General features: G+C 42.2%; 1 protein-coding gene and 1 long non-coding RNA gene across 4 annotated transcripts; one reads left to right on the forward strand and one right to left on the reverse strand.

Moving 5' to 3' along the window:
- Positions 1-41,690: 41,690 nt before the first annotated feature.
- On the reverse strand, positions 41,691-117,753 carry SLC2A2 (solute carrier family 2 member 2). The gene is made up of 11 exons (XM_056565170.1): positions 117,707-117,753; positions 102,147-102,242; positions 98,085-98,278; positions 92,699-92,823; positions 83,300-83,415; positions 80,839-81,001; positions 68,971-69,161; positions 67,119-67,223; positions 56,175-56,276; positions 52,549-52,752; positions 41,691-48,277 (listed from the first exon to the last, which is right to left on the reverse strand). The coding sequence occupies exons 1-11, from the start codon at positions 117,731-117,733 to the stop codon at positions 48,086-48,088; spliced, it is 1,515 nt and encodes a 504-aa protein (XP_056421145.1). The 5' UTR covers positions 117,734-117,753; the 3' UTR covers positions 41,691-48,085.
- Positions 67,774-101,295, forward strand: LOC130361759 (uncharacterized). 3 transcript variants are annotated; one of them, XR_008891140.1, is made up of 5 exons: positions 67,774-67,932; positions 68,622-68,674; positions 71,247-71,332; positions 77,664-77,755; positions 101,220-101,295. It is a non-coding gene; the product is annotated as an uncharacterized LOC130361759 (long non-coding RNA). The 3 variants fall into 3 exon arrangements; XR_008891138.1 differs by lacking the exon at positions 101,220-101,295 and having other exon boundaries at positions 77,664-78,130; XR_008891139.1 differs by lacking the exons at positions 67,774-67,932; positions 101,220-101,295 and adding an exon at positions 68,013-68,122 and having other exon boundaries at positions 77,664-78,130.
- Positions 117,754-121,896: the final 4,143 nt, after the last annotated feature.

A 121,896-nucleotide genomic window follows, 5' to 3' on the forward strand; every position in this document is an offset into this window, starting at 1 on the left:
TCAGAAGAGAAGGAGCGCCATTGAGCTTTTTGAAAGAGAATTTGTTTGGAATGGAAGTCGGGGGCCATGTGCGTTTACAAAGCCCCCCGTGGTGCCAGAACAGTGGACCTCCCACATTTGACCCCATTTTGGAAACTACACCCCTTACAGAATTTAATAAGGGGTGCAGTGAGTATTTACACCCCACTGACGTTTGACAGATCTTTGAAACAGTGGGCTGTGCAAATGAAAAATAAAATTTTTCATTTTCACGGTTCACTGTTCCAAAAATCTGTCGGACACCTGTGGGGCGTAAATGCTCATTGTACTCCTTATTACATTCTGTGTAATTTCCAAAACGGGGTCACATGTGGGGGGGAAGGGTCCATTGTTCTGGCACTATGGTGGCTTTGTAAACAAATGTGGCCTTCAATTCCGGACAAATTTTCTTTTCAAAATCCCAATGGTGCTCCTTCTCTTCGGAGCATTGTAGTGCGCCAGCAGAGCACTTTACATCCACATATGGGGTATTTTCTAACTCAGAAGAAATGGGGTTAAAAATTTTGGGTGGCTTTTTTCCTATTTTCCCTTGTGAAAATGAAAAATTTAGGGTAACACCAGCATTTTAGTGAAATTTTTTTTTTTGCATTTTCACGTCCAACTTTAATGAAAATTCGTCAAACACCTGTGGGGTGTTAAGGCTCACTATACCCCTTATTACGTTTGTGAGGGGTGTAGTTTCCAAAATGGGGTCACATGTGGGTATTTATTTTTTTGCGTTTATGTCAGAACCACCCCATCAGCCACCCCTGTGCAAATCACCAATTTAGGCCTCAAATTTACATAGTGCGCTCTCACTCCTGAACGCAGAACATTTTACGCCCACATATGGGGTATTTTTTTTTTTTTACACTAACAGGCTGGTGTAGCCCCCAACTTTTCCTTTTCATAAGGGATAAAAGGATAAAAGCCCCCCAAAATTTGAAGTGAAATTTCTCCTGAGTACGGAAATACCCTATATGTGGCCCTAAACTATTTCCTTGAAATACGACAGGGCACCGAAGTGAGAGAGCGCCATGCGCATTTGAGGACTAAATTAGGGATTGCATAGGGGTAAGCATAGGGGTAATCTACGCCAGTGATTCCCAAACAGGGTGCCTCCAGCTGTTGCTAAACTCCCAGCATTCCTGGACAGTGAGTGGCTGTCTGGAAATGCTGGGAGTTGTTGTTTTGCAACAGCTGGAGGCTCTGTTTTGGAAACACTGCCGTACGATACGTTTTTCATTTTTATTGGGGAGGATAGTGTAAGGGGGTGTACATGTAGTGTTTTACCCTTTATTATGTGTTAGTGTAGTGTAGTGTTTTTAGGGCACATTCACACTGGCGGGCGTTTATGGTGAGTTTCGCGCTAGGAGTTTGCACTGCGGTGAAAAATTTGCCGCAGCCCAAACTTGAAGCAGAAAACTTACTGTAAACCTGCCCGTGTGAATTTACCCTGTACATTCACCTGGGGGGGGGGGCAAACCTCCAGCTGTTTCAAAACTACAACTCCCAGCATGTACTGACAGACCGTGCATGCTGGGAGTTGTATTTTTGCAACAGCTGGAGGCACACTGGTTGGAAAACCTTCAGTTATCTAACTCCGTATTTTCCAACCAGTGTTCCTCCAGCTGTTGCAAAACTTCAACCCACAGCATGTACTAATCGCCGAAGGGCATGCTGGGAGATGTAGTTATGTAACAGCTAGAGGTACTCAACTACAACTCCCAGCATGCCGAGACAGCTGTTTGGACATACTGGGAGTTGTAGTTTTGCAACATCTGGAGGGCCACAGTTAGAGATCACTGAACAGTGATCTCTAAACTGTGGAGCTCCAGATGTTGCAAAACTACAAATCCCAGCATGCCCAGACAGCAAACTGCTGTGTGGGCATGCTAGGAGTTGTAGTTTTTCAAGATCTAGAGGGCCACAGTTGGATCACTGTACAGTGATCTCTAAACTGTGACCCTCCAGCTGTTGCAAAACTACAACTCCCAGCATGCCCAAACAGCTGTCTGGGCATGCTGGGAGTTGTAGTTTTGCAACATCTGGAGGGATACAGTATAGAGACCACTGTATATGGTCTCAGACTGTAGCCCTCCAGATGTTGCTAGGCAACTCACCGGTCTCCGTAGGATCCAGGGAGTCGCATCGCCGTCCTCTTCTTCCGCCGATCCCCGTCCCGATCGCGACTCGCAGCCGTCGACGATGGGTAAGTGGACTTCGGTGCCCGGTCCACCTTATATTCAAGGTCACCATAAACCCGTAATGACCCGGAGTCGGCGCAAATCGCAAGTGTGAATTCACTTGCGATTTGCGCCGATCGCCGACATGGTGGGGTCTAATGAACCCCCTGGGTATTTGTGCGGGATGCCTGCTGATCGATATTAGCAGTCACCCCGGTCCGGTCCCTGACCGGCGCGCGGCGGGGACCGAAATTTCCACGGGCGTACAGGTACGCCCTGTGTCCTTAAGTACCAGGGACCGAAGTCGTACCTGTACGCCCTGGGTCCCTATGTGGTTAATTGGGTACATTGTGTGGCAGTATTATATGCAGGGGGTACAGTGTGTGGCAGTATTATATGCAGGGGGTACAGTGTGTGGCAGTATTATATGCAGGGGGTACAGTGTTTGGTAGCATTATATTCAGAGGGTATAGTGTGTGGCAGTATTATGCAGGGGGTACAGTGTGTGGCAGCATTATATTCAGAGGGTACAATGTGTGGCAGTATTATGTTCAGGGGTACAGTGTATCGCAGTATTATATTCAGGGGTACAGTGTGTGGCAGTATTATGTGCAGGGGGTATGGTGTGTAGCAATAATTAGATGGTACAGTGTGTGGCAGTGTTATATTCAGTAAGTACAGTGTATGGCAGTATTATATTAAGGGGGTACAGTATGTGGCAATAATATATTTAGAGAGTACAGTGTGTGGCAGTATTATATTCAGGGGGTACAGTGTATGGCAGTATTATATTCAGGGGGTACAGGTTGTAACAGGTTGTATTATATTCAGTGCGTACAGGTTGTGACAATATTATATTCAGGGGTACAGTGTGTGGCAGTATTCAGGTGGTACAGTGTGTTGCAATAATATATTTAGAGGGTTCAGTGGTAGGCAGTATTATATTCAGGGGGTACAGTGTGTTGCACTAATATATTTAGGGGTACAGTGCGTTGCAGTATTATATTCAGGTGGTACAATATTTGGCAGAATTATAATGTGTTGTAATGAATATTGTCTTTATACAGAGGATTTGGATCTGCTGACAAATTAAGGAACCAATAATGTCTGGGCATCAGACTCTGCAGAGAAGATGGAGCTGGAAGAAGTCCTGGCATCTGGACCAGATAAAGAAGGAAAGGAAAGATAACAGAGAAGACATTACTCAGGTCACTGATATCATTGTGTTTTCTCCTGACTGTCCCATCAGAGCTGGAGTCACTTGTAAATTCCGCAGTGATGATGGGTGACACTGTACCCCATTCTGGGGTTCTCCAGCTGTTGCAAAACAGGAACTTCCTTAATTCCTGATGCTCTTCAGACATGATGAGAGTTGCAGCTTTGCAACAGCTGGAGAGCCAGTTGAACCGAGGTGATAGGTGGGGGTCCCAGCAGTCTTACTCCCACCATAAATCACTATGTATTCTCCTGACTGTGTCCCATCAGTGCTGTAGTCACTGATGTCTTTGTGCGACCGAGTAAGGGGGTTATCAGGTATTGGGAAAGCGGGTCGTCAGGGGGTAGGGGGGCCCAGGACAATTTTTCGCATCGGGGCCCTGTGGTTTCTAGCTACGCCCCTGAATCCAACTGTTTTTTTCACATCATAATATCTCCTGTAGGTCTTGTCTTATAATGTTCGGGGAATTCCATGATAAAACGCAAGAAGGCATTTCATGATCATAAGAAACACCATGCCAATGTTTTATGTTTACAAGAATCACATTGTATTCCTAATTCTTTGACCAAACATTTGGATAAACAATACAGCAGGGTGTATTCAGCTCATTTTCCTAGGAAGTTCAGAGAAGACGTACCTTTGCTTTGTAATAATTTTACTATGACATGACTAATGTGATAGTTGATTAAAATGGTCACTACTTTATTCTAGAAGGTTCCCTCTTTGGTAAATTCTTATGTATAGTAAAGTCTTATGCACCTAATGTGGATTTAATTTCCTTTATTATAAATTTGTCATTTGATCTCGCAATTTCAATTTCTTTTTGTTTGGTAAGCTAGACAGGTCTAATACAGTTCCTTTAAGACACCCATCGCTTCTGTCTACTGTGCGGCCATGTTTCTTTTATTTTGTAGTCTTAGATAAAAAATTATTTACAGCTATCTTGGCCGCAAGGTTGAATTTTTCTGATTGGTTTGAACCAGGTAGGATTCCTCCCCAGTTGTCAAGCCCCAGATGATATTAGAAAGGTCCTTAATCTTGTTTAGTGGGCTAACACTACTCTTAACCTCATGGCTTTCTTAAGCTTGGACATATAGAAAGCTTTTATGGAACTACTTATTCACTACTCTACATCGCTTCGGTATCACTGATTCCTCAATTTCCCCACCAGAATGTATTCTAATACGAAGTCATATTTTAAACTTCATTCCTTGCAAATAAGGGCAAGAACTATATCTAGAGGCACAAGGCTTTTCACAAGATTTTACACTTTTGCTGGCTTTAGTTGCATTAGCGATTAAGCCTGTATTATTGTGCAAATTGTTGATGATAATTAAAGGGGTACTCCGCCCCTAGACATCTTATTGCCTATCCAAAGGATAGGGGATGAGATATCTGATCGCGGAGGTTCCGCCACTGGGACCCCCCGCGATCTCCCTGCAGCACCCAGCGTTTGTTGAGAATGCCGGCTGCGGAGCCGGAGGCTCGTGACATCCCGGCCACGCCCCCTTAGTGCAAGTCTATGGGAGGGGGCATGGCCATGACGTCACAAGCCTCCGGCACCGCATCGCTAGTTATCCGGCATGGAGCGAAGTTCGCTCCGTGCATCGGATGACTGGGGTGCCACAGCAGAGTACCCCTTTGAGGGTGTTCAGATTGCGTCTTCCACTTACACTGCAAAGTTATTTACAGATGACATGACATTCTGCTCATCCTTACTAATCCGCTAGTGTCCCTCCCTATTATCTTTCACACTTTAGATTCCATTTCCACTTACTCTGGCTTGTTAGTTAACAAATCTAAGTCACACACTTAATACTGTATGACCATCATCATGTACAAGACCTTTAAAGGGGTACTCCGCCCCTAGACATCTTATCCCCTATCCAAAGGATAGGGGATAAGATGTCAGATCGCCGGGGTCCCGCTGCTGGGGACCCCGGGGATCGCTGCTGCAGCACCCCGCTATCATTACTGCGCAGAGCGAGATCGCTCTGCACGTAATGACGGGCAATACAGGGGCCGGAGCATCGTTACGTCACGGCTCCGCCCCTCGTGACGTCACGGCCCGCCCCCGCCAATACAAGTCTATGGGAAGGGGGCGTGGCAGTCGTCATGCCCCCTGCCATAGACTTGCATTAAGGGGACGGGCCGTCATGTCACAAGGGGCGGAGCCATGATGTCACGCTGCTCCGGCCCCTGTATCGCCCGTCATTACGCACAGAGCGAACTTGCTCTGTGCAGTAATGATGGCGGGGTGCCGCAGCGGCGATCCCGGGGTCCCCAGCAGCGGGACCGCGGCGATCTAACATCTTATCCCCTATCCTTTGGATAGGGGATAAGATGCCAGGGGCGGAGTACACCTTTAAAGCTTTCCATTTTGATATCCACCCATCCCCACATTTTATCCCTGTCTTGGTGTACCCCTCCCTTCTAATATCCCTTATGTGTATAAGTATAATTATCCATCCCTGTTTAAATCCTTTATGGAAGATCTTCAATGCTAGAACATACCCCATTCATTACGACTAGATAGAGTTCATACTATCAAGTTGGTAGTGTTACTGTAATGGATTTAATAAATATAATCATATGTATTTTAATTGGTATAAACCCCTGTGAAATGCTGTAATAAAGAAAAAAAAAGAAGTTTTTCTGTACTGAACATGTCAATGTGTTATTCATTTACTTTGATGCATGCATCAAATAATAAATGATTTGGACAGGAACAGATATCCACTAGGTCCTGAAGGAGAGTTCCACTTCATTACCACGTTTGCTTTATTTATTTATTTTTAATCCTTTCCTGTACTGATTAATCTAAGTGGTGTACTCTTAGTATCACCCTATACATTATCTGCATTCATGTGGTGCACTCAACCTATTAGGAACTTTAGTCCCACCATGCACGTCTTACCATGTATTCTCTCACTTTGTGGTATTCTGTACACTTAAAACTAAATGTACTATCCCCTTGTCACCTGTAATTTCCATATTTTTTATAACGTTGACTTTTTTCTGGAATGTCGTGCTTCTAAATATTCATGGTGGATTAAAGGAGATATCCAGTGCTGAAAAACGTATCCCCTATCCTAAGGATAGGGGATAAGTTTCAGATTGCGGGGAGTCTGACCGCTGGGGCCCCCCGCGATCTCCTGTACGAGGCCCCGGCAGCCCGCAGGAAGGGGGCGTGTTGACCACTGCACAAAGCGGCGGCTGACACGCCCCCTCAATACAACTCTATGGCAGAGCCGGAGCGCTGCCTTTGGCAATCTCCGGCTCTGCCATAGATTGTATTGAGGAGGCGTTTCAGCCGCAGCTTCGTGCAGTGGTCTACAGGTGCTATCTGGCCAGCGAGCGGGGGGCCCCGTACAGGAGATTGCGGGGGGGGCCCAGTGGTCAGACCCCCCACGATCTGAAACTTACCCCCTATCCTTAGGATAGAGGATAAGTTTTTCAGCACTGGACTACTCCTTTAATGCTAAAATAAGCAGACTTTATTGGGGAGATTGATCAAAACCTGGCCAAAGGAAAAGTTGCTGAGTTGTCCATAACAACCAATCAGCTCACTTCTTTCATTTTTAACCCCTTGGGGATTCAGGGTTTTTTCGTTTTTGCCCTTTCGTTTTTTCCTCCCCATCTTTTAAAAATCATAACCCTTTCAATTTTGCACTTACAGACTCATATGAGGGCTTTTTTGCGCCACCAATTCTACTGTGTAATGATATCAATCATTTTACCCAAAAATCTATGGCAAAACAAAAAAATATATAATTGCGCGGCAGAATTGGAAAAAAAACGCAATTTTGTAACTTTTGGGGGCTTCCGTTTCTACGCAGTGCATTTTATTAAATCACACCTTCTCCTTATTCTGTAGGCCCATACAATTAAAAGTATACTATACTTATATAGGTTTGATTTTGTATTACTTCTGAAAAAAATCATAACTACATGCACGAAAATTATTAAGTTTAACCCCTTAAGGACTGAGCCCTTTTTCACCTTAAGGACCAGAGCATTTTTTGAACATCTGACCACTGTCACTTTAAACATTAATAACTCTGGAATGCTTTTAGTTATCATTCTGATTCCGAGACTGTTTTTTCGTGACATATTCTACTTTAACTTAGTGGTAAAATTTTATGGTAACTTGCATCCTTTCTTGGTGAAAAATCCCCAAATTTGATGAAAAAAATGAAAATTTTGCATTTTTCTAACTTTGAAGCTCTCTGCTTGTAAGGAAAATGGATATTCAAAAAACATTTTTTTTGGGTTCACATATGCAATATGTATTCTTTATGTTTGCATCATAAAAGTGACGAGTTTTTACTTTTGGAAGACACCAGAGGACTTCAAAGTTCAGCAGCAATTTTGAAATTTTTCACAAAATTTTCAAACTCACTATTTTTCACTGACCAGTTCAGTTTTGAAGTGGATTTGAAGAGTCTTCATATTAGAAATACCCCATAGAAGACCCCATTATATAAACTACACCCCCCAAAGTATTCAAAATGACATTCAGTAAGTGTATTAACCCTTTAGGTGTTTCACAGGAATAGCAGCAAAGTGAAGGAGAAAATTCAAAATCTTCATTTTTTACACTCGCATGTTCTTGTAGACCCAATTTTTGAATTTTTGCAAGGGGTAAAAAGGAGAAATTTTTACTTGTATTTGAAACCCAATTTCTCTTGAGTAAGCACATACCTCATATGTAATTGTTCAGTGGGCGCAGTAGAGGGCTCAGAAGGGAAGGAGCGACAAATGGTTTTTGGGGGGCATGTCACCTTTAGGAAGCCCCTATGGTGCCAGGACAGCAAAAAAAAAACCACATGGCATACCATTTTGGAAACTAGACCCCTCAGGGAACGTAACAAGGGGTAAAGTGAACCTTAATACCCTACAGGTGATTCACGACTTTTGCATATGTAAAAAATATATTTTTTTTTTACCTAAAATGCTTGGTTTCCCAAAAATTTTACATTTTTAAAAAGGGTAATAGCAGAAAATACCCCCCAAAATTTGAAATCCAATTTCTCCCGATTCAGAAAACACCCCATATGGGGGTGAAAATTGCTCTGCTGGCGCACTACAGGTCTCAGAAGAGAAGGAGTCACATTAGGCTTTTTGAAAGCAAATTTTGCTCTGGGGGCATGCCGCATTTAGGAAGCACCTATGGTGCCAGAACAGCAAAAAAAAAACACATGGCATACCATTTTGGAAACTAAACCCCTCGGGGAACATAACAAGGGGTAATGTGAACCTTAATACCCTACAGGTGTTTCACGACTTTTGCATATGTGAAAAAAAATTATTTTTTTTTACCTAATATGCTTGGTTTCCCAAAATTTTTACATTTTTAAAAAGGGTAATAGCAGAAAATCCCCCCCAAAATTTGTAACACAATTCCTCCCGAGTACGGCGATACCCCATATGTGGCCCTAAACTGTTGCCTTGAAATACGACAGGGCTCCAAAGTGAGAGCGCCATGCGCATTTGAGGCCTAAATTAGGGACTTGCATAGGGGTGGACATAGGGGTATTCTACGCCAGTGATTCCCAAACAGGGTGCCTCCAGCTGTTGTAAAACTCCCAGCATGCCTAGACAGTCATCTGGCAATACTGGGAGTAGTTGTTTTGCAACAGCTGGAGGCTCCGTTCTGGAAACAGTGGCGTACCAGACGTTTTTCATTTTTATTGGGGAGGGGAGGGGGGCTGTGTAGGGGTATGTGTATATGTAGTGTTTTTTACTTTTTATTTTATTTTATTTTATGTTAGTGTAGTGTAGTGTTTTTAGGGTACAGTCACATGGGCGGGGGTTCACAGTAGTTTCTCGCTGGCAGCTTGAGCTGCAGCAGAAAATTTACCGCAGCTCAAACTTGCAGCCGGATACTTACTGTAATCCTCCGCCCATGTGAGTGTACCCTGTACGTTCACATTGGGGGGGGGGGGGGGGGGGAACATCCAGCTGTTGCAAAACTACAACTCCCAGCATGTACGGTCTATCAGTGCATGCTGGGAGTTGTAGTTTTGCAACAGCTGGAGACACACAGGTTGTGAAACACCGAGTTTGGTAACAAACTCAGTGTTTTGCAACCAGTGTGCCTTCAGCTGTTGCAAAAGCTACAACCCCCAGCATGTACGGACAGCGGAAGGTCATGCTGGGTCTTGTAGTTATGCAACAGCTGGAGGCATACTACTTTGGCTGGGGATGCTGGGGATTGTAGTTATGCAACAGCTGGAGACACACTGGTTTGCTACTTAACTCAGTGTGCCTTCAGCTGTTGCAAAACTACAACTCTCAGCAGTCACTGACAGCCAACGGGCATGCTGGGAGTTGTAGTTATGCAACCACCAGATGCACCACTACAACTCCCAGCATGCACTTTAGCTGATTGTGCAAGCTGGGAGCTGTAGTTATACAACAGCTGAAGGTAAACTTTTCCATAGAAAAACGTGCCTCCAGCTGTTGCAAAACTATAAGTCCCAGCATGCCCATAAGGGCATGCTGGGAGTTGTGGTGGTCTGCCTCCTGCTGTTGCATAACTACAGCTCCCAGCATGCCCTTTTTGCATGCTGGGAGCTGTTGCTAAGCAACAGCAGGAGGCTGTCACTCACCTCCTGCTGCTGCTCCACGATGCCGCCGCACAGGTCAGTCCCTCGCCGCCGCCGTCGCTCCTGGGGCCCCGATCCCAACAGGGACGCCGGGGATCGGGGTCCCCAGCACCCGGGGTCTTCTGCCCGCACCCGCTCACGTCCTCCGGAAGAGGGGCGGAGCGGGTTGCGGGAGTGACACCCGCAGCAGCGGCCTGATTGGTCGGCCGGGAAACCGGCCGACGAATCAGGGCGATCGTGAGGTGGCACCAGTGCCACCTCACCCCTGCTGGCAATGGCTGTCACTGGAGACAGGATTGACCCGGAATCCGCCGCAGATCGCTGGACTGAATTGTCCAGCGATCTGCGGCAATCGCCGATATGGGGGGACATAATGACCCCCCTGGGCGATATGCCGGGATGCCTGCTGAATGATTTCAGCAGGCATCCGGCACCGGCTCTCCTCCGGCTAGCGGCGGGGGCCGGAAATGCTCAGGGCGTATCCATACGCCCTCGGTCCTAAAGTACTTGGAAACGGGGGCGTATGGATACGCCCAATGTCCTTAAGGGGTTAAATGTTTCTGACCCCTATAACTTTTTAATTTTTCCGCATACGGGGATGTATGAGGTCCTCACTTTTTGCACCGTGATCTGAAGTTTTTATCTGTACCATTTTTGATCAGACTTTTAGATCGCTTTTTGTAAAAAAAATTTTATGGTATAAAAAGTGACAAAAAAATACGCAATTTTGAACTTTTGGATTTTTTTTTTTACATGTAGCCCATCGACCGTGCGGTTTAATTAACAATATATTTTTAAAGTTCGGACATTTACACCCGCGGTGATACCACATATGTTTATATTTATTTTTATTTACACAGTTTATTTTTTTAAATGGGGAAAGGGGGGGGGGTGATTCAAACTATTATTCGGGAAGGAGTTAAATCATCTTTATTAACTTTTTTTTTTTGCAGTGTTATAGTCCCCATAGAGGACTATAACATGCATTACACTCACTGCTCACACTGATCAATACTATGCCATAGCATTGCATTGATTAGTGTTATTGGTGGTCAAATGCTGAAGCCTGGATCTTAGACTTGGAGCAATCAATCGCCGATCGGACACCGAGGAGGAAGGTAGGGACCCTCCTCATGTGTCCTCAGCTGATCGGGACACCGCGGTTTTACCGTGGGGGTCCCGATCAGCCCAACTGGGCTGCCGGGATGTACTTTTTTACATTTTAGATGCGGCGATCAACTTGGATCGCCGCATCTAAAGGGTTAATACCAGACATCAACGTGACCGGTGATGTCCGGTATTAGCCACGGGTCCCAGGTACCATTAGCCACCGTGACCGACCCAATATGACGCGGGGTCACCGTGTGACCCTGTGTTATATCGTGGGAGTGGGCGCAGGACGTACAGGTACTCCCTGCATCCGCAAGAGGTTAAAGACACCTGTAAAAAATTAAAGAAGTGATCTGATTAGTTGCTATGGGCAACTCAGCAACGTTTCCTCTGGACAGGTGTATACACCTCTTGAGGTCAGGGTCCCTATCTCTTTATATGAACTCCCGCCTGCTGATCAGAAATGACCTTTTATGATTAAATGGGAGGAGGACTTCCAGTATACCATGTCCCTTCTTCAATGACAAGCATGCTGCCTACACTGGCGCAAAAGGTAGCTGGAAAATCTCGCTGTCTGCCTTTAAAGTCTTTTTTGTACCCCATCATCTTCATCTTAGGGTGCATTCACACCACATTTTTGCAATACAGTTCCTGTATCAGGTTTTTGATGAAAAACTGATTCCTCAAAACCGGACTAAACTGTATCAAAACGTGTGTACAGTTTTAACCCGTATACAGTTAAAAACCGCATACGGTTTGAAAAATGATGTCCAGTTGCATCCGTTTTTTAAGAAAAAACTGTATACGTTTTTAACTTTTTACTCCATTATGAATAAAGTTTAACTTGTTTTATTGAAATTCCTAGAAAAAAAACTGTGCAAAGTCAAAAACAGTATGGTGCAAACCGGATGGAACCGTACGCACATACGGTTCTATATGGGAACCATTGACTCCCATGTTAAAAAACTAAAATAAACGAAAAAACTAAAATATACGGTTTTTAATACGGTGTTTCACCCGGACCAAAAACCGTGGTATGCTACGGTTTTGGGTGCAGGAAAAAAAGACAGAACTGTACAGGATGCAAAACAGATGCAACTGGATGCAACGTTTGGTATATGGTTTTCAATGGAGAGTCAATGCATACGGTTTTCAATACAGTTCCATACGGTTTTCACATTGAAAACGCATACGAGAACTGTATTGCAAAAACGTGGTGTGAATGCACGCTTATCTATCTGGAAGTGTTTGTCTCTTTGGTTGCTCCGTTACAGGAGATGTGTATCACATCTGGTGGTAATGTCCAAATGTAGCATTGTCATTGTCTAGATAGGGTCTTCTTAGAAACTAAGTACGGACACATGTGCACTAGTGATTCTCGTGGTTGCAGAGACTAAGTCCGGCTAAAGCCCCGGCGCAATTAGATGACATTCAGTAGGCGTCGGCACATTGCCACGGAACACAGCAGTCCGGATTGGTGAGTATATATTGATAACCCAGAAGGTTTTATTTTACAGACACGCTAATAGTTTCTTTGTTAGTGATACTCTCATTTGTTGTTGAGGTCAGACGATTATTGATGACATATGGGTACTTAGAAATACCCCCGCTGACTTAGTACGGCAGCCATTGCCATTGTGACATAAATATTTTAATATAACTGTGTTAGGAGGTTATCAGGTGAACTGCATCACCGGTCTCATACCATAATATGTTATAGGGTTGATACCCTATAAGAGCATCTACTAATACACTTCTCCAGTATGGTGTCCATTTTAGGACAGCATCATCCGTCAGCCAAAACGGCGTCCCGCCTCCTTCCTCAGACAAATCGCTGTCAGTTTTCAGCCGTACCTCCCTCATCCTTCAGCGAAAACTGTATCCCGCCTCCTCCGAAACTGCGTCCCGCCTCCTCCGAAACTGCGTCCCGCCTCTTCCCTCCTCTGTCAGGCAAAACCTTTGTCAACCTAAACTCTCTCATGCCTCAGACGAAAATGAAAGTGCTGAGTCAGCAGACCTGCTAGCACAGACAGTGTGTGATTGGCTGTCAGCAAAGTTACTGTGATTGGTTGATGGGAGCGTAGGTGTGTGCAGTCCCGCTCCACTGTTAGACACATTTCTTTACAAACCCTAATCCTCTCATGTACCCAGCTTTCCCCTATTCCTGCAGACAGACTTAAGGATGACAAGAGGAGGGAGAAGGCGGGGCGCCGTTTTGGCTGAAGGATGAGCGAGGTACAGCTTGACGGCTGATGCTGTCCTAAAATGGACACAGTACTCCAGACTTTTTTAGCATTTTCAGGGCTACATATTTTAAGTATTCTAATAGAAGTTAATTTTTAGGGGTGGTATTGTAAGAGGGGTGTTAGTGACTCTGGGATTTCGGCCCTGGAGTTTATTGTATATTTGCAAGTTGTAATACCACACACAACCTGGGGGCAGACATGGAGCTGTTCTTGAAAAAATTTTTCTCTGTTTTCTATTCCTGGATAACCCCTTTAATAGCCATCTACATAGGAGCCTCCTTAGCTGTTTATTCTATTAGCCCATACAGTTTCCTCAATTTCATTATGATTTGCAGCATTTCTGCTGGGAAAACCGCAGTAGGATGGAGAATTCTGCAGTTTTAAAAATATGTTGATATTTTTCTGCAGCATGTAAATTTGTTAGAATGAGGATCTTGGAAAGCAGTGATTTTTTTTATTGTAATTTTAAGAAGCACCAGCAGGGGGTGCTTGATGTCAAGGCTTTGAATTGGAAATGTTTGTAAATCGTTTTTATGAAAGAAAAAGTGGTTCTTAGTGCTGGTAGTCTACATATCATTGTAGTACACAATATCTGAAGGACCCCACATGACTGCATATATAAATTAAGAACTGTCATTAGAACTATGGTCTTAGTCACAGAACTAAAACACCTATACTACACAAGGCCCCAAAATAACAATAAACAGTGGGGCCCCATAGTAAAACTTGTTTGGGGTCCCATTCTGCAATGACTACCTTTCAATAGCAAGCAACATGAACAGCTTATGATTATTGGGAAAGATTTATCAAAACCTGTGTAGAGGAAAACCTGACCAGTTGCCCATAGCAACCAATCACTTTGCTTTCATTTTTCAGAGGCCTTTTTAAAATTAAGAGACTCAATCTGATTGGATGCTATGGACAACTGGTCAACTTTTTCTCAGCACAGGTTTTGGTACATTTCCACCACACTGTTTTGATCACCCATAAACACATGGATAATGCACACTGTAATGGCATATTGCAGGGATAGAACATCACTGGGAAAAAATACAGGGATGTCACATTTCACAGATTTCTTGTCAATATAGTAATATTTCAGCAAGTTGGTTAAGTAGAATATGTAAAAAGAAAAAAACACAGAGATAGCGCCTTCATGATGCCTTTACCCTTTTAATTCTAGGGGGTAAAGGGGGGGTAGGTCGGGAGAGGAAGGGGGGGTTTATTCTGCTCACCTTTCAGAGTTGCGGGGCCGCTAACCGCTGGAACAGCTGGCCGATGTTCTGGCTGGTCTCCGATGCTGCGGGGTGCCAGCCGGTGTCGGCGTTCTGGAGCGTTGCTTCTGTGGGATGGGTACCGTCGGCTGGTGTGTCCCAGATGTCCAAGTGCAGTCCGCTGGCAGATGCTGTCAGTGGGGATGGCCCCCTCGATGTATACTGGTCCCTTGCGGTCAGAGCGCAGTTGGTGTCACGGTGAGCAGAAGGGTGCCGCTGTCCTCGAGACCCCGGTGCTGTGTAAGCTAAGCAGCACATAAGTGCTGCTTAGCTTACTTACCAGTCAACAGCACTTACCTTAGACCCATAAAGGCCTATTAGTTCAATGGAGAGAACCCAGTTATGTTAAAGGTACTTCAGTACATACCTACAGACATTCCCCCAGAGCCGTGGGGGAACTGACGTCACAGCCCAGCCCCCTGTGACTGAAAGAACCGCCAAAATTTGAAACTGCAGTGCCCCTGACACTGTATATAAGCACATCTGTCACACTATACCTACAGACCTGAAGAAGAAAGGATTCCCCATTTGAAACGCGTTATCCACCTTCTGAATTTCATTACTTATTCTTTATTTTTTATTTATTATTATTTTTGTAACCCGTTTGTACAATAAATCCCCCCTTCTAATCAAGAAGTTTCAGCCATTTATTGTCGCAACGGAGAAGCGCTTTCACAGCAAACGCCGAGGAATTTTTTTGAACAACTGGAGTATGATTACATCAGACTCCTGGATACTGAATACTGTTTCAGGCTTCCAAATAGAATTTGTATCCCCCCCCCCCCCCCCCATACAATACATTCCTCCACACCCAATCCAATTTTCAAAATCAGATCAGATTCTGACAAATGCAGAAGTGAAAAAACGAATTGAATTACAAAGGCAGCTATTATACCCGTCCAACAATCCTCCACAGGTTTTCTCAGCAACCTATTTCTGGTAAACAAAAAGGACGGAGGTCACAGACCTGTAATCAATTTAAGATTACTCAACAATTTTGTTGTGTACAGACATTTCAAAATGGAAGGTATACACCTCCTAAGAGACATATTACTAAAAGACGATTGGTTGTTAAAAATCGATCTGAAAGATACTTATCTGACTGTCCCGATTCACTCTTCATCCCAACAGTTTCTTCAATTTCCTTGGAACAATTTAATATGGCAATTCACTTGCCTATCTTCGGCCCCCTGGTGCTTCACAAAACTTCTAAAACCGGTTGTAGCACTATTAAGAAGTTGAGGAGTACGCCTCATCATTTACCTCGACGACATCCTCATCATGGCACAATCCCCATCTCTCCTTCTCACACACAGGGATTGGACCCTAGCTCTCCTATCAAATTTGGGTTTTCTGATAAATTTCCAAAAATCCATCCTAACTCTGTCCTAAGAATTGGAATTCCTGGGTTTCTCGATAAACACTCAGTCCACTACCCTGAGTTTACCACCCAAGAAATTGAAAACTATTCAGAAAGAAATTCGCCAAGTTCTTCAGAAGGATCTATCTCTCTGAGATCTATTGCTCGGATTTTGTGTCTCCTTTCAGCCTCGATCCAAGCTATCTTTCCAGCCCCTCTTCACTATCGAGCTCTTCAACGATTGAAGATCCAACATTTAAGAGACTGGCTAGGATATTCGGACGAGATTCATTTATCTCCAGATGCCAAAGAAGAACGTCTTTGGTGGCTCTCCCACATCCAAATTTGGAATGGAAAAACCATCTTCCATCCGGATATCATAATAGAATCAGACACAAGTCTTTCTGGTTGGGGAGCTCGCTGCGGCTCCCTCTCTACTGGAGGGAAATGGTCTCCTTCCGAATCCCAAATACATATCTACTGCTTGGAGCTTTTAGCTGGGTCCTTCGCTCTAAAGAGTTTTGTCAAGGATTCATCTCACTGCTGTTTTACTTCGCATGGACAATATCTCCGCAGTCCAGTATATCAATCATCTGGGCGGAACGAATTCCAAATCCCTTGCCGATATTGCCAAAGATTTTTGGCATTTTTGTCTAGACAGACATATTATCTTGAAAGCGGAGTACCTTCCAGGAATTTCCAACTCCATAGCGGATTGGAACTCTGGCTTCCTCACACATTTCAGCGATTGGAAACTTCATCTTTCCATATTCTAAACGATCGATCAATTATGGGGCCCCTCAAACTAGACATGTTTGCTTCCAGACTGAACCGTCAAATTACTCAGTTTTTCACCTGGAGACCAGATCCGGATGCTCTAGGTTCGGACGCATTCCTTCAATTTTGGCCTCCAGAAATTCTCTACGCGTTTCCCCCTTTCAACTTAATACCAAGACTTCTACTTCAAGTCTCGATTCGGAAATCTACTATGTTATCAACCTATAGATCCCTATTAATAGGAATCCAAAAATCCCTAATTTCCCATATATATTATCTTTATGGTGAACCCACAAGCTTTATTAAAGTAATTGTGCATAAACATATAATGAAGACTCACATGAATTAAAAATTAGCAGAGCGGCAGCTCAGTGTTTGAACTAGTATATATCTACTGTGCATCACGGCCAGTGTACTCCAGCCTATTCTGATTGGCTATACTAAAGTGGAGAAGCCCGGCGTGCCTGCAGTACACGCTGAGCAATTTCTGAGCTACCGCTTTGCTTTATATTAAAATTGAGTCCCTACTCTGCCCCCCTCGACATTTTTCGCTGCCTCTGCTACCTCTTGATAAAGCTGCAGAGGCAGCAAAACATGTCGGGGGGCAGAGTAGGGACTCAATTTTAATATAAAGCAAAGCGGTAGCTCAGAAATTGCTCAGCGTGTACTGCAGGCACGCCGGGCTTCTCCACTTTAGTATAGCCAATCAGAATAGGCTGGAGTACACTGGCCGTGATGCACAGTAGATATATACTAGTTCAAACACTGAGCTGCCGCTCTGCTAATTTTTAATTCATGTGAGTCTTCATTATATGTTTATGCACAATTACTTTAATAAAGCTTGTGGGTTCACCATAAAGATAATATATATGGGAAATTAGGGATTTTTGGATTCCTATTAATAGGGATCTATAGGTTGATAAATTAATTTAACCCTCCATATATTGGTCCGATAAGTGAAGAGGAAATCTACTATGGTCACAATTCTACCTTGGTGGCCAACTCAATCATGGTTCCCCCAACTTCTTCCACTATTAAAAGACTACCCTCGAATTCTTCCATCCTTTCCGGATCTCCTACTGGATCCTCTTGGCAACTCTCATCCTCTAATTCTCTCAGAACAACTATTTCTAATTGTTTGTCTAATCTCAGGCATTCCGGACCGATCTCTCCATTTTATCTCACAACTAGAGAACTCTTATCTGACGCCTGGGCTCCAGGTACCAGGTCTGTTTACAGATCAGCCTGGAAAATTTGGATTCATTGGTGCTCTCAACGGGACTTTTATCCCTTACAAACATCAATTTCTAACATCTTAAATTTCCTTTTTGCTTCATTTGATTCCGGTAAAGCCTACAGGACCATAAATGTGTATAGATTCGCCATTTCTGCTAGACATTTTCTCATTGACTCAATCCCAATTGGTAAAAGGCATCCGTTTCCGTCGTCCACCTTTACCACGATATAACTCTACTTGGGATGTTAATATTTTTTTTAAACCTCTTTCTTTCCTGGGATGACAATGATATTATATCCCTTAAATTACTCTCCTTTAAACTTACAGTTCTTTTGTGTCTCATTTCTATTAAACGCATTTCTGCCCTTGATGTCTCTAGAAGAAAATATTCTCCTCATGGAGTTATATTTACAATTTACCGTCGTACCAAAACCAATCTTCATTCAGTATTCTGTCCGTCTTTTCCTCATCTTCCTAAACTTTGCATGGTTCATTGTTTAAGTTCTTACAAATCTAGGACGGAATCTTTACGTTCTGCTTCTTCCTCTCAATTACTGATATCCTACTGTAAACCTCACAATTCTGTTTCATCCACTACCTTAGCTCGCTGGGTTAAATTAATCATGACCATGGCAGGTATAGATACTTCCATCTTCACTGCCCATTCCACTAGAGGTGCAACATCCACAAAAACGTTTCAATCTGGTGCTTCCCTCTCAGATATAATTAAAGCTGCTAATTGGTCTTAAGACTCTACATTCAAAACATTCTATTTTAAACCTGGCTCTCATGTTTCTATGGTTTTATTGTAATATTATTCTTATTTCTTTTGATATATATTTATTTTATTAGCTTTAAACTAGCATAATAGGAGCGTTTTGTCTTGTTATAAAATTGAAGATTTTCCTATCCTTGGTGAAGGAAAATATAGATTTTATTGAAAGACAAAACGCGAGTATTATGCTTTAAAATCCTTTTTTACTATCTCAGCAGTAAAAGGGTTAACAGTAATGACAATACAGAAAAAACTTTAACAGGTATGGTGTATCCTAGGATGCTGCCATGTGTAGTAACCAATCAGGAATCAGGATAAGGTATAACAGTGACAGTTGCCAGTATCTCTTCCTCTTCTTTTGTAGCAAAGAATAAAATGTCCAGTAGAACAAATCAGAACGGAATATCCGAAACAGGAAGAAGTCTTCAACCGGATAAGAACTTGAGAAGAAGAATATAACTTGTTTGTAGAGATTTCATCTTAGGAGATGGATTTCGTAGAAAAACCTTTCTTGACGGTGAGGAACTTTGTCAAACTTGAAGAGTAATTATCTTAGAAGAGTGTCTTGAATGTTGGAACTTGCAGAAGGAAATTCTTTAACATGGAAGAAACTTCATCAGATGTGAGAAGTGGTTCTTAGGAAATTTCATCTTAAACAGCTGTGAAGAAATTAAAGATGTTATAGGGATGGGAAATAAGGGAGGGATAATATTCGCGTTTTGTCTTTAATAAAATCTATATTCTGTACTGATTTGTTCTACTGGACATTTTATTCTTTGCTGCAAAAGAAGAGGAAGAGATACTGGCAACTGTCACTGTTATACCTTATCCTGATTCCTGATTGGTTACTACACATGGCAGCATCGTAGGATACGCCATACTTGTTAAAGTTTTTTCTGTATTGTCATTACTGTTAACCCTTTTGCTGCTGAGATAGTAAAAAAGGATTTTAAAGCATAATACTCACGTTTTGTCTTTTAATAAAAACTATATTTTCCTTCACCAAGGATAGGAAAATCTTCAATTGTTGGGTGTCGACACCTGGGACCCCCAACTGAACAGTTGTTTGCCAGAGCTATGGTGCTGCCATGCAGTGGAGCAGAGCAGGAAGCAAACAGCTCCATACATTGTGTAGTGGCCAAGCTTGATTACTGCAGCTCAGCTCCCATTAAAGTGAACGAGAATTTATCTACAGTAACACAATGTACACAGCTGTCTGTTTCCTACTGTGTTTCATTGTGCATGGCCTCAATATTATTATATCACTGTGCATGGCGGCGCCATACCTCTGATAAACAGATGATCAGTGGAGATGCCGGGTGTAGCACCCCAACCAAACTGATATTGAAGACTTTTCCAGGGATAGGAAAATATATTATTTTGCCCTAAAAACTTTTAAAGGGGTTTTCCATGAAAAAAAACATTAAAAAAGGGCCCTAAATCCTGATTTCCTTTTTGAACTATTCTTTTATCTATGCTGGAATTGTACTTTACATTGACTATGCAACATGTAGATGTTACTTCCTAAACCTACATGCAGTGGCGGATCCAGAGTCTAGTCTGGGGAGGGGCACTATGAGAGTATCATACGGTGGTCGATATGCCACGCCCCCTCAGTTCAAGTCTATGGGAGGGGCATGGCATGACATCACAACCCACGCAGCCCACACCCAGCGTTCGAAACAAAATGTTCCGAATGCTGGGGCAGTGGAATACACCTTTAAGTCCCCCACATTTAGTATGCAGCATAGTTCCTCCACATTAGGTGGGCAGCATAGTTCCCCCAGATTAGGTTGGCAGCATTGTTCCCCCACATTAGGTTGGCAGCATTGTTCCCCCACATTAGGTTGGCAGCATAGTTCCCCAGAATTATAGTGGCAGCATAGTTCCCCCACATTAGGTTGGCAGCACAGTTCCCCCACATTAGGTTGGCAGCATAGTTCCCCCACATTAGGTAGGCAGTGATCCCCACAGATATACAGCCTCCAGCCATATACATTATATGGCTGGAGGCTGTATGTCTGTGAACTGTCCCACTTCAGTGCTCCGACCATCGTTCCTCCTGTCCGGGGTCATGGCCATAGCATTAGGTCCCGGGACCGGAGGAGCGGTGGTCGGAGCCCCAAAGCTGACGTTCCGCTGGTTACTTACCATGCACACATCCTCCTGCTCCGCTCTGCTCCTGTGGGCGCACGCACGGGACATCAGTGACGTCCTTGTGTGTGCATTTTTAAAGTTAACACAGGGCTCCTGAGAGGTAACCAGGACATTCTTGTGTCCCAAAAAGATCTTTCAGGACAAAGGGATGTCCTAAATTCTACGGGGGGAATTTGCCCCCCCCCCCCCCTTGATCCGCCACTGCCTATATGTTGTATTTTCTTGATACATCTGTTGCGTTGCTCTAGTATTTTGTTGCACATTAGTTTACTATACCGTATACTTTATGACTGTTCAATAAAATGCACAGTTAAACAACAAAAACAAAACTGGAAAGCATTTCCCTTAGGCTGCATTCACATCACGGTTAGTCATGTCGGCTGGGATGCAGGAGTGTCCGATTTTGAAATTTCCCAGATCGGCAGCTGTAGTGACTAACCATGATGTGAAGGCAGCCTAAGGGAAATCCTTTCCAGTTTTCTTTTTGTTGTTTGACCGGCGCCAAATCTCATTCACTTAAATGAGCTGACCAGAGTCATATAGTGACCCTGGTCAGCTAATTTTTCCCGCATATCTGTTTTTTTGACTGGACTTAAAACCATGGTATGCTACGGTTTTAAATCCGGTCACAAACCTGGTTATGGGGCACAAATGAGCTGACCAGAGTCACTATCTGAAAGTTGGGGCCGGTCTGGCTAGGATACGGGAGCACCCGGTTTTGAAATTTCCCAGCCGAACCCAGGAGCTGTAGTGACTAATCGTGATGTGAATGCAGCCTTACACTTTTGCCAGGATCATTCATCTTTCCTTGATAGCTGTCATAGCAAACATTGTCTAACAGTCCATCTGAAGTACATTTTAGTTTCACAAGATATGCACTTACAAGCAGCTTTTAAATGACTAGTTTTTGTTCACTTTTCAAAAATGATATAGTATCTAAATCGAATCATTTACACTGCACAGAGAGGCTATTTGGTATAATGAAAACCTAAAAATGGCCTTAGCAGAAAAAAGCCTCTAAAATGTAATGAAATATTACACATGGATTTTGTATATCTATTATTGTTCACCTATTTATTTCTTTTAATTCATGCATTAACCTGTTGTCATAGGTGCTGTGGCATCGGCATAGCCACTTGGATGGTTGCCCTGGGCACAAGATTTTGGGAGGATTAAAATTTATAACGAAATAAAACAAGCTGCTCATCATATAGGGAACTTTGTTAGTTTCTCATAGTGTGAGCAAAACTGGCACAACCATTTGCAGGACAGTGGCAAGGTGCTATCAGGGGTACATGGACTCTATAACGCTGATTGGGGCCTTGGCCTGACATGTTCTAGGTAACACAGAGTTCATTGCTTCACAAGGAAAATTGTATTAAGCATCACATTGGCCCTGATTTACTATTGTAAACCTGACCTGCTTCATCGGCTTGTGTAGCAAAATTTGGTGCATTGCGCCACGAATTGTGTCTGTGCCCGAATTTGCGGCAAAAAAACAAAACTCAATTTTACCTAGAAAATCCAAAAAGGCATGGGCACTGGGGGAGAGGGGGCATGGCCACAAAAAGGGGGCTTGTCCCCGATATTTTTTGAAAAAACCCTACATATTTGCTAAGGTTTCCGTAGAAAATGTGGTGGATTAGAGCTCTGGAAAACCCCACAGCTCAGAGCATTTGGGGAAAAAAAGCAAATCGTAGGAAAATACTGAATACCGTGGAAAAATACTTACCGGGAAACATAACCCACAAAGAAAACTACACTCCACTCTTAGTAAATCAGGGCCATAGTCTTGTATAAGTCAATACTGATGAGCAGATTGATAAAAGACCGCTTTAGGTCTGCTTTGGTGGATGTATAAGTGGAAGCTGCCAGAGAGTGACTTACTTAGTTGAGACATTAACCACTTAAGGACCCAGGGCGTACAGGTACGACCTGACGCCCTGGTACTTAAGAACCCAGGGCGTACCTGTACGCCCGTGGGGATTCCGGTCCTCGCCGGTCAGGGAACGGGCCTGGATGCCTGCTGAAATCGTTCAGCAGGCACCCGTGCAAACTCCTGGGGGGGTCCGGAGACCCCCCACATGTCGGCGATCATTGCAAATCGCTGGTCAATTCAGACCGGCGATCTGTGGCGATTCCAGGTCATACAGGTCTCCGGTGACCCGGAAAATAAGGGGTATCTGGGATATCCAAGACACCCTTGATCCCCCTGAAGGGATAGGAGTGAGGCGGCAGGGGTGCCACCCCTCCTATCCCTGCTATTGGTCGGTCAGATGTGACCGACCAATAGCAGATCGGGGGCAGGGGAGTTAAAGTTTGGTTCCCCCGTTCTGCCCATCCACGGTAGTCAGGGCAGAACGGGGAACTGTAGTGTGACCGGCGGTGGCGGTCCATTACCAGCGACGATCGGCAGCGATCCTCTCCCTGGTGCGGCGTTCTGCAGACTACGGAAGTCGTGAGTTGTTGCCTAGCAACATCTGGAGTGCTACAGTTTGGAGACCACTATACAGTGATCTCTAAACTGTAGCTCTCCAGATGTTGCAAAACTACAACTACCAGCATGCTCAGACAGCTGTTTGCTGTCTGGGCATGCTGGGATTTGTAGTTTTGCAACAGCTGGAAGGCTACAGTTTGTAGATCACTTAGCAGTGGTCTCTAAACTGTGGCCCTCTAGATCTTGCAAAACTACAACTCCCAGCATGCCCACATAGCAGTTTTCTGTCTATTCATGCTGGGATTTGTAGTTTTGCAACATCTGGAGGGCCACAGTTTGGAGATCACTGTGTGGTGGTTTCTAAACCGTGGCCCTCTAAATCTTGCAAAACTACAACTCCCAGCATGCACGAACAGCTAACAGCTGTCTCGCCATGCTGGGAGTTGTAGTTGCGTACCTCCAGCTGTTGCATAACTACATCTCCCAGCATGCCCTTTGGTGATTACTACATGCGGGGAGTTGTAGTTTTGCAACAGTTGGTTGGAAAATACTGAGTTAGGTAACAGAACCTAACTGAAGGTTTTCCAACCAGTGTGCCTCCAGCTGTTGCAAAAGTACAACTCCCAGCATGCACGGTCTGTCAGTGCATGCTGGGAGTTGTATTTCTGCAACGGGAGGAGGTTTACAGGGTATGGGGTACATTTTGAAAAAAAAATTTAATTAACTAAAAGGCTGGTGTTACCCTAAATTTTTCATTTTTCCAAGGGAAAATAGGGGAAAAAAAGCCCCCCAAAATTTGTAACCCCATTTCTTCTGAGTAAGAACATACCCCATATGTGGATGTAAAGTGCTTTGCGGGTGCACTACAATGCTCAGAAGAGAAGGAGCGCCATGGGGCTTTAGGAGAGAAAATTTGTCCGGAATTGAAGGCCACGTGGGTTTACAAAGCCCCCATAGTGCCAGAACAATGGACCCCCCCACATGTGACCCGATTTTGGAAACTACACCCCTCACGTAATTTAATAAGGGTACAGTGAGCATTTACGCCCCACAGGTGTCTGACATTTTTGGAACAGTGGTCCATGACAATGAAAAATTAAATTTTTCATTTGCACAGCCCACTGTTCCAAAGATCTGTCAAATGCCAGTGGGGTTTAAATACTCACTGCACCAATCATTCTGTGAGGGGTGTAGTTTTCAAAATGGGGTCACATGTGGGGGGGTCCACTATTCAGACACCACGGGGGCTTTGTAAATGCAAAAGGCCCCCGACTTCTTTTCCAACCAAATTCTCTATCCAAAAGCTCAATGGCGCGCCTTCTCTTCTGAGCATTGTAGTGCGCCAGCAGAGCACTTGATGTCCACACATGGGGTATATCCATACTCAGAAGAAATGGAGTTACAAGTTTTGGGGGCATTTTCTCCTATTAAAACTGCATTTTAGAGAAAAATTTTTTTTTCATTTACACATCCGACTTTAACAAAAAGCCGTCAAACACCTGTGGGGTGTTAAGGCTCACTGTACCCAGTGTTACAATCCTTGGGGGGGGTGTATTTTCCAAAATAGTGTGCCATGTTTTTTTTTTCTGTTCTGGCACCATAGAGGCTTCCTAAATGCGTCATGCCCCCCAAAACCATTTCAGCAAAATTTGCTTTCCAAAAGCCAAATGTGACTCCTCTTCTGAGCATTGTAGTGCGCCCACAGTGCACTTGACGTCCACACATGGGGTATTTCCATACTCAGAAGAGATGGCGTTACAAATTTTGGGGGACATGTTCTCCTATTACCCCTTGTAAAAACGTAAAATTTGGGGGAAAAAACTGCATTTTAGTGAAAAAAATAATTCATTTACACATCCAACTTTAACGAAAAGTCGTCAAACACCTGTGGGGTGTTAAGGCTCACTCGACCCCTTGTTACGTTCCTTGAGGGGTGTGGTTTCCAAAATAGTATTTCATGTAGTTTTTTTTTTCTGTTCTGTTGACATGCCCCCCAAAAACCATTTCAGAAAAATTTACTCTCCAAAATCCTATTGTCACTCCTTCCCTTTTGAGCCCTCTAGTGCACCCACAGAGCACTTGACATACACATATGAGATATTTCCTTACTCAAGAGAAATTGGGTTACAAATTTTAGGGTGATTTCTCTCCATTTATTCCTTGTAAAAATTCAAAAACAGTGTCTACAAGAACATGCGAGTGTAAAAACTTTACTGCTATTCCTGTGAAACACCTAAAGGGTTAACACACTTACTGAATGTCGTTTTGAATACTTTGAGGGGTGCAGTTTTTATAATGGGTCATTTATGGGGTATTTCTAATATGAAGGCCCCTCAAATCCACTTCAAAACTGAACTGGTCCCTGAAAAATTCCGATTTGGAAAATGTTATAAACAATTGGAAAATTGCTGCTGAACTTTGAAGCTCTCTGATGTCTTCCAAAAGTGAAAACATGTCAACTTTATGATGCAAACATAAAGAAGACATATTGTATATGCGAATCAATATATAATTTATTTGGTATGTTTATTTTCCTTACAAGCAGAGAGCTTCAAAGCAAAAAAAAAAAAGCAACATTTTCAAATATATTCCATCAAATTTTGGAATTTTTCACCAAGAAATTATGCAAGTAATTACCACTAATATAAAGTAGAATATGTAAAAAAAAAACAGTCTCGGAATCAGAATGAAAAGTAAAAGTATGTCCCAAAATGGACAGAGATGTCAGCAGAGAGCACTGTGGTCATGACGTCAACAGAGAGCTCTGTGTTCCAAAAAGAAAATAATTTCCTCTGTATTATTCAGCAGCTAATAAGTACTGGAAGGATTAAGATTTTTTAATAGAAGTAATTTACAAATCTGTTTAACTTTCTGGTACCAGTTGATTTAAAAAAAAAAAGTTTGGGGGGCATGGCTAGCTATGCTGGTGTGAGGACATGCTTGCCTGAGCTCCTTCCCTGCACCCCTCTTTACACTGAGACCCTGGGGACTATTTATGGGGAACACTCGCAAGAAACACCTCAAAGGGGCCTAGACTCGCCCGTCATCTCCCCAACGTGACTTAACGGGGTACTTTACCCGTTCCCAGCCGCAAAGGAGCTCCTCACTGCCGCCGGGCAAGATGGCGACTGCTTCTTCTGCCTCCCTGGTTCCCACAGCGCGGCCTGCGGGCGGACCACGCTCTCTCCCCTCCACTGCGCCGGCTGAAGATGTGGCCTCCAGAACTCAGCTCTCTTCTCCCGTGCCCCCGCAGTCAGCAACTCTTACCTCCGCTGCCCTGCTTCAGGATCAGGACGGTTCTCCGGTGTGGCCACCAGCTACAGAGACGCACAGCAGTCAGGCCCAGCAGCCAGGCTGCGCTGCGCATGTGAAACGCGCAGTGCAGCCCCCGGTCTCTACATGTCTGCCGGCACAGCGTCCTGCCTCCAGAGCCCACGGAACAACACAGGTGAGTCGGGAACCTGTCATGGGCTATAAAACATCTAGCCCCCACATTATCCCTGCTGTCATTGGTGACATTGCCCCTGTTTCTCCTGCCACCTTCACCTCCCCCCAGTGTGGCTCACCAACATGGCCTCCCCTGTGCCCAGGAACTCAGGATGTGCAGCCCCCTGCTCCTCTGCTGGAAGGTCCCCTAGTGGCCCCTGCCCTGTGGCCCCCAGTTGCTGGACATTGCCCCACTCCACTGGTGGCGTTCTATGCTGCTCCTTCTCCTGGTGTGGCCCCCAGATGACAATGGCACCCCCCTCTCTGCAATGGTCCTCGGGCTCCTCCTGGGACACCCGGGACCGGTGTCCATCCCCATCTATGGGAAATCTTACTGTGCTGCAGTGTCCTGCCCTATGCCGGCCTGAAGGTGGCCATGGACTGTCCACACCTGAATCTGGACTGTGTGACCCCCCACTGAGCCTGAGGAGCACCCCGCCTGTGTTTTGTGCTCCCCCATTCACCAACCCCCTCACTGCCTCCCTCCCAGAAGGCAGCATCGGCAGGTGTCTCCCCTCCTACTGCTTCATCGGACTGGCCGCTCACTCTTGCTGACCTCCAGTCTTTAATCACTTCATTACCTACTAGAGAGGACTTTTCGATCATGGCTAAGCAGATGGTATTGGAATGTAAACAGGAATTTGTTCAACTTCGCACTGAGGTATACGCCTTGTCATCTAGAGTGGACAAAGTTGAGTCGGCGCAAGACTCTGCTGTTTCCCTCCAAGCTCTCCAGGAAACAGTACAAAAACACAGTGAGCAGCTCTTTGTCTTACAACAACATCTTGATGATGTAGAAAATCGCAACAGACGTAACAACATTCACCTGCGCGGTTTGCCCGAAGCTGTTGGAGCCGATGATCTGTACCCTGCCCTGTTGGCAATATTCAATGACCTCCTGGATAGACCGGCTGATGCTCACATTGGACTAGACAGGGCCCACAGGGCTCTCCGTCCACCCCACCCAGACGACCGACGTCCTAGAGATGTGATCTGCAGGGTCCACTTCTATGCTATTAAAGAGGACATTCTGCACAGTGCTCGCACACGCCACCGGATCCTCTACAAGGATGTTGAAGTGCAGCTATACCCGGACTTGTCCCGCCACACCTTGGCTCAGCATGCAGCACTCCGGCCACTCCTGGAGGCGCTACGGGAGAGAGGCCTGAACTACCGCTGGGGATTCCCGTTCGCTCTCATGGTTAGGAAAGATGGCAAGACTTTTACTCTACGTACCCCTGATGATCTTCCAGGGTTTCTCCAGGACTTGGACATTCCCTTCCTCCCCCTACCCGAATGGCCTATGCTTGCAAGCTTAGTGTCCAAACGACCACTTCAGGGCTCACCTCAGAAATCCCCCAAGCAAGCCTGTGCGGACCTCCCGCCCCGGGGTTCTTGCCGTCAACGGCTGGTAACTCGCTGGGAGTCTGCCCCATCCTCTGCCAGGGCAGAGTCCTCTGCTACTATCTGATAGTCCTGATGTTATGCTATCTGATATTATGTTCTTGTGTTCTTGTTTTACAGGACCGACCTGATGACTGATGCCTAAATTGGTGGTTTATACACATGCCACTCCTCTCTCCTTTGCTGCCTGTTTCCTCTTCTTTTCCTTCCACATATTCCTCTTCCCCTTCTTTTGTGTGCTTCTTCCTCAAGCCTTTTGTAATTCTCTTTCCCCTGCTTCCGCTAGCAGTCTTTCATTACTCCCGTTCTCCCCTAAGGGTCTCTTTTTTTTCCTCTCGCACCTGATCTTTCCAGCCTTCTGAGGGGTGCTGGGCTCGGGCTCCCCTCTAACTTGCCTGCTTCCTGCTTCCCCCACATAGGGTGGAGACATCGCCGGGTTCTTTTCCTGACGCCTGTCTCCCTGGTCTTTGACCGTGCCTTCTTTAGTTTAACCTGCGGCAGTGATACTCCTTCTGCTTCTGTGTGTCCTGTCTATTTTCCTACTATCTTTCTCCTGCCCTTCTCTTTCTCTTCTCTGTGTTTCCTCCCTGTGTGTTTTAGTGTTTCCTTTCCGTGTTTTGTTTTTGGTTTTTCTTTTTCCTGTATAGCCGACTGGACGTGTGCTTCCTACCTCAATGCCTCCTGTAGCGGACATTACCATCGCCTCCTTTAATGTGCAGGGACTCAACAGCCCGGCAAAGCGGACGCAGATCATCCATCATCTCCACAAACGCCAGGTACACATTGCTTGCTTCCAGGAAATCCATTTTATGTCCGGTCGTGCCCCTGCCCTTAGAAATAGGTACTACCCGGTTTGGTTTTGTGCCAATAATCCGGTGGCGCTCGCGAAGGGAGTGGCCATTGCCCTTCACAAGTCCCTGGTTCACCAGGTGATTGATTTTACCTTGGACCCACTAGCACGGTTCGTTATTTTGCGCCTCTCCCTAGATGGCACCATTCTCACAGTTATTGCTGCTTATGCTCCCAATCAAGGTCAGGTGGACTTTGTGGCCAACCTGGTTGACACGCTCTTGCCAGTGGTCTCCGGTACTGTGGTCCTCTGTGGGGACTTGAATTTAACTCTGGACCCTACACTAGATAACTCTACGGGCCGAACCAGTCTGTCTTACGCGGCCATAAAACGTGTGAAGTGTGCCCTTGCTCTCTTGCAATTGACAGATGTATGGCGCCTGTATCATCCTTCTGACAAGGATTACAGTTTTTTCTCCTCCCCGCACGGGTCCTACAGTCGGTTGGACTATATTCTGCTTCAACACACTGCTCTGCCCTGAGTTGTATCCTCCTCAATTGGCAACATTCTGTGGTCCGATCATGCCCCAGTTTTCTGCTCTCTTCACTTCCCAGCTCTGACTAAGCCGACCTGGTCATTGAGGCTCAATGAGTCCCTGCTTCTTGACCCACTAGGCCTGGCTGACCTGACCACGACTGTTTCCACATTTGTGGACGATCACATTTCCGACCCCACGGCCCCGTTTTATCAGTGGGAGGCACTGAAGTGTGTCCTCCGGGGTGTACTCATTAAACATGGCTCCCGTCTTAAACGGGCTAAGGCCCAAGCCCTTTGTGATGCCCTCCGCTTAGTTTCCTCCCTTGAGCTATCTCACAAGTGCTCGCTCTCCCCCTCAGTCCTCAGGGAACTGCAACTAGCTAGACTCGAGGTTAAGCATTTATTGGAGGAGTCTTAGGGCCGTTGGCTTCAGATGGTAAGGAGTAGGTTTTATGAATATGGTAACAAAAACGAATGCATGCTGGCCAGGGCACTTCGCGCTAAGATGGCTCAGGTCCACATCCCTTGCATCCGCAATTGGGTGGGTTCGGTAGTGCACTCGACCCCAGACATTTCTTCTGCTTTTCACACCTTTTTCTCTGACCTGTATAACCTCCCCCACCCGTTTCACCTTCCTTCCCCTGACACAATGGAGGTGCTGGAGGCTCCTTTCTCCCCGGAAGAACTGGCCCTAGTCGTCAAGGACCTCCCCGGTGGGAAGAGCCCGGGCCCTGATGGATTTATAGGCAAATGTTACAAAACGCTGCTTGACTCTCTCTCACCCCTTATGCTTAGGGCCTTTAATTCTATCTCTCCCTCCACTCCCCTCCCCGCCTCCTCAACGGTAGCCCACGTAGTGCTTATCCCCAAACCCGGTAAAGACCCTCAGTCCGGTGGGAGTTATCGTCCCATCTCCCTCCTAAATGTTGACTTAAAGATTTATTCCAAGTTACTGGCTGTAAGCCTCAACACTATTCTCCCGTCCAGGTCCAGGTGGGTTTTGTGCCAGGGAGGGAAGCCGGGGATAATGCTATCAAAACTATCGATCTTATCCACTTTGCCCGGTCTAATGCATTACCCATGATGGTCCTTTCCCTTGACGCGGAGAAGGTCTTCTACCGCATTTCCTGGGCCTCCCTGTCACCAACCCTACAACATGTCGGTTTTGGTCCTCAGTTTACTGCGAGGGTCATGGCCCTTTACAACTCCCTGACTGCCCGTTTAAAGGAATGGATCTCTTTCAGACCCTTTCTCCATCCATAATGGCACGCGACAAGGTTGTCCCCTCTCTCCCCTTCTGTATGTACTGGTGATGGAACATCTTCTTGCTGGGATTAGAGCGGACCCTAATATCCGTGGGGTGGTTGTCGCCGACCACGAATATAAATGTTCTGCTTTTGCGGATGATCTTTCAGTGTACCTCACTGATCCCGTTGTGTCATTGCCCAACCTCATGGCTCGTCTACGGGAGTTTGGTCTGTGGTCTAACTTTAAAATTAACTTCTTGAAATCTGAAGCGCTCAATGTCTCCTTGCCAGCATATATGGAAGCTTCCCTTTGCTCCAGTTTTCCTTTCACTTGGCCCTCCCACAGCATTACCTCCCTAGGGACTAAGATGCCGTCTGACCTCTCTCAACTGTTCTCCCTCAATTTTTCTCCCTTACTGGCATAGTTTTGTGCAGATTTAGCTACTTGGAATAGGAGGGAGTTCTCTTGGTTTGGTCGGATGGCCATCATCAAAATTAACCTCTTGCATCGTTTACTCTATCTCCTGCAGACCATCCCTATTCATCTCCCCTCCTCCTTCTGGCGCCTCTTACAACAGTGCTTTGGGTTGTTTGTCTGGTCTTCGACATGGCCTCACCTAAACCGTCTCCTGCTTTCCAGACCCAAATTGTCTGGTGGTGCGAGTTTACCTGATGGTCGTTTGTATTTCCTTGCTTGTGTGCATGCCCATGTCCTTGACTGGTCGCACAATTCCACTTCCAAGCTATGGGTCCATTTGGCCCAAGATGTCTGTCCTAAAGCCCTGGCCACTCTACCTTGGACCTGGTCCTCAGCTCACTATGCCCCCTACCCAACTACCTACTCCACACGCCATACCCTTGCCTCTATACTCTCCGTGAGGGTGGGGGATGGCCTAATTGATAGTCAGGGCCCTCTCCTTCCAATAACTGATCAACCGGACTTCCCGCCTGGAGCTTCCTCTGAGGGGGCTTTCTTTGGCGCCTCCTTATCTGCTCCTCTCCGCTTCTGTCATGTACTGGCTGCGCGGTGCCTTAAATCTTTGGATACTTTGCTATCAAAAAGGCCGTCTTCCAGGAGGGCTCCTTTTGCTTATCTCCAATTGCGCCATTTTCATTCCTCGCTCCCGGCTCACTTTGCGCTGCATCGGGAACTGACGCCCTTTGAGCGTCTCTGCTTAGCCTCATCGTACCCTAGACACTGCATTTCCATTCTCTATGCTCTATTGCTCTCTCCCAGATCTCTCTCCCTCCCAGCTTACTGCTGTGCCTGGGAATCGGAATTGGGTAAGACGTTCTCCCCTGAGGACTGGGCCAGGTGCTTCTTCCTGACTCATAAAGCAGTTATTGCCACCAAGGCCCAAGAAACCTGCTACAAAATCTTGTCTCGCTGGTACCGTGTTCCAGCCATGCTTCATTGCTGGTACCCTTCAGTCCCTGAGACTTGCTGGAGATGTGGAACTGCAGTGGGAACGATGACGCATATTCGGTGGGATTGCGCTGCGTTGGCCCCATTTTGGAGTTCAGTTCTTCAAGTCATTTCTGAAGTGTCAGGTGTCTCTATCCCCCACGCCCCAGAGGCCGTCCTGCTATTTATGTTCCCCATGGCACAGTAAAGCTATAAACGGTCCCTGACACACCACCTCCTTCAGGCAGCTAAGACTGTCATTCCTAGGAAGTGGAAGTCCCTGGACCCCTACCATTGAAGAATGGTTTGTGGAGGTCGCTCAAATTCGACCCACTGAAGAGCTGCTACCTGCCCTCCCATCTGATGCTGCCCGAGTAGAAGCCATATGGCTCCCGTGGTCCCAGTTCTGCTTCTTTGTTAGGTATAGGACCCTGAATTAGCTCCCTGGTGCCTGGGCGGCTGTTTCTTCCACGTCCAGTCGGCTCTCTCCACTTCCCTGTTTTTTGTATTGTCTCTTCTCTCTGTTCTCTACCTGTGTCTCCTTTTGTTTCCTCTCTCCTGTATATTTTGTTTCCCTCCTCGCTTTCTTTTTGATTGCCTTCTTCTGCACACTTCTATTTATAGTGCTATCTTTTATGGGTTTCTCCTGCTATAAGTGGCATGATTTAGCTCCCTGTTTTTCCCTTTCTTGACCTAATCTTTTCTGTATTCTTGCTTACGGCCATGGGTACTTTTGGGTACCTGGTTTGCATACCTTGCTATTCCTCTCCCTGATTCCGCTGCTTTTCCATTACTTTCAGTAGTATGTATTGTACGATGGTTTCACTATCTACTTGTGATAGCTTTGTTACTGTACCTTTTGTCCCTCTAGGCCTCCCCTGGCCTCTGGACCGTTATTGTATTCCTCTGATGTTTTTGCACTGATTTTGTTTATTGTTCTTGACATTGTCTCAATAAACTTTCTTTTGAATGGGAAAAAAAAAAAAAGTTTTCCACCGGAGTACCTTTTTAACCATTTCAGGACGCAGGGCGTATGCATACACCCTACATCCTGAGTCCTTAAGGACGTAGGGCATATAGATATCGTTCAGCAGGCATCCCGGCATATCGCCCAGGGGGGTCCTGAGACCTCCCCATGTCAGCGATCGCTGCAAATCGCAGATCAATTCAGATCTGCAATTTGTCGCTATTCCGGGCTGATCGGGTCTCTGGTGACCCGATCTCCCGGAAAATAGGGATGATCGGAGCTGTCAGTGACAGCCCCGATCATCATAAGGGATAGGAGCGAGGTTGCAGTGGTGACACCTCCTCCTATCCCCTGCCATTAGTCAGCAATGACTACTCACCAATGGAAGTTGAAGACCTGGATGTCGGGCAGAATGCGGGGAGAAGATGGAGGCCGATAGCTGGGGACTTTCATGCGGTGGGGACCGCCGATCATCGGTGGCATCAGTGGAGATCAGTGGCGGAGGTAGGGAGGCGACGGCGCGGAGCATAAAGGAAAGTGGCAGTAAAGCGATCTGTACTGCTGCCTTCTAGTGGTTGCCAAACTGCAACTCCCAACATGCCCAGACAGCCAAAGGCTGTCTGGGCATGCTGGGAGTTGTAGTTTTGCAACATCTGTAGGGTCACAGTTTGGAGACTACTATACAGTGGTGTCCAAACAGTAGCCCTCCAGGTGTTGCAAAACTACACCTGTCAGCATGCCTAGACTGCCCAGGCATGCTGGGAGTTGTAGTTCTGTAACATCTGTCCCTTCAGATTTTGAAATTTTCATGAAAATTGTTGCTATAATTTGAAGTCCTCTAATGTCTTCAAAAAGTAAAAATTGGTAAATTTTATGATGCCAACATAAAGTAGACATATTGTATTTGTGAATCAATATAAAATGTATTTGGAATATCAATTTTCCTTACAAGCAGAGAGTTTCAAAGTTAGAAAAATGCTACATTTTCTAAATTTTCATGAAGTTTTGTGATTTTTCACCAAAAAGAATGCAAGTAACCACAAAAATTTACCGCTGTGTTAAAGTAGAATATGTCACGAAAAAACAGTCTCGGAATCAGAATAATCAGTAAAAGCATCTTAGAGTTATTAATGCATAAAGTGACAGTGGTCAGAACTGCAAAAAAATGGCTCCATCCTTAAGGTGAAAATGAGCTGCGTCCTTAACCTCTTAAGGACACAGGACGTACCTGTACACCCTTCGCCCGCTCCCAGTATATAACGCGGGGTCTGCCATGACCCTGCGTCATAGCAGGTTGATTCCGGCGGCTAGAGAAAGCCGGGACCCTGGGCTAATGGCGTGCAGCACGGACCGTGCCGCGTGCTATTAACCCTTTAGACGCGACATTCAAAGTTGATCGCGGCGTCTAAAGTAACAAAAATACACTCCCGGCAGCTCAGTTGGGCTGATCGGGACCATCGTGGTGAAATCGCATTGTCCCGATTAGCTAGAACACGAGCTGAGGGTGCCTTACCTACCTGCCTCTGTCCCGTTCGATTGGCGATTGATTGCTCCAAGCCTGAAATTCAACCGACCACCGATAACACTGATCATTGCCATGTTAATGCATGGCAATGATCTTTGTAGCAGATCAGTGTGTGCAGTGCTATAGCCACTAGAGGGGGCTATAACACTGCAAAAAAAGTGTGAAAAAAGTTAATAAAGATCATTTAACCCCTTCCCTAATAAAAGTAAGAATCAACCCCCTTTTCCTATTTAAAAAAAAACTGTGTAAATAAAAATAAACATGTGGTATCGCCGCGCGCCGAAATGTCCGAACTATAAAAATATATCATTAATTAAACCGCACGGTCAATGGCGTATGCGCAAAAAAATTCCAAAGTCCAAAATAGTGATCAAAAAGTCCAATCAATACAAAAATGGTACCGATATAAACTTCAGATCACAGTGCAAAAAATGAGTCCTCATACCGGCCCGTACGTGGAAAAATAAAAAAAGTTATAGGGGTCAGAAGATGACAATTTTAAAGTATTAATTTTCCTGCATGTAGTTATAATTTTTTTCAGAAGTAATACAAAATCAAACCTATAAGTAGGGTATCATTTTAACCGTATGGACTTACAGAATAAGATAAGGTGTCATTTTTACCCAAAAATGCACTGTGTAGAAACGGAAGCCCCCAAAAGTTAAAAAAAGGAATTTTTTCTTTGTCACACAATAAAAAAAATTGCTGTTTTGCCGTGGATATTTTGGTGAAATAACTAATGTCACTGCAAAGTAGAATTGGTGACGCAAAAAATAAGCCATAATATGGAATTTTAGGTACAAAATTGAAAGTGTTATGATTTTTAGAAGGTGATGAGAAAAAAAGCCTGCCTGCGCATTGCGTGTATGTGCGTCCCCCCTGTGGCGCAGTGAGTGAGTCACACATGCAGGCCGGGAAGGAGATAAATGCAATGGGGATGGTGCGCCGGATCTTCCCGGCCCCCCGCAGAAGGACGTGAAAAACAGCTCAGCTTAATTAAGGTACTGCACTCTCTTCCCTCTGTCACCCCTGTCCACCCCCCTTTGTCACCCCTCTGTTACCCCCTTTCACCCCCGTCCGCTTTCTTGTCATCCATGTCCACTTTGTCCGCCCCTGTCACCCACAACCCCTCTGACCACCCCTAGTCTACCCCCCTATCACCAATGTCCATCCCCCACTATTCACCCCTCTGTCCCTTTGTCACCCGTGTTACCACCTTGTCACTCCTGTCCACCCCTTTTTCACTCCCTGCGCCCCCTGTCACCCATGTCCACTCTTCTACATCCATGTACACCCCTCTGTCCCCCATGTACACTCTTCTACACCCCTCTGTCACCCATGTACACCCCTCTGTCACACCCTACACCCCCGTCACCCATGTACACTCTTCTACACCCATCTGTCACCCATGTTCACACCCTACACCCCTCTATCACCCATGTACACTCCTCTACACCCCTCTGTTACCCATGTACACCCATCTGTCACCCATATACACTCCTCTACACCCCTCTGTTACCCATGTACACCCATGTACACTCCTCTACACCCTTCTGTTACTCATGTACACCCATCTATCACCCACATACACTCCTCTACACCCCCTTTGTCACCCATGTACACCCTTCTGTCACCCATGTACACTCCTCTACACCCCTCTGTTACCCATGTATACCCCTTGCACCCATGTACACTCCTCTACACACCTGTCACCCATGTACACCTTTCTGCACCCCTCTGTTACCCCTTTACACCTATACGCCCCTGTATTCCTCTTCACTTGTAAAAGGGGAATCTGGAGGCTTATGCTAGAAAAGTGTGGAGCCTAATAGGTTTGTTTTGCAGGTTTAACGGTGATGAATTGTGGCTGGAAGAAACAGTCATGATGGCCCGGACCAGATGGAGAAGAAAAGGGAATGATGCTATTTATAGAAGATGTCACTTGTGAGTTGCTGTATAAAGCAGGACTGTAATCTACATACCGACAGATAAATTGATATTGTGCGTTGCATTGCAGCTATTTCCCCCTTTTTTTTTTCTTTTTCTTATTTGCTCGTCAACTTCGGTAGGGGTTCCCCCAGCCAGCTATTCTCATCACAGTGGGTCTCAGGACATAATGCAATCTAAACTTTTGCCATGTCTGGACAACATGGTAAAAGTTTATTTTAATGACACTAACACATTAACCCCTTAAGAACCAAGGACGTACCGGTACGTCCTTGGTCCTGCTCTCCTGATATAACACGGGGTCACACAGTAACCACGCGTCATATCACGGCGTGCCCGGCGTCATAGTGAAGCCGGGACCCGCCTCTAATAGCGCGCAGCGCCGATCGCGGCGCCGTGCGCTATTAACCCTTTAGCCGCGCGCTCAGAGCTGAGCCGCTCGGCTAAAAGCGAAAGTGAAAGTTGCCGGCTAGCTCAGTCGAGCTGTTCGGGATAGCCGCGGCTAATCGCGGCATCCCGAACAGCTTACAGGACAGCGGGAGGGCCCCTACCTGCCTCCTCGCTGTCCGATCGCCGAATGACTGCTCAGTGCCTGAGATCCAGGCATGAGCAGTCATGCGGCAGAATCGTTGATCACTGGTTTCTTATGAGAAACCAGTGATCAATGATGAAGATCAGTGTGTGCAGTGTTATAGGTCCCTATGGGACCTATAACACTGCAAAAAAAAAAGTGGGAAAAAAAAGTGAATAAAGATCATTTAACTCCTCCCCTATTAAAAGTTTGAATCACCCCCCTTTTCCAATAAAAAACACAGTGTAATTAAAAATAAAAATAAACATATATGGTATCACCGCATGCGGAAATGTCCGAGTTATAAAAATATATCATTAATTAAACCGCTCGGTCAATGGCGTGCGTGCAAAAAAATTCAATAAGTCCTATCAATGCAAAAATGGTACCGTTAAAAACTTCAGATCACGGCGCAAAAAATGAGCCCTCATAACGCCCCATACACGGAAAAATAAAAAAGTTATAGGGGTCAGAAGATGACAATTTTAAACGTATTAATTTTCCTGCATGTAGTTATGATTTTTTCCAGAAGTCCGACAAAATCAAACCTATATAAGTAGGGTATCATTTTAATCGTATGGACCTACAGAATAAAGATAAGGTGTCATTTTTACCGAAAAATGTACTACGTAGAAACAGAAGCCCCCAAAAGTTACAAAACGGCGTTTTTTTTTTCAATTTTGTCGCACAATGATTTTTTCCATTTCACCGTAGTTTTTTGGGCAAAATGACTGACGTCATTACAAAGTAGAATTGGTGGCGCAAAAAGTAAGCCATCATATGGATTTTTAGGTGCAAAATTGAAAGAGTTATGATTTTTTAAAGGCAAGGAACAAAAAACGAAAATGCAAAAACGGAAAAAAACCCGGTCCTTAAGGGGTTAAGCCTTTATTTTACTATCACTGTTTTAGCTGTGAAAGAAATTTCTCAAGCGTTCAGAACATTTTGTCATGAGGTCACAGCCACGCCCCTCGTGATCATGCCCCCTCAATGCAAGTCTATGGAAGGGGGCAATGATGGCTGCCACACCTCCTCCAATAGACTTGCATTGAGGGGCATGGCGTGACATCACGAGGGGCGTGGCCGTGACGTCACAACTCCCGCCGCCCGCACCCAGCTTTCTAAATGAACATCGGGTGCTGCGCAGAGATCGCAGGGGTCTCAGCGACGGCACCCCCCTGATCAGACATCTTATATCCAAAGCATAGAGGATAAGATGACTAAGGGTGGAGTACCCCTTTAAATGAATCAATAAGAGATCTGCAATACTGCAATTGAAAGGGATATCAGTGTAGATTAAAATACTGTTATTGGAATGTTTTCGCAAATTAACTAATGATTCTAAATCAGTGGTCTTAAACTGTGTGCCTCCAGATGTTGCAAAACTTCAATTCCCAGCATGCTGCCAACAGCTGTCCAGGCATGCTAGGAGTTAAAGTTTTGCAAGATCTGGAGGGACACAGTTTGAGACCACTGTTCTAAGTAAATCAGAGTACACAAGTATTAAATGCTTTCTATAAAATAACATCAGTATTTTTTTTTTTTAATAAGATGCATGTGCTTGGTTGGGGACTGAGAAATTCAGTACTGGACTGCAGCGAGAGACTCATTGGGGGATATTTATCAAAGGATTTAGACTGGTTTTTCCCATCTAAATTTGTCGCACAGAAAGTCGCAGTCTAAATATGTGCGACTTTTTGGCGACTTTTGCTTTAGAGGATTTTTAGAACATGATGCATTCTAGTCTATTTTAGACAGAAAGATGCATTGGTGCTGAATTTATCAAATGCGACTTTTCAGCGACAAGTCGGATCGGCTGAAAGTACGCCGAAATGTCAGACCATGCTGGAGCAGGTTTAAATATATACTAAATCATGGATCTCGAAATCCGTGTGCAGAATTTATCAAGAGCCGTGCGCCTTTTGATAAATTAGGCGCACAATAGACCAGACTAAGCCTCTGTAGTTTGGTCTATATTGATGCGGGACATAGACAACTTTGATAAATCTCCCCCATTGACTGCTAACAGTTATGTAGTGCAATACAGTGGTCCCTCAAGTTACAATATTAATCGGTTCTGGGATGACCATTGTATGTTGAAACCATTGTATGTTGATACCAGAACTCTATGGAAACCTGGTAATTGGTTCTAAAGGCACCAAAATGTCATCCAAAAATAGGAAAAAGTGAGAATTAAAGAAAAATAAGTAGATAACTAATATAGATAAAGCAAGTCCTTACATAGAAAAGTAGGAAAGATCTGCTGGGAGCTGTAAATTGTTGTCTATGTCAGTGTTTCCCAATAAGGGAGCCTCCAGCTGTTGCAAAACTACAACTCTCAGCATGCCCGGACAGCCAAAGGCTTGGGAAACACTGGTCTATGTAGAGGACAGGATCTTCTTCGGGGTCCTGTACAGTACATGCAATGTCCCAAAAAAGTTATGGAGTCGCCCGCACCTGGTGTCCAAAGGAGCAGCTAACCCTGGTACAGGTAAAGTGTACAGAACATGTAATACCTCCTGTACTGTAGGGGACGCTACCAGACACCAGTCAGTGCATGTACTTCAGTAATACAGGCGTTTTACCAGTGAATGCCCATTCTGATTGGTCGGTTCTTCCAGCCATTGACATGTTTCACAGATCTGGACTGTCTGTACATTGTATGTAGAGTCTGGTTTCCTCTTACGATGGTCCAGAAAAGACCATTGTATGTTGAAACTATTGTATGCTGAGGTCATTGTAAGTTGAGGGATCACTGTACTTGCATACTATATGACTTTCTTGCACCTTTTTAGTTTTCTTCCCTCAGTAAAACAAATCGCACTAATTGTAGAGTAATTATGTTAATGAAGTAAATGATGCACATAGTGATGCTGTTAATCTTCTTTAAATTATCTAACAACTTTCATTATTATTGGGAAATAATCAGTAGTGATACTTTTTGATTTCTACTAACAGGATGTTTCTCATTTGAATCAATTAAAGTCAGGCACACAGGGATCAGAAGGCCAATTTCAGATCTAGAGTTCACCAGTTCAGTATTTGCTTACAACAGCAAATAGTTGTCATTGAAGTGTATGTCACTAGCTCAGTGCATGATCACTATGATTAATAGCCATACATGGAAATAACCCTCGCTTCCACCAGTATAAATACGCTCTCATGTTCTCAGCTATCTTAATTATTACCTACAGTTAACTGCAACAAACAAGCAAGAGTGTGACTGGAACACCTGCTGCAAGCAAGAAAATAATATAATAATAATACAATATAAGAATATAATATCAAGGACAGTAATGTAAAATCAGCCAACTATTGGCAAGTTTTATTAGAATCCAAGTTGCAATCTATGCTGAATATTTTTGCTAGGTTCAGGCATTAATCATTAGCTACTTTGTGTTGTGTTTCATTACATCTCCCAATTTTAGGTCCCTTTTTTTTTTTTTTTTCATAAAAGGGTATTCTAAGTTAAAGGAGAAGTCTCATGCCGAAAAACGTATCCCCTATATGCGGCGTAGGGGATACGTTTTAGATTGCGGGTGGCCCGACCACTGGGACCGCCCGTGATCTCGTGTACAGTGCCCTGGCCCTCCCCGCCCGAAGTAGGACCTCCACATTCCCAACAGATATGTCTGTGGGAGAGCAGTTCGGCTATCTTCGGCTCTGCCATAGAGATATATCAAGGGGTTGTGACACTGTGTTCTCGGGAAGAGCCAATGCCCCATACAAGAGATCGTGGAGGCTCCCAGCGGTCAGACCCCCATCGATCTAAAACTCTTTTCCTGTGTGGCTCTGTTCCCTGTTAAAAACTCTGCTCTGTTCCTGCTGCTTAGTGACCACTGGTTTCACATATGGGTTTGTGTGTGAAGCAGAAGTCATTTTCTCTATGTAACTCTATGAGATGATCATAGAGTTACATAGAGAATGAAACACAGAAGGTGGTCAGGGAGGTCAGTTACTGCTGAACATAGAAGCGATTGGTTCTCAGCGAAGCTTTGGAAATCAGTGTAGTAGTACCACATTTTCTAAAAGGTCTTGTGAGTATCATATGAAAAGGCAATAGTTCTTGACCTTGAACATCTAGGAAGTAATGGAAGAGATTCAAGCCTTTCTTCATAGCAGTGGGATGTAAGCCACGATTAATCCAAGATTGGATGAAGAGACACTCGGGTAGGAAGATAAGTCATGCACAGAAGCCAGAGCACAGAATCACAAACCAAGTGAGCAAAAGGAAGAAGGTATTTGTGAGAGAAATATACACGCTAGACACATAGAAATTATACGTAGACCAGGATTAGGTACTGAGTAACATATAACATTTTAGGTTTCTTTGTGGGATTTGACAGGTATGCTTTAATTCATAAAGATCAATAAATAACCACAAAAAAAGTAATATTTTTTGTTTATTTTGTTTAATTAATTACAAAAACATTGAGTTAAAGTTAATACTGATACTCACTGTTCATGTTACACTGAAACATGCTTAAATATAGTATTAGCAAATTGTAAAAAAAAAAAAAAAAAAGCCTTTGATACTTTTCCGCTAAAGTTGTGCCATTTCTTCACAAGCAATAGAATTTCTATATTTAGCATGTCACAATAAAAAAGTAACACATATACACGTATAAAATTAAATAAAAATTATACTATGAAAGCCATGTACCAACATAAAAAGTTAGGAATATAAGTTTTACATCGTATAATATTATATACATATTAGCAAAATAAGATTACAATTACATGCCCTTTGTTAATGTCACATTAAGAGATTTCCTTTGCATAGTGGTGAAGTTAGTAAAATATATGTGCTAGAATTAACTGTTTTTATATTGCAGTATTTATCAACTAACCTAAGGGTATGTGCACATGGACGAAAACCACACTAATGTGCAGTGCTGTGCCACAGTTCCCTCAGAACTACAGCCAGTGAGGCATGGCACTCCCTCAATGGGAGCTTCAAAACAGGACCATGTCTCCCATTGAAATCAATAGCTTGAAAGTAACCAACGGATGTGGGTGTAAAAGAATCCTCCTAATGGCGCTCAAAGCGCTATTAGGAGGATTCTTTTACACCCACATCCGTGGGTTACCTTCAAGCTTTGCTCCACCGACCAGAGGCTTTCTCCGGTACAGGACATCTCCTGGCAGCTCCCTGGCTATTTGCCCACATAATTGGGCTCCACACTCCATCCTAAGGTTAGCACAACCATATTTTTTATACATGATTTTGTGTATACCGGAGTAACAGCACATAGTTGCACACTCTGTCTGTCTTTTTATATGCTCCAAAACACATTGAAATCAATAGGAGATGTATATTTTAGGTGAATCAGTACTGTTTTTGGAGAAATCAGCTTGGGTATCAAATAAATGACGTGTTTTTTGTCCATGAGCACATACCCTAATAACGATTAATATAGATGTTCACAATATTTGTTACACTGGATGGTTTCTGATCTACTAAACAGAGAAAACCTGAGTAGACGCATGACACAGTATGTGAATTAAAATGGCAGGGAATGTATTGAGAAAAACCAATCGCCACTTATATCAAAAGCAAGAAAATTTGGAACAATCTGAAGAACTGCACGCCTCTCTATCCTCTGCCAATGTCAGTTTTCATAAATCCACAATAAGGGTACATTTACATTTTTAACATCTATTCCATTTTGAATTTGGTGCATGGCAGAAAAAAATGAAGTGGAATGTCACTTATCGATATGGAAACAGCAGTGAATAGCCATGTGCAGATTAGCCCCAATAAATGGCACAGCAGACCCTCAGATTTCTGCCATAGATTATATGCCAAATCTGCAATGAATTTTCTTCAACAGAAAAATCCAACATGTGAATATAGTCTAAGTGATCTTGTACACATCAGAGCCCTATGCACAAAGCCTATGTACTGCCCTACAGCCTTCATGTACTGCCATGCCACTGAAGCAATGCTTGTAGAAAAACATACCAACATATGTATAGGCTGCAATAAAGAATGCTATGTTTTCTACAGATAGCTCTGTACGAACTCTGACAAAAAACAACCTAAGGATGATTTCCAAGAAGGTACAGTAGCTCATGTTTCTCTAGGGAAGGCTGTGCGTATATGCCCACTAGGCAAAAAAATTTATATTCGTTCATGCACTAACTACCATTTCTTGCACCACCAAATCAACATTCACTTTGTCTAATATTTTGTTCAAAGATCAGAAACCATTTTGCAACAATTTAAGAAACATTTGGAAAGGGCAAAACCCTGTAGTGTGCGCCTGCATGTTCAGAAACTATGAAAACTGATTAAAAATGGATCCCATTGACTTTTGGATATGGTCACTTTACCTTTGCCCTATAAGGGAATTGAAAGTGATTCAAATGTATCTTGACAAATCTAATTAAAAATATTATTGTTTATTATAAAATGTAGAATTTGAAGTAGAAAATCTGCTGCACGTGTAAAAACTGTTAGCAAGTTAACATTCTTATATGCATAAACTATAAATATAGTAAATTTGATACTTTGCTCTGGTAAGATATGTCACAATCTCACCTAACAACACAGATTACTAAATTAACAAGAACAATGCCATCAAATTCTTTAGAAATTAATTACTGTAAATTAGTTTTCATATAAAAATTTTGATGAGAAAAATAACCACATGGGCCACAGTAATAAGTGGCCCAGTAAATATAAAACAATGTAAACCAATGATAGATAAATCCAATTTCATTGGTTTACAGTGACTGTTTCCCACTATTATATTTAATTTTTATGCAATTAGATAGTTATACATTTGAATAACAGAATACAACAACCACGTCTAAAATATTTTCATGTGGAGGTGGCCAGTCCTAGAAGGAAATTCCCAGACTGGGGGCTGCTGACAATAAAAGACACCCAGTGGGTCTACTATAAATGATAAAAACCATACGCAACTACCGCACACCAATGCTAACCTCATATGATTTACTTTCGTTCTATTGTGGGCCTGTGAGGCTCGGTTCGGTCAGAGCGCAACTGAGACCACCGGATCACTACTGGGTCCAGATGGATCCTAATGACTTGAATGGAGTGCATCAGGGATACGGTAGTTTACCGAAGAAAAAAAATTGTGCATGCACTATGTTTTTCTTTCTTAAACTTCTGACGTTTTGACGGGCTTGCCAACAGAGCTCCATATAACAGAGCCCAATGGCAGTGTGAAAGAGGCCTTACTATTAGTACATAATGAGAGTAAGATCAATCATATGGGGTTAGTGTTGGTACACAGTATTTGTTTTGTATAGTTTGTAAATTACATTTTTTTGTGTTTAGAAAATATGATCCCTGGATATAGAGTGCTATATTAGACAGAAAAAATCTATGCCTATATCAGGTTTATTGACATGTTATAGTCACAAAAATTTTCCTTTTGTTCTCTTGATAAAAAGATTTCAAATGATCTTAGATGACAAATTTTGCAAATAAAATCCATTTAGTATGTTGCATTGAAGGTGGAGATTGTGTTATTTTACATTGTTACTAAATATAGTTTAGGAATCCTACAAAAAATTTAAAAGATGATGCCACAGTGTAGTAACACATTTAATACAGAAGTACATGTAAAAGTACAGATTGATTATGTTTCATCACTTTAGGTCAGACTAATGTAAAGGCTCATAAACTAAGTATATAAAAATAGGGCAAATTAATCTATGCTCAAGGTGTAAGCATGATTATAGAGGAATGTATATAATAATAGATACAAAGGCAACAGTGGCTCCCAACAAGTGACCCTCCAGCCATTGCATGAATGGGGGGCGGGGGGGTGAAAGCTCAGACTTTAATTTGATCAGAAGAGATCCTAAATCCAAAATTATGCTTGTTTCTTAGGATGATGAAAAGCCATATTAATTGACTAAACTCTACAGAAGAAACATTGTAGATTATGTAACAGACCAAGGTATACTGTAACAATGATGAATGATTAGTCAGTGGTCTTGACACATGATATGTGGCAGCAGAGAAGAGTGTTCCCATAAATACAACTCATCGGTAAGAGTCCCACTGGTGCTGCCCACAGCAGTGAAGTGGGAAAACACATTTAAATTATGTTGCCAATGGTTACATTTGCCATTGGAAAGATACCAGTTATTTTTGGGCATAAAAGCCCTTATGTTTGAAGACATCCAGCAGAAACGCAACTTTTAAAATTTTTCCACTACCACCTGATTACAAACCCACATTGAATGCACAAAAGCTTTGTTTTTAATGCACATGAAGTATAATGCATTTTCCTGTTCTGGTGTGGAGAATTGCTTTACATTAGGTAATTATATGCCTAATGTAATTTTAATTCATGTAATTGTAATTTTGGTGGCTTCCGTTTCTACCCAGTCAATTTTTTGGTGTAAATGACACCTTATCTGTATTCTGTAGGTCCATACGATTAAAATGATACCCTACTTATATAGGTTTGATTTTGTCTTACTTCTGGAAAAAATCATAACTTCATGCACGAAAATTAATACGTTTAAAAATGTCATCTTCTGACCCCTATAACTTTTTTTATTTTACTGCATACGGGGCAGTTAGAGGGCTAATTTTTTGTGCTATGATCTGAAGTTTTTATCTGTACCATTTTTGTTTTGATAGGACTTTTTGATTACTTTTTATTCATTTATGGTATAAAAAGTGACCAAAAATACGCTATTTTGGAATTTTTGGGGGCATACGCCATTGACCATGCGGTTTAATTAATGATACATTTTAATAGTTCGGACATTTGCACATGCGGCGATACCACATGTGTTTATTTTTATTTAAACTGTTTTTTTTTTATGGGAAGGGGGTTAAATCCTCTTTATTTACTTTTTTTTCACTATTTTTTTTGCAATGTTATAGCCCCCATAGGGGACTATAACATGCAGTACATTGATTCAATACACTGATCAATGCATTGCATCGATCAGTGTTATCGGCGGTCGATTGCTCAAGTCTGGATTTCAGGCTTGGAGCAATCAATCGCTGATCAGACGTGCAGGAGGCAGGTAAGGCCCCCTTCTGAAGCGCCATTGGCTGATCGGGACATTGCGTTTTCATCGTGATGGTCCTGATCAGCCCGACTGAGCTGCCGGGAAGCTTTCACTTTCTAAGCGGCGATCAACTTTGCATTGTAGGGCATTAGCTACGGGTCCTGGCTGTTGATAGCAGCCGGGACCGTGCGGGTATGATGCGAGCTCAGCTCCTGAACTCGCTTCATAACCCTGCCGTGCCGCAGCACCGCTTATAAACGGCGTTTTGCGAAAGGGGTTTAACAATAAGCATATTGGGTCGAATTCTGATTGTAGAGGTAGAATTCAAACAAAGGACTGAAGTTTACATATACTAATGAGGACTGAGATCTGTTTGGTCTGAATTTAGGCCTATGAGCACTTCTTTTGATAACTTCCCTTGGCTTTTTGTATTTTTATATACTTAAAGGGGTATTCCAGGAATTTTTTTTATTTGACTATGCTACAGGGGCTGTAAAGTTAGTGAAGTTCATAATATAGTGTCTTTACCTGTGTGTGAGGGTTTTCTCACAATGTGATTTTCACCCCAATATTTATTTTTAACAGCATACAAAATGACTGCTGTCTCGGATTTTTCCCAGCTTGCAATGTGGTCGAGACCTGACTCACTAGTCAGCTGATGACAGGGAGCCTGTCTGCTTCAATGGGTGGAGAGAGCAATCTGCAAGTAATGCAACAGCTGGAGGCACCTGATTGAAAACCACAGGTTATGTTTCAATGGGTGGGGTGGCTGATGTGTGGGAAGGAGGAAAATTGAATCATGGGATTTGTAGGCAAACAAGAAAACTGAAAATAGGAAATACAATTTCACAAAAAGCTAGTCACAGTGTTATGGTAATCTCACAGCATAGCCATTTAGCCCAAGACAAGCGCAGATCCTTCCTAAGCATGTCCATTACTGTCTGCCAGGTACGTACTAAAATCACCTTATGCTGGAAAACCCCTTTAAGCTGGCCAGAAGATAGCAGTCCCAAAGGCAAGGCATTGATGTGATCAAAGATCATTGGTATCCATCAATGAGTTGTCTTTGTAATATATGGACATGCTGAGTGAGATACACGCTTCGCAGCTAGTTCTCTGCTACAGCCTTATAATGAGGGTACTGAATGGGGTACATAAATGTTTTACTCAGAAATTAAACATTATATTTGACTATTTTGTTGGCTATATGACTCCATGCTTCTAAGCAAAATTCCTAATAGTCAGCATGCACTTTTATAACACTTATAGGTTTATATTTACAGCTCAAGTGCAGCATATTTGTCCACCATCATACAGAAAACAAAATAGCCAAATGTTATTTATTCTGCAAAATTTACCAAAATAGCTAAATTTAATTCTACCACCTTAAGCATTATCCTGTGGTTCTAGATAATGTTAACACTATACTGCAGGCCTGTAATAATGCAAAATGTATTGAAGATAAATAGAACATACAATATGAACTGTGCAGTTTCTATGCCATCTCTGCAGATAACAACGAATATTGTAATAAAATTAGAACAAAGCTAGTTGTAGTATATTTCTCAACTGTATAAAAGAATTACCTGAGTGCGAATTGTTGCAGATATATTAGCATGTGTTTTCTATGTATTGTTTGCTAACCGCCCTACATATATACAAACATATCTTGTTTATGTTCAGCTTTATAAAAAAAATATGGATCCATAAGAACAGAAAAAAGGTCAGTTTACCCTGTTTCTCATAAAATATTTTCCTATAAAAACAAGTGTCCAGATTGAAAAAAAAAACCCTCAAGCATCTGTACTTGATCCCAGATACTCCATCTCAGTAGATTTGAGCCCCTTGAGTTTTTTTTTGCGGAACTCAGCAGATATCTCCTCGAAAGATTTTCCTTTAGTTTCTGGAACTTTAAAGTATGTAAATACAGTGAAACCGAACAGAAGAATCGCAAATATGATGAACACGTAAGGCCCACACGCTTCCTAAAAATTAAAACAAAAACAGCATATCATATCTTATACATTTCCAGATCTCACTTTACAAAGTCCACCCCTCACATTTTTGTAAATATTTTATTATATCTCTTCATGTGACAACACTGAAGAAATGACACTGCTACAATGTAAAGTAGTGAGTGCACAGCCTGTATAACAGTGTTTAAAGAAGATGTCCGTGTTTAAAGAAGAAGCTGATCGGTTGGCTGGGCTGTCTACTTCCTACTTCCCTTATTCCGGTACGTCACACGGCGCTTCAGCCTATCACCGGCTGAGGTGGGACATCGCTGTGGCCGCTGATAGGCTGAAGCGCCGTGTGACGTACCGGGCTAAAGGAAGTAGACAGCCCAGCCGACCGATCAGCTGTTGCGGAGCTCCGGGGGAATGTAGGAAGGTAAGTGAAAGTTTGTTTTCTCTTTTTTTGCAGCCTGGGCAGGATGGAATAGGAAAAGTCTGCACCGGACATCTCCTTTTAATGTTGTGGCCCCTCAAAATAACTCAACACACAGCCATTAATGTCTAAACCTTGGCAAAAGTGAGTATACCTCAAGTGGAAGTGTCCAAATTGGGCCAACAATTTCAATATTTTGTGTGGCCACCATTATTTTCCAGCACTGCCTTAAGCCTCTGGGGCATGGCATTTACCAGAGCTTCACAGGTTGCCACTGGAGTCCTCTTCCACTCCTCCATGACAACATCATGAAGTTGCTGGATGTTAGGGACCTTGTGCTCCTCCACCATCTGTTTGAGGAAGCCCCACAGATGCTCAATAGGGGCTAGGTCTGGAGACATGCTTGGCCAGTCCATCGCCTTTACCCTCAGCTTCTTTAGCAAGGAAGTGGTTGTCTTGGAATTGTGTTTCGGGTTGTTATCATGTTGGAATACTGTTAAATAAATAAATACCAGTGCTGTATGGGTCTTAAAAAATATATGGATATAATTAGGGATGTCCCGATACCATTTTTTTTAAGAACAATTACGAGTACTGATACTTTAATTCTAGTACTCGCCTATACCAAGTACGAGTACTTATATTTTAAAGGTAATCTGACTCCAGGGTGACCCGGTTTCCGGCACTGTTTATCGTATGATATGTGGGTCCTTGTTTTGTACAATGGAGGCGGCTGCTGTAATATGAACCAAGATTTCTTTCTTCTCCATTGGACAGAACAGGGAATTTGTATTGGTGGTGAGACCGATAACCATAAATCTACCCATAAATTCAAGTTAGCGCAGGGGACTCTGCTGTAAGATTGTCTTTAATAGTAGGTAGTATCCCCTTGCAGACATTAGCAGCAGCCCCTGGCAGTCATTAGTAGCAGCCCCCCTGTAGACAGCAGTCCCCCTTGTAGACAGCAGCCCCCCTGCAGACATAAGTAGCAGCTCCCCTGTAGACCACAGCCCCCCTTTACACAGTGGGCCCCCATTAAAACAGCAGCACCCCCCCTTTAGACAGCAGCAGGGGCCCCCCTTTAGACAGCAGCAGGGCCCCCCTTTTAGACAGCAGCAGGGCCCCCCCCTTTAGACAGCAGCAGCCCCCCCCTTTAGACTGCAGCAGGCCCCCCCTTTAGACAGCAGCAGCCCCCCCTTTAGACAGCAGCAGGGCCCCCCCCCCTTTAGACAACAGCAGCCCCCCCCCTTTAGACAGAAGCAGGGCTTCCCCCTTTAGACAGCAGCAGGGCCCCCCTTTAGACAGCAGCAGGGCACCCCCCTCCCTTTAGACAGCAGCAGGGCGCCCCCCCCTTTAGACAGCAGCAGGCCCCCCCCTATTAGACAGCAGCAGCCCCCCCCCATTTAGACAGCAGCAGCCCCCCCCATTTAGACAGCAGCAGGGCCCCCCCATTTAGACAGCAGCAGGGCCCCCCCCCATTTAGACAGCAGCAGGCCCCCCGTTTAGACAGCAGCAGGGCCCCCGCGTTTAGACAGCAGCAGGACCCCCCCCCCCCCCGTTTAGACAGCAGCAGGGCCCCCCCGCTTAGCCATTAGTAGCAGCCCCCTCCTTGCAGGCAGCTCACCTCCTCGGGTCGGGTGCTGGTGCTGCCGCTCTGCTGCCCCGTTCTCCCCTCCTCCGGTCCGCATCTTGTCGTCCTATGGAGGAGCATGTGACATACACGTCACTCTGCTTCCTGCATAGCGTTACGCTGGGTGCAGGGGAGGAGGCGGGGTGACGTGTGTGTCACATGCTCCTCCATGGAACACTATGATGCAGATGGGAGGATAGAAGAACGGGGCAGCAGGGCGGCACCAGGTATCGGGCATGGTATCGGGGACATTAAACAAGTCCCCGATACCATGCAAATGGCTAGTATTGGCCCCGATACCAGTATCGGTATCGGGACATCCCTAGATATAATTTATTAATAAAAGGAAGAATAAAAATAATGCATATACTAGGAATGGCAATATAATGTAGGCATTATATTGCCATTCCTGGTATATGCATTATTTTTATTCTTCCTTTTATTAAAAAATTATATCTATACATTTTTTAAGACCCATACAGCGCTGGTATTTTTTTAATAGTTTTATTACATGTTGGAATACTGCCCTGTGGCCGAGTCTACAAAGCTAAGGGATCATGCTCTGCTTCAGTATCTCACAGTACATGTTAGCATTCATGGTTGTAACGCTGCTGGTTGGCAACCACCAACGTACCATGTGTCCTGGTTCTTACCAACGTCGGGCTACTTTCTCCGTGCTATGTTCCTGTTGTATTTCATGGTCTGTCATGTATTTTGCTGTTCTGTCCACAAGGGGCCGTGCGCGAGAGCTAGCTATGATTTATAGAGCCAGTGTGCGTTCCCTGGTGGTTTCCCTTCCAATCCCTGGAAGGCACCACCTATATAAAGAGGCCACACCTGATGTTTGGGCCTCAGCAAGATTGTGCATTCTGCTTTTATCTGTCTGCTTTGCTAGGTCTCTGTCTGATCTGTCTGCTGTTCCTGATCTGTTACCTGTCTATTGGACAGGTATGCACCTTGTAAATAAACATCATAATCAGCATTGCTGCATCTGGCGCTATCTCTAAGTGTCAGTTTAGCCCCATTCTGCCTGTCTGGCCGGATGCCACTTGTGGCACAGTGGGTCCACACCTGTGGGGCTTTACAATGGTTCTCTCAATGAACTATAGCTTCCCATTGCCAGTAGTACTCATGCAGGCCCAGACCATGACACTCCCACCATGCTTGACTGTAGGCATAACACACATATTTCTGGTTGCCACCACAAAAGCTTGCCACCAACTGAAACAAATACATTTATCCTGGTCTCATCGGACCACCAGACATAGTTCCAGTAATCCATATCTTTAGTCTGCTTGTCTTCAGAAAACTGTTTGCAGGCTTACTTGTGCATCATCTTTAGAAGAGACTTCTTCTGACTACTTTTTGATGCAGTGTGCGCTGTATGGTCTGAGCACTTACAGGATGACCCCTTCCCCATATGTCTATTTCCTAAAGACAACCTCTGGATATAAAACTGAGCATGTGCACTCAACTTCTTTGGTCGACCATGGTGAGGCCTTTTCTGAGCATAAACTGTCCTGTATTAGGGTCCTCGCAATTTTCTCTTTGCAAGTTCTGTATTAGAGTGTAAAAGTAATAACACCAAATTTAAGACACCTGTTCCCCCTTCACACCTGACACCTTGTAATGCTAATGAATCACATGACACTCAGGCGGGAAAATGATTAAATGGCCCAATTTGTTTCCAAGGTTTAGACATTAATGGCTGTTTGTTGAGTTGTTTTGAGGGGACACAACATTAAACACTGTTATACAGCCTGTGCACTACCTACTTTACATTGTAACAGGATGTAAAAGATATGGTGTTTTTAACTTCAAAAACCACACTATTTTACTTTAAAAACTATGACCCATTGATTTAAAAGGCGGCCTTGCAAAAAATACATGTTTTTTTCTGATGGAAAACAAAGTGACATGTCACCCTATTTGATGAGGTTTAACCTGTATCCAGCATGATTTGCTCCTATTATAATCAATGGGTGAGCTCAAAAACCACATGTGCCTTATGTTGAAGAGGGTAATGTGCATGTTGAGTGCAGAACCACTAACACAGAATTCCGGATAGAAAACACAGATGTCTCAAAATGTTTTTGTGCAGAATCCCATTGAAGACAAAGGAATATTTTGTGATATCCATTGGTCCCAACAGACACATGTATAATTATTTATATTCAAAGACTGGAATTTATTGATATGCTTTATATAAGAATAAATAAATCTTTATTTCATACTTACTGCTATGTACTGGAAGGTCATTCCAATGATGAAGTTACATGTCCAGTTGCAAAATCCAGATACTGCCATAGCTGCAGGTCTAGGACCTTGGCTAAAAAGTTCAGCAACAATGAACCAAGGAATAGGACCAGGCCCGACTTCAAAGAATATGACAAATAGAAAGATGGCAACCATACACAGATAGCTCATCCAAGCATGTGCATGCTAGAAGACAAAGAAGTCTTATTAGTTTCTACATCTTTGCTGAAGATCACTGAAGGTCAAGGGCTAATTATAAGCAAATAGGGGCAAAACCAGGAGTCTATTTACAGTGTGAGAGCACAAAGAGAGAACTTACTAGAGTGTAGAGGGGTGACAAAGAGGGGGACTAACTACAGTGTGAGAGGGAAAAAAGGAGTCTTACTAGTGTGGGAGCACAAAATAAAGGCTTACTAGTGTTTGGGCACAAACGGGGGGGGGGGATGACTACAGTGTGGGGGCATAAAAGGAGGGCTACTTACAGCATTGGAACATAAAGGGGGCTCTATGACTGTGTGGAGCCTAAATGGGGCACTATTATCACTTGGGCACTCTTGTACTTTGTGGGACTTTATTTCCTGTTTGGGACACTGTTGGTGGGCAGGAAGAAGGTAGAGTGCAGGAAAAGAAAGGAGCTTGAGACATAATGGCTGGAAGAAGTTGTCATGAGGGTTTTGGTATGGTTTTGGTATAGTGTTGGTATCTACCACTATATTGTCACTTTGTAGGAAATATTGGCCTTGGTATCGTGTGTTTTTATTTAATAACAGTATGATGGTAATGTGTGCTTGTGGTGTGGTGGTGTGATTTGGCAATTGTACATTATTTGATCACTCTTTTTTAGTTATATGTGGCCATGATGTGGCAGTTAGAGATGAGCAAAGTTACAGAAATTCGATTAATCACGAACTTCTCGGCTCGGCGTTTGCTGACTTTAGCCTGCATAAATTAGTTCACCTTTCAGGTGCTCCGGTGGGATGGAAAAGGTGGATACAGTCCTGGGAAACTCTCCTAGGACTGTATCCACCTTTTCCAGCCCACCAGAGAACCTGAAAGCTGAACTAATTTATGCAGGCTAAAGTCAGCATGTATGGTGATAATATTCCTCCTTGTATACTGCTATTATCTGTAACGGCAGTGGTGAAGTGGATCCGCTGAACCTGTGAGGATGATGGCGTGGGCCGTACCAGGGAGCGGAGTCTAAGGTGCCACTGGTGTCCACCAGAGTCCGGCGCAAAACGGGATGGATTTGCAGCAGCAGGCGTCACCCAGGTCACTATCCCTGATACAACTCCTCCACACAGGCAACCAAGGTGTAACGTGGCACAGGAAGGATGAGGCAATTACGAAGTCAGGACAGGCAGAAGGTCAGGGCAAGAGGCACAGGTGCAAGGTCAAGCTAGGAGGTCTGGTACAAAGTAAGACAATACACAATCGGGAATGCTTTCTCTTAGGCTAGTAAACACAAAGATCCAGCAAGGATCTGAGGAAGTGCGGGGTTAAATAGAGTCAGTGCAGACAAGCACCATTTAATGGTGCACTGGCCCTTTAAATCTTAGAGATGGCGCGTGCCCTAGGAGATGGGGTCACACGTGCCGGCAGACATGGACAGGGGAGAGGGTAGAGAGGTGAGGAGCAGGGACAGGAGTGTGCTTGGCCCAATGTATTTTAGTCCAACACTTTATACACTTTATAGTATTTATGGTGAGTTGTGAAATAGATTTGGAAATATTAGTTTTAAACCTTTTTATGTAATCATTGGTATGTAAAAAAAAATACACGGAATACTATCTGGCTATAAATGGAAGAGAATCAATTAAAGGGGTATTCCAGTTAAAAACTATTTTTTTCATATCAACTGGCTCCAGAAAGTTAAACAGATTTGTAAATTACTTCTATTAAAAAATCTTAATCTTTCCAGTACTTATCAGCTGCTGAAGTTGAGTTGTTCTTTTCTGTCTGATAACAGTGCCCTCTGCTGACACCTGTCTGTCTGTCTCAGGAACTGTCCAGAGCAGGAGTAAGTCCCCATAGCAAACCTCTCCTGCTCTAGATAGTTCCTGAGACAGACAGAGGTGTCAGCAGAGAGCACTGTTGTCAGACAGAATAGAACTACTCAACTTCAGCAGCTGATAAGTAGTGGAAGGATTAAGATTTTTTAATAGAAGTAACTTTATGGAGCCAGTTGATATGAAAAAAAAAATGTTTACTGGAATACCCTTTTAACTTCTTGTTCCCTTGCCTATTCACTTTTTATGTATGTACAGTACAGACCAAAAGTTTGCACACACCTTCTCATTCAAAGAGTTTTCTTTATTTTCATGACTATGAAAATTGTAGATTCACACTGAAGGCATCAAAACTATGAATTAAGACATGTGCAATTATAGACATAACAAAAAAGTGTGAAACATCTGAAAATATGTCATATTCTAGGTGGAAAGTGTCCCCAAGTGCAGTCACAAAATCCATCAAGAGCTACAAAGAAACTGGCTCACATGCGCACCCCCCCAGGAAAGGAAGACCAAGAGTCACCTCTGCTGCGGAGGATAAGTTCATCCGAGTCACCAGCTTCAGAAATCGCAGGTTAACAGCAGCTCAGATTAGAGACCAGGTCAATGCACACAGAGTTCTAGCAGCAGACACTTCTCTATAACAACTGTTAAGAGGAGACTGTGTGAATCAGGCCTTCATGGTAGAATATCTGCTAGGAAACCACTGCTAAGGACAGGCAACAAGCAGAAGAGAGTTGTTTGGGCTAAAGAACACAAGGACATTAGACTAGTGGAAATCTGTGCTTTGGTCTAATGAGTCCAAATGTGAGATCTTTGGTTCCAACCACCGTGTCTTTGTGTGATGCAGAAAAGGTGAACGGATGGACTCTACATGCCTGGTTCCCACCGTGAAGCATGGAGGAGGAGGTGTGATGGTGTGGGGGTGCTTTGCTGGTTACACTGTTGGGGATTTATTCATAATTGAAGGCATACTGAACAGCATGGCTACCACAGCATCTTGCAGCGGCATGCTATTCCATCCGGTTTGCGTTTAGTTGGACCATCATTTATTTTCAACAGGACAATGACCCCAAACACACCTCCAGGCTGTGTAAGGGCTATTTGACCAAGAAGGAGAGTGATGGGGTGCTGTGCCAGATGACCTGGCCTCCACAGTCACCAGACCTGAACCCAAAAGGGCCAACAAGTGCTAAGCATCTCTGGGAACTCCTTCAAGACTGTTGGAAAACCATTTCAGGTGACTACCTCTTGAAGCTCATCAAGAGAATGACAAGAGTGCGCAAAGCAGTTATCAAAGCAAAAGGTGGCTACTTTGAAGAACCTAGAATATGACATATTTTCAGTTGTTTCACACTTTTTTATGTCTATAATTGCACATGTGTTAATTCATAGTTTTGATGCCTTCAGTGTGAATCTACAATTTTCATAGTCATGAAAATAAAGAAAACTCTTTGAATGAGAAGGTGTCCAAACTTTTGGTCTGTACTGTATGTAGGAAGTGAACTTGAAATAAAATGAGTTGTATTTGCATGGTTTATTTTATATGGTTTGTACATTTTTAATTTCAATCCAGGCACTTTATATTAATCTTACCAGCAAAGCTAGAGCAATTGTCATGATCACAGCACAAATGCACATTCCTGCCAAACCAGTAAGGAATAAGGATCTTCTTCCAGCTTTTTCAACAACAAATACCTGTAAAGTAACATATAAAGTTGGCACGATTCTGTAACATATTGCCTTGAGGAGCTATATGGGAGAACAACTTGTGATGCGAAAGGAAAAAAGTAAACTACCAGTTCATTAATTAGTATTTTTGGTCTCATCACATCTCAGAAAACATGGAATAAAAGGAGACCAAAAAGTCATATCTACTCCCAAAATGGTACCAATAAAATCTACAACTCACCGTACACAATGGGGAAATGAAAAAAGTTATAAGGGTCAGGCTATGGAAAGAATTATTTTTAAGCAGTAAAATAAAACAAGCAGTATATAATCGTTATAATCAAACTGACATGTAAAGTAAACTTAAAACGTCATTTATGACATACAGATGACATGACTAGCTCACAAAATATATATATTTTTTTTTTGCATTTTCACTCCGCAAATAATTCAGACAAGCCCTCATGCATAAGCGGGAAAAATTTGAGTCAGTGAAATTGAAAGATTAGTTAATCAATTTGCCAGCTTTCTATACCTTAGAGGGAATTTATCAACCTTTTGCATTGCCTAATAAAGTACAATTTTATTTAAAGGGAACCTCACAGAAGAGTCACTTGCACTTAGCTGATATATATCCTATTGGGGACCAAGGGCGTACAGGTATGCCCTTGTGTCCCGGTACTTAAGGACCAAGGGCGGAAAATAAAGGTGATTGGTGCAGTCCAAGCACCGATCACCCTGAAGGATAGGAGTGAGGTGGCAGGAGTGCCACCTCCTCCTATTCCCTGCCATTGGTTGGTCAGGACTGACCGACCAATGGCAGATGGGGGGCCGGTGGGTTAAAGTTAAGATTCCCTGCTCTGCCCACCAATGTAAGTCTGGGCACAGCAGGGGTGTGGTTTGGGAGTAGAGCGGGGGTGTGGGGGTCTTGCCAGAGGCGGCCGGCAGGCAGCAGTTGAGAAGAGCAGCGACGGCGGAGGAGACTGCGGACGACAGTGAAGATCTTCTTTGGTGAGTGATCTTCACTTTGGCCTGCTAGAAGTTACAAAACTACAACTCCCAGCATGCCCAGACAGCCTTTGGCTGTTTGGGCATGCTGGGAGTTGTAGTTTTGCAACATCTGGAGGGCCACAGATTGGAGTCTCCAAACAGTGGTCCTCCAGATGTTGGAAAACTACAACTCTTAGCATGCCCAGACAGTCCAGGCATGCTGGGAGTTGTAGTTCTGTAACATCTGGCCCTTTAGATGTTGAAGAACTACAACTCCCACATCATGCCTGGACAGTCTTGGCATGCTGGGAGTTGTAGTTTTGCAACATCTGGAGGGGCACAGTTTGGAGACCACTATACAGTGGTCTCCAAACTGTAGCCTTCCAGATGTTGCAAACCTACAATTCCCAGCATGCCCAGACATGCATGCTGGGTGTTGTAGTTCTGCAACATCTGGCCCATCAGATGTTGCTGAACTAAAACTCCCAGCATGCCTGGACAGTCTGGGCATGCTTGGATTTGTAGTTTTGCAACATCTGGAGGTCCACAGTTTGGAGACCACTACATAGTGGTCTCCAAATTGTTCTCCTCCAGTTGTTGCATAACTACAACTTCCAGCATGCCCCTCGGCTGTCAGAGCATGTTGGGAGTTGTAGTTTTGCAACAGCTATAGGCACACTGGTTGGGAAACATTGAGCCAGGGTTTGTTTCCTAACTCACCCAATAGTGTGCCTATAGCTGTGTTCAAAACTCTACATGCATGCATGGTCTGTCAGTGCATGCTGGGAGTTGTAGTTTACAACAGCTGGAAGTTTGCCACCTCCCCCATGTAAATGTACAGGGTACATTCACACGGGTGGGGGTTTATAGTGAGTTTTCCACCGCAAGTTTTACCTGCAACAAATTTTTAGCCGCAGCTGAAACTACCAGCTGGAAACTCACTGTAAACCCCTGCCCTTGTGAATGTACCCTAAACACACTACAAAGTAAAAAGTAAAGCACTACATACATTTAAACACCTTTACACTGATACATTCCCCCCTCCCCCCCCCCCCCAATAAAAATGAAAAACCTCTCCTAAAATGTATGTTTCCAAAACGGTGCCTTCAGCTGTTGCAAGACAACAAAAGTTTTGCAACATCTGGAGGCACCCTGTTTGGGAAATACTGCCATAGGGTATTTTTGGTGTAACAGTTTAGGGCCACATATTGGGTATTTCTGTACTCTGGAGAAAGTACGTTACAATTTTTTCTCTTTTTACCTTTTTTACACTAACATGCTGGTGTTGCCCCATACTTTTCATTTTTACAAGAGGTAAAAGGAGAAAAAGACCCCCAAAATTTGTAATGCAATTTCTCTCGAGTACGGATATACCCTATATGTGAATAGTGTTGCTCACGAATATTCGCAATTCGAATATTATTCGCGAATATCGCATATTCGCAAATTCGCGAATTTCGCGAATATAGCGCTATATATTCGTAATTGCGAATATTCGTTTTTTTTTTTTTTTTTTTTTTTTTTTTTTTTTTTCACAGTACACATCACAGTGATCACCCCTCTCTGCTTCCAGCTCGTGTGGTGTAAAGAAGGCTCTAATACTACTGTGTGAGACTGGCGTGCGAAAATTCGCATATGCGAAAATTAGCATATGGTAATTTTCGCATATGCGAATTTACGCGTATGCTAATTTTGTATGTGCTAATATTCACATATCTTTATTTTCGCATTCGCATTAACGAATATGCGAATATTCGCGAATATATGACGAATATTCGTCCATATATTCGCGAATATTCGCGAATTCGAATATGGCCTATGCCGCTCAACACTATATGTGAACGTAAAATGCTCTGCGGGTGCACAACAGGGCTCAGGAGTGAGAGCACACCATGTACATTTGAGGCCTTAATTGGTGATTTGCATTGGAATGGCTGATAGTTGATAAACCAAAAAAAAAAAAAACACCCACATTTGACCCCGTTTTAGAAACTATACCCCTCAAGGAATGTAACAAGTGTTGCAGTGAGCCTTTACACCCCACAGGTGTTTTGGAACAGTGTTCCGAGAAAATTAAACATTTTATTTTCATATGCACAGCCCACTGTTCTACAAATCTGTCAAATGCCAGTGGGAAGTAAATGCTCACTGCACCCCTTGTTACATTCATTGAGGGGTGTCATTTCCTAAATAGTGTGCCAGTGTTTTTTGTTTTTGTTTTTTGCTGTACTGGCACCATGGGGGCTTCTTAAATGCGACATAAAAAACCATTTCAGCAAAATTCGCTCTCCAATTCCAAATTCTGCTCCTTCTCTTCTGAGCATTGTAGTGCTCACACAGGGCACTTTACGTCCACATATGGGGTATTTCCATCCTCAGAAGAAATGGGGTTACAAATTTGGGGTGGCATTTTCTCTTACTACCCCTTTTGAAAATGAAAAATTTGGGGTGACACCAGCATTTTTGTGAAAAAAATCTAATTTTTCATTTTCACGTCCCACTTTAACGAAAGTTCATCAAGCACCTGTGGGGTATTAAGGCTCACTATACCCCGTGTTACTTTCCTTGAGGGGTGTAGTTTCCCAATTAGAGTGCATTGCATTTTTTTTTTATGCTGTTCAGGCACTATGGAGGCTCCCTAAATGCGACATGTCCCCAAAAACCATTTCAGCAAAATTCGCTCTCCAAAAGCCAAATTATGCTCCTTCTCTTCTAAGCATTGTAGTGCACCTGTAGGGAAATGTATGTTGACGGATGGGGTATTTCCATGCTCAGAAAAAATTATGTTACAAATTTTGGGGGACATTTCCTCCTATTACCTCCTATTACCTCCTATTTTAGTGAAAAAAAAATAAAAATTTTCATTTACACCTCCCACTTTAACGAAAGTTCGTCAAGCACCTGAGTGCTCAATGTGAGGCTCACTATACCCGTGTTACGTTCATTGAGGGGTGTAGTTTCCACATAGTGTGCCATGTGTGTGTTTTTTGTTTTTCGTTCTGGCACCATGGAAGCTTCCTAAATGCGACATGTCCCCAAAAAACCATTTCAGCAAAATTCGCTCTTCTAAAGTCCATTGTCACTCTTTCCCTTCTGAGCACTGTAGTGCACTCACAGAGCACTTTACTTTCATATATGAGTTATTTCCTAATTATAGAGAATTGGGTTACAAATTTCAGGGTGGCTTTTTCTCCTTTTCCCCTTTGTAAAAAATTATAAAAAGGGGGCTATATGAACATGTTAGTGCAAAAAATGGAGATTTTAACAAAAGTTCGTCAAGCACCTGTGGGGTATTAAGGCTCACTATACCCCTTGTACCTTGAAGGTTTTAGTTTCCCAAATAGTGTGCCATGTGTTTTTATTTATTTATTTTTCTGTTCTGGCACCATGGGGGCTTCCTAAAAGCGACATGCCCCCAAAAACCATTTCAGCAAAATTCGCTCTCCAAAAGCCAAATTATGCTCCTTCTCTTTTGAGCATTGTAGTGCACCCATAGGACTACATGGACTAAATGGAGATTTTGAGTTTTCTCCACCACTTTGCTGCTATTCCTGTGAAACACCTTAAGGGTTAACAAACCTTCTGAATGTAATTTTGAATACTTTGAGGAGTGTCGTTTTCATAATGGGGTAAATTATGGCAGATTTCTAAGATAAAAACCCTTAACCCCTTAAGGACGCAGCTCATTTTCACCTTAAGGACGCAGCCTTTTTTTTTTTGCAAATCTGACCACTGTCACTTTCAGCATTAATAACTCTGCAATGCTTTTACTTTTCATTCTGATTCCAAGATTGTTTTTTTGTGACATATTCTACTTTATGCTAGTCGTAAATTTTCACAATTCTTGGTGAAAAATTCCAAAATCTGATGAAAATTGTAAAAATTTTAGATTTTTTTTTAACTTTGAAACTCTCTGCTTATATGGAAAATGGACATCCCAAATAAATGATATATTGATTCACATATACAATATGTCTTCTTTATGTTTGCATCATAAAGTTGACATGTTTTTACTTTAGGAAAACATCAGATGGCTTCAAAGTTCAGCAGCAATTTTCCAATTTTTCACAAAATTTTCAAAATCGGAATTTTTCAGAGACCAGTTCAGTTTTGAAGTGGATTTGAAGGGCCTTCATATTAGAAATACCCCATAAATTACCCCATTATAAAAACTGCACCCCTCAAATTATTCAAAATGACATTCATCAAGTGTGTTAACCCTTTAGGTGTTTCACAGGAATAGCAGCAAAATGAAGGAGAGAATTCAAAGTCTTCATTTTTTACACTCATGCTCTTGTAGACCCAGTTTTTGCATTTTTACAAGGGGTAAAAGGAGAGAAATCTTCCTAAAATTTGTAAACCAATTTCTCTCGAGTAAGGAAATATCTCATGTGTATGTCAAGTGCTCTGTGGGTGCACTATAGAGGGCTCAGAAGGGAAGGAATGACAATGGGATTTTGGAGAGTGAGTTTTTCTGAAATGGTTTTTGGGGGGGCAAGTCACATTTAGGTAGCCCCTATGGTGCCAAAACAGCAAAAAAAAAAACAAAAAAACTACACCCTCAAGGAACGTAACAAGGGGACCTGTATGATCCGGAATTGCTGCAGATCGCCATTCTGAATTGACCGGCAAATGACATGGGGGGGGGGGGTCTCAGGACCCCCCTCGGCCATGTGCCGGGATGCCTTCTGAATTATTTCAGCAGGCATCCTGGTCCGGTCCCCGACCGACATTCCCACGGGCGTACCTGTACGCCCTACCTCCTTAAGGACTCATAATGCAGGGAGTATGCATACGCCCTGCGTCCTGAAGAGGTTAAATTCACTTTAAGGGTGCGTTCACACGCCAGTAACTAGCAACGGGTTTCCTGCTGTGGGAAACCCACTGCGAGTTACGCTACCATTGATTTAAATGGGTCCGTGGACAGTCCACAAATCTGACACTATTGCGGACTGTCTGTGGACCCATTTAAATCAATGGTAGCGTAACTCGCAACAGGATTCCTGCAGCGGGCAACCCACTGCTAGTAATAGCGTGTGAACACACCCTCAAACTGAACTGGTCCCTGAAAAGTTCAGATTTAGAAATCTGCTGCTATACTTTGAAGCCCTTTAATGTCTCCAAAGAATAAAAACTTGGGGCTTGGTCCTCAAGGGGATATACAGGCTTATAGTGCAGGTAACCCTCTATCCAACTTTATATCACTCACCCAAATCTGTACAGCCATTGTGGAGTTATTCAACAAAATGTACATATGTAATTAAGAGAAACTAGCAATGAGGGTGTTCCATTGCTCTTTTAGCACTGTTACGGCATCATCTTCCGAAGCAGTGATATTGAAGAAGGGGCAGTGGAACAATCGGGAGATGGTAACTCTACAACAGCTGCACGGATTTGGGTTGTTGGAAAGAAAGCTTAGTGTGGGTCATCCTCCTGTCAGTTTCCCTTTATGATAGAGGTATTTATTTTTGTTTACATTCATAATAAACAAACCTGTTTATACCTAGTCTTGCTCTTAGCTAAAAAGTTGATACTATTGTATTACATTGAGTTAATGTTCTGTGAACAAAGTTGCCTGGACTCCAAATTGATACATTCTAGAAAACAATTCATGCAGCTGTTTTGGATGTATTCAGCATACAAAGCATTGCATATTCTCCATACAATTGGAACATTAGACTAGAGTCCACTTAGAACTGTATGTACAGTATGTAGGCCCCTGGATGTAAACAATGTGTGCTCATTCACTTGCAGCAATCTGATATCTTTAAGGGGGGTATTGTGAGTTGGTTTTATTACTGTAATATGCTCAGCTCGGGGGGGAGGGGGTGAATGATGAAAAAGCATATACTTTCCTTTTACTCTCTTGCTGCCTCCACTATTCTCCCAGAGATAATCCCCTTACACAGCTTGCTTGCTGTGTTTGGGATCAGCATGTACACTGTGTGCTCAGCCAATCAGCAGGTGAGGCAGAACACTGCTGCTCACATGCTATCCCTAAACTGCAGCAGCGAGTAAGGTAAGTAACTCCCCCCCCCACCCCACACACACGTTTATATGAAGAAAAACTTTAGAATACTCCCTTATTAATAATGTAAAAAAAAAAAAAAAAAAAAAAGATAATACAAAGCATAATTAAAAAATGTATTTTGATATTTATACACTAATTAACATCTTGGTGATATCTGCTGTGAACATATAGGGAATGTGTGCAGGGTGCCAATTGGTTACCATGGTAGCCTAAGGCTTTTTGCAACATGCAGGCTGTGCTAGTAAATTACTAATTAAGGTGATCAATGCAATTCCCTAAAGGGGAATAAAAAAGTTTTTTAAAAAAATGTTATATTTTAAAAATATTTAAAAAAATAAAAAACTCCCCCAAAAACAATAAAATCAATCAACTTTTGGTTCAACCAACTTTTCCATATTTGGTATGTCCGAATTATTAAAGTATAACACTATTGACCTTATACAGTGAACAAACCAAAAAACTAAAACAATTCATGAATTGTTGATTTTTGGTCAGATAACCTCCTAGAAAAGAAATCAGAAAGTCTCATCTACCCCAAAATGGTATTAATAGAAACAAAAAAATGAGTCCTCAAACAGCTTCATGGCCAAAAAAGCAAATCATTAGAAAAGTAGTAAAACCATAACAAAAGTAGTAAAACCAAAACTTTATAAATTGCTTATCATTGGCCGATTAGATGAAAAAATTAAATGTTAGGGCCCTTAGAGGGCAAGGAAGAAAATTTGAAACCACAAAAATGACAATTGGCTGCACCCTTACAGCTTTATTCACATAACACTGGAAAACACTATAATGACTAGAACTTCATTTTGTTATGTATAATATTTAAGTCTAGTTGGTATTTAAGTTAGCACTTCTGTTAACTTTCATAACAGATATAGAGCTTATTTTCTGTTCGGTTGCTTCCTACCACTTATCTATTCAACTAATACTTAGCTTGTTTGGTAATAAATAACTGGCATGACCTTGGTTGCTGAGATAAAATAAAAATGCTTGCAGGCTAAAATACACCAGTGTTCTGTCACATGAACTATAATGTCAGCAATGTACCTGAGACTAATTTCAGCACTATTTCTGACTCTCTGACCTAGATTAATCAGACACCAGACAGCTCTCTGCCCTCCTGACTGCTGCAATATGGCACAACTTGCAAAGCTATTGTATAGTAAAAGATATAAAAGCATAACAGAGCATAACCCTTCCTGTCTGTTAAAATAAGAATATCTATGTGTTTTGCACTGAAAGTTATAGAGGACCTGTGGCCTCTCCAGAAGTCTGTTTCAGTAAATACTTGTACTCGCCATGAAATAATTGTAAAACATGTTTTCTTACAGCTGTGTGTGGTGTTGTTCCACTTTTATTCTCTCTAGAAATGTATTGGCTTGTGTGTGTGTGTGTGTGCAGGGGTTGTCCCTACATCTAACAATGCCATAAAGTATTGGGACTGGTAACATCCAGTTGGCTTTTCACTAATAGATGAACTTTACAACACAGAGCAAAAAAAAAAAAAATCCAAAATTGTTATTTCACGGGGAACACAAGTATTTACAAAAACATACAGGTCAAGTGTATTTCAATAAATAAATAAATAAAGTAAACCTGTCAGATGCTTCATTATTTTAATGATTATTTATTTAGGAAAATTAGAGCTCTGTAGAATATAGGTTAATATGATTTATAGCCAGATTTCAGAGTAAAAACAAGAGTAAAAAAAGACAGTAATAGTCCTGCGTACCCTGGCCGCACAGACTGATTGACAGGTGGCCCTGTATCAGTGTGTGTACAGAGAAGGCATACGATCAGCCTGTGTGAGTTGGGTAAGCTGGACTATCACTGCCGCTTTTAGGAGTCCTAGCAGGATTTACTTTGTACTCAAAAATCCTAATATAAATAATATTCTAGTTTCATCCTAATATAAATAATATCCAGCTTCTGTCCTTCTACCCTGTGCTGCGCTTAATTACTGCACTATAAGTCATTTGACATGTTCACAAAAATGTATGTTATTGTAGATATTTGAGACAGAAAGACCAGATATTTTTCTCCCTCTTCCATGAACCTTGGGCCAATTGCCCATCCCTCTGATTGCTGACAATGCAGTTCCTATTCGTGAGGCTAATTGTGTACAAGGGCCCCAAAGCAGTCACGTCTGTCTCTATAGTTTTTACATCCTTGGATTGTTGAACGAAGAAAGAAAGGAAAGGTCCTGGGTTAGTGCTTTGCTAATAGCAGACTGCTAACAATCCCTATATTAGCCTGTATTTTTTATTATATGCTTCTAGAAATAAACAAACATGAAAAAAAAACAAAAAGAACAATCGGAGTCACCTGTTTACAAATCTCATGTCACCACAACAATCATTTTATTAGACTTACACAGGTAAAATACAAACAGTATTTAAAAAAAGTACAAAAGGGGAATACAACAAGGAGGTGTTGGATTTCTCCTTTTGTACTTTTATAAATACTGTTTGTATTTTACATGTATATGTCTAATAAAATTATTGTCGTGGTGATGTGATTCGTAAACAAGTGACTCTGATTGTTCTTGTCATATTTTTGCATATTATTCATGGAGTTCACAATTCTGATGCCTGTGTACACATAGGGGATATACTTTGATCTTATTATATACTATTACCTCCCCTTTCTTGTCTGCTGTTTGTGTTTAAAGGGGTACTCCGGTGGAAAACTTTTTTTTTTTTTAAATCAACTGGTGCCAGAAAGTTAAACAGATTTGTAAATGACTTCTATTAAAAAAATCTTAATCCTTCCAGTACTTATTAGCTGCTGAAAACTACAGAGGAAATTATTTTCTCTTTGGAACACAGAGCTCTCTGTTGACATCATTACCACAGTGCTCTCTGCTGACATATCTGTCCATTTTAGGAACTGTCCAGAGCAGCATATGTTTTCTAAGGGGATTTTTCCTACTCTGGACAGTTCTTAAAATGGACAGAGATGTCAGCAGAGAGCACTGTGCTCATGATGTCAGCAGAGAGCTCTGTGTCCCAAAAAGAAAATAAGTTCCTCTGTAGTATTCAGCAGCTAATAAGTATTGGAAGGATTAAGATTTTTTAATAGAAGTCATTTACACATCTATATTAAAAGTAAATGGGGCTCAAAGGTCAAAGATATCTGGTTTAGAATAATTTGTATTTATTAATATAGAATGAAAAATGAATTAAATAGGGAATGCACAGGGCCCTTGTACTCCCCTAATTAATTTAATACACAGTAAAATATATAAGAATCCCAATATAAAAATAGCAACTAAAAACTAAAATGAAATACAAACTAAAAATAACAACTGTAAAATTATTCTGCGATTTGAGCCTGTGTGATCAATATGGCGATCTACTAATCCATATTGATCACACAGGCTCAAATCGCAGAATAATTTTACAGTTGTTATTTTTAGTTTGTATTTCATTTTAGTTGCTATTTTTATATTGGGATTATTATATATTTTACTGTGTATTAAATTAATTAGGGGAGTACAAGGGCCCTGTGCATTCCCTATTTAATTCATTTTTCATTCTATATAAATAAATACAAATTATTCTAAACCAGATATCTTTGACCTTTGAGCCCCATTTACTTTTAATATATTGTCCCTATTTTTTACACCGTGGGTATAGGTGTTTGTTGGGTTGCTCGGGTCTTTAGTGACGGTCAGATAGACAGGAGCCTCTCCATTGTGTTTATAACATTTACACATCTGTTTAACTTTCTGGCACCAGTTGATTTAAAAAAGAAAAAATAAGTTTTCCACTGGAGTACCTCTTTAAATAAACAAACATGGTAAACTGCTTCAACACATAGCAATAAAAAAAAAAAAGACTTACCGAAACAATAGTGGAAATTGTGTTCACTGCACCAACCCCAATGGTTGCGTATACTGGTTGGCTAATTCCAGATTTGGTGAAAATGCTTGTTGAATAGTAAAAAATCTGTTAAAAAAAAAAGAACATTTATTACAATGTGCATGGTATTTGTGCTGCTGTGGAGTAAATATGATTTGTAAATGTATTTCTTTATTAAACAGAAGCAATGTTTATATGACCTTTGACTGGCTATTAACACATAGAGTTTAGCAATAGCTTTCATTCAAACAGCACACAGTGTTTTTGGAACAAGGGAGAACATCTAAGTAACCTGTCACTTGGCTAGATTGTTTCACAAATATAATGACAAGAATCATATACCTAAATTAATTTATATTATTAGTAAACTAATATCGTGTTTCCCAGAAAATAAGACAATGTCTTATATACATTTTTGCTCCCAAAGAATTCACGTTCATTGTTGAACATTTATACAAGGGCTGTAAAGTACCTGGCTCCCACATACTGGGGGAGATTTATCAAAACCTGTCCAGAGGAAAAGTTGCCCAGTTGCCCATAGCAACCAATCAGATCGCTTCTTTCATTTTGCAGAGGCCTTGTTAAAAATGAAATAAGCGATCTGATTGGTTGCTATGGGCAACTGGGCAGCTTTTCCTCTGGACAGGTTTTGATAAATCTCCCCCACTGTGTGGAGACTGTAACAATCTCCCACAGCAGTTCCTGGACCACTTGTACAGCAGGGACGGTATTGCAGCTTCCGGTCACCAGGGGGAGCTCATCACAGCAGACTCGCACAGCAGGAACATAGCGTACGGTATGGCGGCTTCCGGACTCCAGGGGGAGCTCGCCACAGCACACTCGTACAGGACAGCAGGGACAGTGTACGGTATGGGATAACAGCAGACTGTGTGCAGTTCTACATCTGGCAATAGGGGACAACAGGGTTGGCGGCAGGTGACGGTCTTCATGTCCTGCATCCAGCTGCTCTGCAATGGACGGTGAAGGTAGAACAATGGCGGCAGGCTAAAAAGAATCACAGCTGCATGCTCTGTTGTTCTGTTTGGCGGGCATGCTTCCAAACAAAAACTTTGCTAGGTCTTATTTTCTGGGGAGGCCTTATAATTTAGCAATTCAGCAAAACCTCTACTAGTTCTTATTTTCAAGGGATGTCTTATTTTTGGGGAAACACAGTATTTCCCAATATTTTTTTTCCCCTAGTGAGTAACAAATTAATTGACTTGACAAACCTGGCTATAGAGTTATATTCCGAAGACCTTGCTTCTGTGCTAGCTTTAGTGCTTTGTATACCTAGCCCAGTGTTGAAAACATTACTGCTGATGTTCAAACATGGGGTGTGGATCTCAGTTTAGTGGTAGGCATATGCGCCCTTCCAGCTGTAAGGTCCATGCATGTGTGGACTATGAGTAATAGCTGGGACTGCTGTATAACATCAGTTTGCCACCACCTTGCTCTGTTGCTCTGACTGGTTGTCATTATCCACAGGTTGCAGTGGGTTGAGAACATCAGCAGCAAAGCAGAAAGAACGCATCATCAGGGTAAGTGAACAGTGACATGGGGGCAAATAGTAGTGCCAGTGCTTGACCGGACAAGGTGATTATGTTACAGTTATTCTACAGGCTGTTGTTTGGTTTTTTAATTAATTGAACTACCCCTGTAACACTGCAACTGTATTTGACTATTGTCTCAGCATAGATTTGAAACATGGAACATTTTTTACATGTTGTTACATATCCAACAGTGCCTTTTAACATTTTGCCCCATGTTTTTACCTGAATTGCATAACTACTTCATCTCCCACAAAATGCACAAACATGAATCTTAATTTTCGTACCCCATTGATTCCAGAAAACTGTTGAGACATGTGTAGTACCAATGAGACAAGGAGCGGCTGTCTGTAATTTGGGGACCTAAAAAGCTCGATGATAGAAACTTTCTTTTCACGGGCTGCCTCCTCCTTTTCCCTCTTCATCTCCTCAATGTCTTTGGCGGGATCATAGTCTGGAGCCCTGATGCTTCTCAAAACTACAAATAGAAAATTTAAAGAGCATGATTAATAGAGTAACTGAATATATAATGTAACAGTCAGGAACACCGTGTTGAACACATATAATAGGTAGGACCACTCTTATACTAAATACTAAAAATGTGTTATATATAACCCAAGGAATTAACCAATAAGAAAAAGTCTTCAAACACATTTAACTGATGTCTTTTTTTAGCTAAGGTAGAATAACCAAAAAGTGATAAAGTAGCACCTCTGCAAAACTCTTTCCAGACATACAGATTTAACTCACCAACAGTATTGTTGCAATGTAAGTTGTATCCATACATTTTGAGCCTGCATTATTGCAGCTGGGACATGTGGCCACCACTCTACATGTTCTACTGTGTAAACAGTGTGACTGACCTGTGAATTACAGGATTCCCACTGTCATCATCTATGAAATCACTTCCTGCCAATGAGATGCAGCATCACATCCCTCATCCTGGGAGAAACCCATCATAAGTAGACAGACTGAAGCTGCATCTCATGTGAATGCACTGATAACTAACATGTGTGCAAAGAAGTGGGGACGTCAACACTCATCTCTGGCTATGTGGGGGTTAACTTCTGAGCTGAAGTGGATAAACAGTGCAGCAGATGTAGACAATCTACAGTGGAGTCCCTGGTGGTGCTAAAATGTAGGCAAAAGATAGCCTTAAAATATGTCAAGTGCTGTAGAAAATAGAAAACACCTGCACTCACCGCAAGGTACAGGGCTTGAATCTCCTATATGGAACACGCCAGAGGACCAAGACTGCAACAATGCATGGACGCTCAGAGGCTGAGCATCCACGTTTTTTGGTCCGGGTGAAAAAACGTTTAAAAACATATACAGTTTTTATTAACATGGGAGTCAATGGGAACCATACAGAACCGTATGTGCGTATGGTTCCATATGGTTTTTGACTTTGCACAGTTTTTTTCTTGGAATTTCAATCAAACAAGTGAAGCTTTATTCAAAATGGAGTGAAAAGTTAAAAACGTATAGGTTTTTTTCTTAAAAACAGATGCAACCATACATCATTTTTCAAACCGTATACGGTTTTTAAACCGTATATGGGTTGAAATTTGTACACGTTTTGATACAGTTTAGTCAGGTTTTGAGGAATCCGTTTTTCATCAAAAACCTGATACGGAACTGTATTGCAAAAACGTAGTGTGCATGCACCCTAACAAAAGAGTTTTTTGTTTGGTGGACAATACCTTTAACCTCTCCCCAACATGTGACATTTATGAAAGTCAAGATGTTGGGAAAAGGAGTGCGCAGATTTCATACACATTGGGTGCCAACTGTGTACTATACCTGCTGGCAATGGCCAAGATCAGAGATGTCTTCAATCCCAACCATATAACCACAGCATCTAAGCCACTTAGCACACCTGGCTGTCAATGGCAAGGTATATTCAAAACAAAATCAGTTTAATACACTCAAATACATTAGTTCTGGTCCTAGTAAAGCTAATAAATATTTAAAAAAAATGTAATTTATTTTTAAGTTTTAAAAATATTAAAAAAATAAGCAAATATGAAAAGTAAAAGTAAAACCCGTTTTGAAATTTACAATATATAAAAAGTACATAATTTGAATCACCACGTCTGTTAAGGTTTGAAGTATTAAAATATCATTTGATTTATTCCTCATAGTCAATGCTGTTAAGCGAAAAATTCAGCTGATAAATTATAATTTTATGAAAATTAAAATACACACTGCTATGATGTCTGTCACTACTTTATACTTCCATCAGATAGGGGAGGTTGGTGCCGAATTGGACATGGACAAGGATTAAACTTTAAGTATGCCATAAACATGATACATTTTATGACATGTCATAAGGACTGCTGATGGGATTATTAGTCTGCAATGATAATGCTATACTCTACGTTATGTGCTTGTCATTTTTTGATGGCATCGTTTTTAGTCACTGTCAGTGAGGCAATACCTGGTGGAGGTTTATGTATCTGGAGATCTTGTATTCAGTAGATTAATGTCCATATTTATAGTGAAGTTACTCTTTAAATATTAAGTTATGTTATTGCTCTGTTATTTTTTTCCTTGCCTCTAGAGATCATTGCCTGTTAAATTTCTTCACTGAACTGATAAATGAAGAAAATGTATTGCTCCAGTGGAGCACAATGTGCTTACATGTGGGTAAGCAAAAACTGGAATAAACTGTCTGTTTCATTCTGTTAATTGATCAAAGTATAAATTAATGCTCCACATATAACCATACATGCAGCACTTTTGTCATTTTGGCCATTTTGATTTTTTTTTGTGAAGACTCCTTTAAGGAGTTCTATAGTAAAACATACGGTAATTTATCCCCAGTCCAAGGATAGGGGATAAGTTATAGATCACGGGGTGGTCAAACCGATGGGACCCCCGCGATCTCCTGAACGGGGCCCCGGCAGTCTGCTGGAAGGGGGCAAGCCGACTCTGCACGAAGCGGCAGCCGACACGCCCCCTCCATGTATCCCATAGAAATACATGGAGTTGGTGTGTCGCGGCCCCTGTGATCTATAACTTATCCCCTATCCTTTGGATAAGGGATAAGTTATGCTTCACTGCACTACTCTTTTAATAAGTTCTAGCAAACATCTTCTGTAAAAAAGAAAATCCGCTATTGGCCACCCAACAAGAGTCTGCTTATCATTTATTGTCTGCTATTTAAAGGGCATTCCAGTTTTGTTTTTTTCATTTTATCGTGCCCCTGCTGCGGAGTTATGTAGTTATTACGTTTACATGTGTTACCTCCCAATTTTTTCAATTCTATGGTCCTTCCAGTTTCAGCATTTCTCTTCACTATGGATGACATTTCGTGGGATCCTGTTTTGCTTAAGACAACAGCTGATCACAGGGTTCCCTGATGCACCAACCCCCTAATGGCGTGTATGCTCCATCTGGACATGCCACCGTACCTGTGGCACGTAATATCAGCAGTCTGTAAAATGTGGCGATGCATTGGACGCAGGCACGACAGGACATTCAGCTGGATTGCACATGTCATTAGGGGGCTGGCTTTTTAGAAAAGAGCCAACCCCCTGTGATCAGCTGATGTCTCCAGCCCAACAGGATCCAGTCATCCATACTGAAGAGAAATGCTGAACCTGGAGGGGCCCATAGAAATAGAAAAAGGTGGACGATCCACCCCTGGGAAGTAAAAAGTTTGGGATATGAGGTCGGGATAAAAGGATGGGATATGAGGTCAGGATATGAGGATGAGATAAGAGGGCAGGATATGAGGACGGGATATGAGGTCGGAATAAAAGGACAGAATATGAGGACGGGATATGAGGTCAAAATATGAGGACGAGATAAGAGGGCAGGTACTTCCTCCTATGTTGATTTTCTTCCCACACAAGGATTAGGTAGGAAATCCACCTTTCTAGCCTAAAGTGTTGTCCTGGCTTTAATAAAACCATTCAGCTTCCTCTTCTATCTCTGCAGTGATCATAAAGGTCCGTGCAGGGAAGGAATAGAGAGCACTGAGCAGTTATAATTGTACATAGTTCTCTCAATGATCGAATATAGAGCTTTTATGAATGCTTTGTCCAATCTCTGAGAGAAGAGCTTAAAGAGTTGGTACAGTAGGAACAGTCTTTCCATGTACAGGAGTTTTTAAAGCGCACAGTATAAAGCCAACAGTGATTGGCACATAAGTGAGAAGAATAGCACAGCCCACGACCCAGTTACCTAAGATTGCAAAAATGTACAATTTGAATTTTAATTATTTCTAATATATTTAACAAAGGCCAAGCAAAAAGTATACTGTGTTTAGATTACCAAACATGTGAATAAAGTTCAGGACTGCCTATTGAGGTATAATGAGCACAAAGAAAATGTGTCATAACTTAAATAGGCACTGTAAGGAAAAATAAATAAGATTTGTAATTTACTCCCTGTTACTAAAATTCATTTTATGTCACTTTTATGGCCTTATAAATCTGGCCACTAGGGGTCTCCTTTCTGGTCCAGACCACATTCCGTCTGCTTAAAAGCACGGACTTTGGTCTCCTGCTGGACTGGCAGGAGACCAAACTCAGGAAGTGCAATCTGGCCATAGGCAGTGAATAACACTCGCACTCTGCCTGTGTATGAAACATTTTTTGGACCATTTTCTGTAAATCCAGGAGGTTGTTGTGTATGAAAATCCTAGTAGATCAGCAGTTTCTGAAATACTCAGACCAGCCTGTATGGCACCAACTAACATGCCATGTTCATAGTCCTTCAAAGCTCCTTTTTTCCTCATTCTAATTCTCAGTTTAAGCTTTAGCAAGTTGTCTTGACCAGGTCTACATGCTTAAATGCATTAGGTCATGGCTGATTAGCTATTTGTGTTAACAAGCAACTAATAAAGTGGCCAGTGAGTTTATTTGTTCAGCTAGGGAATATACTCTGTTTTCTGACATTAACTACTAGTATCTTAGCTTTGTTAACTTTTAACTAATGTTAAGAGACTCTGTATCCAGGAAATGATACGTTTTCAAGAATACCTTGAGCGACTTCAAGTAACATGTTGCTGGCAGAAAATGATTTGATTCCCTCCTGATTTTATTAGTTTACCCACAAACAAAGAAAGGATACGTGTATAATTTTAATGATAGGTGTATTTGAATAGTGAGAGAAAGAATAACAACACAAAAAAATCAGGGAAACTCATTTTAAACTCATTGATCAGAATTTGAATCCCCTTTCAAGCAGTAACATTCCTGTCTCCTAGGTGTCTTTCATACAGGTAACAAGCTGAGATTAGGAGCACTCTCTAAAAGGGAGTGCTACTAATTTCAGCATATTGCCTGTATAAAATTCACCTGTCCACAAAAGCAATTAGTCAGATTCCACCATGGCCTGTGGTGCTAAATAAGCCCCAAAAATGAATCACTCTGTTTAATATGCTTCATAGCATAATTGCATGATGTCGGCCATTTTGTGTTTTAATCAAAGTAGGCCAATTCTGAAGTTTCATGTCTACTGCATCTCTAATGCTAGTCAGGGAGTACAATGCTTTTTGTATATTTAGTTTATTTATGGTGTTTAGACAGGAGACTGATAAGGGGTCTGGTTACACTCTCTAGACAACACTACTAAAATTCAACCAAGGAAAAGGGGGGTGAATGGAGAGAAAAGGGGTGAGATAAGAATAACTATGTCTCATCCGAATGAACATTAGTTACCCATTTGACTGGACATAAACATTCACACATCTGTGTTGGAGACCTCCATGACTCTTATCTTTCCAATAAATTAGGATGTCTAATTGGAGACTCTGTCTATGAGAATCCAGGTTTTGATTACTTATAAAAAGTAATCCCTGTTTGTTAATTATTGTTCCATTCGTCAAGTGTGGAATGTTGGTTTAAGACCAATTATTGACAGTTAACCCTTAATGGTAATGATGCTAATTGCTTATGCAATAGCACCCCCTAGTGGATGGGTAGTTAACATTACACCCACAGGAAAGGCATTATGGGTGATGTACTCAATGCATTAGGGTAGTATAGTGATGTCATAGTCATTACCATATGTACACGCCTAACCTACATTCATTGGGGAATTCCAATTTCGGAGGGTGTATCTAACTAATTAAAAAGTCTGGTAAACCAGATGTTAGAGGTCTGAACTGCTCTAACTGAAAGCTGGAGAGAACACACAAAAACAAAGGAAAGAGGTCCACAAGATGGAAGCCATGAAAGCCATGTACCATATATGCCGGCGTATAAGACGACTTGGCGTATAAGACAACCCCCAACTTTTACAATTAAAATATAGAGTTTGGGATATACTCGCCATATAAGACTACCCCTCCTACCGCGATGTACGGTACCTTGTAGTTCCCCCCACATTAGGTAGGCAGTATAGTTCCCCCACATTAGTAGGCAGCTCCCCCACAATAGGTCGGGAGTTACCCCACATTAGGTCAGCAGTTACCCCACATTAGTAGGCAGCTCCCCCACATTTGTAGGCAGCTCCCCCCACATTTGTAGGCAGCTTCCCCCACATCAGGTCAGCAGTTCCCCCACAATAGTAGGCAGCTCCCCCACATTTGTAGGCAATTCCCCCACAATAGTAGGCAGTTCCCCCACAATAGTAGGCAGCTCCCCCACATTTGTAGGCAGCTCCCCCCACATTTGTAAGCAGCTCCCCCCACAATAGTAGGCAGCTCCCCCCACATTTGTAGGCAGCTCCCCCCACATTTGTAGGCAGCTCCCCCACATTTGTAGGCAGCTTCCCCCTACAATAGTATGCAGCTCCCCCCACATTTGTAGGCTATTCCCCCACATTAGGTCAGCATTTCCCCCACAATAGTAGGCAGTTCCCCCACAATAGTAGGCAGCTCCCCCCACATTTGTAGGTAGCTTCCCCAACAATAGTATGCAGCTCCCCCCACATTTGTAGGCAGCTCCCCCCACATTTGTAGGCAGCTCCCCCACATTTGTAGGCAGCTCCCCCACATTTGTAGGCAGCTTCCCCCACATTTGTAGGCAGCTCCCCCCACATTAGGTCAGCAGTTCCCCCACAATAGTAGGCAGCTCCCCCCACATTAGATTGGCAGCTCCCCCCAACAGATATACAGCTTCCAGCCATATACAGTGTATGGCTGCAGGCTGTATGTCTGTACTGGTCTGCCCCCACAGTGTTCCGATCACCACTCCTCCGGCCCGGGTCACCATCTACTGCTATGGCCTATGGACCATAGTAGTAGGTGCCGGACCGGGGAGCGGTGACCGGATAACTTAAGATAGCACAGCCGGTCACTCACCAGGCCCCGGTCGGCGCGCGTCCTCCTGCGGTCCTCCTGGTCCTGCGCTCCTCTGCCTCTATGGTTATAGGCACGTGACGTCACTGACGTCCCGATACAACCATAGAGACGGAGGACCGGACTGCAGGAGGACCGAAGGAGGATCGCAGGAGGACGCCGGGGAATGGTAAGTGACCAGCGGACATCCTTATGTCCCGAAAAGATTTTTAGGGACACAGGGATGTCCGGCATACGAATACCTATGATTATCTGCCCGGGCCGGCTCCCGTGTGTGGCTGCAGGTGGGGGCCGGCCAGAGCAAGTAAAAACTAATACTGTATACTAAAAACCAGGGGGCCTCCAGCTGTTGTAAAACTACAACTCCCAGCATGCCCGGACAGCCTTTGCCGTGCTGGGAGTTGTAGTTTCACAACAGCTGGAGGCACCCTGGTTTTTAGTATACAGTATTAGTTTTTACTTGCTCTGGCTGGCCCCCGCCTGCAGCCACACACGGGAGCCGGCCTGGGCAGATAATCAGAAGTTTTCCTATCCCGGACCTCAATACCCGGCGTATAAGACGACCCTCGACTTCTCAGAACAAAAATTCGGGGTTAAAAAGTCGTCTTATACGCCGGGATGTACGGTAGGTCCCTGCAAGCTGGACTGATTACATGGTACCGACCCAATGGCTGTCCCTGACGATGAGATGGACCGTTCAGTGTTCCTCAGAGCAGAAGTGAGGTTCTTACAAAGTTTTGGTAAGAGACACAAAAAATGGTATTCCGTTTAATTAAGACTAATTGGGATAATGTGGATGGAATTATATAATTTAGATTGGCGAATAAATTAATTAAATAAAATAATTAATTATCTCGATATTGAGATTATAGTGTTAGGATATTGTGAGACTTCATTCTACCTGCAGAAGAATCAAGACTCATAATCTATCAAAGCATTAAATTACTGCTTATACATATTGATAGAATTCCTACTCGCCAAGCTAAGTGTTATAAATATATTTCCCACACAGGAAATTTGCTTCAAGTTCTTCCTCCTAAAACATAGAGCAAGATCATATATCTCTGCTATATGTCTTAATGTCTTACCAAGATCATGTATAGAAAGTAGTCCAGAATGGGGCGGAAATATTCTTCCATGTATATATTCTTCCCATTCATGGAGTCATGTGATTTGTAGTTGGTTAGAAGAGGGCGGAGTGTATTTAGCATTCCATATTGATATGTCTATGATTGGATATTGCCCATCTTAATATCATGAGGTTCCTCTGGATAGAGTGATATGTAACCTTTTTATTATGATATTCCTAAACAAGTAGCTTTTGTTTTATTTTAACAAGTTACTTACTACTCACATGTATTGCTCTACTTATATGTAGTCAATTAACAATCTTGTACTGTTTACTAATATCTAATTGATATTCATTTGCATATATCATTGTGTTTATAACTCATTTATGTTTATAATCTTATAACCAATAAATCTGCTTACTTTATAATACCTGTGTATTATTGTATATTGCAAAACTACATCCTTAAGTCTTAATGGCATCCTATCCTAAAAAGAACTTGTTGATATCTGAGGAAATAGTCTGACTCAGATGTGAATTGTATTGATTGGCTTTGTCTACAATTCACCAGGTCATAATTTTTATAATTTGCATAATTTGCATAATAAATTTTTTTTCATAATTAATAATTTTTATTACCATAATTCATAATTCAGTTATTACCGCACGTCAGGCCAAGACCAAAGAGCTGTCCAAGGATGTCAGGGACAAGATTGTAGACCTACGCAAGGCTGGAATGACCAAGCAGGTACGTGCTAAGCTTATAACAGTTGGTGCGAATATTTGCAAATCGAAGAAAAATAAGTTGGGGGCTGCATGCAACATCTCACCTTGTAAGATTTGATGATCATGAGAACAATTAGAAATCAGCCCAGAACTACATCTTGTCAATAAGCTCAAGGCATCTGGAACCATAGTCACCAAGAAAACAATTGGTCACAATCTATGCCATGAAGGACTGAAATCTTGCAACACCTACAAGGTCCCCCTGCTCAAAAAGAAAAGCTGCCTATGACAACAAGAACGGCATCCCCATCGTGAAACATGCAGGAGGAAACATTATGCTTTGGGGGTGTTTTTCTTCTAAGTGTACAGGACAACTTTACTGCATTAAAGGACGATAGATGGGGCCATGTACTGGTGATTCTTGTGGGAGACCTCCTCTTTCCCTCAGCCAATTCATTGAAAATGGGTTGTAGATGGGTATTTCAGCATGACAATTGCCCAAAATACACTGCAGGAGTGGCTCAAGGAGAATCACACTTCAAGGGGTACTCCCGTGGAAAAAATTTTTTTTAATTAACTGGTGCCAGAAAGTTAAACAGATTTGTAAATCACTTCTATTAAAAAATCTTAATCCTTCCAGTACTTTTTAGGGGCTGTATATTAAAGAGAAATCCAAAAAATAAATGCATTTCCTCTGATGTCATGACCACAATGCTCTCTGCTGACCTCTGCTGTCCATTTTAGGAACTGTCGAGAGCAGGAGAAAATCCCCATAGCAAACATATGCTGCTCTGGACAGTTCCTAAAATGGACAGCAGAGGTCAGCAGAGAGCACTGTGGTCATGACATCAGAGGAAATGCATTTCTTTTTTGGATTTCTCTTTAGTATACAGCACCTAAAAAGTACTGGAAGGATTAAGATTTTTTAATAGAAGTGATTTACAAATCTGTTTAACTTTCTGGCACCAGTTGATTTAAAAAAAAAAGTTTTCCACGGGAGTACCCCTTTAAGCAAACCTGTCATCAGTATCACCCGCACTAACCTGTCATACAGGCTTGTAGTGCAGGTGATACTGATCAAAATTATACTTATGGCGTCCAGAACCGCCATGCCGTTCCTGCTTGTTTTCGGGGTATGCAAATTAGAGCATGGGCTGCTCACGCATATGCATAACCCCCTCCCTGCATGTACGGCCGTGCTACTGTACGGTGCATGTGCTGCTCAGTAGCATGGCCACGTGATCAGGGAGTGGGTTATGCATATGGATGACACGGCGGAGCGCCCGCCCAGCCAAAGATTACGTCAGAGTGCCCGGAGCTCATGTCCAAGCTCTTCCTATGCCCCAAGGACCTAATTTGCATACCCTGAAAATGAGCAGGAACAGCTTGGCGGTTCCGGACACTGTAAGTATAATTTTGATCAGTATCACCCGCACTGCAAGCCTGCATGACAGGTTAGTGCAAGTGATATTGATGACAGATTTCCTTTAAGGTCCTGGAGCCAGACATTAGTTCCACAGGAAATCTGTGCAGGGAGCTAAAGGTTTAAGATGTCAAGCCTCAGCCTCAAAAACGTAATGACTTGGAGAGAATTTGCAAAGAGAAGTGGGATAAAATCCCTCCGGAGTTTCAACTACAAGAAATGTCTTTTCTCTATGATTACAAAAAAGGTTTTGCCACCTGAATCATATTTTACAAAGGGGTGAAAAACTTATTTCACAATGCAAATCAGTTTAGAACTTAATAGGTTATTCTGGATTTTTTGTTGTTATTCAGTCACTGTATATATATATATATATATATATATATATATATATATATATATATTTCAGACCATTTAACTTTTTTCAGATTTTGTTATGTTGCCATCTTGTGCATTCAATACACCATAAAAAGAATGTGTAAAATAGAATTTTAGAAATGGAGTCACCTGTGGTAAATTTAGTTGATTGGACAGGATTTGGAATGAAACACCCTGTCTATGTAAGGTTTCATATTTGACAATGCATATCAGGGCAAAAACCAAGCCATGAGAGGGAAATAACTGCCTGTGGAGCTCAGACACAGATGGAGGGGAGGCACAGATCTGAAGAAGGGTACAAAAGTAATTCTGCTGCATTCTGAGTATGTTCCCTAGAGCACAGTGACCTATCTAATTCTTAGATTGAAGTAGTTTGGAACAACTAGGGCTCTTCTTGAAGCTGGCTACCCCACCAAAGTAAGTAATTGGGGGAGAAGGATGTAGGTAATAGAGAGGTGACCAAAAACCTAATGGTCAATCTGGCTCCACAGATCCTGTGTGCAGATGGTCAACCCTCACTGCAGCACTCCATCAATCTGGGTTTTATTGCGAGAAAGAAGCATCTCCTCAGTAAAAGACACATGAAAACCCATCAGAAGGTAACTATGCATTGCTCTTCACCTGCCCAATAGAATCTGTACAGTAAAGTATGGTGATGGCAAAGTCCTGCGTTGGGGGTGTTTCTTAGCAGCTGGGACAGGGAGACTGGCCAGGGTTGAGGGAAAGCTGAATGGAGCAAAGTACAACCTGATCCAGAGGGCTCTGGATCTCAGACTAGGTCAAAGTTTCACCTTCCAACAAGACAATGATCCCAAGCATTCAGCCAGACAACACAAGAGAGAATTAGGGACAACTCTGTGAATGTCCTTGAGTTGCCCAGCCAGAGTCCTAACTTGAACCCAATTAACCATCTTTAGAGAGACCTGAAAATGGCTGTCCATCGATAGTCCCTATGCAACTTGACAGAACTTGAGAGGATCTGCAGAGAAGAATGGCAGAAAATTCCCATATTCAGGTGTATAAACTTTGTGGCATAACTGAAGGCTGTAAATGGTGCCAAAAGATCTTCAACTATGTATTGAGTAAGGGGTCTGAATACTTTTGTCAATGCAATATTTTAGTTTTTCCTCTTCAATTAACTAGCAAAGATTACCAACATTTTAACTTTTCAGTCAGTATTAGCATAGCATGCACTGTAAATCATAGCATGTTTGTGTTATTAACTTCTATATATTTAACATTTTTATTCTGTAATTACATTACAATATAACACTTGTATAGCATAATTTGTGAACATAACTTACTTCTTTTGGCAACTTCTTCTTTTCCAAGTTTGATGTAGGCATATCTGGGACTCTCTGGACAAAAGAACAGCAAAATTGTCTGGATCACAGATGGGACACCAGAAAGGCCTAGTAGAACAGGCCATAAATCCTTGGTGCCCAAAATAAAGTCTAATCCAACAATCTAAAAACAAAAAATAATGGGGAGTATTTAATATGACACTGGCATTAGTTGAGTACCAGCAGACAGTAACAGACAAAGAAGTATAAACAAATATTTTTACTTTGTTGATATACCCCCACCCAAGTCCCAAGAAAGGGATTTTACTATTTGCTGACTGAATAGTCAGGCGGGTGTGGACTTTATTTTTCATAAAGGTTGTGAATGCTAGGCTCAGAAGGTGTTAGCCTACTTCATGCCCACACCCGTAGCCTCATATTCACACACCCCTGAGCGTGATTCATGCCCCTCGGCCTCATATTCACACACCCCTGAGCGTGATTCATGCCCCTCTGCCTCGTATTCACACACCCCTGAGCGTGATTCATGCCCCTCTGCCTCATATTCACACACCCCTGAGCGTGATTCATGCCCCTCGGCCTCATATTAACATCCCTCTGAGGCTAGCATTCATAACCCTTTTAAGATTAAGTTTACACCTACCCGACTGTTTAGGGAAACATGCAAATAGTCAACCAAAACTCAACCAGTCTTGCCAACTTTTTATACTGACTCCAGGTCCTTTTTAAATGTATTTTTAATTGCTTTAAAAATAAAAACATATATATATATATATATATATATATATATATATATATATATATATATACTACCTTAAGGCCTTGTTCACATGGGGAATACATGCTGAAAATACCACTTCAAAATATATATGGCTTTTGTGTTAGTATCTTTAGAATGACTGCACCATGGAAGTCATTTACTGCAGGAACTAAACCTCTGAGTCCAATTTGGATATGAAGCTCTGATATTAGTGTGTATCTAGGTAGTGTGTCCCCCATTACATACATCCTGAGCTCCTCTCTTGCCCTCCCACCCCCTGATTCTCCTGCATTAAACTCCTGGACAACGGCTCTTCTCCCTCCTAGCTGCAGCCCTATGCTCATCTTCAAACTGCAGTCTGCAGTTGGCAGTCTGTCATGAAGCTCCAATTGACTTCAATGGGAGCTTCAAAGTTGGACAAAGTGACATGTCCCTGTATCACACCTCTCAATAAAATCATTCGGAGATGTTTTTATTTAAATGGACACTGTCAGACTCAAAAACTTTTAATATATTGTACATCTTAGTATAACATTAACCTTTCTAATATACTTCATAAAAAAATTATTTCCTTTTTATAGAAATCATTGGTTGAAAAAAAAAAAAAAAAAAGACCACTGGGGGTCCCCATACCATTCAGAACATAATCCTGTCCGGCTGCAGCATCATCTTTGTCCAAGCTAAAGCACAGGGTGGAACAAAGTCCAGTTAGTGAGGGAGGAAACTATCACTCCTCTGTGCTCACTCCTGTCCTATTAGGCTGCAGCATGAAAACAGAGAGGAAGTGGTTACAGAGCAGCCAGCAGTGATTGGATGAAGAGACACACAGCACAGCACAGTAAACTCAGGGAGGTGAATGAGTCATGCAGCACAAGGACATGCCCCCTCCAAAGCACTGAATGACAAACCAAGTGAGCAACGGAAAGAAGGAATTTGTGAGAGAAATATAGGTGCTAGACACATAAAAAATTACATGTACATGATCAGGATAATGTATTGAGTAAAATATAACATTTCGTTTTTTTTGTCTTTGTGGAATATGATAGGTTCTCTTTAAGGAAAAGCCAAAAAGATTTTGATGCTGAAAGCAGTGTGGTTTCTAAATCAAAATCCATGTCGTTTTGACAGTGTGAACAGGGCCTTATACATTGTACACATCTTGCTCATGTACAAAATATTGTTAAAATTTTAACATTCACATAGCCTCATTTAGTTGTTGTGGAGTGCTGTATTTTCCATACTGCCATTCTGTAAACCCCCCCCCCCCCCCCCCCGCCACCACCTCCCCCCGAAAAGCTGTAAAAAGGACCTGGCAGCAAGCCCCTTTACTACATTTCATGCAGATGTGCATATAAAAATATTACAAAGGATTTTCACTTAACCTAAAGATTATGATTTTGTCATAAGTATTGTACCAGCTAGTAGTGCTGTGGGGATGGTGAGGATATGAACTTATAAACTGCTCCCCGCCGCACCCGCAAGTAGTCCCCTGGGCGGGGAGCAGCTCTCACCTAGTCCCGTGTCTTTGGCCAGCAGGTGGTGCCTTATCATAGTCACTGTTTTAATAGGCTGATAAAGAAAGCTGTCTAGATTTTCCCTGCAGCAGTCGCCACATGTTTACATGGTGCCCAGTAAGATTTATATTTTCATTCCATTTATAAAGTACAGATTATTCTATAGTCTTCTAGAGTATTTACTTACCTGACTGATAAGAATCCCACATACAATCCCAAACTGGTGTAATGTTCCAAGAGCTCCTCTTAAGGAAGTAGGGGAAATTTCACCTATATAGATGGGTACTAGTCCAGATGAGAGCCCTAAATAACAAATAGTTATGATGGTTATCATATACATAGGCTGCTAGGGGGACATAGGCAAACAACATCATAAAGTACACAAGGGGCATAGGTGGCACATAATGAGGAAATAGTTCTACCAATGTACAAATTTCAGACCGCACATAGAATACTGTGTACAGTACTGGGCCCCAGTGTGGATGAAAGACATAGTGGAGCTGGAGAGGGTTCAAAGACCGGCAACCAGCATAAAAATTGGAATAAGTGGGCTACAGTAAACAGAAAAAGGGCAATACAAAGATCTCTACCATGATCTATTTGTACCCAAGAATGTAACAAAGCAGCATCCTTGACTGTACAGTTTTAAACCAATATAGATGGGGGTTCTTTACTACAGTGAGACTACTAAACTCTCTACCAGAAGAAGTTGCCATGCCGAACCCAATTAAAGAGTTCAGAGGGGCCTGGCTATGTGTCTGGGGTGTAATATTATTAAAGGGAACCAATCATCAGATTTTACCTTATATAACGCTTGGCAAAGCATTATATATGGTAAAATCTTTAACCTCACCATCCCCGGGGGATGTTCCTGTCTGCTGGGATGGTGAGGATATGAACTTAGAAACTGCTCCCCGCCGCACACGTAAGTAGTCCCCTGGGCGGGGAGCTCCTCCACCTAGTCCCATGTCTTTGGCCGGCAGCCACGTCATCTATCTGCTCACTGAACAGACAGAGCAGAGCGATGATGCGACCCGTCAATCAAGCCGAGGGGGCGTCGCTGCCGGCCAAAGACACGGGACTAGGTGAGAGGAGCTCCCCACCCAGGGGACTACTTATGGGTGCGGCGGAGAGCAGTTTATAAGTTCATATTCTCACTATCCCCGCAGGCAGGAACATCCCCCAGGGAGGGTGAGGATAAAGATTTTACCATATATAACGCTTTGCCAAGTGTTAAATAGGGTACAATCTGATGAGTGGTTCCCTTTAAAGGAAAATTCATTCTGTTTACCCACACTAAACCCAATACACTGGGTTATAGTGTGGGTGAACAGGAGTCTAACGAGGGATCACTTACTCAAATGTCCAGTAGGTCCTGAGGTATGTCCCCCAGAATATCCATTGCTAAATTCAGTGAATTGCGCGCACTGACTCAATTTACATATCCATTGTCTGTGACTCCACATCCTAATGAAGTGGAGTCACAGACAATGAAAATGTAAATTGAGCCAGCAAAGCCCCACCCCCTGTGCGCGATTCACTGAATTCAGCAGGATATTCTGGGGGACATATCTCAGGACCTACTGGACATGTTCACCCACACTATAAGCCAGTGTCTTGTGTTTAGTGTGGGTGAACAGGCTGACAGTTTTTCTTTAAAGGTTATAGTCACTTGATTGTGGAGGGATGTTGAGTCAGGGATTTATTCTGATTGGTAGATTTGAATGTAGATAGACACATGTTCAATGAAGTTCCTCTGGAGCAGAAGGAGCACAGGAGAAAGAGAGACTTTCTTCTAGGAGTCAGCGATGTGTATGCCTATACACTGGGATGCATTGCAGCCTTCCAATGTATTCAACAGAAAGCTAAAATGCAATTTGGACACAGCTCAAACTAAATATATATATTTACGGGTTTAATTTTAGGTTTACAGGTGTCTTTGGGCAATAGAGTCACCAAAAGTTCCCTTACATCACAACTTTTTTCATGCAGTATACTATACACCAGTAATGTAACAGAGATGATTTTGTCACAGCTTTTTCTGAATTTTAAGTGTTATCTGTTAAATGGGCACTGTCATGAAGTACAAAAATTGATATGTTGTAGTACTTAAGTACTACAACATATCTCTAATATACTTTAATTAAAAAAAGTTATTTTAAACAAGTTTAAAATCACTTTTAAATTCGGCCACTAGGGGTCGCCCTCCTAGTGGCCGAATGCATTCAGCAGTGACGTCACCACTGAATTTCGACTCATTTCAGCCTGGCAATGAGTCGAAATTCAGGCACTGCTGTGCTCGCTCCCGCCTGTCAATCAAACAGGCAAGAGCGAGCACGCTGATAGCTGGGGCTGCGCGCATTGGCCAGCAACACTGGCCTTGTGCGCGGCCCCGCCCCCGTTACCCTGTCCGGAGGCAGCACGAGCACTCATTGCTGCGCTGATCCTCCGGATGGGTAGTCTGATCTAAGGTCTTATATTAGCCAGTGTGAGGTGGACGCATGGATCTACGGGGCGCAAAAAACCACCTCACACCGGCTGTAATATCGTGCACGGCAGGCCGGCGATGCTCCTCTACTCCTCCTCCCTGGATAGCACATGCACAGCTAAAAAGGGAGGAGGAGACCCCGGAGCTGCCTGCCGTGCTATTGGCAGATCGTCTATGCAGCGCTCCCGACAGGAGCGCTGCATAGACGATCTGAGGGCGGAAGCAAGCGCCCAGCAAGGCATCAGTGACGTCGTGCCTGCTGGGAAGCGCTGCTTCCTGCCCTGCTTGATAGAGCAGATTTAGAAGCACTAAATCTGCTCTATTAAAGCGATTTAAAATGTTTTTAAAGCCAGGTAGGGGGTTAGGGCTAGATTATTAATAGGTAGGGACATATTAGATTATATATAACTTGGTGGGAGCTACACTTTAAGACTGGGCCCCCAGGCCACTGTTAACATACATAATATAAATTATATAATTTTTTTGGGCACTTTCAGACCCTCTCCTGTCCTCGGATATACTAACTTAAGATGCTCCACAATGGCAGTGATCCCCTTCGCTCGCTCATCCTGGCAAGAAATCTCTGTAACCCTCTCTTGACAAATTATTAGGCTCCCCTCTTTTGGTTCCTGTCTCACAAACTCTTAAAGGGGTATTCCAGGAAAAAAACGTTATATATATAATCAACTGGCTCCAGAAAGTTAAACAGATTTGTAAATTACTTCTATTAAAAAATCTTAATCCTTCCAGTAGTTATCAGCTGCTGAAGTTGAGTTGTTCTTTTCTTTCTGACAACAGTGCTCTCTGCTGACACCTCTGCTTGTCTCAGGAACTGTCCGAAGCAATAGAGGTTTGCTATGGGGATTCGCTACTACTCTGCATAGTTCCTGAGACAAGCAGAGGTGTCAGCAGAGAGCACTGTGGTCAGACAGAAAATAACAACTTAGTTTACAAATCTGTTTAACTTTGTGTAGCCAGTTGATATATATATATATATATATATATATATATATATATATATATATAAAAGTGGATACAGAGACAAAAAAAAAGACATGGTCGCACATCCACAATATGCACAAATGATCTAACGCTTCTCAGCAATATATATAAAACAAACAGGTCGTTTGTAAAACAAACACCATGTTCACATTGGTGTGGTACTGCGTGGTGGCTGCTCCTGCCGTGGCGCCATGTCTGCGTGGGGGGGGGGCATCCCGTGGGCTGGTTCGAGTGGCATTTGGGGCTGCTCGGCCAGTGGGTCGTCCCCCTCCCATGGGCACTGGTGTGTCGTGGCGGTGGTGGTCGCCGCGTGGTGCCGCGCCATTTTATGCTAGGGATGTTAGGGACCCGCCACATCCAGCTGGCCGTGACGAGGCTGGCGGGCTTCATGCACGTTATGATCATAAAGTACACAAATGACCTGTTTGTTCTATATGTATTGCTGAGAAGCGTTAGATCATTTGTGCATGTTGTGGACCATGTCTTTTTTTGTCTCTGTATCCACATTTTCGTATTCTCCTTTCCGTTTTTTTTTTTTGTGTGCTTTTTTTGTGTGTTTTTGCTTGGTCTGCACTTCACCCCTCCCCCATAGCCCTTGCACATATAAGTGAGCAGGAAGTGCTCTAGGGCCCCTCCCTTCCTGGCTAGGCTTCCAGTCTCTGGCTGAAGGCACATGGTGAGTGAACCATTACACCCTGTTCACATTGGTGTGGTACTGCGTGGCGGCTGCTCCCGCCGTGGCACCGTGTCTGCGTGGGGGGGGGGCGTCCTGTGGGCTGGTTCGAGTGGCATTTGGGGCTGCTCGGCCAGCGGGTCGTCCCCCTCCCGTGGGCACTGGTGTTGTGGCGGTGGTGGTCGCCGCGTGGTGCCGCACGATTTTATGCTAGGGATGTTAGGGACCCGCCACATCCAGGTGGCCGTGACGAGGCTGGCGGGCTTCATGCACTTTATGATCATAAAGTACACAAACTACCTGTTTGTTCTATATATATTGCTGAGAAGCGTTAGATCATTTGTGCATGTTGTGGATGTGCGACCATGTCTTTTTTTTGTCTCTGTATCCACATATATATATAAAAGGTTTTGTCCTGGAATACCCCTTTAACCCAAATCCTTTTGCATTATTCCCCATGTGACCTGTGTAGACTATTGAATCCTAATGAATGAGAGTATATCTTTCATTCCCGAGTGTGTGACACTTATTCTACGCTTGATAATGCGCTTATTTTGACCACTCTATTTCTTTTGACAACTGCTCTGATCATACACCTGTCTCACTGACCATAGAGCTTCTCCTATCAACCAGTAAGAGCAGACTGTGGAGGTTCCCTTTCAGTCTGCAAGAGTTCTAGGTCTTACCTCCAAACACAGTAGGCAAAATTCAATAATGACGACATTCAACATGTTGATGACACTCCCTTGTTGTGCACAACTTTGAAGGCGGTGATGAGGGGTCATGTGATCAGTTATGTACAGTGGGGAACAAAAGTTTGGGCACCCCAGGTAAAAATTTGTATTAATGTGCATAAAAATCTCCAAAAGGCATCAAATTACAGATTTGACATTCTTAGAATATGTCAACAAAAGTTTGATTTTATTTCCATCATTTACACTTTCAAAATAACAGAAAAAAAATGGCATCTGCAAAAGTTTGGGCACCCTGCAGAGTTAATATCTTGTACTGCCCCCTTTGGCAAGTATCACAGCTTGTAAATGCTTTTTGTAGGCACCCAAGAGTCTTTCAATTCTTGTTTGAGGAATTTTTGCCCATTCTTCCTTACAAAAGTCTTCCAGTTCTTTGAGATTTCTCGGCTGTCTGTCACGCACTGCTCTTTTAAGGTCTATCCATAGATTTTCAATTATGTTGAGGTCAGGAGATTGTGAAGGCCATGGCAAAACCTTCAGTTTACACCTCTTGATGTAATCCCCCGTGGATTTCGAGGTGTGTTTAGGATCATTATCCATTTGTAGAAGCCATCCTCTATTTAACTTCAGCTTTTTCACAGATGGCATCAAGTTAGTATCCAAAATTGGCTGAAATTTTATTGAATCCATTTTTCCTTCTACTCCCCATTTTTCCTTCTACTCTACAACCCCAAAGCATGATTGATCCACCCCCATGCTTAACAGTTGGACAGAGGTTCTTTTCATTAAATTCTGTTCCCCTTCTTCTCCAAACGTACCTTTGCTCATTCCGGCTAAAAAGTTCAATTTTAACCTCATCGGTCCACAGAACTTGTTTCCAAAATGCATCAGGCTTGTCTATATGTTCATTTGCAAAGTTCAAACGTTGATTTTTGTGGTGAGGACGTAGAAGAGGTTTTCTTCTGATGACTCTTCCATGAAGACCATATTTGTACAAGTATCTCTTTATAGTGGAATAATGTACCACAACTCCAGTGTCTGTCAGATCTTTCTGGAGGGATTGTGCAGTCAAATGTGGGTTTTGAATTGTTTTTCTCACAATCCTGCGAGCTGTTCTGTCTGATATTTTTCTTGGTCTTCCAAATCTTGCTTTAACTTCCACTATTCCTGATGACTGCCATTTCTTAATTACATTCCAAACAGAGGATATTGACATATGAAAATGTTTTGCTATCTTCTTATAGCCTTCTCTAGGACATTGACATCACCTGGTCTTTCCAGATGATGATTGAGAACAATCCATGACACTGGCAGGTCTCAGCTTTGCAAAGGGGGCAGTGCATGCTATAAATTCTGCAGGGTGCCCAAACTTTTGCAGACACCAAATTTTTTTGTTTCCTGTTATTTTGAAAGTGTAAATGATGGAAATAAAATTTAACTTTTATTGACATATTATAAAAATGTCTAATCTGTAATTTGATGCCTTTTGGAGATTTTTCCATCTTTCCTTGGTTTCTTTATGCACATTAATACAAATTTTTACCTGGGGTGCCCAAAATGTTGATCCCCACTGTAAACCTTCAAATGGAACAGTGGAATCTCCATTTTAAAGGGGTACTCCGGTGGAAAACTTTAATTTTTTAAATCAACTGGTGCCAGACAGATTTGTAAATTACTTCTAGTGGCTGTATACAACAGAGGAAATTATTTTCTTTTGGGATTTCTATTCTGACATGACCACAGTGCTCTCTGCTGACACCTTTGTCCATTTTAGGAACTGTCCAGAGCAGCATATGTTTGCTATGGGGATTTTCTCCTGCTCTCTCCTGGACAGAGGTGTCAGCAAAGAGCACTGTGGTCGTGACAGAAAAGAAATCCAAAAAGAAAGGAATTTCCTCTGTAGTATACAGCCGCTAATAAGTACTGGAAGGATTAAGATTTTTAATAGAAGTAATTTACAAATCTGATTAACTTTCTGTCATCAGCTGATTTAAAAAAAAAAAAAAAAGTTTTCCACCGGAGTACCCCTTTAAGTCCCTTTCTACTGACTTACTCATTGCACAACAACACCTTGCTAATAATCCCACAGGCGAGTCTAAACTGAAATTTAAGGAGACTAGAACACTAATGGACATAATTATTCCTATATTCACGCAACAAAAAATGTTATCAACATGGAAATAGAATAGTATTTTCCTTTAGCCAAATTGGCATATTAGATACGAGATGTGAGATGTTGCTATACGGGCATCATGTGACGATTGAAGGGTAGATCTCAGGTCCTGTGCAGATAACTCTTTGTGCAATACTAAGACAGGTGTTACACAATAACGCACTTGTTTATATATGGTGATAATATGTTATTTGGAGATATAGATATGTAAAAAGGGTTTTAGAGAGCTATATACACTGAACATAGGCTGACTGTAGTAAGCAGTTATATAAAATATCTAAGACTTACATGCCAAACATTAATAGTTCTATGCAAGATTTATACTCTACTATATAATGGATCTATGGGCAATCCACAAGAGGTGAATATTATTATAGGCTAATATGATACATTGGCTATAGCTGATACGGGAAGGGGGGGGGTGCCTTTTGTGACACAACCCCACATCAGGTGACTGACTGGAAATGTATCAGGTGACTGACCGGAAATGACTTAATCGGACTCATAGTGCACCCACAGTGGGGAATTGATATATCCATTAGCGTCTCTCTGTCCTGACCGGCTGCAAGTTAATTATTTCTTTAATTGATTTGTGAATATATACATATATGTAAGCTCTTAGTTCCACAGCACGTCTGAGGAATTTGTCTGATGGCGACAGAATGCGTGGGGTTTCTCAGCGGGTCGCTGACCCACATGCTTATCCCTCATGCTCCTGCATCTGGTCTGATGTCCGCAAATCATTATTCCCTGTACCTGAGAGGTTGTATGTTTTATATTTTTACTGGTGATAGTATGGTGTTATTTATTCCTACTGATCAGGAGGAGTGTTATTGCACAGACTTCCACTTTGTGGCAACCATATTGGAGGTAGTTTTTTACAGCTATTGGGGAGTGAACACCCATGGGGTTGGATTCATGGTTTCCACCCTTTGGGTTGTGGATTTTGCCCTTTGTGAGCAACTGTTAAATGGTTTTAAACAGTTTTTTTGCATGTTGTACTGTATGGATTTCAATAAAAAAAATGTTGCATAATATTGATATGGTGTGCGCCAATTTAGAGTGTTTGTTTTTACCTCCCCTTTTTTTTCTATATTGATGCTCATTACACATTGAAGCTCATCCTCTCTCTGCCTGATCCCATCACCGACGCTCTAGTATACTCGGGGGCGGAGATCTCTTATTTCATGAGAAACCATAAACAGTTTCTGGAAAAAGACATCACAGAGGATGATGTGCCGCAGGCCATTGTATCTTAATCCACTCAAAAATAATATGGGCCAGGAGGCCTGACCACTGAATATAATAAACATTTTCTTATTTTACTACCCTTTACAAGCTACATTATTGTCCCAACCTTTGAAGAAATTTGCACTATCCTTTTACCCAAACCAAATGAAGACCCCACACTTCCTCAGTCTTACCGGCCGATAGCCCTTAACCATGATTGCAAGGTGCTCTCTTAAATATTAGTGCTGTGCCTGGCAGCCACGGTCTTTGTGCTAGACAAATCAAGTTTGAATGTGGAAAAAAAACATTTATAATGTCTCCTTGCATTTTCTATATACAACTCTGTTGGATGGGAATGTTGGCAATCAATTCACTTCTTAAATATGCCATTTATATGAAACAACAAAAAACAAACTGTCCTTCCTTCTTCTCCAACAAATAAAACTTCACCAAATCTACCTACTAAACCTAGCATCATTATAGATTTGCTTAACAACACCACTATCCACACTGATGTAGACCTAGACCAAACTGTGCTTTCACTCCCTAAAAAAATGTGCTGCTTTACATCACCGGACCCATACAAACCTTTGTTGGTCACCTTAGTGGGGACCCCCAGTTTTCAAAATAGCTGTTCCTACACCATTGCACTTATTTGATCTCCCTACCAAATCTCTGCTACCTCAACTTTTATTCCCTCATGACATGTCCCACACCAAGTAGAGGTCAAATATTGTTCTTATACAAATACTTTTGTACATGCACTTGAGCTGACCCTAAGGACACTTATAAAACAAACATATCTCTGCTCATAGGCCACAAGATGTGTGTTTATCTCACTGGCTCTTGTTTTTCCTGTGGGGCCCCCTGGGCATTCATTTCACAGTGAGGTTTGGAGGCAGAGCCATAGCGCCTATGTGACTTTGATGTGTGGGCCCGCTTCCAAACCTCACTGCATACACAGGGCTGCTGCCGGGTAGCCCTGTGGGCTTGCCCATTGGAGAATATGCAGCATAATTCCCGCTGTGTAGTGGATTTTGCGCAGCATGAAATTTGGCTGCATATTCGCTACGTGTGATCCTACCCAAAAGTGTAGGGTCACACATGCCGTACCTTGCTGCATATTTTCTCCTGCTGGTTTTGCTACCTATTGACTTCAATGGGTAGGAAAATACGCAGCAAACTATTGCACATGTGAACCTACCCTAAAAGAAGCTTTGCCAACCTATCAGTTATATACTAATAATACATTGATCACGCATGATATTTATTATGGACAAAATATAGGTTGAAAATTGATGTGAGCAATTTGTTATGAAGCTACGTACCACAATAAAGACCAGTTATAAGTCTACCAGCAATGACAAGGGCATGAGCTTGGCCCAGAGGAGCCAAGCCCATGAGAAGGGAACCAAGTACAGCCAGAGAATTCACAGCCATCATGGCTTTAATCCTGAAATACATAACAAGATCTAAAATCAGAGAGAATACTTGCAGATACATTGCATTGACATATGTAGGATCTTTAAGATGTATGGAAGAGATAGACAAAGTCCACCGCAGTCTCAGAGCAATGCGTGTTTCTTTGTTCAGCAATTAGCCAATATAGAGAACAGTTGACGCGTTTTGGCTACGCTGAGTGGCCTTAGTCATTTCTTCCATATATCCCATGAGATGTGGTTCCGGTCTTGTCCGTGTCGCAGTGAAGGCTGTCGGGTGAGCTAAACCGATAAGCTTTGGTGTATTGATCTTTAAGATGGTAATAATGCTTTTAAAGGAAAACTGTCACCAATGTCACCTGCACTAATCAGTAGAACTGGCTGGTAGTGTGGGTGACACTGATATAATGATGCCTATTCTTCTTTTTAAATATGCTAATTAGCAACTTGGTGCCCCGCGGGTTACAATCTCGTCCTCAGGCACGGTGAGGTCAGCGCTGTTTGTTCAGCGCTCAGCTCATAAATATTCATATCATCCCTATGCCTCCCCATCTGTTTCATGCCCAAGAGTGCATGTGCAGCTTCCTGGGTACACCCAAAGTGACTGCAGCGCAGCTTCACACCCACAGCCATCTTGGACCTTGGGCATGAAACAGAGCAGGAAGCGGGATTCATGAGCCGGGCTGAAAGCCGTGCCCGAAGGAGAGATGGCAACCCTGCCCTGGCCTCAAGCTGTCAATTAGCATAATCACAATAAGAAGAGTAACGGAGCGACAGATCCACTTGTGGTAGACATAATTTTTAATTAGTTTCACCTGCACTACCAGCCAGTACCACTGGTCAGTGCGGGTGACACTGATGACAGTTCTCCATTAAACAGTTATTCTGAATAATCAGTAGTAATGTATTTCATGCAGTGAATCTTAAGCTTTCTTTACAAATGTAACTTTGTCCTTTTTACAGCTGTAAAATAAATTGCTTTACTGTATTGGCCATAGTTCATAGTTCAAAACAACAAGTTCTTACATAACTGGTTTTACTAAACCGGTCTATACTGTGTGTGTGACTTTTTACCAATATACATTCTTGTACAAATATCTTCTCATCTAAAATGTCTTGTTGCTTACACAGCATGTATAAAACCTTTGTGTTGCCTGATCTAGTGTTTGTCACAATAGTAGTCAGTCATAATAATGAATCTGTCTCAGGGATCTGTTTTACTGTAATACTGTCTCAATGCATAATAAAAACTTTTTCGCATGTCGCAGGGACGTGTAAAAAGTTTTGATTGGTCACAGAGACCCTCTCCGATCTTTAGATCAAGCCAGGTGAAGCACACATCAGTAGCACGCTTTACTCCTCGGCTCAGCACTCGGTCCATTTGATACAATTCAGCCCATCGAAGGCAATCAGACTGATGGAGCGCTGAGCCAGGGAGTGAAGTTTCACCCAGCTATATCTAGGAATCCAAGTGGCTCTCAACGCTGTGATCTCAACCAATCAAAACCTTTGACATGTCGTGTCAAAAGCTGACATCAAATGTCAAATGTTTTTTTTATTTATTTATTATCATAGCAACAATTTGAAGGGAAGCTGTCACCAGATTTATGCTGCCCTATCTGAATAGTGTCAATTTATACTAAGCGTCCAGTTATAGTAGACACCAATCCAGGAATTCATGACAGAAGTCTTTACTGAAACCTTCACAATACAGCACTACACAACATGAAGCTGCAGGGTGGTAGCAGTGATCAACTTGGAACTTTATAACTTTCATTAAATTTAACAGCAGAATTCATTGTTATCCACTTCAACAACACTGGGTCAGGTAGCCAGGCAGCACAGGGTAAATAGCAGGTAATCTATACTCCAGCTCCTAAACCTAAAGCTTTACACTCGGCATCTTCTCTGCACCATCACCACAGCAACTCTGACGTTTTGTCCAGCTTGGGAGCTCAGAGTCCTCACCAGTAATGACCACAATCAGGTCATTCAGAAAGAGAGAGACAGGAAAGCTACTTGGAGAAAGGGGGTTGTTAGGGCTGCTACTCCTATAAATATAAAGCAGAAAGTATTGGCTGGTTCTCAAGGACTGAGTAAAAAATGATAAAGTAAAAAAAAAAAAAAATAGGTAATGGATGTGATGAGTGTATTGTATGGTGTGTGTCAGTAAAGGATTGTGTGGATGTGAAGGAAAGCGGTGTTGGTTAGTGTGTTGTAACAAATGAATCCGGGGGATAAATAGATACTAGTGTGTTGCAATAAATCATGTGCTGACCATGTCCAAAGTATAACAATATATATTTGATACAATACATATACATGACACTGTAAAACAAGTGCTGGATCCTGGCACTACCTTACAGCGCTTAGAGTAAAAGTTAGACAAAAACTCTTCAAATAATTTGACATGAAAGTTAAAAATAAAAATTAAAATGAATGGACATAGCTCAAACAGTCTCTAGAGGTATGAGGAATAGATGGAAAATGTAGGTTGGGTGGTGGCAGCGCCTGCAGTGCACTTGCAGGCGCTGGAGTACCACAGTTTTTTGCCCACTCCTATTTAATCACTGTAAAAGTTCCTCATTGATGGTGAAACAGATAAAAGGTGCCGGACAAGCTGATATAATGTCTTAGATGTTATACAGTAGATGGTGGACGGCTCGGCGGCCGTCTGGAGGTACAGCTCGGCGGCTGTGTAGCGAAGTAAACAGCACGGTGGCCGTGAAATGAGTAAAATCCCGCTGGTACAAAGTACCTCTTACCCTGTGCTGGAGGATATGGCAGTCCTCTCCTTCCTCTGCGGAGAGTTCCTAACAGTCTCGGCCGGGTCTGCCTTTCAGCAGTCCGATCGTCCAGGTCAGGTAAGCACTCCGTCAGGGATCGGGTAAGTGGCTTGCGGGACCGCGCTCGAAGCAGTGGACGTGGAGTGATGAGCGCCGGTGGTGCGTGCAGCAGTGGTGGCGGTGATGTCCTTGTTGTTGTCCACAATGTGTCCGGTACCTTTAATGAGACTGATGGTGATGTCCAATTGATATTGTGGCTGGACATCACCATTAGTCTCACTAAAGGTACCGGACACATTGCAGACAACAACAAGGACATCACCGCCACCACTGCTGCACGCACCACTGGCGCTCATCACTCCACGTCCACTGCTTCGAGCGCGGTCCCGCAAGCCACTTACCCGATCCCTGACGGAGTGCTTACCTGACCTGGACGATCGGACTGCTGAAAGGCAGACCCGGCCTAGACTGTTAGAAACTCTCCGCAGAGGAAGGAGAGGACTGCCATATCCTCCAGCACAGGGTAAGAGGTACTTTGTACCAGCGGGATTTTACTCATTTCATGGCCGCCGTGCTGTTTACTTCGCTACACAGCCGCCGAGCTGTACCTCCAGACGGCCGCCGAGCCGTCCACCATCTACTGTATAACATCTAAGACATTATATCAGCTTGTCCGGCACCTTTTATCTGTTTCACCATCAATGAGGAACTTTTACAGTGAATAAATAGGAGTGGGCATTCATTTTAATTTTTATTTTTAACTTTCATGTCAAATTATTTGAAGAGTTTTTGTCTAACTTTTACTCTAAGCACTGTAAGATAGTGCCAGGATCCAGCTGTATTGTATCAAATATATATTGTTATACTTTGGACATGGTCAGCACATGATTTATTGCAACACACTAGTATCTATTTATCCCCTGGATTCATTTGTTACAACACACTAACCAACACCGCTTTCCTTCACATCCACACAATCCTTTACTGACACACACCATACAATACACTCATCACATCCATTACCTATTTATTTATTAAATTTTTTTTTTTTTTTTTACTTTATCATTTTTTACCCAGTCCTTGAGAACCAGCCAATACTTTCTCTTTTATATTATTTTCTCCAGTGGTTTGAGGATACCATTTTAGGCTAATTTCTCGGACAATACACTATTTAGATAGATAGAGTACCCCCACCTAGTGTTATTTGATATTATACTCCTATAAATGTATTTTTGTTGTAGTAGTTTATGAGCTGCAGATTACAGAGCACACATGTGCCATGTGCACCAGTATAAGAGGGAGGATCAGAGCAAGTGGCAGCTCAGGAATATTGCAAGGTACAGAGCAAAGACACTTGCACTCTGTGGTCCACAGCTAAGAAAAACTGCTGTTAAGAAACATAAATAAATAAATAAATAACAGTGCTAGATTTAGACTCCCCATTGCTACTTACTGCCCTCAGACAGGGCAGTATGAACCTGATGACAGATTTCCTTTAACCTTCACAAGAGTGATCATTATGCACAAACAAGGGGTTAAAAAGGACTATTTAGAAAGCAGTGCAGTGCTGTTTTGTCTAAGTGCTAGCAGAATGCTTGAGTGTATAGGAAGAGATATTAGCAGTAGAGAGGTAAGTGCTCATGCCGCTTTACAGAGCACTGATGAGACCTCACTTGGGGTATTGTGTGCAGTACTGGAGAAATTATCTCCAGAAGGGTATAGAGAAGAGCTACTAAACTAGTACATGGGTTGCAGGATAAAACGGACCAGGAAATATTAAAGGACCTTAACATGTATAGAAGAGACAGAGGGAACATGATAGGAACTTTTATATACATAAAGGAAATCAACACAGTAAAGGAAGAGAGAATATTTAAAAGGAGAAAAATGACCCCAAGAGGACATACATTAGAGAGGCAAATATTTAAAAGTAATATCAGGAAGTATTCCTTTATCTGGTGACACATTCCATGTTTCTATTTAGTGCTCTCTTACATGCAATGCTTCTGGCTGCGGCTGCCACGTTATTTGCAGACAGCACCTGGACTTGCTGCATTGAACAGTGACTAGTACAGGTGCAAGTGTTAATAGCTGTGGCCCTTGCAATTTACCAACAATTGTGAGTTTCACCTGGTCTTTTCACTGTTTAAAGTAGGAAATCCAGGTGCAGTCTGTAATTAAGGATCACACGCACAGCCACGGCTGGTAGCAGTGCATGTAGGAGTGCCCATGAAGGTAATTTATAGTATTCCCCTGTGAGATGTAGTTAAACCATAGATTTCTGGCTTCAGTGATAATAATTATGTTATTGTATAATAATGATGCCTACATGAGATGGTGACTTTGTGCATCTATTATTAGTATATATGAATCATTAACACTTTTGGTACACTTTCACAGAACCTAAAAAGATTTCTAAAGATGAAAAAAAAACTCAGTTCTGTAACATCTGTACCTATATTAGATATAAAGCTATGACTACTACTTACCTTCCCAGTTTGTCTGCAATCCATCCAACAAAAAAGGAAGACACCAACCCTCCAAGAGAAAACACTGATACAGAGAGTGACCAGTACATGGTAACAGCTGGGGGTACCACATACTCAGTTGTCTCATTCCCATTCTGAACTACAACGTCATCCATCGGTAGATCCAGTACTCTTGCATAATGTCTTTCAATGACCTAGGTGATAGACATTAAAACTATTTAATAATGATAATTGAATTACACAAAATAAACAAATATGGCATACTGACATAAACATGCAAATACTGTTTCCTAGTGGAGGTTGAGGACTCATGAATTATCATTTCCGCCCATCTTTTTGCACTCATCATTCTTCCATCATTATCTCATAATGAGAATGCAAAAACATAATTTAAGAAGATTTTGCTAATTTATTAAAAAGGAAGCACTAAAATTTCACATGAACATAAGTATTTAGAGCCATTACTAAGTCCTTATGTAAAGCCCTTTTGGTAGCAATTATAGTCTTCAGTCTTCTTGGGGCTGATGCCAAAAGGTTTGCACACCTGAATTTAGGGATTTTCTCCCATTCTTTTATGCAGAGCCTCGATACAATAATACTCTTCCTGGTCATGCGTATTGGCTTTTAAGATGCTTGAATAAAAAACATATCTTGTTCACAGAACTCTTCTGCTGGACATTTTCATTTGTTATACATGCTAGATGGGGACCATCGGTGGACAACCATTTTCAGGCCATTCAAGTACAGACATAGCTCTTAGAATGAATCTTAGAAAGTTCATTTTTTGTTTCATCAGACCAGAGAATCTTGTTTCTCACAGTCTGTGAGTCTTTCTATGTAAACTCCATATGGGCTTTCATGTGTCTTTTATTGAGAAGAGGCTTCTTTTTGCCACTAGACTGCTGCTCTGAAGAGGGACCTTCTGGAGACAGGATCTTTGGAGCTTAGTCAGAGTGGCTATTGGGTACTTGGTCATCTCTTCTTCCAATGCCCTTCTCCCCTGATTACTTAGAGTCCTGGTTGTTCCAAACTTTTTTCATGAGAAAACGCTATTGAGGCCACTGTGCTCTTGGGAACGTACAGTTCAGTGCAAAATTTTTGCTAAAAAAAAGTTGTGACTTTTTTTTTGTACCTGTCTCTAGAACTATGTCACCACATGATCCTGTCTCTTAGCTCCGAAGGGAGTCCTTTCCCCCCCTCATGGCTTGTTTTTTTGCACTAATATGCCTGAGCTGTGAGACCTTATATAGACAGCGGTGTTTCTTTCATAACGTGTCCAATCAACTTACCAAAGCAATTTCCAACAGGTGACGCTAATCAAGGTGTAGAAACATCACAAAGATAATTATGAAAAAATGGTAGACCCTCAGTGCTATAGTTCAAGTGTCATAGCAAAGGGTCTGAATTCTTATGTCCATGGGAAATTTAAGTTTTATCATTTTTATAAAATTTGTAAAAATTTCTAGCATTTAGTTTTTACTTTTTCATCATGGTGTATTAAAGGGATACCATGCCCCTAGACATCTTATCCCCTATCCAAAAGATCGCTGGGGACCCCACGATCTCCATGCTGCACGCGGCGTTCATTTAGAGCGTCGGGTGCAGCGCCGGAGGCTCATGACATCACGGCCATGCCCCACTGGTGAAGTCACGGCCATGCCCCCTCAATGCAAGTCTATGGTAGGGGACGCCTCCCATAGACTTGCATTGAGGGGGCATGGCCGTGATGGCACGAGTGTGGCGTGGCCATAACGTCACAAGCCTCCGCCCACATCACAAGTAATCTATGCACCAGATGTCTGGGGTGCCGCAGCCAAGATTGCGGGGGTCCCCAGCAGCGGAACTCCCGCAATCAGACATCTTATCCCCTATCCAAAGGATAATAAGTACAAATAAGATTTTAGCACACGGAGCAAAATAACAAAATGTGAAAAACTGAAAAGGTCTGAACACTTTCCAAATGCATTGTAGATAGAAGATATAGTAAACACTTTAGTTAAGAAAATCAAACCTGCTGTCTTATTTCATGTATTGCAACCACATTCATTGATCTCTGTGATGTTTGACTGTACTTGCCCATTTGCTTTATCATCATTCACTCATCTGTATGCACAATGGGGGAGATTTATCAAAACCTGTCCAGAGGAAAAGTTCTCCAGTTGCCCATAGCAACCAATCAGATCATTTCTTTCATTTCTCACAGGCCTCTTTAAAAATGAAAGAAGCGAGCTGATTGGTTGCTATGGGCAACTGCACCACTCTTCCTGTGCACAGGTTTTGATAAATCTTCCCCAATGTGTATCTTATACCAATCTAGGTGACAAAGACTAAGGGGGATTTATCAAAACCTATGTAGAGGGAGAGTGGTGCAGTATAGCTTCTTTTATTTTTCAGAATTTTTTTTGTAAATGAAACAAGCGATATGATTGGTTGTAATGGGCAACTGCACCACTCTTCCTTTACACAGATTTTGATAAATCTTCCCCTAACTCTTTTAGAAACTGTTGGCATATTTCTATCAATCTAATATTTAGGCTGCTTTGTCATCTTTCTATTTTTGCATAATGGTGGTGTTGATGAGTTCATAAGAAGATCTAAATTCTACATCTTCACTCTTTATGCATGATGTCCATCAGAAATCTGCCTGTCCATAGGACTCAGCGCAGCAGGGCTCAAATCCTGTACTTTCTATGAGATAATAGAAAGATCACTCAATTACTATGTTCAGCAACATGATCCATCTTTATGGACAGACTATCAGCCTTGAGATTGATTAGTCAGACTAATGCATTAAATGTTGTCATTATGATAATGAATGCCCTTTGACATGATCAGAATGACAACTGAAATAAAGACTTTACCTCTTTTACTCTATGATTCTTCCTATGAACTGCCAGTTAAATAGAAAATATAGATATATAAAAATCAAAATATTATTACTTTATAAATATAGCTTCAGTCGTCTCTTTCGTGTGTCATACTAGCCATAAGCTTGATGACTATCAGCGCCACTATTCCTTCCGAGCTGTGCAGTAATACAGCCACATAGCTTAGAAGAAAAGGCTGCTCCCCTGCAGACTTTCTGAGATCATTGTGACTGTACATCTATGAATGAATATTACTTTTTCCTCTTAGAATTTACCTCTATGACCAGTGCAGGAAGGAGACGGGAGGCTGAATGAGCAGTGTTCAGCCTCCTGTTACAGCCAGGAAAATGCTAAAACCTGGATTGGTAAGTAACCCTCTGGACCCCAAGTATCTAGAGTTAAAGGGTACCTCTCATCAAAAAAACTTTTGATATATTATAGATTAATGTATGCAGAATAACTTTACAATTGCATGTTATTAAAAAATATGCTTCTTTCTATTTAATTTTCCACTTTGAAGAAATGACCACTAGGGGTCTCCCTACCAGTCCTGGCAGCAAGCATTTCAGACTCATGCTGGAGTCCTAAACACTACGAGCTGCCAGTCTGCTTTGTTCACAAAGGAGAACACTCAGAGCTGCCAGCCTGCTTTGTTCACAGCCTGTTTGGCTGTGAACAAAGCAGGCTGGCAGCTCTGAGTGTTTAGGACTCCAGGATGAGTCAGAAATGCTTGCTGACAGGACTGATCGGGAAAAATACAATAGAAAGAAGCATATTTTTCATTAACATGCTATTGGAAAGTTATTCAACATTCATTAATCTAAAATATATCAAAAGTGTATTTGATGAGAGGTACCCTTTAACTCCTTCTCTGTCCTCCATTTTACAATGTAATTGCCCTAGACCAGCAGAGATACAGTCATGATCCACTTTGCTCTGTATTTCTGGCTGCTTCTATGGATTAGGGGGCTGCATGTTTATATCTACGTGATGTTGTTCTGTGTCTATGTTCCTAACTGCCCTGCCCACTAGGCTTAGAAGGCCTGGATGGAACATTTGTTATCACCAATAAACGTATATAAAATGTCACCTTTTAATAGTTCTCTGCAGTGTTGTATATATTTTGACAAAATATTGCAGTGTCACAATAAATAACAGATAGATTGTAGCATTAGAATTCATGATTTTGTTTTACCTTTTGTGGTGCATTAATAACTCCAATACCATATCCATATTGCAGAGAGCCCAGCACAGCCGTGAACACAGCCAAAATCAGAGTTCCGGTCAGGTTCTAGAGAAGTGAAAGAACATACATTGAAGTACTGGGTATTTATTGTTCATTCATTGTTATCTTCCTAAAACATGTAACCACATGTAACCCTGATCTCAGCACACATCTCCATTGTTTGGTAATGACCCTTTATTGTTCTTTTATTTATTTTTATTTGGATACAGACTTTAGCTGTGTTTAACAATGGAACACGTGTGCACAAAATTCCACAATACAGTTTGTGAGATATTTTATTTTTGTTTAGAAAAAGCCAGGAGTAGATCCTAGAGACAAGTAGGCTTGTTTGTCTGCTTTTTTTTAGCCAGCCTTTTTCAGAATAACACTGTACCAACAGAGTACTATGTGTACAAAGCCTGAAAGCCATAAACACGAGGAAGAATTACATGAAAAATCTAAATAACATTTTAACCCCTCAAGGACACAGCCCATTTTGGCCTTAAGGACGAAGCCAATTTTATTTTAGCGTTTTTGTTTTTTCCTCCTCCCGTTCTAAAATCCATAACTCTTTTATATTTCCATTCACAATATTGCAAATTTGTGGGGGGGGGGGGGGGGGGGGGGGGTGATATTCGTTTTCATGCTGCACACTTTATGGTTAAAAGGACATGTTTTCTTTATTTTATAGGTCAATACGGTTACCCATAATACCCATGGTTACATACTTTTCTATTATTGTACTGCTTTTAAAAAATCTCAAACTTTTTTTTTTTTTTTACAAAATCAGTACATTTAATATTTTTACCACCTCTAACATTCTTATTTTTTTTTGTATACGGGGATGTGTTAGGACTCATTTTTTACAGCATGATCTGTTGTTTTTTTTAGTACCACTTTTGCATATATGTGAATTTTTTATCACTTTTTATAAAAAAAAAAATATTTTTGCAATGCAATGTGACCAAAAAGCTGAAATGTTTTACTTTTTTTTTGCCGCTCACCATACAGGATCATTAACATTATATTTTTATAGTTTGGACATTTACCAAGGCGCCGATACCAAATATGTTCATTATTTATCATTTTTTTACACTTTTTTGATTAAAGTGGGGAAAGGGCTGATTTAAATCTTTATTGGAGAGGGGCTTTTAAAAAAAAAATCCACTTTTTTAAAACTTTTTTTTTTACATTTATTTTACACTGTTTTAGTCCCCATAGAGGACTATTTATAGCAATAATCAGATTGCTAACACTGTTCAGTGCTATGGAAGGCAGATCAGAGCAGATGAGAGCAGAAGACCCGCCATCTTGGCCATTTGCTGCAGATGCAGTGCCGTGTGATTGCTGACGTCCGCCATTACCGGCGGCCCCGGGACCTGCCGTGCATGAAGTGATCGCAGCTCCTGCCCTCGCGTCATAGCCATGCCGTAAATGTTGCTGTGCGCGAAGTTACTCGCTGCAGCGCCATACATTTACGGTGCATGTCCTTAAGGGGTTAATGTCAGAAATATCTTAGTACAAACATTATTATTAAACTAAATATTTCTCTACTATTATTTCTCTAATTTCAGATGCGTGGTGGTACTTCTCTCTTTTGCATCCACTCCTGCCTTTGGTTTAAAAACTACACCAAAAACTACCACAAAAAACAATGGTGACTGATTTCAGCCTTAAGTATTTGCAATACTACATTTAGATCTCCTGTTACTTTGGCTGTCCTATGGTAATTGGCCTTAACAAATGCAATATCAAAAAAAAAAAAAAAATTAAAAAAGGTTGTCCATGTAATAAATGTATGTCAAAAAATGGGAGCAGTGTTCTGCTTTGGCTCAAAACTTCTTGAGCGGGAGACCCCCAATATGATCTGTCTGATAGGGAAAATTTACAGAGCTTGTCATGTGAAGACATCCCTTTTAAGTAGACTTAGGCTGGGTTTCCACTGAGTTTTTTGCAGTGTTTTTTTTTTGTCCATAAAAACTCCAGAAAAAACTCCAGAAAAACTGCCCTGCATTCTTGGCGTTTTTTCTTGCGTTTTTTCTTGCGTGGAAATAGGCTTTATGTGGAAATAGCTTTTTTTTTTTTTTTGCACTTTGGCAAAAAATGCTGTAGGAATGTAAATGAAAAAAGAATGTTTTAAAAAATGTGTTTAATAAAGTGTATTTGTGTTTTTTTTTACTTTTTAACCATTATTTTTTTAATTTTTTCGGTAGTACTACTACTCCCATCATGGAACACACTGTTCCATGATAGGAGTAGTAGTACTTTGACTCACTGTCAGATCGCCCGGCTGTCACATTTGTCAGCCACGGCGATCCTCCTGTATACTGTATAGGCTAGCCGCTCTTCTCTGGTCCCCTGGACTGCCGTATAATTACTAATATTCATATTTCCCGCTGAGATGTGATTGGCCAGAGGGTTCTAGCCAATCACAAATGTCTGGGAAATATGAATATTAGGACATATACGGCAGGGACCTTAGAAGAGCGGCCGGCCGGCTGCATCTATACTTTATACAGGAGGATCACAGCTGATGTCTAGAGTGACATCAGCTGTGATCATTTCTACTACTACTCCCAACATGGAGCACACTGTGCTCCATGATGGGAGCTGTAGTACTTTTACAGATCGCAACAGGTGTCAGAGGTGATGCTTGTTGCGATCTATTAATGCAGTTACTACAGCTCCCATCATGGAGCAGTGTGTGCTCCATGTTGGGGGTAGTAGTAGAAATGATCACAGCTGATGTCACTCTAGACATCAGCTGCGATCATCCTGTTTAAAGTATAGATCCGGCCGGCCGCTCTTCTAAGGTCCCTGCCGTATATGTCCTAATATTCATATTTCCCAGACATTTGTGATTGGCTAGAACCCTCTGGCCAATCACATCTCAGAGGGAAATATGAATATTTGTAAATATACGGCAGTACAGGGGACCAGAGAAGAGCGGCTAGCCTATACAGTATACAGGAGGATCGCCGCGGCTGACATGTGACAGCCGGGCGATCTGACAGTGAGTCAAAGTACTACTACTCCTATCATGGAACAGTGTGTTCCATGCTGGGAGTAGTAGTACTACCTAAAAATGAATAAAAAAGTTAAAGACACTGACATACACTATATTTTTATAATTGTTGGATACATTTTAGTGCCCTGCCCGCCCACATAAATTTCTTACTGTTTCAAAATTAAATAAAATTTCTTTATAAAAAAAATATACATTTCGTTAGATACAATTTTTTCTAACACTTAATTTTTTTTATATTACCCTATGAAATTTAAATAAAAAAGGTATCTCCCTCACTTTTTTGGATCGCTAAAGTCCAAAAAAGATTAAAAACCGCTTGCAAAAACGCCAAAGTTAAAACCCACATAGCATTTTTCTTTGCGTTTTTTCACTCCCATAGACTTCTATGGGGGAAAAACGCAACGTTTTTGCAAAAAAAACGCCAGACCCTCAGCAAGTAGACTTTTTTGAAATCCAGCGTTTTTGACCAAAATTACGTAAAAAAAACGCCAAAAGGATTAAAAAAACGCCGAACTCAAAAACGCCAAGTGGATAAGGGTTTCTGCAGTTTCCTATAGACTTACAGCTAACATCTGGCCGCAGCGTTTTTTCGCCAAAAAAACTCCATGCGGCAAAATTGGGCGTTTTTAACAGCGTTTTTTTCAAAAAAATACTCAGTGGAGACCCGGCCTTAGAGGGATGTTGCAGCAAAAGGTAATTAATCCCCTATCTACAGTATAGGTAATAAGTGTCTATGGGATAAGACTCACCGTGATCTGCTGAATGCACCCTGGCTCTCTCAGAGGAGTGCATGCTGGCGACGGCACATGCTCCATTCATTTCTATAGGAGCACCAGAGTTACCCGAGTACAGCACTCTGGTCTCTTGGACCCGGAGCCCGTTCAGGAGATTGCGGGGACATGCAGTGGTCGGACCCCTCTTGATCAGACACTTATCCCCTATCTTGTGGATAGGAGGAAAGTTACTTTTTGCTGCACAATCCCTTTAACCCCTTAAGGACACATGACGTACTGGAATGTCATGTGTCCACTCCCGATCTATAACGTTGGGCCTCTAACAATGGCCGGGACCCGTGGCTAATAGCGCGCGGCACTGATCGCTGTGCCGCGCGCTATTAACCCTTTAGACGCGGTGTTCAAAGTTGAACGCCGCGTCTAAAGTGAAACCGAAAGCATGCCGGTTAGCTCAGTGGGCCGTTCAGGAAAGCCGCGGCGAAATCGCAGCATCCCGAACAGCTTACAGGACAGCGGGAGGGCCCCTACCTGCCTCCTCGCTGTCCGATCGCCGAATGACTGCTCAGTGCCTGAGATCCAGGCATGAGCAGTCATGCGGCAGAATCATCGATCCCTGGTTTCTTATGAGAAACCAGTGATCAATAATAAAGATCAGTATGTGCAGTGTTATAGGTCCCTATGGGAGCTATAACACTGCAAAGAAAAGTGCAAAAAAAAAGTGAATAAAGATCATTTAACCCCTCCCCTATTAAAAGTTTGAATCACCCCCCCTTTTCCCATAAAAAAAAACACAGTGTAAATAAAAATAAACATATATGGTATTGCCGCATGCGTAAATGTCCGAATTATAAAAATATATCGTTAATTAAACCGCACGGTCAATGGCGTGCGCGCAAAAAAATTCCAAAGTCCAAAATTGTGCATTTTTGGTAACTTTTTATATCATGAAAAAATGAATAAAAAGCGATCAATAAGTCCTATCAATGCAAAAATGGTACCATTAAAAACTTCAGATCACGGCGCAAAAAATGAGCCCTCATACCGCCCCATACACGGAAAAATAAAAAAGTTATATGGGTCAGAAATGACAATTTTAAACGTATAAATTTTCCTGCATGAAGTTATGATTTTTTCCAGAAGTACGACAAAATCAAACCTATATAAGTAGGGTATCATTTTAACCGTATGGACCTACAGAATAAATATCAGGTGTCATTTTTACCGAAAAATGTACTGCATAGAAACGGAAGCCCCCAAAAGTAACAAAATGGCATTTTTTTTTTCAATTTTTTTTTCCGTTGCACCGTAGATTTTTGAGCACAATGACTGATGTCATTACAAAGTAGAATTGGTGGCGCAAAAAATAAGCCATAATATGGATTTTTAGGTGCAAAATTGAAAGAGTTATGATTTTTTAAAGGCAAGGAGCAAAAAACGAAAATGCAAAAACGGAAACCCCCCCGTTCCTTAAGGGGTTAAGGCCTTTTTATGTAAGTTGATTATTGGGTGAATGAGCATTTCAAGGAATTCTCGATAATCGGCCTGTGTAAAAGGGCCATCATTTGGCTGTTTGTTCCTTGGGTGCTCGCTTCTTTTGTGCAGCTAATAAAATCACCATTATCTGGCACACAATGCCTTGTGTTTGTGCGACCCAACTGCACGATTAACAGAGCTGTGTAAGGTCTCTGTAAACAAGTGATGGTCACAGAGATTGGCACACCTTATCCTTCCCCAGTCGGCAGGTCCTAAGGCTTCTTGCACCCAGCACTAATGATATATCTACTCACAAGATCTACTCAAGGTGCCATATAGAGTTGGAAACATAACCTGCACATATAGCATAACAGGAAGATTTGTTTAATATTTTAGCTGATTCACAGGCATATGTATGATAAAGGCTGTGTGGACCAGCCAAAACGTGGAATAAAAAGTTGAAGCCGATTTACATCTTGTCTGTGTGCTATGACTGAATCTTCCTGTTTTTTACAGGTTAATCCTGAATGTGGTCAAGACATACCAAGCCTTCCAGTTGACTTGTACCTGGGATCTCCAAAAAAGGTGCTGTCTACAGCCTTTTGTTTTAAATATCTGTATGTATGTCAGCCAATGGAAGAGGCCACAATTTATTATGATGGATTGGTGTGGAATAAGACAGAAAAAATGTATGTACTTCCATGGGTGACCTATTATGGCTATTAACAAAATAGAGAAAAAAATATGGCTGTGTGCACAAGTCCTAAAGCTAGACAGACATATGATAGCTGTTAGCCAGGAGCATGATTATTGTTATAGGGAAAGAATCATTATATGGGAGAATCATTCCTTAGACACTGTTGGTAACACTTAGGGAACAGTCAGACTATCCTACATTATATATATTGTTGTTGGATCCACTAACACTTTTTGTGTATGGCCAGCTCTAGACCATAATCCTATCCATGGACTGGCTTATTTATATCCTTTAGCCAATATTTATCTCACATTCCCTAGTTAATACAAGGGTCTAATACACCAAATATATCCGCTAGGATAAAGGATCAGCTTCCAGACACAACTGGTGCCGACTATCTTCAGGAGTAGAATAGATAAGCAAAAATCCATTCTTTTTCTGGTGAAATGTGGGAAGTCTGGAAGTTTCTATTAAATTAAAATATCTACTAAATATAAGGGTGAACTGGGCAGAAAAAGATATTCTTCAGATTATTCCGAGCTTGTACAGTATCCAGCTTCTCACATTCCTGCATTCTAGAATTTCCAGCCAGGCTGGGTTTTTGACAAATGTTTGGGTGTGATAGCTGAGGTAGATTGGGCTCCTCTTTGATAAGAATGATTAGATAACAGATGAGGATGTCTGGTCACATTTTAATAGAAATAAATTTTTACACTGAACATTACCCTAGTTATCATGAAAACCCAAAAAGCATATTTCCTTTTCCAAATAATTCAGCATTGAAATATGTTTACAGATCCTTCTACAGATCCTGTTTTTCAACCAGTTCTGCAATACAGAACTGCATTCACAAATCTGCAGGCCGCAGAGCTGAAATCTCTCAGCATTCCGTCTGATCCCCCTTAGGATCTATTCAAACGGGCGTAATTTCCACCGACAGAAATCATCACAAAAGCACTATTTGTAGTACATTTCATATTACCATACAGACTTAAATAACACATTAGGCAACTCAAACAAACGCCAAAAAGCCATGTAAAAGTTTTTTTCTGTGTGGAAAATACTGTCTGAAACCACCCTAAGTATGGTGTTGTTTTTACAGAATGCACATGAATGTCTATGGGTCTATTTAGAGCAAGAGAGCAGTCACGGAAATTACAATGTATTTACAAAATAAATAAATAAATGTTTATGCTATGTTGATTCCTTAGATAGAAAAACTGTGAAATGGGGTGAATGGTAAACTAGAACTTTAACCCCTTAAGGACCAATGACGTACGCATACTTCCTAGCTACCTGGTAGTTAAGGACCAAGGATGTACGCGTTCGTCCGAGGGAATTTCGATATCGATCAGCAGGCACCCCGCACAAATGCCCGGGGGGTCTTCAGAATTCACACCAGCGATTTGCAGCGATTTCAGTGATGCGGGTCACGTGTGACCTGCTAACCCGGAGATACATGATGATCAGGGGTGTAGAACACACCCCGAATCACCTCCTGTATCTATGGGGAGGTGGCAATTTTGTCACCCCCCCCCCAGGAGCGCTGCTATTGGCCAGACGTCCAATAGCAGCCAGCAGGGGAGGGGTTAATGACCTCTTCTCGCAGCTCTGCCAGCTTACTGAGTTCAGTCAGCGGGCAGAGCTGCAAGAAGGAGCCAGGGACCTCCCCTCAGCCGAGATCGGAGCCCTTCAGGGAAGAAGACCCCTTCTTAGAGCAGGTAGAGTATACAATAAAGGGACAGGTAGGAGTGGGGAAAAAAAAGTTAAAAAAAGGTTCCCCCCATATAACGGTGTGTCACACCAAGCACACACTACATACTTCCCCGACCACCCCCCCCCCCCTCCCCCTGAACCTGTCTGGAGACCCCCAGAGGCTTATCAGCCACAGATTCCTGAGTTTGTTGGTGACTCAGGAATCCGGATTGACAATGCTGGATTCACTGAAATTGACTATTATAGTTATTTTTTCAGTGACAGCTTTTTCATTTCATCGCCCACCACCCAGATTAACTTTTGGCCAGGCCCAATGAATGGTATGCCATTGATGCAGCAGAAATGAAGACATTTTGGGGCCTCGTGCTGCATATGGGCCTGGTAAAAAAAAACAGTGTCAGACAGTACCCAGTGTCAGACAGTACATCCTATACCAGACCCTGCTTTACAGTATGGTCATGACACGGAGGCGGTTCAAGGCCATACGGAAATGCCTGCATTATGCAGATAATGTGGCATGTCCCCCCTCCCCCTCCGAGGTGATCCCGCCTATGACCGGCTTTACAAAGTGAGGCCGGTCATAGATAATTTTGGGGCCAATTTTTGTGAGTCTCTTATCAGTTTTAAGGGGAGACTCATCTTCCGCCAGTATATTCCCTCGAAGCGGATGCAGTATGGCATAAAGCTCTACTAACTTTGTGAGAGTACCTCCGGGTACACTTGCAAGTTTAGAGTACCGTATTTATCGGCGTATAACATGCACCCCCATTTTAACAGGGAAATTTTAGTAAAAAAAAAAAAAAAAAGGAAAATAAATTAATGAATTACTTGGACTAAATGTCACATCATCCCTCCAACTTTGATTTCTTCTGCACCTCCATTTGGTCCCGTCCCCTCCAGTGCCACATCATTCCTTCCCTTTTATCAGTCCCTGTGCCACATTTACCCCTCTCATCGCCACCCCCATGTCTCATCATCCCCCCATGAAATTAAAAGTGACGTCTCTGATGCCGCGCAGAGAAGCAGGCAGAGGACGTCACTCATCTGCTTCACTGACCGCAGCTCACAAGACCCGCTGCCTGACCTGGCCTGCCGAAGCGCAGCCAGGTAAGGAAAATAAAAAAAACTATGAAAAGCAGGGAAAAAGGGGAAGGATGAGGGAGGTAAGAAAAATTAAAAGCAGAGTGGGGAGGAGACGCCGCTGGTCACTGATTTAAAGTGGCCGCGGCCGTGCTGCTAATACTTAACAAGCAGCCGCTGCTGCGGCCGCTTTTAATCAGTGACCAGAAGATTTATCGTCGTATAACACGTAGGCAGGCTTTTTGCCTTAAATTTAAGTTTTAAAAGTGTGTGTTATACGCCGATAAATACGGTATATGAGGGAAGAGATTCCCGTATTGAATCCCTAGAATGTTCCCCCACTCTGGGTGTTAGCGGGAAAATCGCTTGGGACCTTGTGCACCCATTGCTGGATAAGGGTTACCACGTGTACGTGGACAACTTTTATACCAGCATCCCTCTGTTCACATCCCTTGCCAGATCCACATCTGTTTGTGGGACCGTGCGGAAGAACGAGAGAGGCCTCCCTCTAAATTTGATCCAGACACCTATGCCCAAGGGTGAGTCCCGTGCCCTAACTCATGATAACCTGTTGCTGGTCAGGTATAAGGATAAGAGGGATGTCCTTATGTTGACAACAATTCATGGTAACGGCAGCTCACCTGTCCCTCTGTGAGGTACCACAACAACGGTCCTCAAGCCCGATTGTATTCTGGACAACAATCAGTATATGGGGGGGGGGGGGGGAGTTGATCTCTCTGATCAAGTCCTCAAGCCATACATGGCCTTCCGGAAAACACGGATATGGGGCAAAAAAGTTGCGGTCTACTTGGTACAGGTTGCCATGTACAACTCTTTTGTACTGTACCAGAACGCTGGCAACACAGGGATATACCTTCAGTTCCAAGAAGAAGTCCTAAATGTCCTGATCTTTGCTGACCGGGAAAGAGCAGGCTGGAGTTCCCAAGAAACTGGAGTTATAGGTGCCAGGATCGTCCCAGGCCAACACTTTCTAGGTGAAGTCCCCCACACTGGAAAGAAGGGACGATCCCAGAAAAGATGCAGAGTGTGTTACAAGAGGGGGATACGGAAGGACACCACTTCTCAATGTGACACTTGCCCCGATCATCCGGGCCTCTGCATTAAAGATTGCTTCAGGGAGTATCACACTTCCATGCAGTACTACATTTTCCCTCTTCATTTTAATTTTCCATAATTTGACCCCAATGCACCAAGTCCAGAGTATATTCCAAGTTTTAACCCCATAAAACCACTAAATTGCCCCAAAAACTCTTTTTATTAAAAAAAAAAAAAAAAAATTAAATAAGAACTCTGGGGGTATTGTTTCCAAAAATGGGTCACTGAGTCACTATCATCAGGGACTTTTTTATGTTGCCTCAAATGCGCTGCGCTCTCTTTCCACCTGAGCGGGCATTTGAGGCAACAGGTTAGGGATGGCCACACACATCACATTCCCAGAATGATGATTCAGAGCATAGGGTTTGGGGTGGGCAATTTTTTTTTAGTTTTGGCTATGCTCTGGGTCATCATTCTGGGAACATAACCTGTTTTACAATTTTACATCCTACTGTACCCCTTGTTAGTAATTTACCCCATGTAACGCTCCTTTAGAGGGGGGTCCCACTGTTCTGGCTCCATAGGCAGCTATGCAGAAGCTAAAGACCCCTGACTGCGCTCCTGCTCCTCCGAGACTTGGTGTGTACCCGCAGGTATGTCCTTACTCCAAATAAATGTATTTACAAATTTATGGTGACATTTTCTCCTAATACCACTTGTGAAAATTAGAAATTTGGGGTAACCCCAGCATTTTAGTGTACAAAATCAAATTTTTCCTTTTCACATCCTACTTTAATGAACATTTATTAAACACATGTGGGGTGTTAAGGCTCACTGTACCCCTTGTTCCGTTCCTTGAGGGGTGTAGTTTCCAAAATAGGGTGTGTTTGTTTTTTTCTGTCCTGGCACCATAGAGGCTTCTTAAATGTGACATGCCCCCAAAAACCATTTCAGAAAAACTCACTCTCCAAAATCCCATTGACGCTCCTTCCCTTCTGAGCCCTCTACTGCACCTGCTGAACACTTGAAATTTTGAGAGGATATTTCTCCTTTTAAAAATTCAAAAACTGGGTCTACAAGAACATGCGAGTGTAAAAAATGCAGATTTTTATTTTTCTCCTCCACTTTGCTGCTATTCCTGTGAAACACCTAAAGGTTTAACACACTTACTGAATGTCATTTTGAATACTTTGAGGGGTGCAGTTTTTATAATGGGGTCATTTATGGGGTATTTCTAATAAGAAAGCTCTTCAAATCCACTTCAAACCTAAACTGGTCCATGAAAAATTCTGATTTAGAAAATTTAGTGAAAAATTGGAAAATTGCTACTGAACTTTGAAGCCCTCTGATGTCTTCCAAATGTAAAAACATGTTAACTTTATGATGCAAACATAAAGTAGACATATTGTATTTGTGAATTAACATATAATGTATTTGGTATGTCTATTTTCCTTACAAGCAGAGAGCTTCAAAGTTATGAAAATGCAAAATGTAACATTTTTTCATCAAATTTTTGAATTTTTCACCAAGAAATTATGCAAGTATCGACAAAATTTTACCACTAACATAAAGTAGAATATGTCACAAAAAAACTAGCTCGGTATCAGAATGAAAGGTAAAAGCATCCCAGAGTTATTAATGCATAAATTGACAGTGGTCAGATGTGCAAAAAACACTCTGGTCCTACAGTGAAAATTGGCATGGTCCTTAAGGGGTTAAAGGGGTACTCTGGTGAAAAAATATTTTTTTTAATCAACTGGTGCCAGAACGTTAAATCACTCCACAAGAAGTTCTTTTCCTTTTAAATTTATTTTCTGTCTGACCGCAGTGCTCCCTGCTGACACCTCTGTCTGTCTCAAGAACTGCCAAGAGCAGGAGAAAATCCCCATAGGAAACCTATCCTGCTCTGGACAGTTCCGGAGACAGAAATAGGTGTCAGCAGAGACCAAAAAAAGACAAAAAAGAGATGTGAATAAAAAAAATAAAAAAATAAAATAACATTAATGCTTATGAAGAAATATAAAATCCCATCCCTTCCCCAATATCGCGCCACACCCCTACCCCTTAATTCCCTGGTTGAACTTGATGGACATATGTCTTTTTTCGACCGTACTAACTATGTAACTATGTAAAATAAAAAAAAAGAATGCGGTTTCCTGTCCGGACCTAAAACCGTAGTATACTATGGTTTTAGGTCCGGTCACAAAACCGGATCCAGGTCAAAAATGAGCCAACCGGAGTCACAGTTTGACTCCGGTTGGCTCATTAAAGTAAATGGATTTCAGCGCTGGTCCGGCTGGGGTACAGGAGAGCCCGGTTTGCCCCTCCCCCAGCCGGATCCTGCACCCGTAATGTAAAAACGAGATGTGAATGCAGCCTTAGAAAATGATCTTTAAAATCTAACATTTCTCATGGCTAATAGCTGGTATGTGACATAAATCACAGTTGAATAACATGGTTGTGGATGGTTGCTTCATCTTTCTATGGATTATGAATATGGTGGTTCAGTCACTCCATATAACAGTGTTACATCTCTGAAGTAAAGCTGATCTACTTATATCAGTCTTCTTTATGGACAAAGGTGACCATATCAGGTAATGGGGTCAAAGGTATGAACAAAGACTGTGTGTGCACATACCTGTGCTGGGAGCAACACATGCTTTATACCACTTGAAAAGTGGACACAGTGCAAATAGAGTCAAGGATTTCACAAATTAGGGCTTAAAGGGGTACTACGGTGAAAAACATGTTTTTTTTTAATCAACTAGTGCCAGAATGTTAAACAGATTTGTAAATGAATTCTATTTCAAAATCTCAATCCTTCCAGTACTTATCAGCTGCCATATGCTCCAGAGGAAGTTATTTTTTTTTTATTTTTATTCACAGCTTGTTTTTACATTTCGGGTGCCGGTTCCAGCTGGGGGAGGGGCAAATTGGGCTCTCCCGTACCCCAGCCGGATCCGGCACCCGTAACGTAAAAACGAGATGTGAATGCAGCCTAAGCCATGTAAGCCTCTCTATATTACTAATAAATTACTAATAAAAAAAAATTTGTAAATGCAATCCAAGGAGAAAGACCAGATTGATAAGACCTATTGCCTTTTTTTATGTTTGCCAAAGTGGGGTAATATCTAGTTACCTGTTATGCAATTTGTAAATATTTAGGCAGCATTTAGCCTCATTCATGCACTCATATTTCAGATCCATATTGTATACATCTGTGATAAAACCTTCATATCCTGTTATGGCCTTCAGTTTTTTTATTTTTTTTGTAGCACATGAAGTCATATAAAAAAAATCTATGGGCTCACAGTAGGGCCTTGGGTATAATCCTTTAGGGGTAAATAACAAATAAACCTTTTTAAAATTAATTTTTCATGTATCCAAGAGCATACTAATAATGATCATCTTTTACCAGTGCAAGAAAAGTTTCCTTTTCTATCAATGCTATGAAAAGCGATCATTCCTCATGGACTATGTAATGGTACCCAACACAGGTGTCAATATTTTGTCCAAGCCTTTGCTTCCAATTCTCTACCCAATATACACATTAGGGGAGATTTATCAAAACCTGTGCAAAGGAAAAGTTGCCCATAGCAACCAATCAGATTGCTTCTTTAATTTTTAAAGACACCTCTGAAAAATGATATAAGCGATCGGATTGGTTGCTATGGGTAGCTTTTCCTCTGCACAGGGTTTGATAAATCTCCCCCATTATCTTGAATGATGTTATCTTCAATAACGATGTTACAATAAATATAAATAAACAAAGCACATACTCCCTTCGTATTACACTAGTGCTGTTGGAATGACAAGACAAGAACTACAATAGATATCATAATTAATATTGATTTCATAATAATAGTATCAGAATCGTCATTTTCTAAAAAAAAAAATTGTCATTGACACCAGGATGTGATGGTTCATGAAAATCATTTCAGTTCTTCAAACATTTAGAATTTCCCTAACTTACAAAAGTACAGGGAACCATTTGGAGCTTCAATGCCCATATTGTGTTTTCAAATAACAAGGTAAAAGCATATTACTAGCAAAATACACACTTATTTAAATATAAATTATATATACAATATATATAAAACTGTTTATCAATGATTAGAATGAATTACACTGAATTACAAGCCTCCTGGAGAGAGCAGTAATAAGCCTTACATGTGGAAGTCAGCCAGGTCATAAACCTGCTAACTTGTTGTGTCATTAGAAATAGTGCTTATCCCAGAAAAATATGTACTTGTAGCAGAGGGCCTGGCAGCTGTTCAGAGCAGAGGTTAGTGTTATACAGGTGCTTCTCTCCTATGTGTCTGAAGGATTCTTCCTTAAAGGGGTACTCCGGCCCTAAGACATCTTATCCCATATCCAATGGATAGGGGATAAGATGTCTGATCGCGGGGGTCCCGCCGCTGGGGACCCCCGCAATCTCTCATGCAGTACCCACTTGTCTCAGCTGCACAAAAGGATGTTCGCTCTGTGTCTGAAGACACACGACCACGGGGCCGGAGTATCATGATGTCACGACTCCGCCCCCTTGTGATGGTGGGTGCTGCATGAGAGATTGCCGGGGTCCCCAGCGGCGGGACCCCCGCGATCAGATATCTTATCTCCTATCCTTTGGATAGGGGATAGGATGCCTTAGCGCCGGAGTACCCGTTTAAATTAAGTGATCACTTCTGTCACATTGGTAAATAGATTTTTAACCTCTAATGTTTTTTGTCACCATATTTAAAGGGTTTGTGAATTTGGACACTTGTGTAAAGCTCATTCATTTTGGCCTTTGGAAGTGAAAAGATAGAGAGAGAGAGAGAAAGAGAGAGATAGATAGATATAGAGATAGAGAGATAGATAGAGAGATAGATAGAGAGATAGAGAAACAATGCTTAGTTTACTTTCATTGTATAGTAATCTATGTAATCTGGAGGGATTTCCATTGCAGATATACTGTACACATATAAATGTGCATGTGTAAACACTGTGCTGCATGTGTGAAAATGCAAATGTGTAACACCATTATCTGGAGTCTTTTTAATTTCCCTATCTTTAGATGTTATTACCATTACACAACTAATATAAATGTCTATAGCAGATACAAAGTGCTTAGTTTACTGGAGAATGACAACAGAATGACTCCATTGTCTTGTTTATTGTCCTTTGGAACTAAATTGCTTTAGAGCTTAATAGTTGCTGTCAGATGTGCTGGTAATAAAGCAGAGCCACCTACGGCGTCATATTTTGCATGGCAACCAAACAGAGGGATTCATGAAAAGCTATTCCGCTGCAGGTAGATGATGAGGATGATAAGGATGACAATACGTTTACTTTATTAGGGTACAAATATTTATGATATAGTGATTGAATATTCCTTACAAGTTTCCACCCTATATAACATAATAGTAAATCAAGCACAGGATGGCTAAAGTACAAATTCTGCAGCCTTTCCCGATAATGCACGTTAAACAATACATCAAATAAACACATTGCTAAATTGTGTCATTGCTGATGTTTGTCTATTCAACATTTATGCATTTTTTCCCACACATGTACTATGGTGTATGAGCTTTATATTTACAGAGAGGACAGTAAATTATTAAAGCACCACAGTAACAAGTGCTGCTTAGGAACCAAATTCAACAGATTTCCCAAGATACATAATATAGATACATAATATGGATCTAAGAATATTCATTCCCTTTACATTTATCTTTTTACAGTAATATATAGAAAGGAACAATACCTTCTGGTTTTGCGGTTTCCTGTCCATTGTTGCCTAGTCCAGTGAGCTCCAAGAGACTGAATACTGTCAGTGACCTGTAGTTATATACAGGTAACTCAGAGGGAAGTCTTAGGGGAGGGGGAGTTGTTAAAAAAAACAAGTTGTGAAACACCCTGGGGTCAAAGGGCCCTGCTTACAATCAAAGAAGACTGTCCTGGATTTTACAAAGGAAAAATCAAGTGTCTGTATTTAGTAAAATTTGACAATGTCAGATATTTACATGAATAACCTTTATTGTAATGTACAACTGAACTGAGGCAATGCTATTTAATCATAATGATTATACACGGTAGTCACTACTATAACACAGTCTTAGAAGCCACGAGCTGCATGTTTTCTTATCTAATGGAGTGCAGACTCAGATGCACAGACTTCAAATGTACAGATTTAGGCCCCTTTCCCACTGTTTGTATGCTCCTGCAAATTTGGGCGTCAAACTCCCATTTTTTTTAATGCAGTTTGCCGGACGTAATTTTGCTGGAGCATACCGGCAAATAACAGGTCCTGATGGACCCCATTGTATGCAATAGCAACCGTTATTTTTGGAGAGAAAAGCCGGAGAAAAAGATAGTGCAAACACAATTTTTTCTCTGGCTTTTCACAATCCTAAAATAACAGGCTTCACACTGCAGGAGACAACCGGCAGTGTGAACGTAGCCTTATCAAAGTGCCTCAGGCTGTTTGATAAATCTGACTTCTCTGAAGACTCTAGTGTTAGCATAGACTAACTATTTCAGGGGTTGTCCCATTTCCTCTTTTGCCTTTTTCCGGCCACCTCCGGCCTGTTTGCAGCCGCCTTAGGCAGTTGGAAAAGCTGAAAGCAGCCGAAGCAGGGAAGATATGCAATTGGCGTAACTCCCATTGAGTAGGAATTACACAAACGGCACAACCCCTCCAGCTACACTGTTCATGTACCTCCGGAAGCTATATAATCACTACAGTGGGCCTTATTGTGCCCATACACATTAGATTAAATTTGTCCAGACCCACCAATTTAGACAAGATTGGATCATAATCTAATATATACATGGGCATGATGTTAGGGGAAAGAAGGCGCAGTCATGTTGGACTTCAACATGTCTAATCTCAAAATAAACAATTGCCAACTAACCTAGATAACAATTATTTGTGAATTGATAACAATATTAATAATAATATTTATTTGTATAGCACCAACAGTTATAGCACTGTACACATTGTTTGATTGTACAAAAAAGGATGAATGTTACAATATTACACACTAAATATTCAAACAAGAGGAGTACGGTACCTGCTCGCTAGAGATTACAATCTATGAGGGATGAGATAGGGATGAAAGGTGGAAAGTGCTGAATTTATACAATGGTCCAGCCATGCTAAATAAATAGGGCAGAATACATATGGTGGGTAGGCCAGCCAATTGTTTTAAGGGGTACCCTGCCCTAGACATCTTATCCCCTGTCCAAAGGAAAGGGGATAAGATGTATGATTGCAGGGGTCCCCGCAATCTCTCCTGCAGCACCCCTGTCATCTGGTGCACGGAGCAAGCTTCGCTCCATGCCTGATGACTGGCGATGCAGGGGCCGGAGGATCATGGAGGACAGGGGCAGGATGACAGGGGTACTGCAGGAGAGATTGATGGGACCACTGCGATAAGATGTCTAGGGGCGGAGTACACCTTTAAGGTCAAAAGTGCATAGAGCAAAGGCGAAGGGGCAAGTGAGGGGAGACCAAACTTAGGGAATATCCTATTATTTTATTCATTTATATAGAGCTGACCAATTCAGCAACCAGAAACCAATGTACCGGGAGGAAACCCACACAAACATAAAAACATACAAACTTCGTGCAAATATTGGCCTGGTGTGATTTGAACCCAGGACCCCAGTGAATGGATATGACAAAGTTTAAGACCTGGCAATAAAGCATATAAAGCACATAAACCCTGCTCTTTTTCTTCACTGGTGCATTGATAGCAGGAGATAATTATAATGCACTTTGTAAATTGTTGCTTTATTTGGTCTATTAGGGATGTCACTTCTAATTACTGATCCAGGCAATGAATTCCCAGTGGATGATCACTAGACAGTGGATTAAGATATCATTTAATGAGTACCTGCAGGGTTACAGAATAGCTTTAATATAGCACTGACATCACTAGTATCAATGTAAAAAATCTTGACTTTGTAACCGTCTTCAATACTACATCTGGGTTATTGGTGACCTGGCAGAGGTTTTCCCCAATGAAAAATCACAAACGGGTAATGTGGTCATGTAAAGCCGTATGTTATCGTTTGCCAATTTCTGTTATTTATATAGGGGAACTATATGGTTACTTTAGGTATCCAGACAATTTGAACATTGCAGTTTTGTCAAGCTGTTGTTTAGTATAGCAACTTGTGTTAGAACAAGTAATGGTTCATTTAATATAAAAAATCAATAAGCATCAATGCACAGACTATACCCTTCCTTCTGTGTCTGCAAACTTCTTTAAAAGGGGATATCCAGAAATACTAAAACAGAAACATAACTGAAATAGAAAATCCATCCCATTAAAGGGGTACTCCGGCGTTTAGACATCTTATCCCCTATCCAAGATGCCTGATCGTGGGGGTCCCGCCGCTGGGGACCCCCGTGATCTTGCACGCCGCACCTCGTTAAAATCAGTCCCCGGCGCGCGTTCGCTCCAAGTCTGATTACTTTCGATCACGGGGCCGGAGCCCCCCTCAATGCAAGCCTATGGGAGGGGGCGTGACAGCAGTAATCGACAGTAATCAGACCCAGAGGGAACACGCTCCGGGGACTGATTTTAACGGGGTCATCAGGCATCAGGCATCTTATCCCATATCCTTTGGATAGGGGATAAGATGTCCAAGCACCGGAGTACCCCTTTAAAGTGAAAGAAGCCAAGTTGTATTACCACCTGAGAACAGGGGTGGTGCTTCCTGAATAACCTCTTTAACTAGACTGTAGTCTGCCAAGAAGCTGCATTTCCCTTATAAAATCTTGACACTCAAAGATTTGTTCACATCACTGGATTATCTTGTTTTATGATCTTTACTTCACTGGGAAAATATAACTAGGTATGGCAACAAAAGAACATATAAACATTGAAGAGTACAATGTGTCATGACCAGTAGTGATGAGCGGCAGGGGCCATATTCGAATTTGTGATATTTCGCTATGTTCGTTCTCTTTTTTTTTTTTCATGCAAAAATTCGTAATGAAGTTCGCATGTGCAATTATATCTTTCACCGAAAAGAAGGGAGGGATCAGTGTCCAGTCTGGAAGTGCCGATATTCACATACATATTCGCATAATTTTTTTTTTTTTTTTTTAAACACTAATATACGTCATTACGAATATATATCACTATATTCTAAATATTCACAAAATCACGAAGTGCCGATATTCGTGCAAAAAATTCGCATTTCTAATGCTAATGGCCAGGACAAATTTCATGATAACATTCATTTCTAGTCCAGAATCTCATCTTCACCGTTCCTCCAAACTCTTATACATAGTAACTGTATGTAGTCTCTCATTTTCAAGCTCAGCTGACTGCATTTCAAACATCAATTGCCTATAGTTTCTCTTAACATGGAGAAGCCTCATAATATATACTTACCGTATTTATCGGCGTATAACACGCACTTTTTAGGCTAAAATTTTTAGCCTAAAGTCTATGTGCGTGTTATACGCCCATAAGCCGCTGCAGTTCAATTATTTAAAGTGGGCGATTTAAATCAATGAACTGCAGTGGCTTTGCAGGTGCAGAGACAGCCAGCGCTGCCGGCTTCTCTGCCCCTGCCTGCCCTGGGGTCTAGAGCCCTGCTGCCGGCCCTTCTCTCCCCCTGGCTATCGGCGTTGCTGCCCGTTCTCTCCCCCTGACTATCGATGCAGGCGCCCCATTGCCGGCGCCGATAGCCAGGGGGAGAGAAGCGGCGTCGACAGACAGGGGGAGAGAAGCGGCAGCGGCACCCATTGCCGGCACCGCTGCCCCATTGCCTCCCCCCATCCCTGGTTGCATAATTACCTGTTGCCGGGGTCGGGTCCGTGCTGCTCCAGGCCTCCGGTGTGCGTCCCCTGCGTTGTTGCTATGAACTGCACGGCGCGGCGCACTGACATCATGCGCTGCGCTGTTCAGCGCATAACAACGACGCTGCCTCTTC

Source organism: Hyla sarda, chromosome 3 (assembly GCF_029499605.1).
Source record: "Hyla sarda isolate aHylSar1 chromosome 3, aHylSar1.hap1, whole genome shotgun sequence".
Taxonomy (NCBI): Eukaryota; Metazoa; Chordata; class Amphibia; order Anura; family Hylidae; genus Hyla; species Hyla sarda.

Coding starts and splice junctions, on each gene's coding strand:
- SLC2A2 (XM_056565170.1), bottom strand. CDS start 117,733: ATGGACAGGAAACCGCAAAACCAGAAG. Junction 81,002..83,299: donor GTGGGATTCTTATCAGTCAG/GTAAGTAAATAC, acceptor TTTTGTTTTTAG/ATTGTTGGATTAGACTTTAT. Junction 48,278..52,548: donor TGACCTTCCAGTACATAGCA/GTAAGTATGAAA, acceptor TTTAATTTTTAG/GAAGCGTGTGGGCCTTACGT.